The 121896-nt window shown below is 37.9% G+C and overlaps 1 protein-coding gene across 1 annotated transcript; it reads right to left on the bottom strand.

Moving 5' to 3' along the window:
* Positions 1-354: 354 nt before the first annotated feature.
* Positions 355-91588, bottom strand: TMEM131 (transmembrane protein 131). Its single transcript, XM_032226196.1, is given in 55 exon segments — positions 355-1313; positions 2989-3152; positions 4468-4565; positions 5026-5122; positions 5204-5325; positions 5854-5938; positions 5941-5991; positions 5994-6011; positions 7625-7674; positions 7676-7781; positions 7926-8047; positions 9194-9249; positions 9251-9319; positions 11237-11412; positions 15535-16127; positions 16873-16897; positions 16900-16950; positions 16953-17029; positions 17559-17721; positions 17724-17743; positions 18292-18400; positions 18403-18477; positions 18695-18837; positions 20267-20303; positions 20306-20417; positions 20963-21008; positions 21457-21587; positions 21651-21710; positions 21713-21768; positions 21771-21811; positions 22806-22861; positions 22863-22923; positions 23017-23045; positions 23047-23094; positions 23572-23621; positions 23624-23723; positions 27843-27929; positions 29142-29246; positions 36761-36895; positions 36983-37093; positions 37881-38051; positions 38144-38297; positions 39808-39916; positions 40927-41035; positions 45737-45798; positions 46843-46899; positions 46984-47134; positions 48419-48499; positions 50037-50159; positions 53006-53122; positions 53695-53818; positions 56773-56841; positions 77126-77166; positions 81639-81700; positions 91217-91588. Coding segments are annotated over 55 exon segments (5643 nt in total). The 5' UTR covers positions 91404-91588; the 3' UTR covers positions 355-1022.
* Positions 91589-121896: the final 30308 nt, after the last annotated feature.

The following is a 121896-nucleotide window of genomic DNA, read 5'->3' as shown; positions in this document are numbered from 1 at the left end:
CCACTGTGGATGTATGACAGATGATATGTTGTTTGGTGACTCAGCTGCAGCAGCTGTCACAAAACTGCCAGCCAGCTCACTTGTAGCTGCCATTTAAAAAAATGTTTACATGGCACAGTTATTTTTATACAATGTTTTCCTCCACTGTGAACTTTTAGAATGATCAGAGTTTACTATGGTAGAGCAGCTCAGGCAGCAAACCTATTTAAGATGTCCTACAAAAAATCTTCTAGATTAAAGGAAAGCTTGTTTGATGATTAAACTATGATTTATTACATACATTTTAACCAAAACTGTGCCAAATGCTTGAAATTTAAACATACTTCAAAAGGTACACAAGGAAGACATAACACAAACATGAAAAAAGCATTATTTATTTTTCAAGTACAACTCAAAGTTGTATTGGTAAAAAAGCACAAGGAATCTTGTGTCATCCACAAGTATTGGCTATGCACATTTCAGTTCAACTTAAAATGCATTCAGGTTTACAAATGTACAAACAGACACATAAAATGTATAGTTTGAACAGAATGCTCTTAGATTCAGCCATTTTTTCTCCTAATGTTTTTACATTCATAGAGTCTTTTAACAAAGCTTTGTTTTTTAAAAAAATACTTTGCATTTTTAGCACGAGATGCTCCTTAAAATTAGGTTTGGGGCATAATACTGGAAAAAATTAAATCTAGCTTGGTAGATGAAAATCACTGTATTTTTTTTAAAACTTAGCAAATGTTTAAAAATTTAAATAGTAGATGGTAAAAAGCCAGAACAACAGTCCTAGTGCAGTTGATGACTGCACATAAAGATTCGCCAATCAGATCAGCAATTTCACACTACCATAATTGCGAGACAGACTTTAAGAGGAGCAAGTGATGAATGTATGATTAGACTTTAATGGTTTTTGTTGGGAGGAACAAAGAGAAGGAATAGGAACAAATGGCTTGTGAATTATGTTTCAGGCATGTTATAGAATTTACCATGATCGCATCTGAATAATTACAGTCACTTTATTTTTCTTAATTTCAATTTTCAGATGGGTAATGCACATTAGGCCAAGGATCCGAGCTTCTTCTCCCAATTGCAGGACTCCAAATTAGCCAAGGATTATATGGTTGTCCCAACTCTTCCGAATTGTTTACTGTGGGTGCAGAAACAGGGGAGGGTGGGGTGTTTTCACTCCCAAGGTCGATCCCTGGCAAATGGTGAGCTGGAGTGTTGAAAGGAAGGGAATTGTTCAAATTGCTTGACCAAATGGAACTGCTGAATGGAGTGGTAGTCGTAGACCACAGGCCACTTGGGTTGCCAAGGATAGACTGCATTATTTAAAAAAAAAACACAAAACACACACACACAATATATTTATCATATACATCATCAAAACTACCAGGTTAAAATGTCTTATTTTTTTCAGATGTTGATTAAAGATGTCAATATATTGAATGTTAAGATGCAGGACTTATCTGTTTATTCAATAATTTGAACCACAGAATTGACTTGGAGAAGAAATGTAAAAGCTATTAGAAAAACACAAATTATGTCTGAGAGTTGGAAAGGAAAATGGTGCCAGGCATTCAAAATCCAGTTATTATTGTCTATTAGTAAAGTGGAGTTCCAGCATTTCTTCTGGAGTCTATTTCCTGACCTGGCCTGTCTCAAAGGACAGACATCATTACTGAATGCCTGACAGCTTAATTCATGTTTTGCTAATAGCTTTTGCATTTCTTCTCTAGTTCCCATAAGAAATATTACAGTATACAATAGAAATGAAGGTGGCTTTTTTTTATTAAAAAAAACCTAGGTATACCTAGATACTTTTTAGTTCAAATATGCTATTGGTTATGCAACTTTCCATAGAAGACATAGAACTGACATCACAGATCAGATTCATACCCTGGAATACTTCTGTATCACTAGACTGATAATCAAGATATTTCTCATTGATATAGGTCAATGTGGGTTGGCAGTAGCCAACAATAATTAATCCTGCTCAATAAACCTAATTACATAGCACTTCAGACTAGGTCAGGTTTCACACCAATCCCCTGTTGCTCATAATGACTCTTGCCTCTCTGGAAGTGTATCAAGGATTTCCCATGCTATTTAATTTCAAAACTGTCATCTGAGTCTGAATAAACATGACCTGTAAAGCCCACTAGAATCACTTATATCTACATCTACATATAAGCAGATTCAAGCTCTCAAATATTTAGGTGAATTCTTGAGCAAACTCCACTGAATCTGTATTTTATCCAGTTTTTTCCCTTTTTCAGTGGAGTGGAAAATAAATCTCTATAACCTAAGAAAACCTAGACTACATTTTTTACTAAAGTGAAAGATGAATATCAGCAAGCAGTGTTTGTCTTGGGTGAACAAGGTTTATTGTTGTCTTTTTATTTTTTACTCCTTTATAATCCATCCAAGTGTTCAAATTGGGCAGGATATAAAAATGCAAGATAAATGCAAACATAAATGAAATAATCCAATTTTACTTTGCCCAGTATTTTATATAAAGAACAGCAGAAATCTGAGGTTTCTCTTGAAAAACAATTCCACTATCCAAGTGTTGTGAAGCAGAGTTGCAAGGTAAGAAAGATAGTCTATATGGATGCATAATATTATAAGTAGGTCTTATTTGTTGATATACTGAATGAAGTTTTGAAGAATCTAATTTTGAACATTCAATTTTCACTTTATAGCACTTGAAAGACATGGCTTGTAATTGAAAGATTAACAGGAGATGTGTGCATATTGCACACATCTAGGTGGATTAATCTTAGACCCAGATTTCCATTGTCCAGTTACGTTATTCCTTTATTATCTAAGAACGTATTGGGTATTACTCTACAGTCAAAATTTAGTATTATTGAAAATAGAACAATTAAGTCCATGTCCCAGAATTGTCAAATAAATTTGTCCCCAGCAGTCCAAGTTATTGAAGAAATCATCTTAAGACACTTAAAGACAGTAGTGTGAGAAACATATACTTACCGAAGTTGTGTGAGTTGGGGATCCCGAACTTGTGGGCCAGGAAGGTACAAAATCTGTAGCTGGAGAATCCCAGATGGATGAGGGAACATTGCTAAACTCATTCCAGTTTCGCTGAGCATCCTGACCATAAACAGACTGTGACACTCCAAGTTTGCTGAAAACCTCTAAGAGATGGCAAGAAAAGTAAGGCAGATAACTTCTATTTTAAATACAAGGCCTTGCTTTTGAATAAATTAACAAAACATTGGCATCCTGAAATAGAAGCATCAAGGTTAAATCTCATCAGATATTAGCTGCAAGTGTATTGCAAATACTGTTTGAGAAGACTTTGCTATAATTTATTTGCAGCCATAGAGCAATTCAATATAAACATCCAGAATTTTGTTTTTTATATTGTTTTATAAGTCAGTCTTTTGCTGCCACTTATACTTTACTTATTGTTTTTTTAAAAAATGTCTTAATTACTTTAATTTTGCTAAATACCTTAGCAGAGAGGGAGATTATCCTGGATTTAAAATGATTCCCCCCAAACCAAAAAACAAATGCGAAACTATTTATAAACTTAAGACAAAAATATTATGAATGCTTATCTTTTTACCTTACCAATCTATGCCAAGTCTAAATAAAGATAATCCTAGAATTTCTCTATAAAATGTGTACAGGTCTCACATGTGTGTACGTATACACCTCAGAAACCATGCTAATAATAAGGAAAGGGCCAGGCTAATAAAAGGTACTATTAAGAGATAGATTGGTTATAAAATGTATACAAGTACTCCTTGCTTAGTGACTGCCTCATTTAGTGACTGTTCATACTTATGAAAGGGATGAAAAAGGAACTTTGTGATCAATACTTGCATTATGACCTTCACAGGTCTGTAAAACAAAGGAAAGCTGAAGTGAGACAATAAGGACAGTCCTGGCTTCACTTAGCAACTGTTTTTTTAACAACTGAGTTGCCACTCCTAATTTTGGTCGTAAAAGGACTACCTATGTATCATTATTAAATAAACTTATTTCCTAACTAACATTTGTCTCATACACAGGAACACACAAAGGCAAACACCTGCATATTCTGTTCTATCCTTCCAGCAGAAATAGCCACCTCCCTCCCCCTACAATATAAGTGGAAAATCTTAATACTTCCATTAGAATATAAATGCAAAACTTGAAAACATCAGTATTTAATATTTGTAATATTAGTCAGAATCATTAACTACTGTCTGAAGCAGTGCATAAGTATATTAATACGTTTTGGATGTTTTTATTCCACCTTTATTATTTTTACAAATAATTCAAGGCAGAAAACAAACCTAATACACCTTCCTACTCCTATTTTTCTCACAACTCCTCCTCTGTTAGGTGAGATGGGCTGAGAGAGTGACTCAGCTGGGTTTCATGCAGCACTAGAACTCACTGTCTCCTGGTTTCTAGCTTACTGACCTATTTTCTGAGTTATGTTCTACTCACCCAACTTACCTCCAGTTAAATTAAAAGAGTTTCCAAATGCTGAGAAAGAGTTCAAAGGAGTAAAATCTGGGCTGCTAGGATTGCTAAGAGGACTCCACAAACCAGAACTAAGAGAAAAGAGGGACATTTTTGTTAGGAACAATCATTTCTATACAATAAACCCAAAATACAATTAAACATTATATGGACTATCAATTTCAGCATATCAAAATCATATTTAGTGAAAATACTAGTAGAAAAAATCTTGCTCTGAGTTATTGATATATGCCATGAGAACTGCACTTTAAAAAATAGATAATTTACAAATCATTACATAGCAGAATTAAGTCACTTTTGGTTTACCCATAAATATCAGAAAGGCATTATCATTCAATTCTATGTTGGATTTTTGAGCCACTGCACTGTTCTAATAAAAACCTGTAGACATGCAATACTATGCTAATTGTCTTGTCCTTCAAGTTCAGAAAATTTAAATAAGACAAGTTTTAAACATAGAAAAACAGAGATGTAAACTTCTAAATCATATCCTAATAGGTTTAGAGTTTTTTTCTGTTTCAAAAAGATTACCTGTCAGAGCCATCGCTGTCCACAGCTGTGTGTGAAATGCTCATACAGCCAGAAGGCTCAGCTTTGATTGGTGAAGACTTTGTTAGGCCACTGCCACCTGGAAGTTTTAATTAGCAAATAAGATGATATTGGAATTGCAGGCTACCACAAAAATTGCTTTTCCAAGTTTCTGTGTTACCTGGGCTTTTATCATAACCAGCAGCTACAGCAGCAAAAGTAGGATTTCCATTCCTGCCAGGAAGAGAAGCTGCCTTTGTCACCTTATGCTTGGCACCACTAAGCAGTTTGCTTTTCGAGTCTCTACAAAAGGTGAAAAAACATATTATTCCTTACAATGTACTAATATTGGATTTGTGGTGACAATTTATATCCAGAGCAGAGAGCAAAACAATGTGAAGTGTTAATATGATTTATAAAAGCTAACTATTACAAGTACAGGAAGTCCTTGTATATTGACAGGAATTGGGACTGGGAACTCTGTTGCTAAGTGACATGGGTGTAAGGTGCAATATCATACACAAAGGCAGTTTTGGCACTCCTAGTATATGGTATTCTCATCCAAATCCATTCCTTTCATATTTGTTTTTAATTAACTGTTACTAACTCTTGTCAAATTATTTAGAAATCTGATTTGATTGCTACAATGTAAATATATCTCAATGTTCTATAGAAACAGTTATCTTACGAGAATCTCTGATAAATTGCTTCATACATTTGGAAGAGAAGACAAGTTTTCAGAACTTTCAGCCACAAAGAATAGGCATATATAAAATGCATTTGATACAGTAAGGGTATTAAACTCTGTGTTTAGTTTTTATCTGAACATACTTGCAGTTGTTCACAATGCTGCTATAACTATTCCGTTTGGCATAGGCCAATGACGCAGGTGGTGGAGATGGAGAAGCAGATGTTGTGAGGTCTGTCTTTGTTTCAGAAAAGCATCTGCACTAATTGTTTGCAGAGACACTTATAAAGGTTGTCAGAAGCTGGAATGAGAACACAATTGTTAAAAGTCCCTCATATTCATTTTCCTAAAAAACATTTAGTAGAGCACCAAACTGAATGTTCTTTACTTCAGATACCATATGCTACTTAAGGTTGCATGCTATTCAAGACAAACTAGGGAGGGTGGTGAAGCCCAGTACATCTAATTTGCAAAAACAGTTTCAAACTCTCACCCACCTCTCCTCTATTTTATAATAGTTTTTCCCAGGACAGTTCGCGGTGGTGGTGGTAGTTTAAAATAACTCTTTCAATGTAACTTAGTTCCAATGTATCTTACTAAAGGACTGTGTGAACACCCTTTTACATTCATTTTAAAGAAAAATACATGAATATTGAGATATCAAGTGCTAAGTCATTGTGCTGTGGTATTTTAAAAGTTTGGACATTTTAGCAATTTTCCCTATTCAGTGAAAAACTGAAATGAGTGTTGATCTTGAACTGTACAAAAGAAATTCCAATTTCTTCCACTAAAAAAAGAACGAAAGTCTGATATATATGAGTTTCAGAAATTCTGTCAAGCTCTCACTGCAGAAGAATTTACTAAAGAGGAAGGTTTGAAAAATAGTATTTCTTGTGTAAGTGTAACTTTTGTGTTGGAGAACCCTGTGACTCTTTGGATGATGGTTTCAGAGAGAAAAGCAGTGGGAGTAGGAACAACTTCCAACTTCCTGCCACTTTCTCCATTGGCTTTCCTTGCAGGAAGCTTGCAGGAAGCATTGGAAATCACAATCATTGACCATGGAGATACTGCAATGGTCACAACCTTACAAATAAAATTAGACTAAGTATTGTGGAAATTTCAATACACTGAAGTAATGAGTTCCAGATTTTTGTACATTCTTTAAATTAGTGGATTTTAGGCACCTTGATTAAAAAAACTATAGCAGTATAATGCAGAGTTTAACTTGAGAATACAAACAGATAAGCACAATGACAATTTTAGCAGTATGTAGACAACCGTCAGAATAGATAGGTTTCACATCCCTTTCCTTTTATTGTTTTGAAAAAAAAAATCAAATTTATTTGAAAAAAAAAATTAGGCCGTGTCATCATAAAGTTGAACTGACACATGGTAAAGGTGTATGAAATGGAAAACATTCTTTTTTCCCCCAAACCTGACACAAAATGCAGTGTTTTGGAAAATTTTGCTGAATTTTTATAGATTGTCTCGCAGAAATAAAACCTGAAACACTTGGCTGTTCTGTGCTTTGAATGAAACAAAATCAAGAGGGATGCTTTAGTGATTTTACAAGGGAGGTTAAGGCTGAGGAGATACTTCCTCCTCTTCTAGATGGCCTGTGTGCTCACCCAGCCAACCTCTGAACTTCCCAGAACCTTCCCTCTCCTCAACTATCACCACTGATGGCCCCCCTGCAGGATATTAAAAGAAACCCACAGAATTATTTTTGGTCTAATTTTTAATCTATCCAAACCATTGAGAAGAACCCTATTTTCATTATACCAGAAACAAAACAGCCTTTTTTATGCAGGTAAAATGTAATATAGCACATATGTTTTCAATTTGGATAGGCCAGTTAAAACAAGCTGTTCTGGTACAAAATGTTTGCATATCTATGACTTGGTGGATACTTACAGCTGCCTTCTTTGTGAATTGGTACTGAATCCCACTCTGGTGTGGTGAATCTTTTCTCCTTCTGAACTGCTGGTATTGCCTAATTCTTGACCAGAACCACTAGAGAAAAACTTTGCTAATGATGATGGCCTGCTATCCATCATTTTCAGACTTGTACCTACAGAGAAATAATAATTTAAAAAAAGCTATAATTACTAAGATAGAATACTTCTTTAGCTTCATATGTAAGATCAATAAAGAATAAAAGAGAACTGAAGTCCGTTTCAAATTATTTTAAAAATCCTTATTTTACTAGTCATACCTTTCATTTTCTGGAAGTTTCTTGATTTGAGTCCATTTGTGCATGTATGCGGAGCAGATAGCTTTGATGAAAAGTTTTTGTGCTGTTTACTTTCAAGTGATGAACACGATGCCTCAAAGGAACTAAAGCAAAATTACAAGCACAAAAAAAAAAAGTCTTTGTAGTAGACTGACTGGTGAAAAAAAATCTTACATTCCTAAAATGCAGAACAGATTATCAACTTCTCTAATCTTCATCAATAATAAGCCCAACCCTAATTTTTTTGGTCCTAATATCCCTACCCTGAAAATAAGCCAAGGGGGATGGGCGTGGCCAGCATGAGTGTCGGCACGGGGGAGCAACTGTCTGGCTGCAGCCCGCTGGTCCCTTGGGGCAGTGCAAATACTACTTTTGCCCTTCTCTTTCTGGGTGCAGTGCTTCTGCTTGTTGGGCCACTTCCCCAAAGCCAGTAGCAACGCGGGCAGTTGCTTTGCTTTTTCCTTCTTTTTGGGAAGCTCGTGGGAGGCTTTTTGGCAAACAGAGGAAAAGGGGGAGGGGATGGGAAAGGAATTTTCCTGCCTGTTATCCATTACTCAAGCTCAGCACAGACTGAGGGAAGGATGGCAGGCAGGAAAATCTCCCCCCCCCCTCAAATTTCCTCCTAGTTGCCAAAAAGTCTCCATTCCGAACCTTCAGTTTTCAAAATGGAGGCTTTTTGGTGAATGGAGGAAAATAAGGGGAGGGGTTTTTTTGCTGCCTGTCCCCCATTCCTCAAGCTCAACACAGACTGATGGCAGGCAGGAAAATCCTCCTCCCCATTTTCCTCCCGTTCGCCAAAAAGCCTCCAGTCTGAATGCTGAAAATTCGGAATGGAGACCACGATGCATCCAGCTCTAGCCTGCTGCACCTCAAAAAAGTAAGACCGCCTTGGAAAATAGCCCAAGTGCTTATTTTCAAGTCTAAAAGAAAATAAGACTTGGTCTTATTTTCTGAGAAACACGGTAGATTTAATTGTTGTAACAGCAGAAAAATGTCTGGGTTACATTTTATTTGCAGAAAAACTTATGTTGGGCAAAATACTCCATTAATTATAATTCTCCTTTTCTCTGTTTATATTAGAAACATGTTTCACATTTCCAGAGCCTCCTTAGCATAGAAGACATCACATCAAGAGTCACTGATTCATTTCTGTAAATCATGTAACAACTGAGACCAAAGGCCGCATCATTTCCATATGCTTAGTAGAGAATGTAAACTATTTGGATTATACTATGATTGTATGTAGTTACCTTGGCTTTAAATCTGTTGGAGCATCTTTCTTGCTCATTGATAATTTTTTGCTTTTCCTGTTTTACATGTATTTCAGTTTCTTGTTTCTCTGGTATTAACTGTTTTCCCTTTTGTTTTTCTGGCTCCTGAAAGTAGAAACGGCATGATTGAAACCTTTAAATATATTCAGGTTGTGAATAATGTTCTAGAAAGCAGTATTTTCAATACTGGGCAAAAATCAAGAAACCGGGGAGGGGTGAGGGCATAACCTCAGACTGATAGAAAGTTCAAAAGAAATGTTAGAAGTACTATTTCACAAAAAGGGTAGTGGAAGATTGGAACCACTTTCAGTGGAGGTAGTGGGTCAATCATTAGTACTGAGTTTAAACATGCTTGCGATAAACAATGTCTATCATCTGCACAAATTAAAATAAAAGAAAATTAAGAAAATATAAAAATATTTTAAAATAATAAATTAATTAAAAAGGAAACAAAAAACAAACTCAAAGGGCAGACTTGATGGACTACTACCATGTTTCCCCAAAAAACAAAACCGGTCTTATATTTTTGGGGGCTCCAAAATAAGCACTAGGGCTTATTTTCAGAGAAACATGATTTCAGGGTGATCAGCCTGGCTAGGTGCCCCACACCCTGGCATGTGCACAAGAGGCTGAAAGCATGCAGGGATTGATGGCATCCAGCAGCAACTGCAGACAGCTAGACCCTTGGTCAGTGCACTCTGGGGCTGTGCAGCCCGAAGATGAGTTGATTCTCTGTCCAAGAAGCAGGCAGGCAGAGGTGCTGGAGAAGGCAGGTGATCCGGACCACACTGTGTGGGCTGCAGGAAAGCCAAGAGTCGGTGGGCCAGATCAGGAGGCTTGTCTTCACACGGTGGCATTGGTAGCAGAGGAGGCAGAAGTGCGGGGCAGAAGGCAGGTGATCACAATGCACTGTGCAGGCTGCAGGCAAGTTGAGAGACGCAAAGACAAACCTCCTGTGGCTGGCTGCCAGCTCCGGCCATCAACTCTTAGCATTTCCACGGCGCATCCAGATCGCATGCCTCCCTCTGCCTGATGCTTGAACAGGAATCAACTCGTGCTGTGGCTGCTGTTGGACACTGTCAGCCTGCGCACTTGCTGCCTCCTGTGCTGGCCATGCACACCCTTCACTGGAGCTTATTTTTCAGGTAGGGCTTATATTAGGCACATGCTTAAAAAAGCAGGTTAGGGCTTATTTTGGGGGGGTGAAGGACTTATTTTCAGGAAAACATGGCAGCTCTTTTTCTACCACCAATTTTTCTATGGTTATATGGGTTCTAAACCAAAAACAAATGAAAATTTAATTGGATGTCAGATTTTTTAAAGGAGAGAATAATTTTATTATACATCAATTTTCTTCTTCAAGCTGTCTCACAAAAATGACCACATACTTATTAAACATTATAGATTCATCTTACATGACTTCATTCTCTTCTTATCTAAGAAGTTGGATTAATATAATTCCACCCTCCAGAAATAGCCTTTTAATCATATAATCTAGGTTTTCATTCTAAAATTAGCATTTAGAATTTGAAACCTCTTCCTAAAAGCTATTTTAAACTTTAAAGACAGATTTTAAGTAAATAATCACTTTTCTATAATGCTAATGCCTTATAGCTATGGATGGTTTGTCCAAAGAACATTTTGTATCTCTCTAAAACTCTGGATACTTATTATTGCCTGCATTGTCAATTAGCCCTAATCCCACTCTGGCAGAGGTAAATCTAGTTTTCCTTCCAAACTGATGGTTTTGTGAATTAATTGTGAATTAGGGCACAGGAAGGAACTTTGCTAAAGGTTCAGATTGCCTCATATTTTAACACTATAAAATACAGCAACAATGGATGGAAGAGAACCACCATATCAAATAATGTTATCTGCTTATTTATTTCTTAAATAGATTAATATAAAACTTTAAACCACAGTGATGTTGATAATTTTTTAAAAATCTACTGAAGGCATTGAATATACAAGATTCTAGTTTTTTAAAATGCTATCCAAGCTATTCCTATTAAAATTATGTACCTCTTTCAGAACGGCTTCTGTATCTGGGTTTGAAGTTTCTGTTGTGGGTGAAGAACTGTCATCATCAGCTAGAGCATCTCTTAATTCATCCTCTTGTTGCCTACCCTTTCCCCTGTGTTCCTTTTCTTCACGTTTCTTTGGGGGTTTCGATTTTCGCTGGAATTGTTTTCCTTTCCCTAGGATGATAAAGGTAGTTACATTGTTTCAAGATTAAATGTCATAAATCAACATTATTTATAAAACATTAAACAGATATCAAACTAAAATAGTAAAAGAGAAAATCATAGCTAGATGACACATTCTGATATAAACTAATTTCTGCTTTGGATTGTTCTTATAATGGTCATGACAAAGCAGTATTTTGCTATATTTTCTACATTTCTAATGAATTATAACTAATAGAAAAAAATTTCTCTTCCATAGTAATTTAGTTTGGTGGTTGAAATGGTTTAAAAAATGATAATATTAATTCAGAATGCCATACATGATACAGTAGATAATTTAGCAGAAAATAGAACCTCTGGTCATGACCATAATTCGTTCCATAACTTTGGTCGCAACCCGATTTGGTCGTGGCCCGAACCTAATTTTGGAAATATGGTGTGTACAAAAAAAAAAGGGTGCAGAAGAGAAAATCAGCTGTGGAAAAAAATGTGAATTTTTTGGTCGGACCCTGATTTGGTTGTGGTCAGAAGCGGTCACAAATACTTCTGACCATGACCATACATATGATAATTGTTCAGTGATGCCCTTCCTGCAGGAAAAGATTTGGTTCTGGAAGTGAAGGTTGCTATACCTCCCTTCCAAAACTCAAAGCATTAAGCTTAAGAAAACAACCTCTTTTGTGAGGGATAGAAACAATTCTGTATAAATGTAAATAAAAAAGACCTATTCCACAGGCTGTTATACAGGTAAGAAATTCTACTCTATTCCTGTACATCTTTATTTGTCTCAATCCAGGATATATTTCTTGAAATTTATAAGGTCCTGAGACCCTAGTATTATCAATGGGGGGGGGGGGAATACTGAGAGTCCATAATAGGTCAAGTATGAGGCTATATCTCCCCCCCTCCCGCACAATGAGTCAAACTTGTTGACAAGAATTACCTGGGATAGAGATAAATTTTGCCTATGTTTCAATCAGTAATTCCTTTTTGGGTCTCTGCTGATACATATCAAGTTCCAGTATGAAGCCTGCATGTGAAGCATTGGTCTCTCATTTTTTTTACATCTTTACAATTACACATATGTGTATGATAAAGAATGAGACTCAGCACTTTGCCTGCCAAAAGAATGATTGTAGTGGGAACCTTATTTCCATGGTGGTTGGAAAATTAAATTATTGCGGTGAAAGCTTTTATGCAGAAATGAAATCGTTTATCTTGCCTTTTTGTAGATTGGAGGTTAGAGAGAGACTTGCTGTTTATAGTGGCCTAAATTTGCTCAAATCCAATTGCTGTTGATTTTCTATTTATGAAGGACTTTATCACATTGTTTTGTGAATAAGATAACAATTGTTCATTATTTCTGTGATACTCTTTAGATAATACTTTTAAAAGTCAAGGTCTATATAACATGCTGCCTACTAAGCAGCTTTGTGCAGTTAACTGCATTTTTTTTTAAAAAACAACAATTTTGCTATATCAGCATTTGCCTGCTTCTAAGTTAGGAGTTGAGAAGAACCGATGAAAGTTCTTTGATCTGACAGATCTGATCTATCAAAATATGGTAAGCAACCATGGAATAATCAGTAAAGGGTCTAATCAAGCTATTTCAGGAAGCCTGGATAATGACACAGATTTGCAAGAAATCAGTCCAAGTAACAATACCAAAGAAAGAAGGCTTTCAGGGGATGAATGGTGAACTGAAGATGTGTCTATGAAAGTGGAGCTGCTGACTATGGGGAAAAAAGAACTGGTAAGTACACTGGTCCCTTGGAAGCTCTTTCAATAAGGAGAGGATTAAAGGTTGCCTACATGTGCTCTAGAAGGATACTCCTTCTGAGAAGACTGCAAGACAGCGGTCTCCCGTGAATCTGACTTCTTGGAGATGAAGGGACCAGCCATCGTGTTCACAATTGCAGCCTTTAAAGGATATTAAGTTTGCTAACTTCACTTTCTAATCACTTTTGGAAATTGCTTATTATTACTTTTCAGCTAGTAGAGAATTTTAGAATGAACACCAGGTGAATCTACCCACTGTACAACCCAGTATAAAAGAATGTTTTAATAATCTGCTAAAAAAAATAAAGAATTTGAAATGAACATAAAAGCTAAACAGAATTTTGATCTTAGAAAGTTCTAAATGGGCAAGGGTCCAGATAAATTTGAAACATTAACTTTTATAAAATATTTTGGAATTAATTCTAAAGAACAAACATTTCTTGGGGGAAATAGATCCGTTTTTGTTTTTGCAAGACAAGAAAGAGAAGTAATTTTATAATTTTAAAAACTGGATACTAGGGGGAACTAAAGATTCTAGGCAATAACTCCACAAGCCTACAAAACTAGGTTAATTAACGGGGGCCTACAAAATGATGCAAAACATTATGACAATGAAAATATTAAAAAGATTTTGAAGAATGGAGCCATAAATCAGTAAATACCCCCCACATCACACCGGCGGCCTGTTTTTAGGCTGCAGGGAGGCCTGCTAGACCCAAAATGAGGTGTGGGGGGTTTCACATGCATGCATGGGAAGAGTCATGGTAGCATGTGCAGGGGGTGGAGCAAGTGTATGTGTGTGTCACATGCACATTGCATTATGGGTTCGGGCATGCGCATGCCTTTGGCATGGAACAACAAAAAGGTTAGTCATCACTGGGCTAAGGAGAATTGTAGCTAGAAAGAAAAATGACACAAAGGCAGCTGGTAGATCAAGTCAGTTTTTAAAAGTTTTAGGACCTGAAAAAAATGATAAGGATAAATTGTAGACCTCTGGGCCCATTTTTGGGTGGAGGGATCAATGTCCCTAAAGCAGATTTCCAGAAGAGAGGTCCCAAGAAGACCCAATAGAACATCAACATTGTGCTAGCCACAAGAGTTTGCCAGTTAAGTTTTGTTCAGAACCCTTAAGCTAAGAAGGGGAATGCATTTAATTGAAGATAAAACTCAAGTTAAGATAAATACACTGCTCTGAAGAAGACCACAACTTTTCAGGCAACTGCTAAATAGCAGACCAATTGGAATGACTTGTTTCCTTTATTACATTCCAACTTTTAATGGCAAACATGCAGGGTGGAGCAGTGCAGGACAGGGTTAAGTCAGGGCAGCATAGGTTTTAATGGCATGCAGTTTATAGAGCTATCAAGATATAAAGACCAGGTTCAGAAGCATTTATCTTCCAATGTTAGAAATATAAAGGAGAAAATGGACTGATTTAGAAAAATAATCTTGTGTACTGTTTTCTCTTTAGAATACCTACATCCTCCCCTGGAAATGCAGATAAAAAATATTATAATGGAAAACCCATTCTACTAGATTTCTCAGACTGGGGAAAAATGCCCCCTAGCTTTTGAGACAAAAAAAAAGATCTACGGGTAATGTATTTTGATGGATAATATGGTAATACTGTAGTTTCAAAACCTTGTACAGTGTGGACCTTTGATCTGTAGTGTATCCAAAAATCATGGAGAAAGCATTTGTGTATGTTCACATTTTTAAAGCTTGGAAACGTATCACTATCATTGTAAGTTATTGCCTCTTCTGTTCATCTCCATTATCTAGCATATTTCTCCAAATCACCAAATCTCTTGATAAGCTGAGATATAGGGTAGTTCTCAATTTTCAACCATTTGAAATTACAATGGCACTGAAAAAAGTGACATGGTCATTTTCACCGTTGCAGCATCCCCATGGTCATGTGATCAAAATTCAGATGATTGGCAACTGGTTCATATATATGATGGTCTGGGGGTCATGTGATCACCTTTTGCGACCTTCTGAGAAGCAAAGTCAATGGGGAAGTCTGATTCACTTAACCGTTTTACTACTTCACAACTGCAGTGATTCACTTAAGTGTGGCAGGAAAGGTCGTAAAAATGGGGCAAAACTCACTTAATAAATGTCTTGCTTAACAACATAAATTTTGGGTTCAATTGTGGTCGTAAGTCAAGAATTACCTGTATATTAGGGGTTGCTAATTCAGATCAGTAAAACCTTACAATGGCTTGGCTCATAAAGAAGAAATGTATGCTACAGGTTTGTCTTGTTTAGAAATATTTTCTTTCAACAACCCATTTTAACTTTATATACTTCCTTTATACTACTTAAAAGCACAGTTAATCAGGAATTTATTACCTTTAGTTTTTGCTACTGGAGAGGGTGGTTGTTCTGTAAATACCTCTGGAGAAGGTGATTCTGGGTGATCAAAGTCTTTATCCATGGTTTCCATGAGAGTGGCAATATCAGAGTCTTCTGAACTATGCCTTGTATTATTAGCACATTCTGAATGTGAAGGTGCAGGCTGCTGCATTTGTGGTGAGGAATTTTCATTCTGCTGTTCTTGTTGCTGAGATACCGCTGGTAGCTCTGGTAAATGTTGCTCTAGTAAAACTGATGCATGCTGCTGGTTTGATTGCAAATTTTGTTTTGTACTTCTAGATTTCCTGCCTGCTGCATGATTCTGAGTTGCAGCATTAGAATCCAAGCAGACAGAACCTGCTCTGTTCATAGCCTGTGCAGAACCTGCCTGCACAGAAGTTCTGTTCGCAATATTAGAACTGTTTTTAAATCTCATATTATCAACTTCAACTGAATTTCTATTGCTGTGTAGATTCACTGATGAGTTACATTGCTTATGACTTCCTGCACTGGATCGTGATGAGGAATTTCCTGGTCCATACATTCCTCTGGAAGAACTGTGATTTGACTCTGATCCAAGGGGATTCAAGCTGAAATAAAAATAACCGCCTTTAAATCTCACAATGCAAATATTTAGAATATAGAGATCGACCTACTTACTAAAATGCATGAGACTTTAATGACTAGGTATTAAATTTAATACAGTGGAATAAAAATACATGGAATTAATGCTTAATTTTGATCTAAAAGCTCAATATATAAATGTTTCCATTCCATAATCACCTGCTAATCCCACCTTTTAAGATTCCACCTGCCATTCTTTCTTCATGTACATATTTTCTGTATAACTGAGTTTTACCCATATATTATCCTAAGAATTCTGCAAATAAATAAAGTCTGGTCTCATACATCACTTATAATATGTTCAAGAACATGATAGAATCATACCAAAGGATCTGTACATTAGGATAAGGATAAAGCTGTTCATTATTATTTGTTTTTGCATTTTGATTTATTTTCTACTTCTATTGCTACAAAATATAAGATGTATACCATGGATTTACTAATTTGATGTACATCCAGGATTAAAATAATATTTAATATTTTTCCCCTTAAAACTGATAATCCAATTTTGGAAAAATAATATTAATTGGCATTTATTAGGCAAGATGATACAAACAACACGTTTGCCCAGTGAATTTTAATTCCATAATTATTCTTTATGTACACTGATATGCTCAAATGTTGCAAGTCCAGTACAAATCCATTCTGAGGACAACATACATTAATGAAACTGTCACTTTGAAAGCATTCAATTTCTAAGTAAAGCCATACTTTCCATCAGATGAAATTCCAAGTATCTCCTGAGATCGAATGGCCTTCCCATATCAAAAGGAGGATTGGAAGCTTCAAGGAAAGGCGCCTTCTAAATGGTTCCCAAATTCCTTGAGCTTCTAAATAGGCTGTTCCAATTACCAAAAGGAAGAGCACACTGCAAGAGAATTAAGTGCTTTTATTATTTTGATTCTTAAAATCAAAAGATACAATGGCAGTCCGTTTACTAATTATAAAATTCCTTGATTTACTAAATGATAAAATATACAAAATAGCTTAAATATTGATTCAACCAACCAGACAGGATTTGTTTTAATTTTTACTCTTCAATTTATAAAAAAATGGCAAGCAGTGCAAGAATTTCAGTAGTAATCCATTTACGACTGATTGCAACATTCCAGTCACTTGATTACGATTTGTTACTTTCCCAGTGATTTCCAACAAATACACAATTGGGGAAGCTAGATTCACTTAACAACAATTTGGTCACTTAATGACCAAGGTAAAATGGTTGTAAAATTGGGTCTGTTACATGATGATTCAATTTATTACAACATTAACTTATGATGGAAATTTTAGTCCCAACTTATGTGGGCATAAGTTGGGGACTATCTGCATGAAGACTTATTTCTTAATAAGTAGAGAAGACCAGTAAACAAAATATGTAAAAAAAAGATGCTTAATACCTCATTATTCCTGAGACTACTATGTACAGTGCCAACTCCCAATTTGGTCTTGGCAAAGCTTCTGCACAAGTTGCTAACATGTGATAGGGAAGAGATGCATTTAATACAAATATAAATTCTGAGCCTCCTGCTGTGGTTAGTTTCAGTTCACGAATGACTCTGGAGTAGTGAAATCTGGTGTAAACCTGTTGACATAAAGAAATACTGTCTACTTATCCAGGTTGTATCATTTACAACAACAACAAAAACAATTTTGCACATTCCAATTAAGTTAGAGCCATTCTAAAGTCAATGTCACTTTTGATGGCCCACAATAACCAATATAATAACTTCCTTCGATTCTTGTTAAAAAAAACCATGCACAATATTGAAAAAGCGAAGCATTTTTCATCATGAAACATTTTGGGTGTTCATAGTAAAATATATGTAAGTAAAATAATATGGGAGTGTAGAAAACTATTGAAAAATACAAGAAACTTAACAGAACATCTACTATAATTTGTTCCTGCCCCAATTGTAGATAAAGGAAAGGAATAATGAGCATATGCCTAATGAACTTTCATTCTATAATCCACAAGGGTCTTGGATATTTAGGCTATTTAAGTATAGGCTATCCTCTATCTTAGCCTCAGGTGGCATATTCAGTCCAAGATCGCTATGTTCAGTCATGCACATACAGTTTCCAGAAAGACCCCAGAGTAAGGCATCATACATGAATACCAACAACACTTACAATATGACAATGTCTTTAGAGGCATTGGCACTTAGTGCAAATTCTTGGCAATTAACTATTTTAAATCCATATCCTTCACATAAATATCCACTGATTTCCATGGATTTATGTTAAGCTGAAGCTGCCCTGTATTTTCCACTTTGAATGTTCTTTTCAGAGTAAAATTTGGCTCCTTCAACTTTGTTTCTGTAACAAAGAGAACAAAATGTTTAATATTATAATCCATAAGTTATTTAATAATAAGATATTAGTCTATATCTGTTTTCTTTCTTTTAATAAAACCATCATTGGCCCTTATTTAGTCTTTTTTAAAAGGAAAAAAAAGTAATACTATATTTACTATCTTTCTTGAGCACTTTTTCATGGAATTGACTGTTTTAACTCTAGTGATTAAAATACTCACTTTCTGTACAATCTTTTAGTAATGCTTCAGTGATTTTGAATCTCAATGAACTGGTTACTCCGGGTGCTTTTCCTGCAATCTTCAGGCTTTCTGTTGTTCCTTGTCCTTTAACCATTATAACATCTATTACTGTTAAATTGTTTCTATAAAACAAAAGCAATAGAATCATTATAAAATTAACCACATAACAATGTTTAACTATTTTGAAGCTATTCCGCAATTTCGATTTCAATCAGAATAGAGCTGGAAGGGACCTTGGAGGTCTTCTAGTCCAACTCCCTGCTCAAGCAGGAGACCCTATACCATTTCAGATAGGTGGCTGTGCAGTCTCTTCTAAAAAACCTCCAGTGATGAAGAACCTACAAACTTCTGACTGCAAGCTGTCCACTAGTTAATTGTTCTCACTGTTAGGCAGTTTCTCCTTAATTCCAGGTTGCTTCTCTCCTTGATAAGTTTCCATTCATTGTCTCTTGTCTTGCTTTCTAGTGCTTTGGAAAATAAGTTGACCCCTTCTTCTTTGTGGCAGCCCCTCCAATACTGCAATATTGCTATCATGTCACCCCCAGTCCTTCTTTTTTCTAGAATAGCTATACCAATTCCTGCAACCATTCTTCTTATGTTTTTGTCTCCAGGCCTATAATAAATATTAGTTGCTTTTCTTTGCAATTTTCAAAAGTCTCAACATCTTTTTTGTAATGTAGTAACATTAAAGTAATGGAATATTCTAAGTGTATCTTAATATGGAATTACAAAGCGGTAGTAATACTTCATGTGCTTTTGATTCTATGCCTGTGTTTATAAAACCAAGGACTGTATTCGATTTTTTGGTTGCTGCTGCATACTGCTGGCTCATGTTTCAGTGATTGTCCACTAGGATTCTAAGGTCTCTCCCGAATTATTAGTTTACGATGGCAATTGTGCCTACAATTTCTATGACTAAGCGATGTGGTCATAAAGTGTACCATTACGAGATCACATTGCTTTTGATGGCAATCCTGGCAGTCCTGGCTATCATTATAACTCTAGGACAGTGATAGCTAACCTTTTTGGTGCTGAGTGCCCAAAGCGCACACGCACCCCCAAAATGCAATGCAAGTGCCCCCCCTGCGCATGTGCCCCCCTTCACCCATTTTTAGCTTCCAGGTTGGTGCAGAAGACTTTCCAGGCCCAAAACAGGCAGGGGATTGCTTATCATTGGGTCAAATGTTTGACAAAATGCAGCTATGTCTCTTCATACAAATATGTTTTCTACATAATAATCAATACTTAAATAAATTACAATCTTAGTTAATTATCTTTCCTCTAATGCAAAGTATTTATGAATATTATAGTTGATTTGATGACATGAATATATATAGCAATATATACATTAAAGATAGATTACTTGTTGTTTAGGACAAGAAGTTCTATGTTGGATCAGGTTTACATACAATACTTGTACAAAACATTTCATCTAATTTCTTATACAGCTATAAAATAATTGCAAGTCATGTGACTAATCAACCTGTAAAAAGTATAGTCAAAATTCAGAAGTAATATTTGTGTTAATTATATTCAGAAATCATACTATACCTGATAATTATTAGGGATGAAACAGTTTTATTAAGATTGGAGTGAATTTTATTTTAATAGATTTTCTCTCACCAGGTTTTAAAATTACATTTAAAACTGACTGCCGAGACAACCCTTCTATAAATCCTGTGGAGCTCTGCAATGTCTGACCCTTTAAAAAAAGAACAAAATTCAGAAGTTATAGAATTGTATAAAATGCAACATATATTAGAAATTTTAAGTTTTGATATATAAAAGCAAATCCATATATTTAGTAAATACATGAGAGTCCCTAACGACCAAAGCACAATTTGTAGATGTGCATATTCAGATAGAATTCAATATTTTGGTTTGTCACTGACTTCTTTCAAGTAGCAAGACTAATTTTGGTATCAGAGCTACATTTAAAAAATATCTCTTTGGTTTCTGACAGATGTATAGAACATGGCATCAATACAGTGATTTAGCAGAATGGAAATTTTGTTTTGTTCTATTTTGTGAAGTAACTTTAAGTAAACATTTTTGGGTAACTTACTACAGCGGGGAGAGGAATGGGCCCATGGTCCAAGGCCTGTTCATTCTGCTTTGGGATATTCATTAAGTGCTAGTGGAAATACAATTTGAACCAGGAATTCTAAATATATAGTTCTTATTTGTAATTACTATATTATACCAAGATTGACATCTGAAGAAAATCAAGAAGTGAGAGTTACTTACACAATTTCTAGAAACTTGAAATTCTAATGTCTTCAAATGATGTCTCCTGTTTTACTTAAATTAATCTAAAAGAACATATTTTATTAGCCACATTTATGCATTTATAAAAAATAAAAGTTTATTTGAGGAAATACCTTTGAAAAGGTATATTAAAAATATATTTGAATAATATTCTAGGTGAATTACACTCCATAGTAAACTGTGAAATATTTTTGCTTAAAGAGCTTGTTCAAAGTTGCAGGTGCAGCTAAACAATCAAAGAGTCATCCCTTTTATGCATGTACAATGCATATCAAGCAGAAGCAGAGCTTTGATCCCATGGTCACCCCTCTCATTTGAAACCAGTGACCATCACTAAGGACACCCCAATCATATGATTGGGGGGATCCATTTTTCAAATGGGTTATGCATTAAGCAGACAACAAAACCACAGGAACTTATAATAAAATATAATGACATCAAGGCAGGGAACATACAGTTAATCTCTTATCAACCCTCTTAATATCAACTGTTACCTGTCAAGTAGCTTATCTACAAAGACTGATGGATTACAGTATAGCGCTATGGGAAGAAGCTGAGCAAAAACGGGAACATCCGCAGGATTTTCTAGAACAATTTCTTCTTCCTAATGAACAAATTTAAATTCAGATTTATTGTATAAAAGGGATAAAAAAATATTAAGCTTTACTCTATTACAATGCCAAGACTTACAGAAGAAACCATTTGTATTGGTAAGTGAGAAATCCACTGGTGCTGTGAGCCAAGTAAAGAGGGCCAGGCCAATTCTGCTGTGATTTTGGATGCACAGCCTTTTGAAGATCTGTGTCCACTTCAAATACAGCATTCAGCCTAGGTATTAAAAAAAGTTAAACAAACAAAAAAGTAACAGTAGTTCATGGAATTCACATGATATAAAAAACCATATTTTCACAATTCTGCATTACATTTTGATTTAAAAAGAATTATATTTCATTAAATACAGTACATTATCAACTCTAGTTATAGAGAAATAATGACACAAAGGAGGGAGGACATAATACTGAAGAAGACATAAAAACATTTTACATAGTAAAATGATGAAACTATTCTATATATAATTGGCATATGTCCGTCTCTAAGGGAGATGGGAGTTCAAAAATATGAAAAATAAATGAAAATAATAAATATGGAAATTGGAAGATTTGTTTAAAATGCTACTAGGCCATAGAATTAAGCTATTGCTCCCACATTTAATGAATGGAACCATTATTAGTAAAGGTCACTATTAGTGGCAGGCACATGCTTCTACAGTAAGGAATCAAAGAATTTATGAACCACAATATGACTAAATAGAAGCATTCACAAGATGGTAAAATCAACTATCTGACAAACGTGTACTCTGATTCTTTGAACTATTTAAAGACCGATATAATCAGAATTCTTACAACATAATCTTTGTGCATGTGCATATTTCTGTGTGTCAAAAAGATCAAGACAGCAAGTGTGAATGTACAATCAAACTCCACCTATTTTTGCATTAAGCACTCATTTATAAGGTTGAAGCATTGTTGCTCACTTATCTCTATCTTGACTTGCTGACCACTTCTGTGGGCATGCCTAGTATAAACTAAGGAAAAACACTCGTTACCGTTTTAATCTATAATAATTTCTCCAGTATATTTGTTGAATCGTTTATCTTAAGTTTCTAGTGTTCTAAACTGATTCTTGCAATTTGATTAGAAAATAATTTCTTTTGTTTTCTTATTGCTTAATACATATAATTTAAAACATTTTAACAAGCAAGTAAAATGATGTTAAAAAATCAGAGTTAACTCAATGTAACTGTATTTTTTAAAAAACTCACTGATTGTTTGAATAATCTCTTATTCCAATCCATTCTCTGAATAAATTATCATGCAACCTCCCAATCTGAATCCCATGCATCTTCTTGCATTGACACACTGTGCTGTACTTTGATTCAGCTAGAGAAAAAAACAACCACCAATCAATGATTTATCCAAAATGCCTTCAATAATAACAGCACTTTAATAGTTAATTATAGAATAATTACTTACATTTACTCAGAAAAGGACAAACCTACATAAACAGTGGTTTCCACACTGTAAACCAGGATCAAAATAAATATTAGCTATCTGAAAAAATATAAGATGGAAACAACCTGAATAACAATAACATATCTTGGGACAGCAAATATATAACATGTTTAGTGTACTCCCAATATCGGCAGAAAAATACTTGAAATTATAAAGTAAAACTGAGAAATACTTTCCTATTTGTATACCTGAGAATCTTGAAAATTCTGTTAGGGTTTTATATATGGAATAGGAGATTTCAAAGATGTGTGAGAGTTTGTGATCTACAGAAGCCCTGTTTCTACATGAGCCCCAATAAATACATAGAAACTACGTCAACCAATGCAATAATTTCCTTCTTACTGATTCCAGTAAAAGAGGACAAAAAACTCCCATACAGACTGAAAACTAAAGGAACAAAAAACAAAAACAACCCTTTCCTTTCCCCATCTCCCTTTATGCCTATAGCAGACTTGATAAATGATGACAATTCCACAGATAACTCTGTTCATATGAATCATATTCAAATGCTCAAACCTTTGATTTTTTCCCTGGTTCTAGATCTTCCTTGTTACTTCGTATTCTCTGTAATAAAACCGAACATCTTCTGATAATGATCGGATCTGCTGTATTTTTACCTTCTGTGAGAAATAATTCATAAGACTCAAACTCTGATGAACTGCCTTGCCCTAGAAGAAGAAATATTTTTTTCCTTTTAATGCTTTGTGCCCATAGTGATCACATTCTGATACATTTTTTGAAGCAAACAAAACATTTTAATTGTTTGAAGTGTTCAGAGACCACTATTAGAACATTCTCTATAATTATCATTTAGGCTATTTTAAGCCACACCAGTTGAATGATTTTCTATATAGTTTAAATGATCACAAGTTAAGAAGAAATGCTTTCATGCAAGTGTTTCAAAATCTGCCAATGTATTAAAGTGTTTAGGATTGAACTGTTTAGTCAGAGGATAATGAACTGTAAAAGTAGATAAACACTCAGAAAATCTTTCAATATTACAGCTAAGGTATTCTAATTACCCTGATTTATTGCGATGCACTCAACCTAACATTCATGAACATAAAACCACATGAAGAAATTAGGGTTGCAAAATCATAATTATTTATGGAAATGCTTGTGAAAACAGAAACCAAATATTTGTTTAGATATTTATATAAGGAATCCTTTGGAACTGGCCATACTGAGACAGTAGAAAGTTGCAGCTCACCAACAAGAAGGTCACAGCTTCATCAGAAAGCCATAAAAGGTATATACAACATAATTATATGACCACTATATTTCTTTTGATCTTTTGGTCAATAAACCAAAAGGTAACAAGTAAATTGGATAAAAAGAATGACATACAACTAAGGCTTTAGTCACAATGTACTGACGTTTGTCTATTTTACGTAAGATATTAATCTAGGTTAGGTATATACTTTGTTGCTATACTGTATAAAGTGAGTGAACTTTCAGAGTGCCTGTATGCTAAAAATAAGCTATCATTTGTGGACCAAATTGATATATCTTTTCTGTATATCTCTTCAAATATGTTCTAGGTTCAAGCTCAGAAATCTTCCAGCAAAGACATGGAGATGTGCAAGTAGTTAAATAAGGCACCATATTTTTCGGAGTATAAGACACACCGGAGTATAAGATGCACCAAGGTTTTGAAGAGGCAAATTTTAAAAAAAGTAGGTAGGTAGATAGAGGGATAGAGAGGGAGAGAAAGATAGACAAATACAGTAGGTAGTAGGGAGAGAGAGTGTGTGTAGGTAGGTAGAGGGAGGGATGGAGAGGGGGGAAATACCGTAGGTAGAGAGACAGAGAGAGAGTAGATAGGTAGGTAGCTGTTTCCAGGTGTATTTATCCTGTGCTGGAGAAGGAAATCACTGACAATCTGCAGCACCTAAGACTTTGTTTCTGCATGCATAGCCATATGGAGGCATATAGAGTACTGCTGGGGGGCTGAGGGGTGGGGTAACGGACCATTTTTGCTCAATTTTGCCCTTCCCAGCCTCATAAGGGTAGGTACCCATTTTGTTGAAGGAGGCGAGGCTTCAGGAGGCAAAAAATGTTATATTCAGATTTCAGCCTCTTTTTGAGGGAAAGAAGTGTGTCTTATACTCTCATTTCATTTTCATTTTTTTTTCATTTATTTGACATTTATAGGCCGCCCTTTTCCCTGAGGGACTCAGGGCGGCTTACAATTTGTAGGAAGGGAGTGCAAGACAAAACACGAAAGAAATGTGGAATATAATAAAATAAAACAATAAAACACGACATTCATTCAACATTCGGGTGGGGCGAGATTAGGGTCTTATCCCCAGGCCTGATGGGATAGCCAGATCTTGAGGGCTGTGTGGAAGGTCTGGATGGTGGTGAGGGTACGAATCTCCACGGGGAGATCGTTCCAAAGCGTCGGAGCTGCTACTGAGAAGGCTCTCCTCCGCGTAGTCGCCAGTCGGCACTGACTAGCGGATGGAATTCGGAGGAGGCCTACTCTGTGCGATCTGATGGGACGAAGGGAGGTAATCGGCAGAAGACGGTCTCTCAAATAGTCAGATCCACTACCATGGAGGGCTTTATGAATGGTAAGTAGCACCTTGAAGCGCACCCGGAGATCAACAGGTAGCCAGCGCAGCTCACGGAGGATCGGTATTATGTGGGCGAACCGAGGTGCGCCCACGATCACTCGCGCGGCCGCATTCTGGACTAGCTGAAGTCGCCGGATGCTCTTCAAGGGCAGCCCCATGTAGAGCACATTGCAGTATTCCAGCTTAGAGATCACAAGGGCTCGAGTGACTGTTGTGAGGGCCTCCCGATTCAGGTAGGGCCACAACTGGCGTACCAGGCGAACCTGGGCAAATGCCCACCTGGTCACAGCTGACAAATGATGGTCAAAAGTCAGCTGTGGGTCCAGGAGGACTCCCAAGTTGCAGACCCTATCTGAGGGGTGTAAATTTTGACCCCCCAGCCTGAGTGATGGAACGCTGGCCAAATTGTTGGGAGGGAAACACAACAGTCACTCGGTCTTGTCTGGGTTGAGTAATAGCAATAGCAGTGGACTTATATACCGCTTCATAGGCCTTTCAGGCCTCTCTAAGCGGTTTACAGAGAGTCAGCATATTGCCCCCAACAATCTGGGTCCTCATTTTACCCACCTCGGAAGGATGGAAGGCTGAGTCAACCCTGAGCCGGTGAGATTTGAACCGCTGAACTGCTGATCTAGCAGTAGCCTGCAGTGCTGCATTTAACCACTGCGCCACCTTGGCTCTTAACGGCCTCAAGACCCCGGTTCATCACGTCCACCGCTTCATTGAGTTGGCACGGGGTGGACAGATACAACTGTGTATCGTCCGCGTATTGATGGTATTTTATCCCGTGCCTCCGAATGATCTCGCCCAGCGGTTTCATGTATATGTTAAATAGTAGGGGGGATAAAACCGAGCCCTGCGGCACCCCATAAGTAAGGGGCCTCGGGGACGATCTCTGCCCCCCCACCAACACCGACTGCGACCTGTCCGAGAGGTAGGAGGAGAACCACTGCAAACAGTGCCTCTCACTCCCACCTCCCGCAGTCGTCGCAGAAGGATACCATGGTCGATGGTATCGAAAGCCGCTGAGAGGTCAAGGAGAACCAGGATGGACGCATGGCCTCCATCTCTGGCTCTCCAGAGATCATCGGTCAATGCGACCAAAGCGGTTTCTGTGCTGTAACCGGGCCTGAAGCCGGACTGGAAGGGGTCAAGGTAACTAGCTTCCTCCAAGGTACGCTGGAGCTGGAAGGCCACCACCTTCTCAACAACCTTCCCAACGAAGGGAGGTTGGAGACTGGACGGTAGTTATTAAGAACGGCTGGATCCAAGGATGGTTTCTTCAGGAGGGGTCTCACCACCGCCGCTTTAAGTGCGGCGGGGAAGTGCCCCTCCCGAAGGGAGGCGGTAACAACCGCATGGATCCAGCCTCGTGTCACCTCACTGCTGTTGGCAACCAGCCAGGAGGGACACGGGTCCAGTATACAGGTGGAGGCACTCACAGCTCGCATAGCCTTGTCCACATCCCCAGAGGCAACATCCTGAAACTCAACCCAGAGATGGTCTGCCAAGTTATCCCCCTAAAAAATACAGTAAGTCTACTGATGTAAAACTGAATTTAGCTTATTCTCGCTTTTCTCCATTTTACAAATTACTCTACAACGGAACTTTGACAATATCATTAGGAAAAATTCCACTGTAATAGAATAAAAACAATGACTTGTAATATATATGATGGGAGGTTCCCTTTCTGTTTAGTTGTGTGTGTGTGTGTGTGTGTGTGTACGTACGTACGTACAAGCTATTGAACAGGCATTATACACAAATCAAGTTTATAAATGCTACTCATGGAAAAATTAGTTAAACTGACAGAGTATAAGCATTTATATTTTTGAATGTGCATGGGAATTACTTGCACTTATTCTTAAAGAACATAAAAAGAAATTGCCTTGAATCAAAAATAAGGCCAAACCCCCCATTTTAACAAAGTTGCTTATTAAGTCAGAAATTTAATTGAAACATTTAATATTAGCTTCTTAGAGATTAGGGTTACTCAGCCTTTTATAATTATGAATGAACCAGTTAGGAAAGCACACCAAGTTTGCTAAAAAATAAAGACACTCCAATATCTAATTGCCCCATAGTGCAAAGCATTCAATGAATTCCGGCAGTATCAGCATACCATTTATTTAGCAAAACGTTTCTCTAACCCATCACAAAAGCTGAAAACCAAGAAGAATCTTTTGAAAATGCCAAACAAAAGCTTACTGGAAAGGAAGGTGGAAGCAGAATGTGTTTTGGAGAGCAAGTCAAGGAGCCTACAGCAACGACAGCCTTCACAGGAATTGTTAGGATCTAAAGAAAAGGGAGGAAGCAATATATAAACGTAATAATCTGAATCTTAGATTAATTTTTGTATCAACACATTTCTACCGATATTTTATGCACTATGAAAATCTATTTTGTAAAACATATGTATGCTCATGTTTTCTTAAAAATATCCACCATTCTTTTCAAAGATTGACCACCCCAGAATTGAAAATCAGAAACAAAACAAAAAATTTCATGATGCCTTCCTGTATCAGATTTGTGATTAAGAAGCTAGTGCTTCTTAAAGAAATCAAACTGCCCTGTGCTTTGCATTTTGGGGGGATCTGGGTCATTTTTATGTTATAGCAATTTAGTACTTTTCCTGTGTACTTGGCATCAAATTAATGTAACTTACTTTCAGAATTCAAACTTATAAAAAGAAGTGAAACTTCTGGTTTTGACAGAAGTTGTTCATACAGGCAGTTCTCAATTTACAACCACAACTGGGATGCTATGTTGGCCGCAGAGCAACATAGTCGTTAAGCAAGATGCCCATGTAATTGCTTCACTCAACAACTGCAGTTCTGGCACTCCAGTTACAGTCATTATATGATCTCCTGGAAAGTTAAGTGGAACTCAATTCCTCGGCATAGGAAACCCTTTCACTCTCAAATGTTCCTGAAGTCTACCAAAGGATGCCACCTCATTTCTGTGCAACTTGTATGTAGATGCACAGCAGACTGTAGATAGAGCTGGAACCCTTAAGATGTCTCTTCTTTTCCTGCAGCCTACTGAGGAATTTCAGCTCCCCTCCATCTGTAACCCTCCTTGCTGGCTTCCCCATTGGAAGCTGGCAGAAAAGACTGCAAATGTTCATCACATGATCATGGAGAACTTAGCAACCAGTCAAAAATGTGATCTAGTTGCCAAGCACCCACATACAGTCAAATAATAGGGAGGGGGATGTTTTAGGGGCTTTGAAGCACTCTTTTCATTCTCTATTGTAACTTTGAACAATGATTAAATGATCATTCATAAGTCAAGGGTTATCTCTAAAATAAGTAATCAAGGATTATAACTAATAATGAATATATTGGCAAGCAAAAAATATCAGTAGTTGTAAATCAAAATAGCTACCTGGAAGTACATGTGTTTTTCCTTTTTAAATTTGTTTAGTTTGGTTTCTACTTTCATACATAATACTTTCAGGCTCAATATAATTTACATAATATAATATAATTTACAATTTTGAAATACCTCATAATCTGTTGTGATTTGTATAGCTCCATCATGGATCCCTTCAAGTTCTTTTGGTAATAATCTTACTCTGAATACAGTATATGAACCAGGCATCAATGTTACCTGAAAAATAAAAGTAATTATATACTCCAACTTAGTCTCCTATTCCCCCTCCCCTCCAAAAATTAACAGTTATCTGAGTGATTTCTGTGTTGAAAGAATAAGAACTATGCTTTATTCATTAAGTGTAAATTGCCCATCAATTGTTATTTGTATCAGACAATATATTTTAGAACAGCTGTGTTCAGCTCAAATTATCTTGAAGGCTGCATGAATATTTATTATTATTATTCTAATGGACACAGCACTAAAATCTGATAAGGCTCTGAATTCTTGTGATTAAAACAAATACTGCAAAAAAGTGTGCAGTTCCTCCTTTTTCTGTAGTTTTGTGGCAATAAGGCATTTCTTAATACCGCAGCAGCAATAATATTGATTCAAGTCTATAATCAGCACAATGCCGGCATAACTACTTATTCTTTCTGAAAATGATTGAGCATCCACATAGTGAACCTAAATGGCCTGACGGATGCAGAGGATATCCAGATCCTATTATTGCTTCTCTGATGAGGAGTTTCTTAACTGAGATACCAGAAAAAGCCTTAGACCAGTGCAGGAACTTGACCCACCTGTCATTACCACAGTTCTCACTGCTATAGCTTCAGGATGAGAAGTGTGGTTCTGTATCTGGGTGGGTTAAGCTGAGTGGGGGGGACTTCATTTTAGTTGCATATAAAGAAATTCCTGCTCCCTGCTCCCACTGTCACATTTATCCTTGCTTTAAATCAAGAAGAATGGTGATGAACTTGGCATGGCCCCAGCAATGGTGTGAAGATGTCTTGATGTAGAGTTAGGAGTGCAGGTATCCCTGAGCTTACCTGTCCAGGAACAAAGCAGTGCTTCCTACTCTAAGTCATAGAAAGGTGGAACTTTAGCAGTCATGGGAGAAACTAGCTGCCCCTGTCCTGTCCTATGACAAGTTGCAGTTTGAGATCCCTGCATGGCACACTTTGTCATCAGACTAACAAAGAATTGGAAATGTGTTGCCTTCCTGCTTTTTACCATTCTTCTCTACCAGTGATTGACGAAAAGGCTCACAAAATAATCTTGAAGCTGGATGCAGCGTGCAGTCTCTGTTTTAGACATATTCCTGTACTTTTGTTGGGGGCATTATGGAATTGATTTGCCATTAATTTATTTCAGAATGTTTTTTTTTTCATTTTCCCAATCAAGCCAACAGCTCTGGAATCCACAGAAAGTCTCCCGTCAAAACATTATCCAGACAGCCCTGCTTATCTTCCAATATTAGCCCAGGTTAGATTATCAAATGAGGGTATCGACCGTTGACTTACCTGAACGGTCCTTCTATGTGTGCTGCGAGGGGAATCCAAGCATGGGTTAACTTTGTCCATTAGCCTAGAGACTGAATTATGTAAATTGGTGACCACGCCTCCTCTGACTGGATGGGTCAGTTTTGTACGAAGTCAGCCGTTTAATGATGTATAACAAGAATAACAACAAATAATGGCCGTAGCCCAAAAGGTAAACAACATGACAGAACAAGTCACAACTAGATAAGCCAGTCATAGTCAAGTCACAAATCAGTGAAAGTCAGTCAAGTCAAAGTCACGACAGCCCTGGCCAGCCGAAGCTGCGGGCGGGTTTGGATTCCCCTCGCAGCACACATAGAAGGACCGTTCAGGTAAGTCAATGGTCGTTCTCCTGTGTGCTGCTTGGGGAATCCAAGCATGGGACATGCCAAAGCAGTTAAGGTCCAGGGCGGGAGCTAGGCTGGCCAGGGTCCCCCACGGGGGGAGTACACGCCACCCAAAGGAAGCCTCAGCTGAGGCATACACGTCAACCTTGCAATGTCTGATGAACAGTGAAGGCGAAGACCAGGTAGCCGCTCTACAGATTTCTTCCACCGAGGCTTGCGTGGCCCAGGCCGCTGTGGTGGCCGCACTCCTGGTAGAATGAGGAGTGATGCGCCTGGGGACCTGTCGAGATTGGCTGTCATAAGCAAGAGCGATGCACGCCTTCAACCATCGACCTATCGTATGGGACGAAACCTTCTGGCCCATGGATGATGGTTGAAAGGACACAAAAAGGGCTTCTGGCCGCCTGAAGGACGCTGTGCGCTTCACGTAGCGACGAAGAACCCTGCGCACATCCAGGTGATGCCACTGGCGCTCCCGCAGATGAGAAGGGTTGGGGCAAAAGTCCAGAAGGACGAGCTCCTGAGCCCTGTGAAACAATGTGTTGACTTTCGGTAGAAAGGCTGGATCCAAACGGAGAACGACTCTGTTGGGATGGAATATACAGAGATCCGCCCGAACTGACAATGCCGCTAATTCGGAAATGGCTGGCTGATGTAATAGCCACCAAGAACATGGTCTTAAGAGTCAATAGTCGAAGACTGATGGAAGTAATAGATTCGAATGGAGAAGCCATAAGTGCTCTGAGTACTAAAGTCAAATCCTATGTAGGGTAGCGGTGCACGGTCGGAGGCCGGATGTTGGCCGCTCCTTTCAGGAAAGCCTTGACTTGCAAATGTTGGGACAAGGAACGTCCCTGACTTCCCCCAATCACCGTGGCAAGGGCCGTGACCTGCCTGCGGAGCGTATTGGGTGCCAAATCTTTGGTAAGTCCAGATTGCAGGAAGTCCAACACCCGGGGCACCGAATCTTGGAGAGGGTCAGCCCCAGACCGACGGCACCACCTGCAGGCCTGCCAAGTAACCTCGTAAATTCGAGTGGTGGAAGGGCGACGGGCCGCTTGAATTGTGTTGATGACCTCGCTGGAATAATGAAGGTCAGTCAGAATAGCCCGCTCACGTGCCACACGGCTAATTGCAACAACTGGGGGTTCGGATGCACGAGGGCCCCCTGGTTGAGCCGGATCTGATCGTCTGGAATCCTCCACGGACGCGAGATCGACAGGTGCACCAGGTCGGCATACCAGGTCCACTGGGGCCACATCGGAGCCACTAAGAGAACCTCCGCTCGTTCTGACAGTATCTTCTGGATGACCACCGGAATCACTGGTAGAGGCGGAAAGGTGTAGAGGAGGCCGGCCGGCCACGGGCTGCGCAAGGCATCCACTCCCTCCGCCCCAGGAGTCACGTACCTGGAGTAAAACCGGGGCAGTTGTGCATTGTGGGGCTGCGCGAACAAGTCCACTGACGGATGGCCAAATCGGCGGGATAGCTGCTGGAAGAGGTCGGGGTGGAGCTGCCACTCCGTATGGTCCACTGTGGCTCTGCTCAGCCAATCCGCCTGGACGTTGGAGTCGCCCGAAATGTGTTCCGCCCGAAGGGACAGCAGTCTGGACTCCGACCAATGATGCAACTTCTCTGCCTCCAGCATGAGGGCCCTGGAATGCGTGCCCCCTTGGCGGCCACATTGTTGGTCAAGATGAGAACGTGCTTGTGAGTCACAATGTCCTGGAATTCTCGCAGGGCCAGTCGGATGGCCCGTAACTCTAGCCAATTGATGCTGTTGGACAGCTCCCGACCAACGACCCTGTGCCACCCGATCCAGGACATGGCCGCCCCATCCGAACAGGCTGGCATCCGTCGTAACCTGGATGCATTCTGGCTCCTTGAACGGGCATCCCTTGAGAAGCTTGGAGGACGCCCACCACCGGAGTGATCTGAGGGGCTTGGGCGGAAGACGGACCTTGAGTTGGGAATGACTGGTGTGGGACCTCTGATAGGGAAGCAGGAACCATTGGAGTGGTGGTGCGTGAAACCTGGCCCAGGGAACGATGTTGATGCAAGAAATCATCTTCCCTAACAGCTGAGAGAGTAGGGCCAGGGGCACAAGCCGCAAGGCTGACACTTGAGATGCCAGCCGTTGGATGCTCTGTCACCTCTCCAGAGACAGGAAAACTTCGCAGGTAACGGAGTTTATGACAGTCCCTAAGTGAAGCAGCGAAGTAATTGGCTGCAGATGGCTCTTGGGAATATTCAGCACGAATCCATGCCTCCGCAGGAAGTCCATTGTTACTTGAAGATCCCATAGGGCCTGCTCCCGGGATGGCGACAGGACCAAGATGTTGTTTAAATAACAATTCACTCTCACCAGTACCGACCGAAGTGAGGCCGCCACCACTGCAAGGAGCTTGGTAAAGGTGCGAGGGGCTGATGAAAGACCGAAAAGCAAGGCCCGGTATTGGAAATGATGGCCTGCAAAATGGAAGCACAGAAAACGGCGGTGTGCCGGATGGATGGGCACATGGAGGTACGCCTCCTTGATATCGACTGATGTCATCATGTCGCCTTGGCAGATGGATGCCAGGATGCTCTTTAAGGACTGCATCTTGAACTTCTGATACTTGATGTACCAATTGAGTCTTTTCAGATCTAGAATGGCTCGCCCTCCTCCTGAGTTTTTGGGCACCAGAAATAGAATGGAGTAAAACCCTAGGCCTTCCTGCCCTGCGGGAACCTGTTTTATGGCATTTATGGAGATGAGATGATGTATTTCGGCGTCCATGAGGCACCGCTTTACTGAGCATCTGGGCATGGGGCACCTGATGAATCGTCTTGGGGGAATGGAGAGAAATTCCAGAGTGAGTCCCAGCCTCACCACCTGAAGGGCCCAGGCGTCGGATGTGGTTTCCGCCCATTGATGAGCGAAAGCCAGAAAACGCCCGCCCACTTGCTCCTCCCTTTGAGAGTCACCGGTACCTCCGAAAGGACCGGTTCCCCAAGCCACGAAAAGATCTCCTGTTGTGGGATTGTGCCTGGTGTTGTTGGCGCCCCCTATCTCTGCCCCCCCCACGGTCCTGGCCGTGGTCCTGCAACTGGTGGAAAGCCCTGTTGTAATGGGGAACGAAAGGGGCCGCTGTGTAACCAGAGTAGCCTCCCCGAAAGGACTGGCGTCTGTTATATGGTTGATGCTTTCTGTTATTACGCCCCCCCCTCCCCCGAGGAGTGAAGAACCTTGCGTTTGTCCCTGGTTTCTATGAGTATGGGGTCGAGGACGGATCCAAATACGGCCCCGCCCTTGAAGGACGTGGAGGCCAGGCGCCATTTAGACTTAATGTCAGCCTGCCAATGGCGGAGCCACAAGAGGTGACAAGATGCCACATTTGACACCACAGCGCGAGAAGCGAATTTGGCAGCATTGAGCGTGGCATCCGCCGAAAACTCTAGAGCAGCCATAAACTTAGTAACGTCCTGGTGAAGGCGAACCTTATCAGGGGCCAATCTCTCCTGTAACTGCTTAAGCCAGAGCACAGAAATTCTATTAAAGAACGATGTCGCAGTAGCAGCACGTAGGGCCCAGGCTGCAGCTTAGTGGGTCTTACGAATAACTGTCTCCGCTTTGCGGTCCTCTGCCTTCAGACCCTCAGAAATCTCAGACAGAATCACAGCAGGGGAAGTTTTGGCCGCCACTGGCAGATCCACAGTTGGGAATTGTAAAATGCCTTCCAAGTAAGGGGTGGAAGTGTACAGCTTCCTGTCCCCATTGCTGGGCAGGTTAACCGCCGTTGGCTGGTCCCATTGTTTTTGAATGAGATCCATGAAGAGTTTTGAGGAAGGAATCACTTCCTGCAATGAAACTGGTTCAGCAAAGAGGCGCTCAGTAGTGTCGAGGCCTACAGCCGAACTGTCCTTGGGAGCTACCTCTCCCATATAAGTAGTGGCCTTAGCTTTAAACAATAAGGATTTGAATAGAGTAGGTTTAAACAGGCTAGAAGAATTAGGCTGATCAAAGATCAGGCCCTCATCATCAGAGAACTCCCTATCTATCAACTCCCCTTCCTCCACCAAGGCCGAATCCTCACTATAAGTAGAGGGGGGGGGGAGAAGAAGAAGGCCCTGCCTGCAGATCAGGAAGATCTATATGTGGAGCCGGGCTAGGAGGCCCACCTTGGGAATTAACAATCACCAGGGCCTGGTTCCTTCGAAGCAGCTCAGCATCCACCTCCCTGGATATGGCTGCAGAGATCATCTGGTAAAGGTCTGGGGATAGGCCCAGGTCATAGCCTTCCATAAGCCTTAGGCCTGCAGCAGTGGGAGTAAATGTGGCAGAAGGCCCAGCACGTGGCATTAGGTAGGCCGAAGCAGCCTGGGCCTTGGGCAATACTGAGGGGGGTTGGATCCCCACCCCCGCCGCCCCAGTTTCAGAAATAGCAGGGAGAGATCGATCCGGGGACCAGGCCTGGTGCCCTGCTGGCTGCGGAGCTGGCAAAACGCGCTGAGGCAATAGCGCGGGAGGGGAACTCCTACCCTCCCCAGAGGTCTTAGAAGCTGACTTGGTCTTATCCTTTTTTTTGTGGCCCTTATCAGGGGCCCCGGAGGCCTCCCTGGGCCTCTGGCTGGTGGCTCTAGAGGTGGCTCTGCCAGGCCTCGAACTAACCCCCGCTTGGGCAGTACCCTGGTTATCATTAGAGGGCTCAACTGTACCTCCCAGAGAAGAATGATCAGCCATTGTAATGATTAGATGCGAAAAGACTCAAAGGGCACAAGGCACAGCGTTCACTTGCAAAGAGAAAGGACCGTGTGGTCAGCAAGAGCGGCAATGCAACGAACTTCTCTCCAAGGCAAACAAAGCCGAAGTGAGTGAAGTGGGAGGGCCAATGAGTCAGCAACCCCTTTTTTAAGCGCGAGGGAAGGCAACGCCCGATCCCTACAGCGCCTGCGCTCCGAACGGCTCCAAAATGGCGACCGCAATTCAGGCGCCAAATTTAAAAGTCAGCAGTGAGCGAAAATGCCGCCCTCGACTTCCACAACGGGAATCAGCTCAGCGGTGGCGATGGCGTGCTCCCAAGACGACCAACGGTCCAGTGGTGGGACAAACCGCACCGTGCACGACGGGTGGGTCCCAGCGGCAGAAGAACGAGCCGCGCTGCGAACGGCGGACGTTTCACTGGCTCCCGATGCGGCGGGCTCCCCAGCTACAAGGTCGGCGGAAGCCTTAAATCACACGCTGCGATTATGAGCCCCCAAACCCCAAACAGCAAAAAAGCGCTTGCTGCCAAGTGCCTCGCAAAGGCACCAATAGCCTGCAGCTAAAACCTCAGAGCCAACAGCGACAAAGGCAATGCAAATACCTGATCGAGGCAACGAGCCATAAAAGGACTGGGCAGGCAGCGAACTGCCGCCTCTCCCTTCACCAAACTTAAACTTCCACAAATCCAAGTAAAACATTGAAAGGAAATCCAAGATGAAGTATAAATTTGTCTCATTAGTCTGGAGAAGAATTGGTATACATCTCTTTCGGCTGGACTGAGTTAAAAAAACTGACCCATCCAGTCAGAGGAGTCGTGGTCTCCAATTTACATAACTCAGTCTCTAGGCTAATGGACAAAGTTAACCCATGCTTGGATTCCCCAAGCAGCACGCAGGAGAACTTTATTTTTATCACTTTGAAATAAATTTCTACTTTTTTTTAACAGGTGAAAGAGCCAAGACTACCAGGAATTGCTTCTTATTTTGTGAAAACATCAGGCACATTAAATATACTGGGACCAACTATGTTATTAAACATTTAAATCATAATACATGTTTTTTATCTAGAGAATAAATACAAGAGATAGTAAGGAACTTCAAGAAATATGTAACTTACCGAAGTTTGATCCAATATACTGGCCTTTTCCAAGTCTGGAAGACTAGCAATTATTGTAGTTCTATTGCCTTTTTCAGCAGCTAGGAGTTCTATGGTCAAACCATCACCTATAATATTCCAGCTTTTTAGGAAAAGCTTAAAAAAATAGGATAGTATTAGCATAAATATGAATGATAGGAAGGAAGGAAGGAAGGAAGGAAGGAAGGAAGGAAGAGTTCTTACCTGAATTGGGTTACTGTTAAGCACTGCAAACATAATGGTGCTAGTTTCCGTGGCACTTAATATACCAAAGTCAATTATTTGTTCATCAGGTTTTTGGGGCAATATAAAATACTAAAAAGAATAACAATATTAATTGTATTAAAAGAAAGATACCTCATATATCTGTTAGTATAGTGACTAACCCAAATCTTCTTGTCCACCCCGACATTATTTATTCACTAGAATATTTAGATGTGTATAAATAATCATTGTAATAACATTGTATTTGCCTTTTAGCTATCTGGCCTGAGATCACACCTCTACAGAAAAGCCAGTATCTGAATTCACTAATGTGCCAAGTCAAGATGTTTAAATGTAGCAGTATAAGTAACTAAACCCTATGTTTTAAACCGTTATGTAGGTTTATTTCTGTCCTACCCACTATATATATATATATATATATATATATATATATATATATATATATATGTGTGTGTGTGTGTGTGTGTGTGTGTGTGTGTGTGTGTATGTATGTATGTATGTATGTATGTATGCATGCATGTATGCATGCATGCATGCATGCATGCATGCATATGCATATACATATATAGTTATGTATCCCTGCACTTTTTCTGACATTAGCCAATGGGAGAAGGCGTTTCTCTTTGGATTTAGATCCCTCCTATATTTGGCAACTTCTGATTTCATCAGGCTATTTTCCAAAGCACCAAATTAGTGTAAAAGTGAATTCTACAGCTAGTGCATATCCTTTAATTTAGATTTAAGTAAATGGAAAGACTAAAATTTAAAGTTTCATTTTGGGTTCAGATAAAACACTTCACTACATATAAAATTACAATGAAACTCAGTGATTTTCAAAACAAGGGAGGGGAAAAAAGTCAAATAATGTAGTACTCACATCTAAAAACCCAGTATATGCTCTCACAGGTAGATGAAATTTAGAGGCGTTGGTAATGAGCAGAATATTGTTATCAATGTGGAAAGATGATAAAGAAGCCACAAAATAAAGAGTGAAAATATATCTGGATTCATTTGGTGGAATTAAAACTGGTTTGCTGAAGTTGTGAACCTAGTTTAATAAATAAAGCAACAGTTAACTTTAAACACAATTTGTGTAACATTGAATAGTTATAAAATAATGCCATATATAATGGAGCTTACTTTAAATGTTGCTTTGATTTCTTCAGGAAGTATTATATCATGAATGAAGACTGCAAAATTGAATGTGTTTGTTAAAAAGATTGATCTTTCCACAGAGTCTGTTGGACTGTCATGAATATGAAACAATGTTGCTGCATGATCAAATCCCAAATATCTATTTCAAAAGAACAACATTGAGGGGGAGAATAGTAGTTATTACACATTTCTAACAACACTGAATTAAGATTGTTTTGGAAAGTTTAATATAGTACTTCTGCAAAAAGCATTTTAAACCCAAACTTATTCTTCATTTCCAGATTAAAAAGCCCAGGAGGGTCTTTGTGCAACTGCGGGTTGTGCATCAGTTATGTCCTTCATGGACCAACAAGCCCTACTCACGGTCACTCATGCCCTAGTCACTTCCCATCTTGACTATTGCAACACGCTCTACATGGGGCTACCCTTGAACAGCATCTGGAAGTTCCAGTTGGTGCAAAATATAGCAATCTGCATGGTTTTATGCACATTCAGTGTATCACCTCTCCTGTGGGAGCTGCATTGTTTGCAGATTTGCTTCTGGATGCAATTCAAGGTGCTGGTTGTCACCTTTAAAGCCCTTCATGGGTTGGGACCAAGTTATCTGAAGGATCGTCTCTTCTCACATCTATCCAATCCACCAGAGCAGGGAGGCAAGGAATGTTGCGGGTCCCATCCCTTAGGAAGATACACCTGGCGGGACCCAGAAGGAGGGATTTCTCTGTGGTGGCTCCCTCTCTCTGGAACTTCATTGCCCTGGAGATTAGAATGGCCCCCACTCTCTCTTCCTGAAGGCACTGTAGGCCTAATTCTGCCAGCAGGCCTAGAGAACACAGAGCAGGATGAAGCTCATTTGATGGCTCGTGGGATGTGTTGTTGTTGGGGTGGGGTGAGGTGTTATTTCATTACTATATTATTTATTATATGGTTCTCTCTTTTATTAGTTTTATTGTTTATATATATATTATATTCTTGTAAGCTGCCTTAAGTCGCCATCTGTGAACAGGCAGCAACATAAATTCCCAAACAAACAAATATATCTCAATTAATATATTTTGCCAAAATTAGACATAAAGTCATTCAAATAAACAAAGAGTGGGCAACTTCCAACCCCAAGGCTATATAGCAGTGGTCCCCAATCTTTGTAACTTGGGGGCCCACTGAGGGGGGAGGAGAGGGAGAAACTGGCCCTTCCAACTGGGTTGGTGTGGGTCGGCTCATTGCTTGCTCATGCGAGTTGAGTTGCGTGTGCCAGCCTACCACTCATACAACTCACTTCCGAACCAGCCATGGCCCAGTACTGGGCCACGGCCAAAGGGTATCCCCCACCTATACAGACATGCCCTCTATTTGAATTTCAATAACATGATTCTGATAAATTATTCCATGCTATCCAGTTCAATTACATCGTATTTAATAGAAATCAATAGTGAAGGATATATACTGCCCTTTCCCCAAATCCAGGAAAACAATGGAAAAATCATAATCTTGCTTTGACACTCTTCAAATAAACTATATCTCGCAAGCCTGAAGTAATTTCACATCGCTATCAAGAGCTATGCAATTGTTTAACTACCTGTCTATAAAATGTTGTGCAAAGTCAAAAATGCAAAGCAATTTAAAAAAAACACATGCTAATGTAACCTTACCCATCCAATACTTCTGCCTGATATGGAATTTCAAGTTTTGAATAGGTCTTCTCTTTTGCTTTCACAGTTATTTTTCCAGAAAATTGTGCAGGTCGTTTCGCTTTTGATGCTATATATACACATTTACATACATGAATAAAAAGAATCAATGTTTATATTTTTAACTATACATATTTTAACACATATTAGAATGTAACTGTTTATTTTGATATTTAAGCATAATATTTTAAGACATTAACTACTAACTAAAAGTGAAGTACTCCTTTATTTTTTTTAGTCAAAAGGAGAAAACGGAGTCTTCAACATATTCTACACTTTGAATTGTTTTGTGTACTACTGTATATTGAAGCAAATACAGTAAACAGTAAAATTTAAGGATTGGAGAAGACCATGCAGATAATCTATAGTAGTGCAAACTTCAGCTCACTGCTTGAATCCATTACTACATTATATGGCATCTGCTGAAACATTTAAAGCAGCAGCACATAACCCTTCTTTCTTGGAATAACAATTTTATCAATTTTATCTTCGACATGGCAGTCTTTCAAAAATTTGAAGACAGCTGTCACTCAGCAGACTTTTCTTCTCCAAGCTAAACATGCTCAGTTCCTCCCAATGTTCCTCAAAGGTTTTTTTTCCTTTTAAGTTGCTGATGAACACTCACTGAATACAATCATTAGCTAGCTTTTTAAGCATTTAATGGTAGCGTAGCCCACTCTCTTTGCCATCCTCTATATAAAAATCTCATGAGAGCCTCTTTAGAACTTTGCTGAAGTTGAGGTATGCTATGTTTGCTGCAATTTGATGAACAACCAATCATATGCAGTCACAAATCAATTTATCCCTGATTGTGTTCACTGATTCCTCTTTTAAATTAACTACTTTTGCAAGTAATTCATGCAACCTTTTGAAATCCACATGAGGTATTGATTATAATTAGTTATGTCCCCTAGATAAAGGTTTACTAAATGTATAATATTAAATAACTATTTTCAAAATAAAAGCAAATAGTAATACATTTATTTATATTCATTAAAATATTCTTAGCTTTGAATAAAAACTAAAATTTAAAAACGTATTTTGATTTCACTGAATGCTATTACCAACATTATCACATACCATCAAAACTAATAGTTGCAACTTTGGTATATTTATTTTCAGAAGCTCGCAATGTAATTGGCTTGAAATGGATTGTGATAGCTTCATTTTGGGGTGTGGGTCTAACACTCTGAAAAAGAAACAGTTGTTTTTGCATATTAATAAACAATTCAATCCACTACTATTATTTTTAGTTATAATTATCTCAGATCTTCCATTCATTATTGAAAATATTGAAATAAAAGCATTAATTTTAATTCTCAAACACTTACTTAACATTTCATTGTATCTTTTCAACTTTTATTTCTTAGGTTAGACAACATGATGACTAGAACTATGCTATCACAAAAATACATTAGAATGACAGCAATCCATAATAATTTGGATTACGAAGAAACCTAAAGCCCTTACATTTTAGATTTGTATAAAAATAATACTAGGTCACCTCCTACATTACGTTAGAAAGAAAGTCAACTCTTAGGCATATTGCATGTTATGAAAGAAAATATACAACTTGCACAATTTTAATTTGTTTTAATCTCCAATATCTGTTTTCATAGATTTGAAATTAAAAATACATTAAGTTATAGCATGCAAAACGACAATAAAACCACCTACCACCCTGCCTTTTAAGCATTGTCTTTGAATGTGATTGAAGTTCTTTAATAAACATCTTCAAAAATTAAAAAAAATGCACTGCTTAAAGTGATAGGATTCTACCACAGATATAAGTTTTATCATTTTCCTATTTTTGATGTTGCCATGCAATAGGAATTTAAAATATTATAGTAACAGCCAATAGAGTTGGTCCAAAAATGTAATGAGCATTATCGGTGGAGTTAGTTGCTCCTTTTACCTGTGCTTCCTCATCTCCATATAACCTGGTATACTGGCATATTTGAAAGGATAGAGAGGTTCAGGATATCCCATACTTCTACAATGCATGAGGCTTAGTAGATCTTGCTATGAGACATGGTTGTCTACATATAAAAGAGCCATGTGAGCCTAACTAGCACTTTGAACTGGATTCAGAAATTGAACCATATCCAGTATAGTGATGGTAGCATAGGCTGAAATACTATGCTCAATTTTAGCAAAAGGCCCATTCCACTTTAGATTAATGGAAGCTTTTAAGGGCATCTTAAAAGGCAGCTCATGTGGAATGTGTTACAGTAACCTGACTGATGGATATACTACTTTCCGTCCTCACACAGCAACTGAAACCTCCTACTAACGAAGAAGTGGAACTACTGCAGAAAAATTATTTTTATCACAAAACCTTACAGGCTGCAGTCTATCTTGTTCCTAAGGCCTAAGGCCCCTATATCTAGTCACCTGTGGGGCAACTCTTCTGATGCAACTAAGGTCTCAAAACAATAATCATCACCTGTTTTCCCAGCATTGGAATGGAGCTATTGGAAGAATCATAAATCTCATGGACAAGTTTTTTGGTTAGGTTATATTGGAATTTTTGACACACCTATGAACTCAAAAATAAAGCAAAACTGCCAATATAAATGTAAATATAAGGCAATAAAAGGCATTATTGCAGCATTCATCAAAAGTTTTGAACTTTCACCAAGCTCAATCAACATAATCACTGGCAGAAATACAGTTGTAGTGTAAAATATTGGGAAGTTACTGAGTTACTTATTCTTGATTTATAGTTTCTTGGCATAGAAATCAAATAATTACAGCTTTTTGGCTATTTCAGTATTAACATTTCCTTTTTTCTGAAATTCATAAGCTTTGATATAAATGATTGTAAAAGAATAAACACTTTAGTAGCTATAGAAATTGGCTATAGTGTTAAGTGAAAGAATTTAATCCTAGGACTATTTAGATCAGGTTTCAGCTAAATATAGTCTTGGCCTTTCTCATGACATTCGAATGAAGTTTGAAATAGACTTCTTTGCTCTCAAACCATGCTGAAACGATGTCCACAATATAAAAAGTTGTGCTTCCCTACTTATATGAAAAATATTTTAACTTTTAGGGTAAGTTCAAATATATATATACCAATTTTGCTGTAAAGTGTCAAGTGATCAAGCAATTAGGATTCTAAAGGATATTACTATTATTATTATATTTCTATCTCACCTTATAGCCAAAAGTAAAATACTAGTGACTAGGGCTATCAAATAATCACAACTAAGATAATTAGCTAAATAATTTAACAACAAACATGGAAATGGGTCCTGTCAAGCAGGATTATTTGTATTTTTCTACTATTATGATTAACAACAGCAGTTGTGTGTTTAATTACTGTAGATTTATTTCTTGAACTCAATAGTATATTGTTTAGAAAGTATCCATAGATAATTCTGGACACTGGATATTTTTATTGATACCATTTAAACCACATGATGGGTAACAGATCAGATCCAGGGATTCATGAAATATTTCTTAAGCTACAAATTGTGTCAGATGTATTTACCATATTTTTCAGTCTATAGGACGCTCCGGACCATAAGACGCACATTAGCTTTAGAGGATTAAAACAAGAAAAAAAAAATCTGCCTCTGCCTCCCAGCATCCATCCGGTATTCATCTGCCTAGCATCTTTGCAACAAACAGCAGTCTGGTCAGCTTTGGCACGTTATCACAGCCCCAGCATGTGGGTCGTCAAGGCCTCTCTGTTGTGTACACCACTGGTCAGCTGAGTGACAGCTGGATCCCAGTCTCCCGTAGCCCCGCTCATCAGTGGGCTGGCTGACTGGAAACCCTGCCAATTTCTGCTTCCTCTGTGTCTGCTTCCTCTGCCGATAACGCTGGAGCTTTTGCTGCTGAGCAGACTGACAATTGGATTGGCCTCCCGGAATATCGCCAATCAGCTGTTCTAGGCAGCAGGGGTTGCCACTGCCTATTGCTGCTGCCATTCTGTGGTGGCGATAGGAGGTGGCAATAGGTGGTGGCAATCCCCACTGCCTGGGGGGAGGGGGGAATGCGTCTTATAGACCAAAAATACAGTGTCTCTTCTATAACAATGTGGTTATGCATATTTTATCTTTAGAGAATTACTAGACGCTAACAAATACGTTTTTCGAGTTTCTAAATCTGAGTCCAGCAATTGCTTTTATATTAAGGTTTATTTTTGATAACTTTATTATCAATTTAGAGGCAAAACCAGCCAACTGCTGTCTCTACAAGCTACTAACTAATCATAATCCAACGATGTAATTTTCTGTGTGGAAGATGAAGAAAAGATAAAGCTACATTAGATTTAAAACAGCAATTCAAGAATGTCTACGAGCATATGTACGAACAAACATTCTGCTCAACCACTCGCCTAATTAAAATAACAAATGAGAAAACTGATTAGGACACTATAAAAAACACTGCTACATTGCAAATGTGCCAAAACCCCATTTTTAGCATGGTAACTTTAGACAGAATGCACACCAGTATCGCCTCCAGAACTTTGATCTAAAAGTGAATACAGGTAGTCCTCAACTTACTATAGTTCATTTAGTGTCCATTCAAGGTTACATCATTGAAAAAAGTGACTTCTGTTTTTCACACTTACAACCGTTGCAGCATCCCCTTGATCACACAATCAAAATTTAGACACTTGGCAACTGAGTCATATTTATTTTGCAGTGTTATCTCCTTTTGCAACCTTCTGACAAGCAAAGTCAATGGGGAAGCCAGATTCACTTAACAATCATGCTATTAACTTAACAACTGCAATGATTCACTTAACTGCTTTGGCAAGAAAAATCATAAAATGGGGCAAAATTCACTTAACAACTGTCTTGTTTAGCAACATAAATTTTGGGCTCAATTGTGGCTGTAAGTTGAGGACTACCTGTATTTTGATTGGCAATAGTTTGAACAAAAATAATTTGGGACATGAGGAGAGTCTCAAAACTATATAATTTTATGGCAATCATAATTCTGTGGGATATTAATCACTTCCTTGATACAAGTATAAGTCTTATCTAATTCAACATAATGAATCAGAGAGACAAAGAAATATTGAGTCAAATGAGGCATATTCTCAAAAACAAATTGTTGATCTTCAACAATCAGACTTCTCTGCAACCATAACCCAGAGATAAAATGAATAGTATACAAATTTAGTCTCAAAATGCTTAGTAAACAAGAAACTTTCATGGTCTAGAAAATTGCTAGGTCCATCTGCCGTCAGGGTAACCCTACTTACATAAAGCACTGTTAACTTATATTATAAAGAAGGTAGCATAAATCTCTGGCAAGATGTGGTGCCAAAAGCTGATAATCTTGCAAAGGTTGATAATGACTTGGGAAAAGTAAATGCTAGGTATAAAGGATAGGTGACAATGTAAATGATGTGTCAGGCCCCAGTTACCCTCGAGCATTTTCTCTTATTGTTCCTCACCTAGAAACCTTGCCAAACTAAAACAACTATTTGCATCACTATAGATATTCACTGGGAATAGTTAAGGATAATCCTTCTTAACTATCTTCTTCCCAAAGATCAAAACTTCAATGGTATTGATGCCTCTTTGCTCTCTGGAATGTAGCCCCTCCTTCCTGGGAATCCAAATTATTCCATCACATGCCATAAGAAAAGGGGAGCCAAACTTTCAGAACCCAAGTTTTGACTTCTAATTTTCTTTCTTTCTTTCTTTCCTTCCTTCCTTCTTCACTCTCCCTTGTTATTTTTATAAATAACTCAAGGCAGCAAACATTCCTAATGCTACTTCCTGTTTTCTCCACAACAACTCTGGGTGTATGGGGGTGGGTGGCCCGAGAGAGAGTTATTGGCCCAAAGTCACTAATATAAATATAAGTGTACAAAACAAAGGAAAGTTATAATGAATTGTGGAATTACACAGGCAGTACTTACAGTTATTGGTACATCTTTTGTTCCTGAATTTAACAAATGTAGATTTAAAATTTTTGGCAGATCTGTTGAGACATATAGAAGATATTATAAGTACTTTAGTACCCAAAACCAGAACTTAACTAATTTTAGCTGTAAATATATATATTTTGGTTTCCCAAGGACAAGAGCATTTTATTGTCTTAATTAGAAAATTGAAATCCTTAATTGATAAACAGATTATTTAAAATGCTCCCTTTTTCTTTACTATAGCAATCAATATATCTATACACTATATTTATAACTATCTGTGAGAAAATGATTACATATCAAAACTAAACAACAGAACAAAAATGAATTCCACAATGGTATCTCATTTCTTTTCGTCTGCATAAGAGGGTGGAAAGCATTGGTTTGCACTAATGAGAGAGATATAATTGGATCTTTAGGAATTCCTATACTGGTTATTTAGGGCTTGATTCTTTTCTTCTTATTTCATGGTGTCTGGATGAGGGAAAACAACTGAAACTGAATCACAACAAAATGTGAGTTATTATTTCTTCAGAAACCATCAGATTTGGAGGAGTCCTTACACTAATTCTTGATTGCACACTATTTGAAAGAAGAAGCCCATGACATAAAGACTTCTGGATTTATAGTTTTTTGTTTAGCTGCTGCTGGAGAACATGACTAGGACAACCTTTTTCAAGCTTTAATACACAAATTTTACTATTTTGAAAGAGAGGCATTGAGGCCTTCATTACTTTGAGACTGTGTTACTGCTACTTCTATAAACTGAACAGAACGCTGGTCTCCTTTTCTCCAGATAAATAGAAGTCAACGCTCAGTTGCAGGTTTTTGTGGCGTAGAAAATTGTCATTTTGGAACACACTTTTCCCCAGTTCAGATGCCCTCCCACTTTTAGATTTTACTAGTAGTGTGGCTGTTCCCCATCAAACTTTTAGGCTTGAGGTGACTGATGTGCTGCTGATTTAAAGATGTGTTTTCTTTTAAATGATCATTTTTATAGTATGTACAGGTGCCAACATAAATATGGGAATTCAGATAGGATGTAAATTGTGTAATTAAATCAATAATCATTATGAGAAATATTCACATGTAGGATTTACCTTGTGTTCTTAAAGTACCAAAATCTAGCATTTCTGTTGATGAATAAATTCCTGGAGCTTTAAAAGAAAATAATCAAAATTAGCTTCTTTTACACCAGAGAAGAAAAATAAATGGAACTGATTAAAAACTATACCACAAACCTGTTGTAACTTCTACTTCTACTGGAAGAATAATGAACTCTGTAGTATCTGAGGCATTTGTTTTTATTCGAATAAATGCTGTGTAATTATCTGCTTCTCTTGAAGAAAAACTTGCTCTCATTACTCCTTTAGTTTCATATGGAGGGATTTCCTGTTAAATAGACAATAGTGGAAAATGTGAGTCAAAAAATTAAAGGTTCAGAAGTCCATTTAATATAATGTTGAGTATATTTTGATCTGTTGATTATATATTTAATAGAAAGTTACCATTAGAGATTATTATCACTATATAAAAACCTATAACCATGCTTCTAATCATAATAAAGAAACATAAAGAGGTTTGAATTTGTACTAGGTAGGTCATTTGTTTAGTAACAGTTCGAAGTTACAAAGACATTGAAAAATGATATATGCCCAGTTTTCACACTTACAACTATTGCACCATCCCTAGGATCACACAATCAAATTCTGGCAACTGTCATGTATTTACGACAGTTACAATTTTCCAGGGTCAAGTGATCACCATATGTAACCTTCCCAACTGTCTTCTGACAAGCAAAATCAATGAAGGAATCGCTTAACAACTGCATGATACGTTTAACAACTGGAGCGATTCACTTAACAACTCTGGCAAAAAGGTCATAAAATGGGGCACTGCTCACTTAACACCTGCCTTGCTAAGCAATGAAAATGTTGGACTAAATTGTGGTCATAATTTGAGGATATGTCTGTGTTTCCTCTTCTCTATGCTTTTCACATTTCTGAAAACTGTATACTTCATTCACACAAACAAAAGCAATAATTAATAAGCTAGCTCCATTTTCACTGGCAGACAACTGCAGAAGGCTGTCGTGGCCAAAAACATGGCACAGGGAGCACACATGGCCCCCTGGGCTCCCTTTTCACAGGCAGAGGGCTAGCAAAAGAAACTAAAAAGAAAAGATAAGGAGAAATGTTTTCCCTTTTGCATTTGAGCATGCAAGAAGGGACAGGGAAAGGGAAAGAGGAAAGACAAAGATGGGAAAGATGGGAAGAGAGCAAGGAAGGAAAAATAAGGAAAGTGGGGAAGAAAGAAGAATGAAGAGGGAACGAAAAAAAAAAGGAAAGGAAGGAAAGAAGGAAGTAAAAAGGAAAAGGAAGAAAGGAAGGAAGGGGATTATAATGAGAGCGAGGAAGGATCTGAGGGTCCTGCCTTAGCAGCTGGCCACCAGAGGTGCGCCGACATAAATGATGTTGAGCTGGTCATACCCACCCTGGCCATGGCCACCCCCTGACTCCCAGAGGTCAAATGTAACCCTTATGCGGCCCTTAATGAAATTGTGTTTGACGCCCCTGATCTAAAGAAGCTCTAGTGCTTTGCCCATAGAAGCTTACGCCGTACTTAATTTTGATTGTCATCAAAAGCAGATAATAACATCAATGAATTATCACTTACCCACAATTTTTTCGTTCCTCCTTGTTGGCCAGTTGGAAGCTCTAGATGAAGATCACCCCCACTTGAATACATTTCTACTACCTGAGAGAAAATGCAAAGGGGGGGGGGAATAAAAGAAAAAAAAGTTGTTAAAAGCGTAAATAAAACTTGAATCCAAATTCAAACTAGATGTCTCAAGGTGGCGACATGCTTAGATACAATATTTGCAAAATAACTTAAAAATACCTAATTTTGAAGTGAGAAATCACCTGTAATTACAGTCTTATATAGTATTTCCCTATTACTCTCTAAAGAATAAAAAAATCAAATTAATTCACAAATTGTCTAGTGAGAGTTCTATGTATAATATTGGATTCTCCTTTTGCTTTCTAGTTAATTTCCAAGTTTAGTTTTCCAGATATCAAGAAATCCTAAGCTTAGAAAAGTAGAAGGAACCATGTAAAATTTGTGAATAGGAACATTAGAAGGACCTGTGAAATGTTCCTAAATTCTACCGTTTCCCCGAAAATACGATAGGGTCTTATATTTTTTTGACCCATGAAATATGGCCTTGGGCTTATTAAAGGGGAGGGCTTATTGTTTTTGGGTTGCCGAGCGGCTGCTCCCTTACAACTGGGCTACCAAAGAGCTGGGCACAGCCTCAGGGTCAAATGGCTGTGTTGCGCTGTCGCAGCACTGCGCTGCCCTCTTCAGCTGGGCAGAGTGCCGCTGACCAACCTGGCGGTACCCCAAAAGCATCAAGCAACACGAGCACCTTTGCCCCCCACATCGTTCCCGCGGCTTGTTGCCTTCAGGATACCGCCAGGTTGGCAAGCGGTGCTCTGCCTGGCCGGAGGGGGGGATTGTCCAGGGGGCTTATTTTCAGGGGGGGGGAATGGTGGTGGTAATATTTTTGCCCACCCGAAATATGTGGCAAGGCTTTAGTTTCAGGACAGGTAGTATTTTCGGGGAAACACAGTACCAACCTTCCATTATATTATGCCAGAAAAATAGGCTAGCTCATAGTAGGATAGAATGAGCTTCAATTTTTTGTCCTCAATTGCCAGCAAAGCACTGGGTCTGTCAGAATACCCGGATGTCAGAAAATTAGTGTAGATATAATAACCCAGCCTGAAAATAAATAGATTAGATCAAATATTTCAAGAACTGCATGAAATGCAGGTAGTTTTCATATAATAACCATTTAGTGACTGAAGTTATGATGGTGCTGAAAAAAAGTAATTTATAATATCACCTCTAGCACTTACAATCATTGCAGCATCTTCATAGTCACAACTGTGATTTACAGCTTGGCAACTGTCATGCAATTATGAGAGTCATAGCATTCTGCAGTCACATTATTGTCATTTGGAGCCTTCCCAGCTGACTTTTGACAAGCAAAGATAATGGGGAAGCTGGAATGGGGTTCCAAGTCATGGTCACAATGTTTAAAAACCATTTAATAATGTGGCAAAAAAGCTCGTAAAATCAGGTGTGGTCGTGTGATACCTCACTAATAAGTTCACTGAATATTGATAAATGTTCCATCCCTTATTTTGGTCAAAATTCAAAGACTACTTGTACGTAATATATTACAACTCTTTAACATACCTATAAATATGAAAATGCTATTACTTGCCTGCAAAGGTTCACTATGGGGATTGTGTATATTTATAATAGGAGAAAAACTGCTGTTCACTGGAACTTTTGCTCCTATAAAAGGCCGCAGTCTGTAAGGGTTTGGTACTCCTACTCCAAACACCTGTTTAGGAAAAAAAATTTTAGTAATCAATATGGTTATTTCGTTCCTCCAAGTTTTAAAATTCACCCAATTCTCGCACTAAAGACAGTCCCACATGTTTCTGAATTTGAAGTTCATTATTGCAAGGTTTAAAGCCTCAGACATTACTTAATTTCCTAATCATATAAAATTCAAGTAAATAATTTTTTCTGCCTTTCACCCTCAGTAGAAATGATAGTTTTATGTTATTCTCTAACATCATCTAATGTAGTAATAGTAAAAATGTTTGATTTGTTGATATTTTATTATCTCCTTTCCATAATTTAGAATACTGAAGTTAGATTATTATGTACATATTTATATAAAATGAATCGTAAGACTTTATGATAATTTATTTTCATACATTGATTTTTTGGGGAAAAACTTACTTTAACATTCAAGTATCTTCCTCTTATACTTTTAATATCATTAGAATCATTAGTACCACAGAATGTTCTTTACTACACTTCTTAAATAGTTTTTATATTGTTAAATGCACAAACTTTGCAAAGTTTAAAGATAATTTTGTGGGTGATCTGTTTCATTGCACTACTGAGTATATTTCCAGCCTTCCTCATCTAATGTGTTAAAGTACAAATGCCAGTACCTTTAGGCAAAATAATTGTTTGCTACACCGGCTAGGATATATTTGTAATTCAAAACCTTTAGACATTATCATGTTGGAATGTTTTTTCTCCATGAATAATTTTTATTTGAGAAAAGAATGATCACTAAGGAATCACAAGTTTTCCAGTAGAATTCAATAAGAGAATGACCATAGCATTTCTTTCCTCTGAGGGGAATGTATGTATTAGATGTAATGGGGGGAAAGCAATCTTCCCACACAGATCGAAAATTTGTTGATTGCTCACTGGGAATGATTGAGTAATTGCACAAGCAGAGACTGTAAGAGGTACATAAAGTGGTAATTTTCCAGAGAACAAGATCATTGAATGAGCAAACAGGAGTTTAACAATAGACTTAGCAAGAGTATTTAAAGAAGAGTCCCTAACAATTTTTCCCCTCTAAGACTTTGTTTCTGAGAGCCTAAGAAGTGAACAACAATAATAAAATCTTCTGTGAGTAGAAATAAAAGCGTACGTCTGATATGTTTACATTTCTACCCACCAACAATCTGGCATATACTTTTCTGCAAGTACAATGCTGTAATGGTGCTTGAAGGAAAATAAATGGCTCCTTTAATTCATAATATGAAATGAAGATTTATCCAATTAAAAAAAATAGACATTTCAAGATGACTGGAAGATGGATCAATTCTATTTAATGAATAAAATGAACCAAGGGAGCAAGCTTCTGGATAAGAATGACAACCAAAAACAAGACATAGTGGGGGAGGGGGAGAGAAACAACATTTTTTACAGCTTTCAAGCCCTTACAAAACAAACAAGCTTTGAATTACAGAGGAAGAAAAAGAGAGACTGCAAAACAGAACAAATAGTGGTGGATTCCTGAAGAAGTCAGGCCTATAAAATGAATCCTGTATAACCTGGAGATGAAAATTCAGAAGTTAAAAGCTTATTCTTATATAGGATGGTACAAAAGTTGCTAAAATGGCATCTTTCACATCTCTTAATAAAACAAATAAAGAAATAGACTTTGTTATCCTCCTGTAATAATTACTGGGAATAACAAAAAGAAATAGAATTTAGCCTTACATTTGGTGATATGACTCCTGCTACTGTATTGAAGAATACAATTTGTTAAAAAGGAACAAATAGGTAATAGAAAAGAAGAGGGACTTGAACTCCTAAAAGAATTTATTCCCAAGAGCATCTAGTTAATATAAAGGTATACTTAATATAAAGGGAGTAATAAATACATTAAGAACTGTTGTTGTTTACTTTCACTCATCTGAACAAGCAGAAGACATGTATGATATTTTCCCAAAAATATAAAGTATTAGTGATGGATGACTTTCATTATTTTGATATCTACAAGGAGGCAAGCCTGCCAAACCTCAGCTTTCCAAGAAATATATTCAAAGAGTGCATATCAATGTATCCTTATAAAACTGGAGGGAGGTATCAAGTAGGATGTCATGGTCTTGGGGCCTGTATTTTTCAACATTTTTATTAGTGACTTGGATAAAGAGATAAGAGAATGCATATTAAATCTACAGATAAGAGAATCCAGAGTAATGCATCTACAGAGTAATACATCCTAAAATAAATTCAAAACAATCCTGATGGCCCTTTGAAAATAAAATAAAATTCGAGACAAACACCATTTGGAAACAATGCCCGGAATGAGGGATAACATATATTGTAATAATTCTTATCAAAAAGATTGTAGAATAGTTAACAAATTGAAAAAATGTTCAACATCATGATGTGGCTATAAAAGAAAACAGAAAAAAAAGTTGTGCAGGAGTGCATCAATGGGCATGCGTTTCTGAATCATGGGAAATATTCATTTTAATTTAGTCAGTCAGTCTCCAAGGTATGTTAAGTAAAGTATTTATTTCTGGAGACTTTGCTTTAGGAAAGATTCAAAACCCAACAGGTTCACACATGGAAAATGAGGGTGACATCTTTCAAATACCAGTTAGTGAAACCAATTCCCAGAAAGATATAAACTCCCATTCATTGGCGTTAAACCTATTCAAGAAAAGTCTAAGCAGCAACTTGCCAAAGTGGCTTTACTTTGGATTTGAGCAAATAGATTGGACTCTCTGACCAAAAAGCCTGCTATCAGGACTCCAGTTCTATGAAAAAGGACTTCAAATAATATAAACTGTTGTTAGTTTCAATTGTACAGTGTTATCTTAATGTACACTGTGTTACAAAGCAATGTTACATTGTTCTTACCTGGTAAGTAAATACCCCATGATTAGATGTGTTAATAAATAATGTGTTTTCTACATTTCCCACAACTCTTGCAAGAAAAACTACATCAAATGATGTATTTCCTCCTGGGATAATTTTCTGGAAAAGAAAAAAAGTCAGAAGATATGCCATGCTGTTGATTCAAAAGTAGTGTATTGAATATGCAAAAGAAGAACTCATATATGCAAGCTATCTGTTAAAATCCCTGGACTAGGATTGCGAAAATCCAGATTGAAGTTCACCCTTAGTCATGGAAGTTCACTGGGTGACTTTGGACCAATCGCCTCTCTAATCCCAATCTACCTCCCAGTATTGCTGTGCAGAAAAATGGAAGGACGAAGTGCAATGTAGCACACCTTAGATCCTGAGGGAAAAAAGCCAGAATACAAATCTAACAAAAAAGGCCTTCCTCAGTTATCAGAATTAGAACTATAGTAGTATAAACTGAAATCATTAAGTTTTTCCTTTGCAATACTTAATTAATACATTTGCAAATCCCTGGAGAAATTGATCTCTCATTTTTATTGAACTGTTCCTCAGTGAAGAATGATATAAACATATTTTAGTATATAGTTTACAATATCCCATATTTGGGATTTTGTTTAAAGTACAGTTTGTTATGATAGGGTAAAAAGATTCTACAATAACTTCACAAAGCAAAGCTAGCTCACCCTATTTTGAAAAAAAGAAGCATGAAAGTGTGATGTTGTTGCAGATATTGAAACTAATATAATAGTCTCTTCTGAACTGGGATTATGCAAGTAAACTTTTTCCATTTTCGGCATCCCAACCGGCCTGTATAAAAAGAAAGATCAGAAAAAGCATTTAGAATTTTTTATCTTTCATCAGCACAGTAAATTTATATTTGTAGGTCATAATGTATTTTGATACATCATGAAAAAAAATTCTTGTATATGAATTATCATTATGAATATCTGTCTTATTCATTTCTATAGGTGGCATAGGTGGTATCTAGTATTAAATTAACAAAACAAATAAATGCAAATGGTACAAGCAGTATTTAACTCTTTATCCTAAAGCAAACAACAACTTGCACAATGCAGCAACACTGAATTGCATATTAAAGAATTACTAACTTTAACAAATTCCAAGAAATAAAAATGAAGTTTTTACATGAGAGAGAACCTTTATACAAAGGGAATTAAACCAATAAATGAAAGCTTAAGCTATTATTCCGCAATAATCATAGGTTATCACTGTTAATTCTACAATGCAAGTTACTGCAGTAAGCAAGTAAGATTATTTAAGCAGGCATTTATATTAGAGACTATAAATAATCTTATTTATAAAACTATTGGCATGCTGGTTTGAAGCTTCAGTTGAAAATGGAGTCAATTAATATTCAAATTAAATATTATTTCTTCTATTAGTAATTAAGAGAACAAGCACATATGCTGTCTTTAAAGTACTGATCCATTTTTGTTCTGAAAAAAAAATACAGCACTGCAATTACAATTCTCAAAGACAAGTTTCTAGGGTTCATGTTTAGGGTTAGGGACAGGAACTATCAGACCTTTGAAGTAAGCTAGATCAGAAAAGACTCCAATAGTGTTATTCCAATCCTTTTTTATTGATGTAGGCTACCATAACAGAAATTTGAAAGTCATTTAACAGCATCTCCCGTTTTTCCTTCATACTTAACAGAGTTAAGGTGGAACAAGCTTGAGTTCCAATGTTTTTTTAATTAGATGTTTTTTTTAACTAGGGTCACATGGCATCTCCAAGGTTATCTTGGTTTTTCTTAAATAAAAACTAAACTAAAAGCAGTAGAAAAGAATGAACAATATTTTTAGTTAACATGGTTAACTAAATTAATATTCAATAACCATTCATGGTTTGACTACTATACAATCTTGTTTTCAAACAATTAATTGTTATGAATACCTTCACTGAAATAACAAACTTCATTTGTTCACCCATCCCCTGGGTTCTCAGGCCTTCTGGCATAACCAGAGAGACCTTCCAATCCTCAAAAATGATAAAGTTGACAATCTTGGGAGAGAGGGAACAAAAGATTCCACTATAACAGAAAAGGCTCACTACCTGGGGACTACCAGATATAGCTCCCTAAATTAGGGAACTTAAAACATGCCCACTTTGTCGGATCTAATGGGATGAGAAGATGAAATCGGGGAGAGGTAATTTCTCAAATAACCTGATCCCATGCCCTACACCACCACCTTGAACGGGACCTCAAAATAAACTAGTAACCAATGCAACTTACAATACATTTGTAACAGTCACATCTTGTGCACCAACTGCAACTTCTGTGGATCAGAAAATCCTGTTCACAGCCAACCGCCTAGTCACCTCCCTCAGGGATTATTGTAAGCCCTAGATGAAAATAGCCCTGGAAAGCATTCAGAAGCCATGGTTGGTAACAAGCCTGGACAGTCAGGGTTTACCCACTGTTTGGGAGCTGCAATGATTGCCAATAGGCTTCTGGATGTAATTCAAGGTGCTTGTTGCAACCTTTTAAGACAATACATAGATTATCTAGGGGCATCTTCTCCATTATCCATCTAATGCTGGAGACTACCTAATCAAGTTGAATATGGTAAATTACTTCCATAGCCTGTCTATACAAGAATGACATTGTCTTGGGCCTCATAATTTTTCCCATATCTTGGAATTCCCTTCCTTAGAGAGACCAGTCTTCCTTTTGGGTCTCAGGAGAGTAGTCATGACTGAATAGTTCATCAGGTGCAGGAAAAGAGCTTGGCATGATTGAAGATTTGAACATGCAGTTGCATGCTTTCGCACATTTTGTGTGTGTGAGTGTAATATTTGATATTGCATTTGGTTTATTTTAAGGATTTATTATTTCAGACATTTTTTCTACTAGGTGATGTTGCCCAGATGCTTTCCAGAATTGGGTGGTATGCAAATAAAATGGGGAACATAAAATAATCTCTTCCTGCCTGCTATTGAATAAGTTTACTTCTGATTTTAAATCCTCTGTGACAAATTTAGAATTCATGGATTGTAATATGTTACAATTCCTCTATATTCTGATTTCTTCTTCATTCAAGTTGCCAAATACAAACACAATACAGGCGGCATTGGTGCTGAAACTGCAAAGGTTTTCAAAATGACTAGTTACTCTCAGTGTAATGTAGCTTACAGGATATTGTTGTAGAAATATGAAGAGATATCTCCATATAAGCCATTTTGCATTCCTATAAAAATATGGAACTTAAATCCAATGAACAAATAAATACACCTTTCATTTAAATAGGATTCAAATGTACATATCATTGCTAAGCAGCAATCCTGAATATGTGACATGATATTATCATTTTTGGTCTTTTAACATCAATTTCTGCTACTGCTGCTACCACAACTGTTTGATTTATTATGTTTTATTTTATGCAACTCAAAATGTGCACATAATGTTTCCTCCTCCAATTTTCCCCACAATAACCACCTTGTAAAATGGCTTAGGCTGGCCCAAAGTCACCAAGTTGGCCAAAGTAAGAATTAGATATCAAGGTCTCCTTGCTTATAGTTCAACATCTAAACACTTTACCTTTATATAACTCCTGACTTATTTCATGCTTTCTATTCAAGGGATGCAAAAATGGCAGCTGTTGTTTTGCACATGCACACACTGTGCAATTTGACATAATGAAAAATAAGCTTACACAATAGTTTCTGGAACTGAAGCCTTGTACAATTTTTATCTGAAGGTGTTGTTTAGTATATTGATTAAAATATTCCCAACTTACTGTTCATGAAAATCCAGCATTGGTGGTTCAAACCGAATAGGTCTGCAATTTCCTCGATACATAGAAACACTGTTACACAAAAAGAAAAGACACTCAGATATATAGCTAAAAGTTTTATAACGTTAACAATAACTAAATTTTTTATAATGAAGTCATTTTTACCTAAAAACGCACACTTTTGGGTGGCAGCATGCAGCACAGGAGAGCTGAAGCAACCAGCAAATTTCAACTCCACAAAGGGATTGATCCCAGATTTTGGATGTATTCTGTAAATTAGCCCATTTGAGGTATCTTGGTTCAAAAGTTGTTGCCCTATGATGCACTATTTCACCCAGTTAAAAGTTATAGATATGAGATTTCAGAAGTGTACAGATTACAGATAATTTAAAATCTTGCTTATAATAAAATATGTTGCATTAATGGGACCAGTCTGGGCCTTTGAATATTCTGTGATAAAAGAAAAGAAAATCTTTCCTATCATTTTGGGAAAAAGAATGGTTACTTTTCAATTCCAGGTAGCGTTGGATGACACAGTTTATTTCAATCAATTTTAGTTTAGCTAATATCCTGATCTGGAAATGGAAATAGTCTTGATTGGACTTCTAATTACAGACATAAGAGGAACAGACTTCTTTCAGTGGCTATTATTAACTATGATATCCCACTGGGTCAACTTGCCACAGAAGTATGGTAAATCAACTCCTGGAATCTGCAGGAATGTTCATGAATGTGATGCTGAGATACTATACAAATGATATTTGTTCTTTAAAATAAAATGGTTCCATTCATAATTTCCTACCAGCTTTTAACATTCATATGACATTAGTGAAAATAATCATCAGGGAATTTAGCTTAAGTACAACAACAGTGCAAATCTTATTATAATTATATATTATACTATTTATTCAGACAATTTCCAACAAGACATTCATTATAAAAGCTGCAATAAAATAATATGAAAACGAACTCTATTATATTCAATATAAAATAACCTTAATCAATACTGTATGTAATTCTTATTTAAAGTGATGCGGTGGAAACTTGAATGCTTATTTGGAGACAGTTCTGACAGGATTATATGTCACATACAGAGTTATCTTTATTGATAAAAATGCAGGTATATATTGTATATCTTTATTGTGATCCTAACACCAGTACAGATAAAACAATAAAAGCAGTAACAGCAGTAAAAGCAATAGATTTCATTTGCCCATTAAGTCAAAGCTAAAATAGAGACTATTGCCTTCCAATAGAAATTGGACACAAGCTGAATCTAGTTCATCAGGATCACAGCCAATCAAGGAAACCTTTTATCTCTTTAGAATGAGCAACAGAAGATGGCATGTCCCCATATTTTTACCTCTCCTGTATTAGAGGAATAAAGCTATTAAACTACTGGGTGCTGTTTATACTTACTCTTCAGTACAGCAGAAGGGAGGATTTAGCATCTTATCAGAATAAAAGGTTTTCTGTGGCTTGGTGTTTCTAATTATGAAAGTATCCTTGCAGGAATCACTAAATATTTGAACTACTCTAAGGCTAAACAAACCTGGTACCTTTTCAATTTTCCTGGTATTCTATGTCAAAGATTATTTATTTAACGGCTGTCTTAGTCCTGTCATAATCCAATGTTAGGGGTAAATACAGAAGGGAATATTTTCAGTTGGATTGATTTGATCCAGAAAGATTGATAAGCATTGTGGAGGAGGGGTGGGTGGGTGCAATCCTATAGGGCTATATTTTAATACTTTAATATCATAATTTTAAAGATATAATATACAGACTTGCCTTCACCTTATTCATATTTGTCTCCAAAGGATATCATTTGGTGCACTTCAAGAAAGTTGTAAAGCTGCTCTGAGAGACTGCACTTGTTCCAGAAGGGCAAAATGAGGAGGCAGAGACTGCCTGCATCTCATAAGTAATTCTGTCTTTGATTTTGCCTGAGAGATTTATCACTGGTACTAGGAAATATTCCTCATCCCTGTGTAGAAACTTAAGGATGGCACCTGAGGATTTCTGTCCTATTGTGGTTGTATACCAAATATGGACCTTTTTGAGCCCAGGCACTCTCAAACATTTAAAGCTGGTAACCTGTTTAATTTGGCAGCATCTATGTGCCATGAGCACAATTTGGGACTCTTGAATTTGGATTTTGTTTGTTTGCTTGTTTTTGATAAATGATAAGATAATCTTGTTTTACAAGCATTCTGCTAGTTCCCTCAGAGACCTTCTCAAAGTGACTAGTGAAAAGAAACAACCAAGACATGCTCTGCCTAAAATAAAAGGAGCTCTGATAGTCTCCCAGTTGAGGAGTGTGAAAGGCTACCTTACTGAGGCATAGATGCAACTGCTGTCTTCTAAAGAAACTGATATGCAATTCGGATTTTTTGAGATAACGTACTGTTTCCAACTTTAGTGGCCACTAATTCATTCTTGCTCATGATTCATGATGAATAATATACCATATTTTTTGGAATATAAAATGCACCTTTTTTCCTCAAAAAGGAGGCTGAAAATCTGGGTGCATCTTATACATGAAATACAGCATTTTTTGCCTCACGAAGCCCCGCCCCTTACCAAAATGGCTGTGCTTACGCTTATGGAGGCTTTCAGAGAGTTCCTGGCGGCTGGGGAGGGCAGAAATGAGAAAAAATGGGCTGTTTTTGCCCCCCCAACCCCCAGCAGCACTCTATAAGCCTCCATAAGGCTATGTATGGAATTTTTTTGACAAAAAATGAGCCATTTTTTGCTTGTTTTGGGGGCCCCTATCCCCCCAGGAGCACTCTGCAAGCCCCCCCCCCAAGGCCATTCTTGCCTTTTTTTAAAAAAAACAACGGGCCGTTTTTGGAAGGTTTGCAGAATGCAAAAACTCCTCCCCCCTTTGGAAAGCTCTTTAACTGATTGATGAGAATTACATTGATCAAGTGCTGTGCCAGAAGAAACAAAGTCTTAGGTGCTGCAAATTGTCAACGATTTCCTTCTCCAGCACATGGATAAATACCTCTGGAAACATCTACCTACCTACTCTCTCTTCCTACCTACTGTATTTTTCACTCTCTATTTCTCTCTCTCTCTCCCTATCTACCTACTGTATTTCTCTCTCTCTCTTTACCTATCTACTGTATTTCCCTCTCTCTCTAGTTCTCTCTCTCCCTCTACCTACCAACCTACATACTCTCTCTCTCCCTACCTATACTGTATCTCTCTCTATCCCTCACTACCAACCTACCTACTCTCTCTCCCCCCTACCTTTCTACTGTATTTCTCTCTCACACTCTTTCTATCTATCTCTCTATCCCTTTACCTGTCTACGTACCTACCTACACTACATAACTACTCTCTCTCTCTCTACCAACCTACTGTATTTCTCTCTCTTTCTCTCCCTCTCTATCCCTCTATCTACCTACCTACTTTTTTAAAAAATTGCCTCTTCAAAACCTTGGTGTGTCTTATAGTCCGGTGCGTCTTATACTCCGAAAAATGCAGTAAGTCGGCAGGTACATTTTTTACCAAGTTCAAATGGTTTACTGATTTGGCTGCAAAATAAGGATCACTAGTTATACACAAGCATGAAAATTGTTTTGAAGGATTAAAACAGTTTTGTTTTGAAGCAAGTGATAATGATCTCCAAATCCAAATAACCTACTGTATATACTCGAGTATAAGCCTAGTTTTTCAGCCCACTTTTTGGGCTGAAAAAAGCCGCCTCGGCTTATACTCGAGTCAGTGAAAAATTTGCCCGAAATGGAGGAGAAAAAGGGTCGGGGCCATGCCGCTGGGTGACACTTGTGAATGGCCCAGTGCCCCTGTGAGTTTCCCCTCCCTCTGTGTCAGTTTGCCGCGCAGCGCGCACCGCACCATCCCCCCTCCTCACGTTCTAATGTAATGCAGGGCTGTCTTACGATTCCCCTTCCTCCCCCTCCTGCCGCTCTGCAACGATGTCCCACCTCCTCCTTGTTATGGCAAGCAGCCACATAGCGATGTCCCACCTCCTCTGGTACAGTGATCCAATGATAGGAATCACTGTGCCGTGTGTCATAGGAGGCGGGACATCGCTCCCGCGGCTGCACGGGACATCATCATCACAGCGGGACATCAGCATCATGAGGTGAGTGAAGTATTTCATTGAATACACCGCTAGTTTACTGTTTTTCTTTGAAATAAATATTCAAAAACATTATTGGTATCTATTTTTATTTTTGAAATTTACCGGTAGCTGCTGCATTTCCCACCCTAGGCTTATACTCGAGTCAATAACTTTTCCAGTTTTTTGTGGTAAAATTAGGTGCCTCGGCTTATATTCGGGTCGGCCTATACTCGAGTATATACGGTAATATATGGAAAATTGTATATGCTAACATTGAATACTAAGATTTTTCTATTTAAAAATAGATTGGCAGATATACGAGACAAGGCATTTTCAAAGAGTCCCATGGTTATGGCATTTTCTCCTGGCAAAAACAAAGAAATCCAGTGCTCTGTCTTCTTTATATCTTGACTATATTTAAGTTATATTTGCCTAACATTTTATCATTCAAATTGTAAAACTGAAAGGTTTTTTTTAAAAGACAAAAATATGAGACTACATCAGAATTCATCAGAAAATTTGAGATGGAAGATCAAAAAAGTTTTAATTCTTTTTTTTTTTAATTAAAAACTTTTTTTAAGTTGGATTCAATTCATCAGAACTTCATAGGCACAATTATGCCTATGTTTATTTCTGGGATCTTTTAAAGATTTTTACCTTTAAAGACTGCAGCCCTGGATTTTCAGGTAGTCTCTCATACTCATATGTTCCAAGCCTATTTAACTTTCCTGAACTCAATGAAAATTAGCTTAGAACCTGCCAACTCCTGAAGCTTCAATTTATCTATTGTTTATAAATAGAAAAGAATAGGATGGTTTAAAATTAATATCCTAAGATATAAATTTTTAAAAGGACATATTACACCAATAATTATTCAACAATCTTCCCCATGCCCACACTGCAATTAATATTAATAAGAGCCGAGGTGGCACAGTGGTTAAATGCAGCACTGCAGGCTACTGCTAGATCAGCAGTTCAGCGGTTCAAATCTCACCGGCTCAGGGTTGACTCAGCCTTCCATCCTTCCGAGGTGGGTAAAATGGGGACCCGGATTGTTGGGGGCAATATGCTGACTCTCTGTAAACCGCTTAGAGAGGGCTGAAAGCCCTATGAAGCGGTATATAAGTCTACTGCTATTGCTATTGCTATATCACTGTTCCAACTGTGTGGTAACTGACTATTAAAATAAAATAAAACAAAGATCAGTCATTAAAATGAAATAAAAAGATCAGCCATCGAAATGAAATAAAACAAAAGTCAGCCTCAGGCTACAAAAAGGATTTCCCACCTACAGCCTAGATGGATCTAGGTGACTCAGCATTTTTCATGAGCAGCCACCTGTAGGTTACATCAGATTACTGAACATAAAAGCAAAATTGTTTTATGTGCCATGAGAAAAATAATCACTCTTGAGAGAAATTGGTTGCAGTTGAACAAGAGCAAAGAATGTGGGGTAAGTCTAAGATACTATCTAAGGCTGATAACTATTCTAGAAGTTAATGGTCAAGTAGGACAGAAAGAATCAACTTGATCAAATGACAGAATCAGGGGAAATTAAACCTAATATATTAATTAGACTGTATATGTTCAAGAAGACCAAGATCAAGAATTTTTATATAGCGAAAGGAGGAGCTGATGTTGCAACAACACAACGTGCGATCAAGATCGCTGTCAATACTTTTGCTGCTGGACGATCTTTTTGACTTAAACCGTCCCAAAGAGACGGTGACAGGGAAGAGTACGTCCTGCTGAACTCAGGGACACTGCGAAGTCCCTGATTGATCTAGGAGAATCTCTTTTTGCCGGCGACAGAAGCGCAGCCATTGAAGCTGCTGAAGTAGGGACAGTTCTGGAATGGGAGGAAAACGGAAAGAGAAAGTGTGTCCATCTGGTGAGGAAATATTATTATTATAAAAGAGACTACCCCCCCAAAAAATTAAAGCTAAATTAAATTTGAAAACAGAAGAGAACAAGCGGCAAAATTAAGCTACACTAGACAGTGTGTTATCCTTTTTTTAAAAAAAAAATCTTTTATGGATGGAACTTTTGCAAATGTTTCCTATTCTTTAAATTGAATGGATTAGTTTTTCTTCTTCTACTTTTTATATACTTTTTTTTATACCTATGGATTAAAATCTTTTTCCTTATTTTTATAATGCTGGATTGGATGGTTTTTTTTTTTTTTTGCTCCATTTAAGAATTTTGTTTTCTTTAAGCCTGGAATATAAATAAGATATAAAAGGAATACAAAGAGGGCTGTAATAACAGAGGGAAAGGAAGTAACACTGCCACTTGGAGGCTTGGAAATATTGTCTTTTCTTTTTTCTCTTTGATCATTTGACTTTGCATTTCAAGGTTCCTCAGCTTGTTTACAGAGAGTGATAGTGAGAAGAGCATGGGTTGTTTATACAAATGCTTCCTAGGAGCTTCATTGGCAGCTGGAGTGGAGTGAAAACAAAGCCTTGTCTTGAAAGATTATAAATGAACTTGTTTTAAATTTAATAAAAAGTTTTTACAAGTTGGAAGAAGGATGCAACATGAAAAAGAAACCTTAACATTGCAAAAGATTATGTTTGAAATTCAAAACTTATTAGAAGTAACAGAGAAAATTGAGAGGAGATTGGAGAAAGAGATCGTAGAACAGTAAAATTTCTAAAACAGTTCTAAAAACTGAAGGAAAAAATAAACAAAGAGACAAGAAAATTGTTGATACTGACAGTGAACTGAGCGTGGTTGGAAATGGAAAGAGTAGAATATGGAAAGGGGAGACAGATGGACTGGAGCTCTACCCCAGATTTCAAAGTATAGAAGAAGAAAAGAGAGAAGAATTGATAGAACTAAGGAGAGAAATTTTGTTGACCTTATTTATACAAGATATGCAATAAGGAATAAGTTGCGAAGAGAAGTCCATACAAAACTTACTAAGGAAATAACCCGAATACTAATGCCACAAATGGCAAGAGACATAAGACTGCACTATTACTGGAAAGACACGGGTTGATGTAATGAAAGCTTATAATAAAAAATTAAGACAAATTTAGTTAAATTTAGAGCATTATGTATAAAATGAAGTGATAATGGATAGTTAAATAACTGATTGATAATGATAATAATGCATATATATGCATTGGTTTGATAAGAGATAATTTGATATAAATTGCAAATGGTGACTACGAAAGGAGGTTTAGAAACTCTGTTATTAAATATAACCATTTTTTATTTAGAACATATTATAAAGATGTAATGTTACTGGATGATATTGGGAAGAGCTAATGGAACGCCATTATGTGGTTCTGCTTTAAATCTGGAATATTTTACATAAAAAGATGTAAAAACAATTATAGTCAAATGAAGGTTGAGGTATGATGATAGTAATATATAAAATATATATTTGATTTATAATATATGATTTGATATGAATTGTAGGTGATAACTGTGGAAGGAATGTACGGAAGTTTTTGTAACCAATTAACACACTTTCTACAATTGGTAATGGAAGATGGTTTTGGGGGGGGGGTTGTGTGTTTTCTCTGTGTTTATTCAAAAATAAAAAAATCTTTATTAAAAAAGAATGTTTATATAGCTAGGATTTATCATGGGTAAATCCAGAAATTAATTTAGTTATCAAATATGCACTTAAGGGGCTTCCATTGCAATTCAATACCCAATAAATTGATCTGTTTCCTGCCCTAAATCTTTAAGAATGTCCTCATGTACAGTATTTGCCTTGATTAACAATAACTTGGAAGATTGTTACCAATTCCAGAAAATGCCAGATCTAAATCAGATAAAGATTTGCTTGTGCACTGCTCAGCTATGTGGTGAATGTAGAATAGATCCAGCCAGGAACGGCCATCATTATGTTGTTTTAGTCAAACCTAGGGAGATTTAGATTCAAGACCACTTTTAGCAATGGAAGCTTATTGGGCCAAGTCACTATTCCTTTAAACCTTTACAGTATCCTTAACAAGAGGGTTGTTTTGTGAAAAATCAGGATTTTAGGTTTGCCATTTTGAGATTTTGAGAAAAATGACATGTATCATTTAAATACATAAAAGAGATAAGTAATAATTGCACGTTTTCCTGTTTCTGGACAGCAATTTTTGCGTATCAGCCCTGTTTCTTTGAAACAGCAATGCTTCCTGAACAATCATGCAAGAAGGGTACATAACACTTTTAAGGCCAAGAGCCACAGTTGTAGCAGTACATTCCATACTATCAAACAGTACTAAGGGCCAAGACAAGAATAAAATCTAAACATCAGACTGGCAGCTTTTGCACAGATTTACATGAGGCATCTGAAGAGCTGCATATGATCTTAAATCTGCAGATTATGTATTCCTGTTACAAAGTAAAACACTGCAAGGAATGTTGTATTCAGATAAAACAATTCTAAATTGCTCTGAAGAATCTAGACTGAAGTAATGTTAATACTTTTAATATTAACTAAATATTAAACAGTGAATAGAAAAATAAGCATGCAGGATTTCTTCATAGATAAAAAGCCTACCCAGTTTTTATCCTGGATAACCGGCTGGACAATTCTGAATCTCTGCTAGTTATATCTGCCTTGGCCCTCTCTGAAATGGTAAGCAAAAGCTAGAGGATATAATATTAAGAGGGAAGTAATCTGTTGTTAATTGTATTCTCCTCACCCAGTATAAAAGGAAGAAAGGCAGAAAAGATCTGGTATTTGAAAAGATCATGTATAATGCAAAGTGAGATACAACAAAATATGGGTAAAATATTGAGAAACATGTTGGGAAGCCACATATAAAATAATAATTTTATTATCAGCAAACCCCTCAAGAGTCATTTTTATTGCAGTAAGATATAAATGCAACACGTACATTATATAAAGTAAATAAAGTCAAATTTGGTTATGCTGCTAGGCCTGGAGCTTCCAAGAAACTGTAGATTTGTCTTAATGGCTCTACTGCTGAGAAGGTCATTTTTGTCTTTCCTTTGCCCAGGGTAAGTATTTTGGCTTTTATGTTATTACTGTAACTTTTAGATTTTTTTTATCTGCTTTATATTGGATGCTTTATGTATTGTTGTGCACTTCCAAGAGTCCTCTTTGGGGGGAGATGAGCAATTATATAAATTTGATTAGTAAATAAAATAAAGTATGCTTGAAATTAAAAAAAGCTGAGCAATGACCCCTCCAGCCAATGTTGTTAGTTAATTAGGGAAACTGAAGTATGGAAACTTTTGCTATAAGGAAAACCTTACAGTGAAGAATTTACTAATTTCAAAAAAGATAGTGTAATCTCCAAGTATCCAAGTATTTAATAATATTAAGTAATAACTCACAGGTCTGCAAAAAAATGTTTTTCGAGAACTGTTTTTGGTTATTCCACATAATCTTTATGTTTTTTGGTGCACTGAATCCGAAAATGACCTCCATTTTGTCATAGGACATCACTTTTCCTGACAATTTAGGTAACTATGTTAAATAAGGCAATACCTCAAAATAAATGGAAATAGACTTATAAAATTAAAGTTTTATTACAATATTTTCATGAAAATCCTTTTTTGAACTGAAATGAGCTCAGCTACACACACTAAACTCAATTCTTCCTTGTGAGGCTCCTTTGGTGCATTTACGCTTGCGAGTAGCATCTGGAATATCTCTCTGAAGCATCCAATAGTAGTCTGCCATCATTTTAATGCTCCATTTTCCCTGGTATCTCCTTTCCATCTCTTTAATATTTTGATGGAATCGTTCACCTTGTTCCTCACTCCAGCTCAAAGTCAAGGTGGGGCTGGAGGAAATGCACTTTCAAACTTATCAGGCAACCCAAAGCTTGAAATGCTTTCAGCATTCTTCCGACGATCTTTTTGAAGTGAGGATCTTTGTTATTGCCTAAAAATTTCTGTACGACTTCTTTAAATGCAATCCATCCTTCTTTTTGAGGATCCGTCATGGTATTGACAAACTCTTGATCAACTATAAGCCTTCTAATGTCTGGTCCGACGAACACATCTTCCTTCAATTTTGCCTCCGACAGGCATGGAAACTTGGTGACCAAGTACTTGAAGCATTCTCCATCTCTTGGAAATGATTTTATGAATTGCTTCATCAATCCCAATTTGGTAGAAGAACTTTATGGGAAGGTACCAAAGTTTCTTGGAGGACATTTTTTTTCACTGACTGTTAGCACCCTTGGCTGTCAACTCTTCTTGGTCCAGTGATTTTGTCAGTCTCGACTGTCCCATAGACACAGAAAACAAGGGTATTTGGTATATCCAGCTTGTTGCCCAAGCAGCATGCACAAGACCTTCAAGTCCCCACACACTTGCCAATCATGGTCTTCATATTTAAGTTTACGAAGAACCAATTCCAAGTTCTCGTAGGTTTCCTTCAAGTTATGGAATGACCTACAGATATGGAAGTGTAAAAACCGTTGGGGAGTAAAACTGCTTTGAGACTTCTTTTTGAAGAAGCTATAAAAAGACGCCATTGCTCTGAATCATATTGGATTTTAAATTGACCCATCAAACCTTCAACATTGATGCAATAAGCCAACTTGTCTTCCTGGGCGAAGTAAGGAACGAACTCCTTTTCACAATGTCTGAACTATGAAGATGACACTCCTGGCAACAATAAATTCCTGCTTTTCAGCCTTGATCAGAGTAACTCAGCAGCATCTTTGGGAAGATTCAAGTATCTTACCAAATCATTCATCTCCTCCTGAGAAAACAATTTTGGTCTTGTGTCATCTTCAAAGTCAGAACTTGATTCGTCATCTGGTTCAGGTATGACTTCACCTTCATTGGAGTTAGGTATCTCTTCAACGGTAGCAGGGGGCTTGGGTACTGGTATATCTGTGCCATGGGGGGTAGGACGAATTGCTGAGTGAAGATTGGGGTATGAAATGGAATGCTTCCATTTGGAATTAAACCCTTTCGCATCGCATGAACAAAAGTAACAGTCATCACTATGGTTCTTTTGCTCTCGCCATACCATAGGAATCCCATAACGGAAAGATTTTTTCTTAACCTTGAACTAGTTTCAGAGGTCCTCAACACACTGTTTGCACACTTTATGAGGCGGCCAAACTTTATCTTGATCTCCAATTTTTAGTCCAAAGTATACAAAGTATACTTTTTCACAAAGTCTGTAATATTCTGCTGTTGCTTCAACACTGTATATTCACCACAGATGAAACAGAAACTGTCTGGCAAATTAATACACTTTCACGGAGCAATAACATAACGGTTGAAGAATGACAAGCTAACATGAATTGCAATGAAAAAGTGTGAACAGCCTAGAACCAAGAACCTGATGATGATTCGTGCAGTAGTGTGGCATGCAGGAGAGAGCAGATTTGTGTTTGTACACGAGTGTCACAGTGCTGGCCACGCCACCTGCACTGACCGGAGATGCTGCTATCTGCCCTGTGTCTCCCTCCCACTGGATTCTTCAGGAAAGATTAACCCCTTCTACCATTAGAAGCACAGACTTAAAACTTACTTAGCTTATGTATATATTGCTGACCATCAGATTTACAGTGCTATATTTTTTTTTACATAACTCGAACAAACCCTTTAAGGTTTTTTTTAGCACGTTATATCTTAAATGTACTTATGTGAGTTAAGTAATAGTAATTTGGACTTTAAATTTGGTTAAAAACCCATAATATTAAAAAATACCAAAAATTTAAAAAAATGATAAATTTGAAGACAATTTTGCATGTTGTGGCAAATCATGATAGCTAAATTTTTTTCAATATTTTATTTGTTTTCAGCACACCAAAATACATGGAAATTAGATGAAAATAATCAACCAGCTTTTTAGTTGCAGACCTGTGATCTGAGGACCATTCAAAATGTATCTACTATCACTTTGTGACTGGCTCCTTTCTTGTACTGCCATCATGTAGTTATGATCAGTTCTCTCAAAATGACCCTCAACTAGAAAGTTTAAAAACTGCTCATAAAGGGCTTAGTAGCAACTGAAGAGATTTACACATCCTACTTTTTCTTTGCCCGTGCTAATTATATTGGAAAGCAGGTGGAATTCAAAATTTTACTATAATTAAAAATGTAAATTCTAGATCTGTGCAAAATGTTCAAATGATTCTTTTGCAGATTAATACACCCACACAAAAAACCCTCTTCTATTATACAATATATACATTAGTACAGTATATGACAATATTGGAACACCCTGGAAGTAGTTACACAGATTACTTGGGAAGATATGGCTATTTGAGTGAGGAGCCCCTCTAAATGCTTTGCATAGCCCTACTAAAACGCATCTTACATTATATAACAGGAATTATCGGAGTGTTCGCTAGAGCCTATGAATTAGTTTTACTGAAACATTTGTAGTGTATTCATATTGATAGTTGTTTTTTCTTGTTTTTTTTTAAAATGATTATGAATTATATTTATTTTGTATGGAGGTGATGTTTGATGATTTTTTTTTTATTTGAAAACTATTTTATTTCATTTTCCTTTTTATACAATCACTTATATACTGTGCAATTAAAAAAGCAATAAACACAACTCATCTTCTATTCCACCATGGAAAACCAACATAACACTTCGATCCTCCATACACCCTTTCTTCTCCCCCTCCAACTTTCATTTCTCCCCTCCAGCATTCCCCTCTTCTACTTCCCCTCCCCCTCAAACATTCCTTTCTCCCCTTCCCTCCATCTCACCCTCCTTACATTCCCCTCTCACTCCCTCTTGACTCCTCCCTCTTCTTTCCCTCTACTCCTCACTTCGGTGTATTTCTACTATTCATTAATCTATTCAATTTGTATTTTACACTAAAATTATAAGAAAAGAAAAAAAAGGGAAAATAAAAGGAAAAGAAAAAAGAGCAACAGTATACAAGTGCATTCTTATTGTTTTGAAAATTGAAACTATATCTCCACCCTCCCCCCCTCCCCCCCATGAACCCCCCTCCCTAGCCCCCTTCCGACTTCCCAGATCCCATTCCCGGCATAACTCTTTATCAAGCACAGTCTGGAGTATATTAAAACCAAATAGATTAAGAATTAAAAGATAAAAAATAAAGGAAAAAAGAAAGGAATAAAAAAAAAGAAAAAAAGAAAAAAAGGGAAAAATCAATAAACTCTCTACATTAAGCTCAGCTTCCCATCATTATTAAAACTTAAGCAATGTGCATCGTTCCTAATCTCAGTTAATTTATTACTTGCAGGATTTCAAACTATGTTGAAACCAAGTGAGTTAATCAAATAAAATTCTACTGTAGCTAGGGGCCTTATCTCTTTATCTAAATATGTGTCCATTTCCAAACCTTTAATTTGTCCCTTTTACCTCCTTCTCTATGAAGCAATTTAAACACCTCAAATATTTCTCACGGTTTCCATTCTAACTCCTCTCATCCTGCCTCTACCCGTGTCCATATATATATTTTATTATCATCCGTACTCCTCTCATATTTGCTCCGCCTTCCTTCGAACTCCCTGAATATATCCTTCCAAGCATTATATTCAAATAACAATGACAATTTCTATAAAAATCAACTTACTTTCTGGCTCAAAATAAGCTCTAATTGAACCTTCACTACCCTCCCGTCTGCACCACACTTCCCAACTCCATTCAACCTAAGCCACAATCCAGAAACATCACAATCTCCGCCCTCCTCACCCTAGAGAATAAATCATAAACAATTTATATAAAAGTTCAAAGTTATCCATCAAGTCTTTTTTTAAAGTCCCATACAGTATATTTTCCGAGAAAATCAGCATCATTTCTTTCAGCCTTAATGTCTCTTCATCGGTATACCACTATACCATTTTATATAAGACAGAAGTCACAAAGTATTATTCAACTTAAAATTAAGCAAATGTTTTGGAAGCATAACTAAATCCTTGTTCTCTGCTCTTCTGCCCTTCCGGAGGGGAAAAACGATACCTCCCGCCTTGTAGTTGTGTGTTTGGTTGTTTCTCTTCTACTTCTCCTTGTCTTTCTCCGTGTCCGGGTGATTCAGGAAGTCCCGCCTTCAGGATCTTGTAGTAAAAATCTCGGGCTTCCCAAACAGAGTTGAGGCGATGTTTCTGGTCATCAAATGTAACCGTAATACCAAATGGCACCTCCCATCTGTACTCTATTTGATTATTTCTGAGTTCTTTAGTTAGAAAAGCATAGTCTCTCCTGGATCTTAACATTTGGGGTGGTATTTCTTTGAAGACGATCAAGTCCTGTCCATCAATTCGCAGCCTGTTATTGTAAAACTCTTGTAGTATCACGTTTCTGGATTCTTTTGTAGCAAAATATATAATTATATCTCTCGGAAGCTGTCTCTGTTTTGCTGTCCACGAATTATGGCGGTAAATTTTTTGGATCTGCCAATCAAAGTTGAGTCCCGGACTTCCCACCAAACGACTGAAAGCCTAAAAAAAGGTCTGTTTCAAATTCTCCTGTTCATTTTCACGCAATCCCCTAACTCTTATTGCAAACGCAGTCTTTTTATAATTTGTCATAACAAGTTGTCTTTCTGCATTTTCAACTTCCTGTTGCAACATTTCAATTTTAGATGTCAGATTAGAATTAGCTTCTTCCAAAAGTTCCAGTTTATCTTCCATTCCTGCAATATAATCTGTCATTACAGTTATAACCTCGATCATATTCTCCTTTGTTTGAGCAATCTTGGCATCAAGCTTATCACATAATTCCGAAACAAGTTGCTTCATTTCTGCTCTAAATTCTTTAAGAGTTTCAAAAAAAAATTCTTTCGTTAACAAATCTCCAGTAGAGGGCGTAGAAGGCAAAAGCTGCGGCTTTATAGCAATTACTTGGGATGTATTGTTGAAAAGACGTTTAGATTGCTTTGACTTGGGAGCCATTATAAAAGAAAAAAAGAAAACAAACGAAGTCTCTGCTCACCTTGATTTAAGATAAAATACTTTCAATAAACTTTTGGCAATTAGTAAAGAGAAGTCTTCAGGAAAACGGGGCTAGTTAAATATATCATATATCAAATGCGGAAGCTATAAAATCGCCATTTTGAAAAGCAGTTAGACAAAGGAGTTTTTTATAAAATTGAAGCTGGTATTTTGAATAATAATAAAAAAAAAAGGTTCTCAGGAATGGTCGCTGCTCGGATTGATTTTAAATAGCTTAGATTTGTCCTGAGGGGGGGGGGACAACCTGCCTTGAGCTGAAAAAAAACAGCTGAGAAGATCTGGCTGGAGTAAAAAAAAAAACTCAGCTTTGTTGAACCTCTTTTCCGTTCACAGCGAAAAACAAAAGGCTGTGAACTACAAAGAGATTCTAACGACTGAGTTCCTCCCTGCCCCTTTCTTGCCTGAAAGGGGAGATATCTGAGTTCCTCCCTGCCCCTTTCTTGCCTGAAAGGGGAGATATCTATAGATTTTTTAGATATACAGACCAGAACTCTGAGGGCAGCTCCTTTGAGCCACCAGCGACGGCAGGCTCCTCCCCCGGAAGTCCCGTGATGTTTGATGATTTTTTAATTGATGTTCACCAACCAGAGTAATTTGTTGAGATGGGCAGCTATATAAATTAAACAAATATTATACTATACTAGAGTTATCTCTCAGCATTCAGACATAAGCCCCATTGTACTCCCTGGTATGAGAATAATAGGAATGCAAGTGTAAAATCTTAGATCAATTGCAATTACAATTAAATATCTAAATCTAAAGTAATTCCCTACAAATGCACTTAAGTAACAATTTGCTTAACAAGTTCCAACCATTCTATCATCTGATTTTACTTACACTTTTATACTTAGCGATTATGATGTAACCGAAGACAAATGCAAACTGTAAAATATTATTTGTTGCAAAAGACGGAGTATTAGAGTTCCCTAATATCAAGTAATTAAACACAGTTGATTTTTTTTATTGTTACTGTTCATATGCCTTTTTCAAAATTGCAAGTCTGACATTTCAAAAATAAACAGTAAGTGAAATTAGCAAGCACCTGTATGTCTATTAAGAGACTTCGTTTAAACTTCCTTTTTTGTGGTTTTAGTTTTTGTTCAACTTTTTAAATATACGCTTCAGAAATAGTTATTTTGTTAAAATCTTTTAGTGGACTGGTAAATTATTTTAACCACAATTTGTACCAGTTTGTACACAATGCACATTTTGTTGATCTGAGGTTTTTTTATAGCACAGACAAGCTTTTAGAGCATTACATCTGCAAAATATTATGAGATGTGCTATCAGATTTCTTTCTACATGACCAAACCACTCTAATAGATTTTATAGCGACTGCACATTTCTGCATGCAATTATGAATATTGTGTTCTTGTTACATTACTCAACTGTATTCATTAATCACCTATTCATTCTTGTCCCTATCCCCACTTACATATCTTGAGTAATCCCTACCAGATTCAAGTTCTTGAATCAATTTCTTCTCATATACTTTCATTTGTATGCACCAAAGTGAACAGAATTATACTTTTCACTATTCCCCTTTCAACAAGTTACAAACCACATACTATCATTACCTTCCTAGCAACATTTGCACAAATGTTATTTTATTTATCCAGCTTTAGTAAACCCTTCCACAATGGGACACATTTTTTTTTTCATTTCTTCTACATTGCACCCAAACAACTTTGGAAAATACAGGTTCCAAGGACCCGTACTCCATTCTCCCAAGAGTGATGAGCCAATGAGATCCATCTTTTTCATTATTTCAGGTTATATTTGGTTTCGTTATCATCAGGGGAAGTCTGTTAGGAGTTTTAAGACCTTAATGTGGGACGTGATGGTAGGCAACAGATTCAACCACTTCTCTTTGTACTCATATTTGATAAGGATCATTGTCACTGCTATTTACTACTTCCTCATTAATTACAATAATTGAAAAAAGAAAATCTTGCACTTAGTTTCATTTGCTAAAATTTCTTTCCTGTATCACTTATTGCCATTGTTAAATCTTGTTCATGATCTCTTCCTTTGTTGAACCAAATATTCTATTAATTCAATTCAATTTTACTGTGTAATTAATGCTCTAGGTTTCACCTTTTATATATATAAACAAAATTTATATATATATGCTTTTCCCCAGGCACAGTTAACATACTTAATGTTTACATTTGCTCTATCTATCTGTGTAGGACAGGGGTGTCAAACCTAAGGCCTGTGGGCCAGATCCGGCCTGTGATGTGGTCGGATCTTGCCCATGCAGTTATCCTGGAAACGGTAAGTGGCTGGCCAGCATCACTTAGGTGAGGCCCACTCAATCCCGGCATGCATGCATTAGTACAGGAAGCAGCGGGCGCACAGGCTCAGCCCATGACAGTCCGGCAGGTGCGTGTATGCACAGGATGCAGGTACATGTGCGCACACCAGCATGGCATGGCCCGGGCCTGGTACCTCCTGGGTGCACGTGTGCACGCACAGTGGCCCCTTGCCGTTTCCAGGATGACCACCAGCATTTCAGGTGTTTATGCATGGGGGGGAGGTGTCCGGCAGCAGGGGATCCGCAGCTGTCCCTCCAGTAAGCTTTGGCCTGGCTCATTCTATCACAGTATGCACTCATGCACAGAGTCAGCAGCCACATGCACGCACAGGCACATCCCTGTGACGGCAGGTGCGCATGCACACAGGAGGCGGCCAGGCTGGCGAGTTGGGGCCTGCGCGTGCATGCACCCACCGACTCCTATATTAGACTTTAGCCATGCAAACAATATATTTACATCACTCTATGCAGACTAGGATCTCTAGACTGGAAAGTATCTTGCAAGCTACTGATTGATGTTCAATCAGCTTCTCAGAATTTAAACATAGCACAAATGGCCAATCACAGAACCAACTGACCACCCCGGCACACAAGACATATATAGGCTAAAGAGGACGAGGACAAGACACTTCTACCGAAGTCCGGCTGCTGATGTTATCTAGCCTGGTAATGAAAAGTTCAGGAATTAAATGGCAAGCTCGGAGAAGAAACCACTGCCAAAATCTAAAACCCAAGATACGAATATTTTCTATTGTTCCACTGTTACCCACATTCCATGAATAGGAGGTAGATACACTGTACTGAGACCAACTCATGACTTTTTGTCCTAAGAACTTCAATATTAAAATGTAGTCCTAAAACATATTTCTTGTAGAGTAAGGGATACAAGGAAACAATACCAATTTTTGACAAATCTCCACAATGGAGGCACTGATCCATCCAAACGTTATTAATCCTGGAAATATTACTAGATACAAACTAAAGAGGAACTGTGTGGTTAAGGGATTGATATAGCGTGGTGGCCCCAAGTGCAGATACAATCTAGATATGAGAAAGATGCTAAAATGTATGGTTTTTGTAAAGAATTAACAAAACTAGATCAGATACTAATAGGGACAGATGAAAAACTAATAGAGAAAACGTATCTATTAATATTAAAATAGAAGATGAACAAGTAAAGGAGACAATGACAGTATGGGCTGAAAACAATAGCAATAGCAGTAGACTTATATACCGCTTCATAGGGCTTTCAGCCCTCTCTAAGCGGTTTACAGAGAGTCAGCATATTGCCCCCAACAATCCGGGTCCTCATTTTACCCACCTCGGAAGGATGGAAGGCTGAGTCAACCCTGAGCCGGTGAGATTTGAACCGCTGAACTGCTGATCTAGCAGTAGCCTGCAGTGCTGCATTTAACCACTGCGCCACCTCGGCTCTTAGTTAGATAAGTGGCAGAAATTATTGGATAGGAATTAAAAATTAATGATGTCAACTGCATAGAGAAAATTTATATAAAATGTTCTATAGATGGCACTTCTCGCCCTCAAGATTGGCATAGATGTTTAAGGATATGTCAGTTAACTGCTGGAAATGCCATCAGATACCTGGTTTGTACTATCATATGTGGTGGACATGCCCAAAAGCAAAAAAATATTGGACAAAAATACATACATGGTTGGAAAAAATTATAAAGCAACATATTAATTTAAAACCAGAAATGTTTCTATTGGGTATGCTACCAGATAATTATAATAATGGGAATACATATTTGATCCTATGTGTATTAACTGCAGCCAGAATTGTATTTGCACAACAATGGAAAAGTGAAGAGATCCCTACAGATGAAAATGTGATTAAAAAAATATTAGAACGTGCAGAAATAGATTAACACTTGCAATTAAGTAAAAGGAACACACTGAATATTTTATGGTATGGGATTTATCTTATCAATGGTTAGATAACAAAAACAGAAGTTAGAAACATGGAAATATAACAAAAACCTTAATGAAATAAGGGAGATTTGTTAAAATAGAGAAGTAAATATTATGATTACTATTTTTATTATTATAGAATTAATTAAAATGTAATGAAATTGTTGTAAATACTATTACTATCTTTCAAACTATTTATACCGACAATACACCGCTTAATTGAAAATGAAACTTTGACATGTTAAAAAAATAACTATGCAAAAAAATAATTAAAATGTGTGTATGTATGTGTGTAGAAAATATTTTGCCATATTTAATCTGAAGTCTTTTAATTATAATTTGTAATTTTTTTCCTTTGTATCTTGCTCTTTAGCTAGTTCAATGTCACTGACTACATAAATTTAAAAAAATGAAAAACTTGCTTGCTATGAGGTACATTTTTAATTACTAATAAAACATGATTAATTTTATAATTTCTGGGATTCTGAGAAGAAATTCACTTGTGTTTAGGAAATGTTGCACAATGTAATACCCTGTTCTCAGTTCCTTAACTCAAGTATGTATTTTCCTGGCACTATGTGCCTGTAGTGAGAGCTGAAAAAGGGGGGATATTCGTTAAGGAGGAATGCTCACAGACCCTTCAAAGCACCTTTTCCCCTTCTGAATAGCTGCACATCCCTAGCTGTAAGCCATTCAAAACTTTAAAAATTAAAATTCAAATCTTTTCTTAGGGCCTGGAAATAGATTATTTACTGGTAGCTAATGCAACTAACAAAGAACAAGTGTGATATGATTAAATTAGTTAAACCTATTACAAACTTTGAAACTTTCATTTTGATGAACTGAAGTTTAGAAACTATGTTGAAAAGTAGTCCATCATGCTATGATTGCAGTAAGTGAATGGTTACCAAAGCACCTACAAACAATGTTGCAATATGTCTGCACAGAAGCATCAATTCAAAACTTATAAAAGGCATTCTTAGCCACCACTGTCATAATGGATTTTAAAAAGTAATAATTGGAGACAATGTGGTAGATTTATCAAACTGTCAAAATAATTCAAATTACAAAAGATATTGAAAAAACTGCTTAACTAAATCAAATATTCTATTATAGCAAACAACTTACCTTTTCTGTTGATATGAATTGAGACCAATAGCTGTCTCAGTCTAAAAAAGAATAGAAAAGTTCAATTGTAAAGCATTTTTAAAAGAAATTACTTCTAAATATTCAAATTATTTAGAACTGAATATCCGCTCTCTATCCATTACAGGAAGTCTTCAACTTACAACTGAAATGGAACCTGCCGTTGTTAAACAATGCACCGAAATAATTGCCTCACTTGATGACCGCAATCCATTCTCCATGTTGTAGTTGTTAAGTAAAGCATGTACATTTTTATTGTACTATGTATTATGACAAAATTCCTCATCAAAAGCTATTTATTTATTAGACTTTTTCCCTGCGTTTATTACCTTTAAGTAACTCCAGGCGATGAACATACATAACACTCCTTTCTCCTCTTTTCCTTAAACATCAGTCCTGTGAGGTGGGTTAGGCTGCCAAAGAGTGACTGGCCCAAAGTTACCCAGGCAGCTTTCCTGCTTAAGACAGGATTAGAACTCATAGTCTCCTGGTTTCTAGGCAAGCACATTAACCACTACAAACGGGCCCTTCACCCATTTTAATTTAACTCAGTAGTACTGAGATAAAAATAGAAGTTTTTGCCTAGAAAATAGGAGAAAAAAGAACAATGCTCATCCTACATACAAGGGCATCCTAGGAGTATATATTAGGAATATGTATAGACTCAACTTTATACATAAATTGTTTCACTTTAAAAAAATGATTTTATATTTATTTTTTTAACTTGACATATGATCTACATATAATTTATAATATTGCTTATGCAGTGTTTTGTCAGTTATAGTTTCACTACTTTCTTTTTTATACTGACTTGATTATTTTAACCAAGTATACTTAAAGTTTAATCATCATGTCCTGATTACAAAATGGATATGAAATGTCCATGAAACCTGAGCTCTTGGGCACAAGGAAGAGGATAGAGTAGAAGCCCCTCCCCTGCTGATCCCTGGGGACTGGCTCTATCGCCTCTATCTCTAGGAGATGGCAGATTTCTGCTCTCATGCGCTCCCTCTTTTCTGGGTTCCTGGGGGTAGGGCAGTGAAGAAACTTCCTCTGGGGGAAGGTTAGAAAGTCCAGGACAAGGCCCCTCTGAATGGTGTTGAGGACCCACTTGTCCGATGTTATCTCCTCCCACCTGTCGGCATACAGCCGCAGCCGACCTCCGATGGGAGGATCCCTGCGACCGTCACTTTCCTTTACGAATAGGTCGGGAGCTACCACTGTTGTTTCCGCCTCCTCGGAATGGCCTCCGAAAGGAAGACTGGGATTGGTTGGCATGAGAACCGAAAGAGGATCTGTCTTGATGTCTATCCCCCCCTGCCTGAAAAGCTCTTTTTCGCCCCTGACAGCCGGTTTAACCGTCGCCGCTGTTGCTGGGCAGATTGGAGACCGACGTGGCCAGCGGCGAAAAGGCCTGCAGGCTCCCTGAACGTCGTCTGGGGCTTTAGAAGCCTTTGGGCTCTGGTGGGGATAGTCTCCCACCGCCCCTGCCGCCCGCCAGCATCCGCTGGGTGGGGGTCCAGGCCCCTGGAGCGCTTGCGACCAGCTGCTGCAGGGGAAGCCCGGGTGCCCTCTCAATGCGACACAAACCTTCAAAGGATTTAAATTCACCAGAGGATCTAACTTTAAATTCTGACAGTCCTTCCAACGACTGTATAATTCTTCAATCACAGAATATATAAACGTGGTCCAATGTGGGAAACATCCAGCCTATCTGACCTCACACTGGAGCACTCCCAAAATAGTCCCAACGGGCGGACTGAGTTTTCAAACTGAGCATGCAGAGGCAAAGGGAGGCGTGGTCAACAGAAAAACATCACTCAGTCCAAGGGCAGATAGGCTGTGTTAACCCAGCATTGGACTCTCCGAGCAGTGCACTGGAGAAATAAGTATTATAATTTTTGATATGACAGTAAAACCCACTGATGGATATGTGTGTGTGTGTGTGTGTGTGTGTGTGTGTGTGTGTGTGTGTGTAAAATTAGAAGCAAATTTCTTTCCTTCTTAGCAGAAAGGGGGGAGGAAATTATAAAGGATAGCAGCCCTGAGGGGAAAGAGAACTGATTAAATAAAAATGAGGTAACTGAAAGAGAAAGTAGAGGAAAGTGCTTGTCAGGAATTATAAAAAGAGTTAATATTTTACTAGGGTGGGGCTGACATATCTTCAATATTAGAGTTACAGTAGTGAGGTTGAACCTTTTGGCAATATTTGAATAAGGTTATGCTATTTGAAAGTTGTAAGAGATAAGAAGAAAGAAGGAAGCCATTTAAATTGTTTTTACCCTACTGAAAGTGAAGACTAAAAAAACTCTGCAGATGCATGGACAGAAACTCAATCACTGGATTCCCTAGTATTTTTTCTAGAATCCTCACTCAAGGTCAGAAGGAAACAAACTTTCCCTTTCAATATCTGCCAGTATTCTGAGAAAGTAAGACAACCAACCTTTTTTCAAAGGTCATGCTTTACAGAAATAAAACACCTTTCCTTTGAATAAATATGGTGTTAAATAATTTTGCTGTTCTATCATATAAAAAATTCTTTTTTGAGTAGAGGTAATTGAGTTATGACAGGTCACTTAGCAACCGTTCGAAATTATAATATAACCCACTCACTCCCAACTACTTATGACCTAGTCCTGCAAATGGAGGCCTGGATGAGATCTGTGGCAAAAGGCTTTGCAAACAGAGGGAAGGCCTCAAACAATGAAGCCTTTCCTCCATTTGCAAAGCATTTTGCTGTTGTTGGAAAAAGCCTTTGCCGCCAAGAGCAAAAGCTGGGAGGGGAGCACGCATCCCTCCGGGCCTCCATTCTTGGTGGCAAAGGCTTTGAGGAAAGTTCTTTGCCACTGTAAATGGAGACCCGGAGGGATGTGTGTATCGCTCCCAGTCTACATTCTCAGGGATGCTGCATTGGTTGTACGTGTTAAAAACAGTCATAAGTCACTTTTTTCAGTGCCGTTGTAACTTTGAGCAGTCACTAAATTAACTCGAGGACTACCTGTATGCTGTGAGACACATTCCCCTTCTCCCCCCATGCTGACTCAAGCCTCCTTCATCCATCATAATGCTAGTTTTCTGACAGGAGAAAAGACATAGCTAGCAGCGTGAAACGGAAAGTGGAAAACAGCCTCCAAAAAATGGTAAATGAAGAATGAAGACGCTCAAGGAGAAACAACTATAACACGGCTATATAAAGTCTTGCCAAAAATGCGCTCATTAAATATAAAAAAGAATCATCCCCTTTTCATGAGGGTAAAATAATTTTAAAAACTATTTTGAAATCAAATGCAGGTGGTCCTCAACTTATGACCAAAATTGAGTCCAACATTTCTGTTGTGAAGTAAAAAATTTGTTAAGTGAGTTTTGCATATTTTATGTCTTTTCTTGCCACTGTTAAGTGAATCACTATAGTTCTTAAATTAGTAAAATGGTTAAGTGAAACTTCTCCATAGACTTCAGAAGGTCACGTAACCCTAGGATATTGCATCCGTCATAAAAATGAGTCATTTGCCAAGCAAATGATCATGTGAGCATGAGAATGCTGCAACGGTTGTGAAAAATGGTCATAACTCATTTTTTTTCAGTGCCATTATAACTTCAAACAATCACTAAATGAGTTGTGGTAAGTCAGGGTTGTCAAACTCGATTTCATTAAGGGCCGCATTTGCGTTGTCTTTGATCTTGGGGGGGCGGGGTGGGCATGGCCAGCTGACATCACTCATGTCGGGGGTGCCTTTGGTGGCCTGAGCACTCTGCCAGTGAAAACTGACTCCCCAGCTCCATTTCCAGTTGTGACATCCTCCTACAACCCTCTGCCAGTGAAAATAGATCCCGGGAGGGCCGCACACAGTCCTTGTGAACTATGTTTTCAGCTGCAATGGCCTCCATTTTCACTGGCAGAGGCACAATGGGCTGGTCCTTTGCTGTTTCCAGGACGGCCCCATGGGCCACATCTAAGCACCCTGCAGGCTGGATCTGCCCCTCGGACTTTGACACCCCTGATGTAATTAAACGACTACCTGTAAATTCTTTTATAATAGCATCATTTGAAATGAGTAGTGAAATACAAATTTTTAAAACAATTCCCTCTCAAAACAAACTAACAAATATCAGGTAACTTCACATAATTTGCTATGGTTTGTTTTAACCATGGTTAGCTGAGTAATAAGTCAAAATAAACAAGCTATATAAGTTCAATTCAGCACTGTAACTAATTAAAAAGATATTTCATAAAATCATTTTGGAATTGGGGAGTTCACCAAAAATGCAGCTAGTCACTTAAAATTTTATCTCGACATCAAAAAAGACACCTGCTGAAATGTGCTTATTGGCAAAATAACACAGCAGACTTGCAAGAGACCATTTGAAAAGGAAATCAAGTCTGACCAGTTGTTCCACCATTGTTTTTTATTTATTAAAGAAAATAATGTAAGTAGTAAAGCAGACTATTTGAAGAAATGTTACTATATAATTCTATTTAATAGTAAATATTTACCTGTAATAAGCCTCCTTCATCAAAGCGTAAGACTTCTATTATGCTATCTGATTGGATAAAAGCTGTAAGAAAAAGAAACAAAAAATTCATTCAAGTGAACTTTGTAATCTATTTATTTTACCTTATTTAAAACTTGCTCAATTCTAATCAATTGTGGGTGCAGTACAACAAAGGCAAAACAAAAATGGAACTATTGTAACCAGCCTTCCTGTGGGTAGCAACCTCTCTGCCTGAATATCGGGGCTGGCAGTGGAGTTCCCCAGGCTTATTGTTCTGGGAGAGTTTAATCAACCACTTCTGAGTTTGATCTTAGAAGTGGCCCAGGTGTTCATGACTATCATGGCAGCCATGGGCCTATCTCAGATCCTCTCATATTCGATTCAGGATAGTCACCACAGACCAAATATAATTTTCATATCGGAGCAATGGCAACGAGCTGGGGTGTGCGTGAAACCTGTTGGCTTCTCCCTTGTCCTGTTCAGATCACGCCTTGGTGTCCCTGAGAATCCCTTATGCTGCCTCCCTCCTGGACCCATATGAGTGATCTGTCCCCAGCAAATGATGAACCCAAATGGGTTCCAGGAGGGACTGGGGAATATCCCAGGGCTTCACTGCACAGTCCTGCCAAAGCTCTGATAAAGTCCTGGAATCAAAGAGCATCTGAGGCTTTGAACAGGATTGCGCCTGTGCGATCTCTCTTGACTATTCACACCCACCATACTCTATGGTTTATAGAGGAGCTGTGGGTCTTGAAAAGGGTTAAGACACGCCTAGATAAAAGATAGCTCTGACTGGAAATGACTTTTAAGGCATAGTTTGTTGCAGTAAGAGTGACAAGGCATCATTATTTCTCTACCCATTGCAATCACAGAATGTTGCCTTGTTCAGGATTACCTAGTCCTTCCTGGGACAGGGGGGCCGAGATGATCATCTTCAGGGTTGCACAGAGGAATTTCTTTAACACTTGACAGAGTTATTCAGATTCATTCCCAGTTGGAACCTATGTGTGACGTTCCTATATGTGATATGCCTGATAATAGGCCTTACCCAGTTATATGGGAACAGTTCGATTTTGATAAAGTGAACAGGATCCTCAATGCTGTCAGTGCCTCAACCTGTCAATTAGATCTTTAGCCCTCCTCATTGAAGGAAGGGACATTCATTGCACTGCACCTCATTGAAGAAAGGGGCATTCACTGCAGGAAGGGACATTCCTGTGGTCTTTTAAGGAGGCCCTGGTTTTTCCCCTTCTAGAAACCCCAGCTCTTCACCCCATTTGTCTGGACAATTGTTGTCTAGTTTCCAACCTTCCCGTTTGAAGGAATATGATAGAGAAGATGGTTGCTTGGCAGTTTCGAGGAAGAAATTGATTATTTGGACCCCTTCCTGTCAGGATTCAGTATTCGGAAGCTACAACTAGCACATAAGGCAGTTCTTGGGGCCCCTAGTTTGGCCCATGTTACACCACTGTTCTGCAAGTTGCATTGGCTACTATTTGTTTCCAGCTACAATTCAAGCCATGGGACCAAGTTAGCTGAAGAACCATCTCACCTCATTGGGATTGGCCAACCTGTGTCAGTAGAGGGAGCTTGCTGCAGACTACATCAGTCAAGAATTTTCCACTTTTCAGGAAGAGACTTCTCTGTCACCTCATCAGGTATCCTTTGTGTTCCTCTTCTCTCCATCTTTTACCGGTATTATTTATTGTTTTTTTGTTTTATTATTTCAATGTGTACTAGTTTTAATGTTTGTAAGCTGCCCAGATTCGTCTCTTACGAGATTGATGGCACAAATTTAATGAAGTAGTAAATTACCATATTTTTTGGGCTATAAGATGATCCGGTCTGTAAGACTCACCTAACTTTTGGGGAGGAAAACAAGAAAAAAAATTCTGCCTCTCAGCAATTTGCCTCCTTGCAGCAAACAGCCTGGTCAGCTTCAGCATAGTCTGAATTAGCATGAGCAGCTGATTGGCAGTTGGAGCTGTTCCAGGCTGCGGGGATCGCTACCGCACATAGCTGCTGCCTCCATGCCCCTCGTTTTCGGCCTCCAAGTGCCCCATTTTCGGTCTGTTCCATGTGGCAGGGATTGCCGCCGGCATCTATTCCCGCTGCCTGGAACAGGCCGAAAATGGGGTGCACAGAGGCAGAAAATGGAATGCGTGAAAGCCAAAAACAGGGCATGCAGAGGCCAAAAATGGGGCCCACGGAGATGGTGACTATGAGCGGTGGCAATCTCCAGAGCCTGGAAAAGCTGATCAGCACTGTTCCGGGAGGTTCATCTAACCACCAATCAGCTGTTCATGCTAAATCAGGCTGTGATGAAGCTGACCAGGCTGTTTGCTGCAAAGAGGCAAATTGCTGGGGGGCAGAGGCCAGTGTAGGGGCCGTCGGGTGGGTGGGGCTTTGGCAACATTAGTTCTATAAGACGCACAGACATTTCCGCCCACTTTTGCAGGGAGGGGAGAAGTGTGTCTTATACACCAAAAAATACAGTGACAATATGACAATAAAAAAAAAACTAGAAACCCATCAGTAAACTTCATAAATCCGCAAATCTAAGGGCTGAACAAATGCTCAAACCAATTATTTTTCTTGTTTAAGAAATGCCAGCAGATTTGGGGTTTTGTGTTCTACTGGGAGAAGGGTATTCCATAAAGTGGGAGATGCCACTGAGAAGGCTTGCACCTGATAATACATATCATATAGAGGAGGGACCTGAAATATATCCTCTCTTAATGACTTAATCAGACAGTCAAGTTTAATTCTGCCAAGGCATTTCCTGATAAATCCTGATGCTGCACCAGAAATGCCTTTGAAGGTAATAACCTGTACTTTGTTTTAAGCCTAGAAACTACTGGCAACTAATGCAGCAATTTCAAAATAGGTATTATTCCTGCCTGTCCAGCTTATCTAGTTAGCAATCTAGTCATTGCATTTTACACCAGCTGCAATCCTCAATATCTCCAAAGTTAGCCCCTTTGAGCATGTTATAACAATCCAACCAAGTGGTGATTAGAGCATTAGTTACTATCATCAAGGCATTTTAGTTAAAGTAGGCCATGGCTTCCATTTGCTGTTTAAGCAGATCAGCTTGTCCTAAGAGATCTGCCCAAACAATCATCCATTCAAGTTCTACCAAACTATTCTTAAAATCACAAATATTCAAGTCTTAAAACCCTCTGGCTAGTGCCAGTATTTTATTCTGTTGCTCATCATTAATTTGTTTTTTTGTCAAACTTGTGGCCCATGGGCCAGGTACATCACATGCTGGCCCTGCCCCCGCCTGGTTTAGCGAAGGGGGAGAAGTCCCGATATGTCACGTGCCGCCGTGAATTCTTTCTCAGGCAATGCAAAAAACTTCAGTATAATAGCTAGATACAGTATTCACAGCGAGACAAGTCCTCAACCAACCAAAAGACATATTTGAATGTATCTATGAGCCAGTTCCCAGCTGTTAAATAACAATTAAAGAAACACATAAAGGTACTGGGATAAGATGAAGAATCTACAGTAATTGCATTACATTGCTTTTGCTATATTTCTTCCTTATGTAAATTAGCATGGACATATCAGTTTTCCCATTTTTCTGTTATCTTATTAACAATTCATAGAGAAATGGATTTTAAAAAACAATTATATCAATGTTTATGCATGAGTAACATAGGTTTTGTATTAATATACTTTGATAAAATAAAAAACAATATTGTATATTATTTCATCTATAATTTAAAAACAATGAATTGTTTAAAAGACAAAATTTGTAGACAGTCCTTGAATATAGATATGATTTAAATTTTTAATAGTGGTTTAAAAGGAGCCAGAAATAAATTTCAGGGATGTATAACAAAATAAGTTTTATTTATTTATATCTAATATTTAATATTTTTGTAAACAAAGTGGGATATAAATCGTGAAGCATACCAAATACTCCTTTCTCTTCTTATTTTCCCCAACCCCATGTAAGGTGGGTTGGACTGAGAGAGAATGGCCCAAAGTCACTCAGCTGGCTTTCATGCCTAAGGCAGGACTAGAAATCACAGTCACCTGGTTTCTATTCTGATGCCTTAACTATTAGACCAGTTATAAAAGAAACAGTAGTTATACTATAATACCATACCCAGCAATGACAATAAAACACTAACAGTTTGATAAGAAAGATCTACTACAAAACTATAGACAATCATCAAGTGCATACCGTATTTTTCAGACTATAAGATGCACCGGAATATAACAGGCACCAAAATTTTGAAGAGGTAAATAAAAAAAAAACGTTTTTGCCCTCCCCGGCCCCCAGGAACACTCTGCAGGCCTCCCAAACTCTCTGCATGTACTGTTTTTTGTGAAAAATGGGGCATGCAGAGAGTTAGGAGGCTTGCAAAGTGCTCCTGGGGGCTGGGAAGGGCCAAAATGCAACACATGGAGGGTTTGGGAGGCGAACAATGGGGCATGCAGAATATTTGGGAGGCCTGTAGAATGCTCCTGGGGGCTGGGGAGGACAAAAACACCGTTTTTGTGAAAAAATGGGCCCATTTTCACATGTTTTTGCCCTCCCCAGCCCCCAGGAGCACTTTGCAGGCCTCCTAAACCCTCTGCACATCCATTTTTGCAAAAAATGGGATTCGTGGAACAGGGTTTCAGAAGGACAAAAATGGCTGTATTTAGTGTATAAGACGCAGCCAGATTTTCACCCTTTGGGGGGGGGAGGTGCATCTTATGCCCCGAAAAATACAGTATGCTGAATGAGCAGTATTATTGAAAGAATAAAATAGGAAAGAGAGAGGAAACATGAACAAATTAACATGCAGTCTAAAGTGGAATTCTATCCTGATCTGTTTTCAGTTTCATAATCACAGTTTAAAATACAATTATATCCCAAATGACATCTGAATCTGTATCATGAGTTAAATTATGGCAAGCCTGAGAGTGGACCACAGGCATAAATTAATAGAATATTAATAATTAGAAGTGACCATTTAGGAGCTCACCTAGCTCTTCAATTCAGGAATCCAAAGTATTTCCTCTCTTCACCCACCCACCCACTAACACAGAGTTTTTCAAACTTTTTCAAGTTTTACAATGTTGGGGTTTAAAAATAAAAATAAAAAGAAATCCTGGACCACTTATTAAATGATAAAGATAATGAAGAAAATTGAGTTAATACTATCTTTCTAAGAAGTCCGATCAGGTTCTTGTGAAACCCTAGGATTTTGACATTGCCCAAAATGAGGTCAAGATTGTATTCCATTCTGGGCATAGACATCTAAAAAAAAATCTTCAACACACCAAAGCTTGTTCAGATGGCCTCCAAGATTATCAAGGGACTGGAAACTAAAGGAACTCTGAGGAACAGTTAAATAAACTGAGTATAGGCAACTACGGTGGTAGTAGTGAATTCTTCCAACATAGGAACAATATGGCATCTCCAAGAAATGACACTTGCCTTCTATCACTGCATTCTGGACCAACTGCAATTTTTGGGCAATCTTTGAAAACTGTTGCATGAAATATACATTGCAGTAGTCTAGCCTTAAGGTTACCAACACATGTATCATTGAATCAGTTTTGTTTCCTCCAAGTGCAATACAACCTGTTATTCAGATAAAGCAGATAAATGTCCATCCTGCCACTATTGTCTTAATGTTGTTAGCAGTTTAATCAAGAAAGTTAAACGCAATCTTCAAAGTATGTTTTAGTCTGAAACAATGATGAGATTTCAGGCTGAATAGTTGTGATCTAGTTTTTTTTTTCCTTGTCTTGCCAGCAGTTGTGGCTGACATTTTCAGAGGTACAGGAAGTTGCTTTGTGCTGCATCTCGTCAGGTCACAGGCAATATAAGTATACCTTTCAATTTGTCTATCTACATTAAAAGAAGGGGCGCAATGGCTCACCAGTTAAAGACGCCTATGTCAGCATTCCAAATACCATGCAGAATTAAATCAGAGTCAAAGGCAAAACTATCCTTAAAATTCCAATTTAATAAGACAGGCATGTTGGCATCCTGCTATGGAATTCCAATACTGGAAATGACATCAGAATTCCACCCAGTTAAAAGTTCATGATCTTGTCCCCACACCCACAATCCATCACATGGTCCAATCTTCTTCTTCCATGCTGGCGTCTCCACCCAGCTGCTTCCGGTCAGGTATGAAAGTGCGGAGACAAAGGATGACCTTGGCTTCTAGTAAAGAATGAAAATAATACATTCCACAATCCTACTCCTTCTATTCCCCCCTCCCATCGACTATACTAAAGAAACAGCATAATGAAATAAGAGAAAGTGTGGCAGGCCAAAATTCTAAAAGGAATATAATTGCAGGCCTGACAGCCTAGCTTGGCTAGCTGAAAAGCTGACAGCCTGGATCTGAGACCCAAGTGGCATGCAATGGGATGAGCTCTCATTCCTGCCCCAGCTCCTGTCCACTTATCAGTTCGAAAGCATGCAAACACGAATAGATTAATGGGTACCACTTCGATAACAGCATTCCATGCAACTTTGATGTATAGCCATGCTGGTCAAATGACCACAGAAAATGTCTTCAGACAATGCTGGCTCTCTTGGCAGAGATGACGACCATACTTTAGAGCCAGACTAGACTGGACAGGGAATCCTTTATCTTTATTGGAAAAGAATTCAAATTCAAGATATACAATTCTAAATACGTTTTCCCCTTTTTACTAAAACTTGTATGTAAAATTTGATTTAAAAATCTAAATCAACGTGCAAGTAATTGTCTAATTGTATCTACATTTATCAATATCAAACATTATAACTCAAAATTAAAAGTAATGAATTTCCAAGTCACAAGACCAAAATAGATTCTGATAAGCAAACAATCCAGTTAAAGTCTGATAGCTTGAAAAAGTGTACCAGCATAAGAATATCTTCTGTATCTTTTTTAAAGAAATAAGACAACTGATGGAAATGCCTTATAAATTTCATTAAAGAATGCAGAGTAGAGGATCCAAAATGCCTTAAATAAAAAGCTTGCTTTCTATATCAGAAGTTACTGGAAGCATAGACCTATTCAAATGGATATGCAGAAGTAGAAATATTTGTTCTCAGTAGCTATGAAATATCAAATATCATGTCAAGACTTCTGAACAATGATATGCCAGCTTTTGATACAAGTATCAATTTCAAATAGTATGCCTGGAAACTACTATAAACTACTAGAGACATTTTCATAACTTAATCTTGTACACCAACATGCCAATTTCCACTTGCAGTCACTCATACTTAGTCATCTCATTGGTCTGCTACAATAATCTCTATATAGGATTGCCCAGAAAACTATCTAGAAGCTACAATTAATTAAAATAAAAGCTTCCTATAGGCTTTTGGGTGGGATTTAAGAAGCTGGTTATCACCCTTAAGACACTATGTGGCACAGATTATTTGCAGCACCACTTTCTCCCAATGGCATCTACTCATTCCAAATGCTCCCATATGGTGGGCACACTTTGAAGTAGGTACATTCTTAAAATAATGTCATCTGATGAGACCTAAGGGGGATATCATTCCCAGGGCAGTACTTGCCCTCTAGAGTTATTTCCACTCAACCCTATGGTGGGCCCCAGTTCTTTAGGCCTTTACAAAGGCAGTGAAAACCTGATCTTTCCTTGAGCATTTGGGTAAGATTGATTAGAGTTCTTATAAAGAAAGAAGGCAATAAATCCAAGTTCCTGGCTGCCAATTGTTTATATCTGATTGTATATATTATTTTGTATTTTATATTTGTTTTTTATTGTATGCATCCCAAAATTTCATGTTTGAATTGGGCACAAATATAAATGCTTTACATAAACAAACAAACAAACCAACCAGAAGGCAGGAAATTAACAATGAGTTAACTGCTGACTTTGCAAGTTCCAGGCAACGCATGAAGGCAAGGCAAGTGAGGGCACATTATTAAGACAGAATGAAGTAGCAACTTATTCAAACAGAATCTACACAAGCCATTCACAAGCCAAGAACCAGTCTGCAAAATCAGCTATAGAGTCAGAAAGCAGAAATATAATGGACATTTTATTTTCTGACAATTTTTAATCAGTAGTCAATACAAGTTCTAGTTCCTTAATCAAAGTTTCCCTGATTAAATTAAAATTTAGACTCTTCATTAGATTTTTAAATATTTTATCTTGATTCATCTTCATAATGTGATTAAACATTGTTATCAAATACATTAGAACATTAGAAAAATGTTCAAATGTAGCAATTTGTTTCATATGCTCCTTCTCCAAGAATACCTGCTATGATTACTTTCTGTGGCTAAAACTCCTGGCTTAAAGCCACTTCTCTGGTTGCTGCAAAAAATCAGCTGACAAACAAACAACCCACTGATAACAGGGCCAAAACTCTCCCCCAGTAGTGATAAAGCCTTAAATAATGATTTATATTTTATACATAAGCAGCGGCAAAATATAAGCATTAAAACAAATTAGAAGTTCCAATTTACAAATGTCCAAACATGTTAATATACGTTTGTGGAATGGAAACTTGAGGGGACATTTCCCTCATTTCATGTTCCTCTTGGATTGGCATCAACCACTAGAGCCAAGACCAAGTGTAAATGATAAGACTCTCTCTATACCTTCTAGTCTAGAAATTTCTTCATAACCTGAATACATGCTTCTTTACAATAACCAGGTATCACTCCCACCCATCATAAACCTAGCAGCAAAGGTAGTAAGTATTACACTATTTATACTTTCACAAATATCTCCATTGGGGGGACAGGAAGGAAAGCTATAGATAAAGGAAGCTTAGGGTGGCCTGAAGAAATAGTTTAGAATAAAATAATTTTAAACAAGCAAGCCAAGTCTAACGTTGGCTGTAAATGGTGCAGTAACTGTTTCAGCTTTTAGAATTTAGTCGAGAGGCTAAAGAGCAAGTCGTCTTCCATTCCGATCGCCGGTATAAAACACAAGAGAATAATAAAATAAAATAAAGCAACTTCATTTTTTTATTGTCAAACAAGCACAGCTTCAGCTACTACGGCCCGGCTACAAAGTGGGGAAAGTCAAAGCCCAGGGGAGGCAGGTCCCAAGCCGGGTGGAGCAACTAACAGGGCCGGGCAGTGAGTTGGCAGCCCGGGCTGGGAGGGGACGAGACAGAACTACAGCAGCACCAAGAAAGAAGAAAATGAAATAAATTATTTCCGAGAAGAAATCGTTAAGGGGCCTTCGAGAAGGGTGAAAAGCAGAGGCAAGCGGTTTAGGGAACGGCGGCACCCAAGATGCAGAAACTTTGGGAGGGTAGAAACAGTATTGGTTGTATTCCTGCTAACTAACAACACTGACGCGATGTTACGGAAATCATTGGGGATCACCCGCAGATAACAACTGCACGGGACCATCCAACAAGAGGGACGGCCAGGAAATAAAAAGGAAGAAACCCGCTGAAATCCTGGATGTTTAACTACCTGGGGAAGGAGGAGGGAGAGGGGCTCCGAAGGCATCGCCCGCGTCCCTCGGATCCCCCCACCACACCCCACCGGGCCGCTCTAGCTAAGGGGACGATGCTCGGTTAACAAACGCCCCCGAAGGAGGTATATCCATAGGCAGCTTCTTCCTCACCTTCTTTGTCGGCCCGGGCCGCGTTGAGAAGCAGCGCGACCAATAACCGCAGCGCTACTCCTAGCCAGGGGACCGCCGTCGTCGACGCTAGGCTCTCGGTCGCCACGGGAAGAGAGGAGGACCCGGCGGAGCGCGGAGTCGCTTCCCATTTCAGCCTTGGTACCGCCGTCGTTGCCGTCGCCGCCATCACGCTCTTGCCGCCTCAGCGCCTGAGAATTCCGCGTCTGTCTGCGGGCCCCTCTTTGGCCCGTAGGGTGCGCGAGGCGGTTCTTTGCCGCGTCTCTCGCTCGCTCGCTCACTCCTCCCTCTGTCGTTGGGCGCGTGCCGGAGGCAGCCGCGGCCCGGGCGCGAGCATTCGGCGCGCGCACATGACACACGCGGACACACCCTCGGCTCCGCGCGCATCAATAAGCAAGGAGGGCCGGAGGCCGTGCTTCGAGATCGGCTCCGCCCCTCCGGTGACGCACCCAAAAATAAAAAAATAAAAATGGGAACGGAAGAGTAGCCATCTTGGATAAGGGCAAGGGACTAACCCATACGGTATTTTACAAAGAACTTCACAGGGAAGGGACGGGCTGGGACCATTCCATCATCTTTAGTAAGGGCAGATGGCTGCAAGCGGATGCCTCTGAAACCATTTTTTAAAAAAAAGGACGCGCTCCGGAAGTAAATTTCCCTCATGTTTTGTAAGAGCATGGCTTTTCTATTTAAAGATAGCGTTTCCAGTTGATTAAGCTTCTTAAAAGCATATCTGCCTGTAACATTCTTTTCAAATTCTTATAAAGTGCGCGATATTTGCAAGCATGGAAGTTCAGAAGTTCAGTCATATTAAAATGGGAGTTTTGGGGTCTTTATTTACACGCCATGGAATCAACCAGCAATCATCACGATACTTCTGTAATAACTTCGGTCCAGCCGTCTTATCCATCGTGCTGGTCATAGTCGCTTTATTTCTAATCCAGATGCTCACTTTTCACTCCTTGTGCATTTGGGTTAATACTTGAACTTTCCCCTACGCCCCATCTCCCGCACTGATTCCTTTTCTGCACAGAGGAATCGCTCGTCTCGAAAGGAAAAGCATACACACACACAGTTGTACAGCATGTCACTCGTTGTCCTTGAATTGGATTGATTTGCAACTGCCGTTGTCCTCATTCTGGATAATAGACTGGTTGGGAAGGCTGCTGAATATATGTATTTAGGAAAATAAGTACAAGAAATTCACCGGAATTACCGTATCTTTCATGACTTTGTTTCAGAATAAATTCTAAGACCCGCATAAAAGTAAAGGGATTTCCACAAATTAAGGCATAAACTTTAGACCCTTTAAAAGATCTTAAAATCCATAATGGCTGAGTTTAGAGGACCACTAAACCAAAATCAAACAAGGTATTTTGTGTGCCATGCATGTGGGTGGTGATGCACATTATTAAAGTAGGATGTAAAGTGAGATTTGGACATTAAGTGTGAAACCTACTGGGTCAGGCTGGACAGTCTCTCAGGGCCCCTTTACTTCTATATTAAAAGCCACGTAGACAGAGTCGGAGCTTGCAAAAGAACAGGAAGCAAGTGCCTAACCACAAGATGTTCTAGCCAACGTCCTTATGTCAAAACCTATGTCAAAAGTCCAAACCACAAAGTTCAATTAAAGTTCATTGATGACACGTACTCCATACCTGTAACAAAAGGAGAAGACCCCATCTCCTTATAAGGCTTTCTCCTCAAGGTAACCACTAAGAAATGAGTTAAGTGTTTCCGTGTTACGCTGCCTTTGAGAATGTATAAGAATGTGTGCTTCGATAATGAAGGTTGTTCAGAGCTTGCAATACTAGCCATGGGTTAGCTTTCTGAACCTGGCTGCCAAATAAACTTTTCCTGTATCCTGAGAAGTCTAAAGCCTGTCATTTTCTGCAACATTATGCAACAGTATGCAGAAATGTAACTTACATCCTGAATGGAAATTGATGAGGAGAAATTGGAATAGATATTGGAAGAACATTAAATCACATATAATACGCTATAAGAAGTTAGCACCCACTCGTCTCCTAGAAGAATGAAATATCCTAGGAAATATTGAAAAGGCAGAATATTATATTTCCCTAGATCAGAAATGGAGAAATGTGTTTTTAGGCAGAAAATAGACTCTTAATAGCCCCCACTTTCTTAATGAGAGCCCCACCCCAAAGAATGAAATATTTGGAGGAATATTAAAAAGGCAGGATAGAATATTTCCCCTAAAGGAGAAATGAAAAAAAACTTCCCAGGCATAAACTAGCTCCAGTTTCCCTGCCCCAAGCAGCATTTGAGGAGGCCAGCTTATTGAAATGCAGTTTTGGTAATCCATTTAGAAAGACTGGGTCAGGCAGAAACTTCAGATAAACAAAACAATAACACAATCAAGCCATTTTTTTATGGTGCTACAGGTATCACCACAGGAGGGATCATGGCAGGAGGTAAGCTGTCTCAAAATAAACGCCTTTTGTAATTGACTGATGGTGAAGGTCTTCCAGACATTTTTTGGATTGCACCCAAGGCACATTGCTTTTATTATTACTGTTACTGGTATTATATTTTATGCTTGTTTGTACGTCTGTGTGTATAGCAACTGGTTGGATAACATGATGTAAGAATATACCTTTGTCATGGGAGATTAAGTTCAAATTGTGGCTGATACTTACTATTAACAAGGTCCACATCAAATGTTGGGCAATCAGAACAATCTGATGATAAGTAAGCTATTGAAACAAATCATACATGAATGAGAGGAGAGGAGATTACTTACTGAGAGGGGATGTATGAAACATGAGGGAACTACGAATGGACAGAAGAACTACATTCACACTGACTGAGAAACAGCTAGTTACCTAACACTTCAACATAATGAAGAGGAAGATGCTCTCACAACTTGAGATAAACCAATTACACAGTACATTCTGGACTCAAGAAGACCCAGAAAAACAACTGGATGTGCAGCCAACACCTGAGAATGGAATGTCTCTGCCACCTCCTCCATTACAGAGCCCAGCAGCTGATGTGAGGTATAAGATCATGGATAAACTAGCTACCTCAAGACCAATTACCAAGCTCAGTGGACAAATATCAGATTGTATGCTAGGAGATGCCAATAGAGCCTTCACGACAATCCCTAATAAGCACCATAACTCAAACCGTTATAGGTGCAATGGTTATGTGAAAAATGATCATGTCACTTTTTTTCAGTGTCGTTGAATGGTCAATAAATGAATGGTTGTAAGTCAAGGAATATCTTAACTCCCCCATCCCCTCCAACTATTCCAGTGTAGATTTTCCCTCATGCTATTTGCATTAAAAAGAAGAAAAGCTACAAATTGTATGTGAAAACATACATTATCTGGCATTTTACTATAATTTTTAAGTATGTCTTGGGCAAGTTATTTTTTTAATGGAAATCAAGAACAGTTCACTTCTGACAGTTCTTCATCAGAGCATCTGAATCATTATACAAGTAACAACAGTCTGCTGTAGAGGGCTATGGGAGAAGAACATAAAAGCAGATCGAGATCTCTTAATGGGACCAAACCCTGTGTATGAGTAAGCCCAAACTGCTCTGAGCAAAATGTCTAAGGGAAGGGCACTTACTATTGCATGCTTTATAATGCTGATGAGGAACTTTTCAGTGCATTGCACCTTAAAATTAAAAGCAATCTTGCCCAAATTGATCTATGGTGAAAAGAAAGTCCACAATTGGGCAATACTTAAACAGAACCAGTCAAAGTAACTCACACACAAAAATATGAGCTTTCAGAATGTATTTTTCTGTCAAGTAAGATTTTAGAACCATGGCTTCATTACATCAGGATGTTTCCTCAACTGACAAGAAGCCGACAGACATGCAAATGGAACCTTGTCTGTTACCCATGATTGCAGCATCCTATCTATGAAGAGATAGGCAGTGAGATTAAGAAGGTGAACAGGAACCAGACCAGCGCTTTGGAGAAACAGAAAAGACAACATGTCTTTTGTCACCAGTAACTTAATTGTCCATGATGTATACTTATATCATCTTTGTCATGCTGCATAGGTGATTGGTATCTATTCACTCTGCAGAAAAGTGATTTTCAAAGTCCTTAAGCTTATTTCTCAATCTTTCTTATCTTTGACACCAGAGGCATAGAAGATACTTTCTAATAAACAACTGTAGTGGACACAGAAATGCATTCCATTCTTATGGGTGACATTCTTTCAGCTTTTTAAACAATGGAACCAGGTCCCTCTATCAACTCAATATTTCCTCATAGTTGCTTTTTCCCTGAACCTTTTCCAAAATCATCCCATTTGCAATTCTTCAAATTGGTTCCAGTTTGTCTAAATCTTTCTTAAAGGATTTTGCCTATTACCAAACACAGTATTCAAGGCATGTGACCAAAGAAAAAAACAACTTGCTATGATTCGGAAACTAAACTTCTATTAACAAGTTCTAAAATTACATCTAATGATTTTTTCAGCCAGATCAGTCAACTCATATTCAATCTTTTATTATTATGCATCATTTTCTAAGATCTTTATCACAAGTACCAATACAAAGGGTAATATTCCCCATGCTTGTTTCTGTTAAATTTCATTCTGTTTTTTCTCTACCCTGTCAAGATGATTTTGAATATTCTTTTTATCTTCTAGGATATTAATTACTTTCAGATGCATCATCTGAAAATGTAATAACCATTGCCTCTTTTCTTCTTGGTTATTTATAGAAATATTGAAGAATGAAGACCCAAGGATTCAACCATTAGTGAGTCAATTGATACATTTTCTAGTTTTGATAAGGAACCACTCATCAAGTATGATTTTTCACTGGTCATAAATTCACTTAATTGGTATTCCTCCAACTCAAACCTTGATAATCACAATATCCATGGGGTATTTGTCAAATCCCTCACTGAAATCAAGATATATTACATCTACTGCATTCCCTTAATCTTTTAAAGAAATCACATTATTTGGAATCCCATGCAGTATCTTGACTTTGATGTGATATGAACATGAATCACTTTGCTTGGCCTTCCCACTCCAAAAAGGGCAACAACTGACATATCAGCTGAGGTTTGGCAAAGGCCTCCCTAGCTATGGCCTCTAATTGCTTATTAAGCAAAAGGTGTGGATCCAGGAGGACTCCCAAGTCATGGACTTGTTTCTTTGGGGGCTGAGTATTTCCTCCACATCCAAAATAGAGGTTGTTGCAGGGAAGCCAGATTATGCATAAACAAACCTCTGTTTGTCTAGGATTCAATTTTAACCCCCGTGCAAACTGTCACAGCCTCCAGACATGGAATAAAATCCTCTGTTCTAACTCTAGCTCAGCCCAGGGTGAATATGAAACCTCCCAACAATTTCATGTAGGTGTTAAATATTACAGGGAACATGCCACACATACTTTGACTGCCTCTGTCCCATAACTATTATTTGGAGCAGCCCAGTCGGGAAGAAACGAACCAACAATGAATCTGTGACTTATTCTCCTAACCCTCACAAGTGGTCCAGGGGGGATACCATTATCAAAAGTATGAAATTCCATCAAGAGGTCTAGTTGATTCAGAGGGGTTGCATTGCCTCCGATCAGGTACTGAGGGTGATCCACTGACATGGTTTTCATCCCATCTTCAGATATCAATTCTGAGTAAAAGGAATCCAGATAAGCTGCTTGATCTAGGAGTGTCTGCAACCTTCACTATGCCATCTTCTCCTAAATCCTTCCCCAAAATGGAAGATTGGAAGAGATAACTTCTTCGGGAGCAGGTGCCCTGCTCTGTTCTTCAGGCGGTATGCCATGGTATTTCACAACATTTAAACATTTTATTGGAATATGAAATAAATCTGGAAACAAGTACCAGTATTTGAATTTTCAGCCTTCTAACATTTGATAACTCTAGCAACCCGTCTACCATGAAAAATAAATCTCAGAAATTTGAGTTGAGAATAGGCCATTCTGTTTTGTCAAACTCAGAGAAACTGTGTCATGGAATTCTTACAACAATTGGTTGAAATCCAGTGTTGCTACAAAATGTTCATAAACTTCTTGCAATAAAATGCCCATACTGTATACTGGGATTGGGGTGTGTGTGTCCTTTTTGTTTGATTTTTCTTTATTTGCTCTTTCCTATTATGTCTTCTTGAATTTATGCATAATAGGCCCTTGTATATGTCCAGCTTATTTTTTACTTATTTCTGTTCCATTTCCTGTGACCTTCTGGACTGGTTGATTCTGTCCTCAACATGAAAAAATAAACCTCTGTTTTACACATGACTAGTGTTATGTGCTATGCAGTGAGTTGGCTGTTTATCATATAAACATGTTTAAACTTGCTGATCAAAGTCATAGCTGATTCTGTTGCTTGAGAGTAGTTTGCATGCAAAGATTTTGTGAATTCTCTACATCACTGTGAGTAGCATTCTTAGGATAGGGCTCATGTCTTTTAAAACAATTTCCTTTTACTCATTTCATCAGACGAGATACTGAAGTAGATATTTTTTTTAATGGCCTTGTATTAAAAGGGAACAATTCTCTTTCCTGAAATAAGAGACTGCAAAAATTGGACATCTCTTTTAAACACAAAAGTCTGAAAAATCATCACCATGCTTCCAAAATTGCTATCATTGGTTAGAAAAAAAAACCATACATGTTTTTTTAACAAATAGGAACAGCAATATTTATATGGGAGAAAGCAAATGGAGAAATTCTTTGAGGGATTATTAAGAAGGGAAGATTGCTGTAAGGTGTAAAGTATTGGCTCTTCTAATTCCCAGTGTCAATTCTTTCTTTTCTTTCTTTCTTTTTTAAATTTATGAAAAAAAAAATAAAGGAAAATTTGCAAATATCTAACACCACATCCTCATAAAAAGATAGGACAATTTCTTGGCACTTGTATAAAGTTATAAACTGAAAGTTTTTGAAACTTGAATGCAAATTTAATTAATAAACAAAACATGAAGAATTGCAAATAAAACTGAAGTGTATATGATTTTAAACTGTAAGAAATTTTACATGGTTGTTTTTGATTGGGAATCTTTGACATAATCTAATCTAATGTGAACAGTTTGTCAGAGAATAATCAATAAAGTGATTCATTTGATAACCATCCATATTTAGTCATGCTCCAAAGCACATGTTGTGGATTAAAGACATTTGGTAGTCACCAGACAGATTACCATATAATTTACATACTTATGTTCAGAAAGCTTGCTATAAAACTGTTGACACTTGTGAGCCAAAAAACAACAATCAAGTGTACACACTTTTTTTTTTAGAAATATCTGTACAGTTATCTCAACCAAACAAACCTCACACAAATAGGAAAAGTAGTTTAAAATAGAGGGTGTTAAGTTAGACGAAAAGTGTGGAGAAGAAACAAAGCCATAAATTATTATGCAAAAGTAGTAATCCTTTGTAGTTGCCTCATACTACTTGCAAAGGACAGATGACAAAAGTCACAGTCTGGATTCCTATACGGAGCAGGGATTGTTATTAGATGGTCTAAATGCCCCTCTCCAGTTCTACTGTGGGTTTTTATCTCCTTTTTGTGAATCTATTAAATTTTACAACTGAATTAATATATTTCTATTACAACTATATAAGTACAGAAACACTGTCCTTCTTTACCTTTCATTGCTCCCATTAATTCAAAGTAGCTAGAATGTAACTACAGAAGTTTGAAGATGAACATTTGAAACTGCTTATTGCTGTATCTACATCAAGATTTCCCAGCTAGTGCTCCAGATACATTAGACTTCACTTCTCAAAATGCCTGTCTAGCATGACTTCACATTTGGAAGAAACCAGATCCCGGAGGAGGGTTTCAGATTCATATTGATTGGAGACTTTCCAAGATCTCAGTTATTTTTCCTCCATACCCAATAGAACAAGAGTCTTTCTGTAGGTAAAATGATTGTAACTTAATAATGGTTTTACTTTCCCCCTCCAAAGTTAATTATCTTATGCTCCCCTCCCCCCTAGGTTACCATGTGTATTACTTTCATTGATACTTTCATTACTTGGTGCTCTCTGGTTATCTAGCACTAATGATGTTACCTAGTTTGGGTAATGAACTATCTGTAAGAAAACAACCAAGCTTGGAGAGCACCAAGGATCCCTCATTTCAACCCTGAACTACAAATGTTCTCCTTTATTGCTATTACTTCCATTAGAAAACATAGAGATAATATTTCTCCCATCTACTACTTAATTTTCTCATGCTTTCAGTAGCTGGTTTCTATATTTCTGGTACATTAGAGCCAACAAATGAAATTGACAATGATCTTTTATATGCACGTTTGTGTTAGAACAGAATTTTGCTGCAGATTGACCATTGGCACTCTGCATCTGGAATCTCCATAGCTTCAGGCAGCTTTAGAGATGCCAAAGACTAACTGACTACTACTACTACTACTACTACTACTACTACTACTACTACTACTACTACTACTACTTCTCCTTCTCCTTCTCCTTCTTCTCCTTCTCCTCCTCCTCCTCCTCCATCATCATCATCATCATCATCATCATCGTTTCCTTCAAGGGCTCAAGATGGTTTATGGAGGAGATCTGCCCTATAATTTATGCACACTAAACAGTTATTCTGCCACTAGTAAGGTACTTAATTCAACAGGAGATATAATTTCATTTGTTTGTTTATTTGATTTTCACAGCCACCAATCTCAGCAAGTGACTCCGACCAGCATATATCATAATATGATGCCATATTAACACATTAAGCTTGTCAAAACAATTAAGACAGAGGATATATTTTTTTCTAAGGAACTCAATAAATGATAGCACTCACCCAGAAAGAGATTTCACACATTGTGCCAAACTATTAAGCCATTCACTTAGGCATGGTTTTTTGAATATGTCATAGAAGGCTGTTTACACAGGATGAGAAACCAAACTATGATTTTCAAACTACAATGACAAAATTTACATCTTATGCTGAGCCAAACTGAACAAAGTACATTTTAGTTTAATGTATTATGTGGACATGTATATCTGTAGTATTCGGGAACACAGGCCACCTTTTAAAAGGCGGAAGAATGTGGCAACTTTAATCTATCAATAAAATTATTTTATTTATTTAGCCCCATTAGTTAGAGAATGTAGTTTCTTTGGCATATTTTATAGTTTGCTATATAATATGACATACAATAACAGTTTGAAATAAATAACAATTGCAACATCATTGAAGTCAAAAGTGAATGTACAAATGATTTGTGAATAAAGTTTACTGCCAAAGATCTTCCACATTCTGAAATATGTTATTTACTCATTTTTCTATCTTTAGAATGGTCTCATCAGAGAGCATAGACTCTTCAGAATTCACTCTCAAGTTTTGATTACACATCAAACCTCTAAGGCAAGAGTGGACAATCTGGGTAGAAAAATGACATGATGACTGTCAGGATGATGGTGATGACCATTATCATCATTATCATTGTTGTCATTCCTTCATCTCTGCAAGTGACAAATTCACACTTTAGTTAAGAATGATTTGTTCTTGGCAATGTACTAAGTAGACAGAACAGAGGAAAGGAGACAGAATATGAAGTAGAAACAGGACGGCATCTGAAATATTTAAAAAATTTCCTTCTATATCATAATTATCCGATTGTACATTTACAATGTGAAATAAAGTAGATGTACAGTACATGGCATTGCAGTGTTAATCCTTTAAAACCCAAAATCTAAATACACGCTATAACTATTGTACATTTATTTCCATCTATCTTTACATTTGTCTCTTTTACTCCTTGCTGCTATATTCATAGAGCAAGAACTCTCATTTAGGATTTTTACCTGTTACCCATGTGTGAGTTTTTAAGTGGAGATTTCAGATTTACTGTGTCATATGCATCTGAATTGGTCATAATCTTGGACCTGTTTAACACCTTCCCTGATTAAATATTCTGGAAACTCTGATCTTTTATGTACAACTACTATTGTCAGATCAGTATGATTCAGTTTCTCTGAATGTAGCTAAGTTTTATTACACTGTCCGTAAAATTAGGCACCCACTGATCATCTCCTTCTCAATTGTAACATGTTACTATCTTTTGTTCCATTTGGTTCTATTCAGTTTTACTTTATTTTTATTGTTTAATTTTTTGTTCTGGTCTGATCATAATGAACATTGAATGAATGTAGTTATCCATTTTTGCTTATTTTGGTGTTTGGATTTTTAGGAAAGCATATACATTAAGATTATATTAAAGGGAGGTTGGATGGAATTTTTTTTAGGAATCCTCATTTTAATTAGAAGCTATAGGATACCTCTCTATATATTAAAACATAATTTCTGGATTAAAAATGTCCAAGATCGCAGCCATTTGGGATTCAAAATGCGAAGTAAGTTCAAAGTCTCAATAAAAGGATCAGAAAATATTTTGACATTGTGATTATACTCAATAAGCAAGATGTAAACTCTCATTTGTTACCAGCATTCCTGCTAAACCAAGCCTAAGCTTGAGAAAGAGAATCTTCTTTAAAGACCACTGATATTATACAAGTAGGAACTACCATTGCAAGAACTACTATGGTAAGAATGATGATTATAAAATACTTAATCACTTCGTTTGAATATATCTTGATATGTAAAATGATAAAAATAAGCATTTGAACCTTAATTCTCATTTCTGTTCTCCTCCCTCCCACTACATACATGCTTCTCTATATGTACCATAAGAGGACAATCATATTAGACTATGACGGCAAAAGATCAGAAAGAGTCCAGTAATATCTTGTAAATATTATTAAAAAGCAAAATCTTTTGTGAGTTATCTAGTAACTTTTCTGTAATTCCCATGTAGTCTTCCACTGGTACTTGTCTGTTAGCTATGAGATGCATTTCCAATGTCATTGTTTATCATAAGAGTGATTCATTTACCACTCATACAGGAAGGTGCTCCAGAACTGGAGTTGCAACATCTGACTCTGAGACATTAGCTTGAGCACATGTTTGGGCAAATGTTTCTTTAGTTCCAGAAGTAATTATGTAATGCATAGCATACTGTTAGACATAACATAATTTATTATGATATCATCTTATTGGGACAAGCAAAGAAAAGGATATATAATGGAAAAAAATGTTTACAAATGACTAAGATCATGCTTATGATCTTCCTTCATCCTTCTTCAACATGATACTCCAATTTTCAAATTGAAAAGCATCCCTGTAAAGCCATTCTTTGGTGAAATGATTATATCGTTTGTTGAGTTTGATCCCTGAACTGACAACTATAACATCATATAATTTTCCATGATTATAGAAGCTTAGCCATTGTGAATAACCACAACAGATTGTCCTTGATGGCATGAGGGCCCTGGAAAGAACGCCAACCATTCCTTAGGTAATTAGACAAATGTAATGTAATGATAATTATTACAGATATGATTTTCCTACCTGGGGCATAGTATTTGTGGATAGTATCTTACGATCAAGACCTGCTTTCAGCTGTGAAATAGGTGTCATTTTTTTTTTTTTTAAAAAGGCAATTACGGAGGAGAGGGAATACAAAACCAATTACAACATGCAACTGTTAATATTCAGGCATTTGGGCATTAGAATTAGCTGAGTTTACACACTACAGTAATCATGATTTGTTATAACTTGTTGAATAAACTAAAGTAGGTAACCAATTTCAATACTATTTTCTTTGCATTGCAGACTTCAATACTATTTCCTCTATATCTAATGATAGTAATCCCAATAAATAGATTAGTATTTTATTTATCTTAACTGAACTTGTATAGAGCACCAACATAATTTGCACAATAAGTAAGTATGCAATGGATCCACTCCTTCAAAGAGTTTATCCTTTGGATGTGAATGGAAAACAATGTTGAATAGAAGTAGGGACAGTGCTGTGTGCATAGCTTACTTCTGTTAAACATTGTTTTTATTCACATCCAAAGAATAAACTCTGGCACCCAGCTGAACAGAAATCCCTGGAAAATTACAGTGAATGTTTCTGCTTCCACAGTGAAATTACTTGGCAAATCCATAGCTCTGTTATATGTCCCCTCTGAGAGTGTAAAAGGGCACTGGTTTCTTTTTCAAAATGAACATCCTACTGCTTTTCCAGCATTAAAGTCTACACTTGGAAGTTGTTAGGTCAGAAGGATAGTTTTGACTATTATTCACATGAATACAACATTCCGTCAGTTGATGCTTATGCTGATCTGTACACCGGGAGATACTCACATTCAGTGAATTATAATGCTTTCATTTATGGAATCTCTGGGTGGCAGCTCCACGTTCTTTTGCTTATTCTGTGCCATTCCTTCACACAATACTGTGTTTCTTACACAGCTGCTGCTTCTGCTTCTGCTTCTGCTTCTGCTGCTGTGTGATTGCTTTCTACAAATATTTTGCCCATGTGTGTATTAAAGTACTTGCTCTCTCATTAGCTGCTATGAAATGTTAAAAGTCAAATAAAAACATTAATGGGAAAAATATTAAACTAAGTTATCTAAGAGAGAAAGATGCAACTGGAAACAATTTAAGACAAATTTCAGAATTAAAGGAAGCATTTTTCCCATTTTCTAAATAAGTTTAAAAACGTGAAACAAGCATTTCTTTACAGTAACCTAATTTTTCATGAAACAAACAAGCAAATTAAAAAGTAGCATTCAGCAAAATTTGCTTTCCCCAGAAACTGGCGTTGTATCAGAAAAATGAAAGAATAAATGGGATGCTAGAAGATGCCATTATAAATTATTCAAAGTTAGAAGCAGATTTGCTGAAGATGCTATTATCAATTATTAAAATTTACAAATACATGTCTGACATAATTGCTGTTTTAGTTTCATTTCTTAAGTAAATAAGGTGATGACATTAATTATTTTATGGAGAGGGGGTTTCCTTCAATTTAATTGTATCCAATTACTCTTGGAGACTGCCTGAAGAAGTCCCTCCAAATTTTGGGGCACGATTTTACAAAAATGATTTGGCATTGTTTCATTCCTAGAGCTGAAAAAAAGGGACCCGTCTAAGATTACCCAACTGGCTTCATGCCTAAGACAGGAGTCAGACTCATGGTCTCTCAGTTTCTAGCCTGATGCCTTAACTCAGTGGTCCCCAACCTTTCCAGATTCATGGTGATGATGGTGGTGGGGTGAGGGCAGAGGTGGGTTCCTACCAGTTCGCACCTATTTGGTAGAACCGGTTCGTCAAATCTACCGAACCGGTTAGAAGAGGTTCCACCAGTGGACCCGGAAAGCAGGCCACACTTACAGAAGAGGTTCCAAAACTTTTTGAAACCCACCACTGGTCCTTGGATATGATTATTCTACACTATCATGCTCATATTTATAAAACTCAGTGCCTCTGTGAAAGGTAAGGATGACTACTGCGTTTGTGGTGCAATCAGAACATTGCGTGTGTTGAAGTTGTTTTAATGCAAACCAAAGATGCCTTTTAAAAAACAAGTTTACATCATATTCTTATGCATGCCAGTGCTGTGTGTGAGGTAAATTAAGGTGGTTCTGACAAGTGTCGTCAGCATCTTCATATCCGGTCACATGGGTGGCAAGCCACTCCCATTCAGTCACATGGGCAGCAAGCCACTCCCACAAAGGAGGCCATACCCACAGAGTAGGTTTAAACAATTTTTGAAATCCACCACTGGGTGAGGGGATGGTTTTGTGCACATGTCTGTCATTTAAGGCAATGGAGCTTCATACACTTGGGGGCTTGCCTCCTGCGCAGACCGGTATTGGGCCATGGACCGGAGGTGGGGGACTCCTACCTTAACCAATACACCAAACTGGCTCTGACTTTGCCAGTACATGTTAGCAAAATCTCAATTCCATTGCAAATCCCTATCCACAAGTAACAATCTTGTTCCCTATTGCTGCCTCAAACATGCTGTTCATAGTTATTTCCCTAAACATCAGTCAGCTTAACTTCTCAAAAAAAAAAAAAAAAACCCAAGAAATTTAAAAGCACACATTTGAACAATTTAAATTCAGGGAGATGTTGAAGATGTTTTTCATTTAGACCATTATAAGCCTGTCCTTATTGCTCATTGCTACATAGCAATGATGCTTGTATAAAGTTTTTTATTTTTTCCTTTCAAGTACATTCACAAATATACATTCTTTTAATACTCTTAACATTTATCTATTAACTATTAATAGTTATCACTATCTTCTTACAAATGTAGAAAACACAGTTGGGATCACTTTCTTGCCACTCCGTACTTCCATCTAGTTTTGCACCAACCCTACTCCATCCTTCTGCTCAATCTTCCTTCTTCTCTATCTTCTTCTTTCCTCCTCTCCTTCCTCTTTTCTTCTTCCCCTCTCTTTCCCTCACTCCTCCTCTCTTCTCCTCCTCCTTATCCTCTCTCCTGCTCTTACCAATGATGCTAAATGACACATAACACTATAGAGAAATGAACTTAAAACTTCATCATATTTGGGGTATTAGTGAGGAAGAGAGTCTTCCTTAGGTTTAATTCATCTTAAATTTGACAGGGTTGTAAGATTGCATTCTTCATGAATCTGAAATGGAGTCACATAAAATAAGGACACAACTATCATTTCAGACTGCCGGAAATTAATCAATTGATTTAAGTTACAGGAAGGTAGATCCTGCCTGAATCCAATTCCTGAGCAGTTTGACAATGAAACCAATTATCTTATTCACAACATACAACAAAGATGAGATATGTGTCTGGAATGTCTTCACATGGATTCATGGATTGAGATTGAGATTTAGCTGAGTTCAAAAAGCAAAATAGGGTTGGATCCAATTAGCATTTGGGAAGAAGACCATCAGAAAATCTGAGGACTGGAAGCTACAGTGGACTATGGGGAAAACATCCCAGGTGAAGACAATGGCAATCATACTTGTAATATAGTCGTGAACATGCGTTCAGATTATTGCTATATAGACAGGTAGTCAATGGGAGTTTTTATGTGAATAAAGCATTGGGCTTTTGATCAAGTCATTTTTAATAACTTCTTGAAAGTCTCCAATATTCCTTTTCTGGATATTTTTGCGAAAGGCAGTGAGATGTCAACCACAGTAAACTCTAGATACAGTAGTTCTTTTTAACCTTCTCAATTTATCACCTCTTCTATTCACACATTCCTTCCTTTCTATTTTTCTTCTTTCTGTAATTTCAAAAATCTTTTTCCCCCTTCTGTTCTTCTCTTTCTTTTCTTGTCTCCTTTCCAAATAAGGGAGCAACAGACAGATGCCAAATATCTCTTGAGACTTGCAAACTAAAAAAATTAGGGGAAACCCCTTTAATGACAATTATAATTAGACTTTCAAAGAAACAACACTGTGTAGCAATATACAGGCACTGAAAAAAGCAACAGGTATCAGGAATTCTCAGATTCACTAATCTGGAAATTCATGTTAGACACTTTGTGACTGGTGATTCAATAGGAAATGCCAAAACTGTACATGTGCTTGAGATAGTTTCCTCATTCTTTCTTTTCATGGATCACAAAAAAGGTGTTCAGATATGATTTGTGTCATAAAGATAATTGACAGCTGAATCCAAAAAGGATGTGTCACTGAGAGAAATACACTTGTTCCTATTTGCAACTGGATTCCCACATTATTCTAATCCATCAATCATACTTAAGTTTCCACAAGGCTCTAAGCCTCAATCAAGTCTTACAGACTACATGAATATTTATGCTGGTTTTTTTTTTTAAAGTAACGGTACAAAACTGGTTTCTCTCCAGATTGGGCTTTTTTTTTCAATCTAACCTATAGCTCTGGGATATTTTAATTGTTCTCCATCTAACTAGGAACTTAGTTTTTTGGAGATCAGCAAGTCCACCTGATGCCAATATCTGTTACTTCTTTACCTTTACAATGAAGGCAACATCATTTCTACTTTTAGCACTGGTCAGTAATGCCTCCTACTCATACAGTGAAATTCTCAGTTTTCTTCAGCGTGACAGTTCAAGCAGTATATTATCCTTTCAGAAAGCAAAGTGTGTGTGTGTGGGGGGGACCTCTCTGTTTCTAGAAACTGTTGAAAGATTTATGTAGTGCTCTACCCAGAGAAATGATGGTATATTTTCAAATACAAAGTAATCTTGTAGTAGTCACTTCCAACAATATACAAAGAACAAATACTTCTTTAGAGTTAAATGAATAATGATCATTATTACATTTTGATCAAGTGAGTGCCAGCTGAGTATGAGTGTTGTCAGACAATTTAGTCAAATAAGTTGCCTCGGTTAGCGAGGGCAACAAAATACTTTGCACCAGTTTGAACTAACACATTTATTCTGCCCTTAAGCATGCACAAAGAGAAATGATGAGAGATCAAATGATAATGAAATACAAGAAGCTTCAAATCTATACAAAGATATACAAAATAGAATAACCTGTGAAAATCACCTACAGCATGAAATAGCTTAATTAGAATGATAACAATGCTTGATTCTATTTCTTTGGGCTTGAACAGCAGCATTAAATTTGATTAGTTAGGACTCTAAAATCAAAGAATCTGCATCTATGCTACTTTGTACCAATTTTACTCTTATAGTGTTAATCGACTTGGCCCTGGAAAACAAATGCATTACTATACATTCAGATACCTACTAAGAGAAATGTATAAGGGAGTGGATGACTTATTTCTATGCACCTGCTTAAATGTTATTTAAATGGTTTGGATCCCCTTACCCAGTTTAAATTTATTGGCTGCATTAAGGTCAATCTCTTCTCCAAAAAGATCATGCCTGGCAATAAAAAAATGCTGTTATTTCACAGCACACCATCTTGGTAACTCATTCTCTAGGAAGTTGCTCTAACCTACTTTTGATTATAGGACTGTTGATTTCAGACAACTATCCTATTATTTATATAGAAGTGTCTGAACCAAGAAGCTAAGCAAGGACAAGCGTAGAGACCTGTGGCCTGTAGGTAAGCCTGGAAAGTCAAAAAATAATTTTGGGAGAAGCCTTTAGGAATCTACTCCATGGTACAATGAAGCAAATTATAGACTGTAGACATACTGTATGTCCATGAAGTCACCAGGTGATTGAAAGATGTAATCCTTTTCTTTGTGTTTGTAATAAATTATGTCTACATTCTTACATCATTCTCTTATTGCTTTAGGGTCGTCTGTACGCATTGTGCCATTTTCTATTTGCATTTTAATTCTACATAACACATTCATAATATCTTAGTGGTTAAACAGCAACAGACTCACACACGATGAACACATGCCAATAAATAATGGATTGTGAAAAGGAGGAGGAGTTATATATATTTTCATAGATTTTCATGGATGTAGGTATGCTGGTCTTTTCCCATGTAAGATTTATATATATATATTCATTCTCAGATCCTGCACTTCCCAGCCTTGTGAATTCAGAGCCAGGTTGAAGCAGCAATAATTTGACATCATATATAGTTTGATCTTTGCCCTCAGCAATGATAATTTCCTTGGTGATGAGAAAAGCTTTTATATTTGTTATTCCAATTTAAAAGAGAGAGGGGAAATCCTTTTCTAGTTTAAGGCTGGTAAAAGATTCAGGTGAGGCCTCAGTCTTAACATGATACTTCTGCTGATAGTAATAAATCCATGAAACAGCATTCTCCCCCAGTAACTTTTGCAATGGCCAAATAGTGTAAATTTCAGGGGAAAAAATGCTGGAATGATGATCTATGTTAAGTTTCCACCAATGCAACTGGATAAAAAATTGGTTGAAGACCAATGCGATATACTCTAAATGTTATGGAACATGCTCATTCTTCCATTAGTTTTCAGTACTAGAATTTTGTTTTGCTGGGCCCTATGCAACAAAATAAAATTTAATGTAGAAAAAAACTAAGGTTTTATACTTAGGCAGGAAAAACCAAATGTGTAAGTACAGTGTAGGTGAACCCTGGCTCAAAAGCAGTAACTGGAGACGGATCTTTGAATCCTAGTGGAAAATCACTTAAATATTAGCCAGCAGTGTACACTAAACAAAGGGATAGAGTCAAGATCAGTTAGTATTGCTATATAAAACTTTAGTAAGACCACATCTGGAATATTCCATCCAGTTTTGATCATCACATTATAAAAAAGGTGTTGAGACTGTGGAAAGAGTGCAGAGAATAACAACTAAGATAAACAAGGGCCTGGAGACTAAAACATATGAAGGTTTGAGGAATTAAGTATGGTTAGTCTGGAGAAAAGAAGGACTAGGGGTGACATGATAGCAATGTTCCAATATTTGAGGACTGCCACAAAGAAGGGGGGGGTCAACCTATTTTCCAAAGCACCTGAAGGCAAGACAAGAAAAAAATGGAAACTAATCAAGGAGAGAAGCAACCTAGAACTAAGGAGAAGTCTCCTAATAGAACAATTGAGCAGCAGAATGGCTTGCCTTCAGAAATTGTGGGTGCTTCATCCCTGAAGGCTTTAAAAAAGAGACTGGATAGCCACTTCTTTGAAATGGTATAAGGACTAAGCAGGGGGTTGGGCTAGAAGACCTCCAAGGACTCTGCCAACCCTATTATTCTGTATTCTATATTTTTGTCAATCACACAAAAATGCACCTGCATTTCTTTTCTCCAGTTTAGAAGGAAGAACGAATATTCTTGTTAAACCACTGGAAGTCTGATAATCTTGATAGTTGACTGTAATGCTAAGTGGATCAACCCCCTCCCCGCCATATAATATGGACAATTAGTATATGGAAATGTCATAGGTTTGTGTAGGTGCTTTGTCACTCTGTGAGTTGAAAGATTTATTGCATTCTCCCCATGACAGATTTTGCTCTAGTCCTAATGGGAGAATGATTCAAAGGCAGGATTCCCATAGCACAGTAAAACCACAACAGAACACAATCTAGCTTACCTTGCTATAGAATCCACACCACTGTGGTTTGGATTTGACGGTGTAGGGAGGAGTAATGTATAGCCCCAAGGATTGAATTATCTTTTTGATCTTTGATCATAATGACTAATGACCCATCTTCTTGATGAGTGAGCAGATGAAAATTAGAGGATAAATAAATCTACTTCCAAACTGAGTTTCACCCACAGGTATCATGCAGTCCAGTGGTGGGTTTCAATTTTTTTAGAACCTCTTCTGTGGGTGTGGCCTGCTTTGTGGGAGTGGCTTGCTGGCCATGTGACTGAGTGGAAATAGCTTGGGGTCATGTGACCGAGTGGGAGTGGCTTGCCAGTCATATGACTGGGTGGGCATGGCCAACTTGTAAAATGTGGTGAAACTCACTTAACAACGCTCTTGCTTAGCAACCAAAATGTTGGCTCAGAAACTCTGGCATTTGAAGCACGCAAGTCTTAAAGCTGTCAAGTTACAAGACCCTTGCACCCCTAACCCTTTAGAAAAAAAAACCCAGGGGTGTTCAAACTTGACAGCTTTAAGTCTTGTGGACTTCAACTCCCAGAATTCCTCCTCTCGCTCTTCATCTTGATGATGTGCGGACGGGCGGGGGGAGGAAGCTGGAACCTGTTCTAAACGGCACTGTAGATTTGTGGAACCTCTTCTATAGAAGAGGTTAGAACTGGCAGGAACCCACCCCTGATGCAGTCCCATCTACTTTGCAGACCATGGCCTCCTTACCAAAATGTTATGTGCAGTCCTTGGTCACCAAACCATTGCCCATACTAAGTGCATTTCCTTTTTTTTTATGTAGTAACTTACAAGTTACTTGTGGAGGAGTAAGAACAGATGCTTTAAGCCCTCTCCCACAAAATAGAAGATTTCTACTGATTAGGCTGAACCTTAGTCAGCTCTAGCCTGGCTAATTAGGAAGTTCTGTACCTTCCCAGCAAAGACCTTGCTTTGGGACAGTTTTAGGAAAAATCAAATGAAAAGAGCTTGGATCTTCATGTAGGTTCCTACTTAACTCCATTTGCTCTTCTTTTCTATATAAATACTACAATACTATTTACAAGACTAGGGATGTGGTGGCTCAGTGGTTAAGATGCTGAACTTGTCGATCAGAAAAATTGACATAACGGAGTGAGCTCCCATTACTTGTCCCAGCTTCTGCCAACTTAGCAGTTTAAAAGCAGGTAAAAATGCAAGTAGAAAAATAGGGACCATCTTTGGTGGGAAAGAAACAGCGTTCCGTGTGCCTTCAGCATTTAGTCATGCCGGCCACATGACCACGGGGACGTTTTGGGACATATGTGCGAGGTAGTGGTGGGTTGCAAATCCCGTTCCAACCGGTATGATTGCAATGGAGCCGGGGCATCCTCATGGACGTGTGTAGTGTGCGCATGGGTCTTAGCGCCTCCACGATGCTCCAGCTGCTCCATGGAGCATCACGCAGGCACTGTACGCACCATGCGCCTGCGCAGAAGCGCAGAATCCTTTATAAACCGGTAAGGAGTGTGGGCAGAGCACCATACCGGAACGGTATCTTGTGCTCCGGGCTGGCTCCGGTATGCCTGTACCAGGGCGTACCGCCTGCAATCCACCACTGGTGCGAGGGGAAACTTTACCTTAATTACAAGACTAATACTGTGCTGCCCAGTGGAATAAAGTCTGTTATTGTTGGGTCTTGTCAATAAAGGAGAACAAAGCAAACTTCTGTGCTAGAATGACAAAATTATGAGCTAGTTTCCCCCACTTCTGCCATTATATATAAAAAATATTATATAAGGAAAGTTTTTTGGGGGGGAGCCATCTTTCCAGGCTTCTCAATATGAAGTCGGTTTACCAGGTGTTTTAATGGGCATTGTTGGTGTTATCTCCCAAAAGAGAAAGTTGTGATGAAGTACATGAAGTCAATCACCGCTCAATCCAATGAATGAACTTTAAGTTAAAATGTACTAATTCAAAAAGGCCTGAATTTTTCAAAAAACTGTGTAAACTAGCATAACAGGAATGAAATGCTGGTACTCCAAAACAGTAAACAAACAAGAAGATGGTAGGCTATAACTTTACTTCTTTTCCAGATTGAAATTATTAAGGCATTCTTTTTTTTAGTAATCACTCACACTGCATAACATAATATGGACCAGCATTTCTCAACTCCAACAGAAGTCACTAAGGGTTCTGTGCTTCCAGCATTGGAACCATGTGTCAGCTTTAGGTCTGCTACCCAATGCTAGCTGAAGATATAATCACTTTCATGCAGGCTCCCTGAGTCATGAAAATTATTTTAAGGGTTCTTCCAGGATAAAAAGGTTGAGAAACGGACTTTTAGTGATCCTCAATTCAGGTTCATTCTATGCTGTACCATAGTTGTGTGTGCTACTAGAAAATCAGCATCATGGGGACATTCCAGAAGTCAGATCTGAAATAACAGCCCTGATTACCAATGCCTGTACTTGCCTTAAAGAAAGGATCACAACAACTTCTTCTTTTATATACTTGATCTTTGAGTAAGGAGCCTATATTTTCTTCAGTAAAAAATGTCTCAAACACTGATGAAATACTACACTGGATGCTACGAAAAATAGAGAAGATTCCCTGAATGTACTGTTGTTTTGCTTATTACAATAAGCAATTTAGTCATTTTCAAGGTTCATAGTTAAAGGAACAATATTATTACAGCTGAAATTGAGTTTTTTTTCTGTTAGGCAATGCACTTTCTCTAACTAGAGCATTTCATATATCTTGAAATTCAAACTCCCATAATCCCCAGCTATCAAAACTGAGTATTTCATGAAAGGCTACTACGTTGAGACTGCAATCCTATACACACTTGCCTATAATTAAAACTAATTAAATTTAATTAGATTTACTTCTAATTGGGCATGTATAAGCTTGTGCTGCAGATCAAAGTGTATAAAGCAAGGTTACCAATTCTCTTGGCACAGTTCTTTTGCCTCTAAAATCTGTGCGACAGACAAAGGCTCCACTAAATTTCCTGGGTGCAGAAGTTACCTTTCAAGTGGCAAGTCACCTTCTTTGAAGAGGAATAATTCTATTTGAACACTATGGAACATATTTGTTCTCTCTTTACCTCAAGCAATGTGAAAAAAACTCCAATCGTAACATTATTTAAAGCATCGCAAGCACAAATATTGAGGATGTCTGGCCAGAGCTTCATTAAAACAATCACAACCAATACATTTAAGCATTTTAAAAAGCAGATGGCATACGTCTTTGGTCTTCACAGAGGTCCCAAGAAGGTTAAACTGGAGGAAATGGCTAGTTCATTGAGGATGATAATCCTGATTAATCATAGTATTATTTTATCAGATATTAATTAGATTTGCATTATGGATTTTGACCAGGAATCCCAATGCAGTTTTCCTATACCTGGGCTAGTTAGCAAGTCCCAGTTGGCCAATTCTATCATACAGTTTGGTTATTAAAATAAACAACAGAACTTTTTTGTTTCCTTTAATGTTCAACATTTATTACATGGAATAACAATTACAAATAGTCTTCAATTTTTCTAAAAAGGCTTTAATATAAACACAGTAGAATGCAATGTGAGGAATCTCCAAAACAAATGCCTTGTTTTGCATACCATGATGTGCCTAATTTTATATCATCAAGTTATAGAACATTCTGTTCTTGTTTTTAAAATGATATGTTGGGTAAATATTTCATACACCTTTCCTTCCTCTGTGCGGGATCCATCAATCTAAACTTTAATCATGTTGAGGCTAGTCTTTGAATACTTCAGTCTGTAAATATATGAGAAAAGAGAACACATTGTAGTTGCTAAGCATGAAACAAACACCATGTTGCACACATTTGAACTCTACAAGAGTATTTGTTTCCTCAGTTATTTGTTGAACTAGTACAATAGCAGAAAATATTCATTTCTTCCCCTTTGGAAAGCATCCAACTAGTTTGATATGCTTTATATAACAGATGCCCTGTGGAACTGTCTACCACCAGAGCTGAGAACTGCTCTCCACACCCTTAATACCCTTCCAAGAAAGGTATTAAAATTAAATTTTGATTTTGCTGATTGACGTGAGGCCCTGAAGGGGTTGGCTTGGGGCCCTGGATGTAGGTTGATGGGTAACAAGACCTCATCCCTGTATGGTTTACCTCTTGGTTCCTGGTTTATTGCATTTAATTTTTTTTTGTATAGTTTTAAATTTTAAACCACTTTTCTATTTATCTTTTTATGATTGGTAAGCTGCCCAGAGTCACCTTATGGGTGACATATCAATTTAATAATTAAATTAATATCATGCTTGGAAAAAGCATCCCACAACTGGATGTATCTATTATGAACTGCAGGCAGGAGAAATAATTTTCTAATCTCTGGACAGGCAGGCAGGATTAGTGAGCCATTTTGTAATAGAAAAAAGCCCAAATGTGCTCATCACCCTAGAAACTGGAGATGCTATCCCAATCTGTATCATTTTATTTCCTCTGAAATACATCTACTGTTATATTTATCCATTAACCCATTTTGGGGGGCTCCTGCTGGAGGTTTCACCACCTGCTAGTGGATTTACCATTATGAAAAAAATGGTAGTGGTTGTTTGCAGATGTAATGTAATGTGATGTAACTCATCTGATGCCATATCAACCCTAAAATAATCCAAATCCTAGCAGGGGTGAAAACCCCCCAACAGGAGCCCCTCCTCCAAACTGGATTAACAGCAGGGCAGCAGGGCAGAAATATAATGGATCTATGGCATTGCAGTGCTAGAATATGCAGTACATTCTTTTCCAAAGTTTCCATCAAATCTCCTTTGCTCCTGGTGATTCGTGGAAAACATATATATTGTTTTCTTGGCAACAAAATAGAAGTATGGTAATTTTACTTTTGCCTTCTTAGCTTCCCAGTCTAGTTTACAGCAATGGTGTTTTTTAAAATTAGCACAGAAAGCCAGTCTGCATTGTGAATGTTTACTGAAAAGTCAACCAATGCATTCCTACATAACAGTAAACTAGGATTATTTAAACGATGGTTTGGTGAACAAGTCAGAGAAGTCTAGTTCACATAGCATGCTAAGCCAAAACAAATGTGTTCAGACATAACAAACAAACTGTATTAGATTAGACATAAACAATGTTAATAGTTGAATCCAGATTTATCCAAGATTTAGTTACTGAAATCAACTGGGCTAATCAGTGGCTAAGACGCTGAGCTTGTCGATCAGATAGGTCAGTAGTTCGAATCCCTAGGTCCACGTAACGGAGTGAGCTCCCGTTACTTCTCCCAGCTTCTGCTAACCTAGCAGTTTGAAAGCATGTAAAAATGCAAGTAGAAAAATAGGGACCACCTTTGGAGGAAAGGTAACAGCGTTCTGTGCTCCTTCAGCATTTAGTCATGCTGGCCACATGATCAGGGAGACGTCTTCTGACAGCGCTGGCTCTTTGGCTTTGAAACGGAGATGAGCACCGCCCCCTGGAGTCAGAAATGACTAGCACATATGTGTGAGGGAAACCTTTATCTTTACCTTTAATATATCCTATTTATTTCCATATATTTACCAGAAATATGAGTAAGTCTGGATCATTTCATTGTTTTCAGCTGAGCATCCTGCTACACTAAATAATTGGGCTAGATTTCAATCTAGCTTCAGTTTTTACACTGATTAAATAAAGGAAGTATGACTTTGTAAAACTTAAAATGAGAGGAGTGAATCAGGATTCAAGTCATTCATGTGGCTTCTATCTGTGTTGTACAACACATCACCCAACTTATAAAAAGATAAAGCCAGCCTGGCTCTGCCCAATGACCCATCTAGTTTATTATTGTCTTCTCATAAATGGCCAAACAGATGTACTTGAAAAACTCACAATGTGGTTGTGTTGCCTATAATTCTAAGGTAAGAAAACAACCACAAAGGCTAATAACCATTGATTCTTCCATAATATTGTCCCTTTCCCCTTAAAGCGTTTAAATTGGTAGTCATTACCAGACTTAATGACTGCATCTGCTACATTGAACTATATAGAAACAAGTATTTTGTTTAATACAGTTCCACCCTAAGGATTTATAGCGTCAGCCAGATATTGTTGAAGCAATAAAAAGTCTGTCTTTATTAGTGACAGACATTAATGCCTTTGGTAGACTGCCCCAATTGTGAGATTCTGGCAGCGTAGAATGAAGTAGAAAAGAACATAGGAGCACATGAAAATATATTAATACATGAGTACCGTGATTAATGACTTTAGTCAATTAGTTAAGGCAAAAATATTGTATATTTTTGAGCAATCCTTCTATTTATGTGTTACACGAGCATGCCTCCTCAACTCCAAACGTTGCAATATTCTGTCATGGAAACACTCTATTCTTCTAGTCAGGTTTTGCACCTTTTCCATCTTTATAATCTTTTTCAGGCAGGATGATCAAAAATTATACAGTGAAATCTTATTATAGATTTATAATAAATCTAAGATTTATAATTGGCTTTCCTCCCAATTTCTTTCCTACTGAAGCTTTACATTGTGTTGACATTTTTAATGAACTGTCTACCAATAAATACATTCTTTGGATTAATGTTTTTCAAACTTTTCAAACCTAAGATGTGTACACAACTTCCATACTATTTTGACCAATTATTCCATGAATTTTTCAGAATATATTTACTATGACATTACACTAGTTATTTCAGTTACAATATTTTGCTAAAAAGTTCTATTATGTGATAAAGAATACAAATGCATTGTATTTAGGCAATTTAGGAAAGAAACCAAAACAAAATAAAGCCCAAAACAAAAAAACTCCTAATGCTTCTTTATTTACTATTGTTAATAATACAGAAATAATAGAAATATTAATAGAAATAATATCCCCAAATATTCCAGCCAGCATCTTAATGTTGCCATTAAAAATACTGTTCTAGAAGATTTCTAGAGGGAAGGAATGTGGTTGGTAGGATGGAAGGATTTATATTCCTTGCAGACAGCTGGTAATCTGCATCCTTTTAGAAGGTCCTTGAAGCACTTGGAGGTTTATCTATGTTCTCAGAGTCATAAGTGCTTCAAGGACCTTCTAAAACAGGGGTGTCAAACTGCATCTTCATGGGCCATCATGCTGTGGTTTAGGGAAGGGGAAAAGGGGGAACTTTTTTCCCCTTCCGTAAACTGGGGATGTGATACAACTGGCCCACAAGCTGCAGGTTTGACACTCCTGCTCTAAAAGGGTGCAGATTACTGGCTCTCTGCAAGGAATATACCGCAAATCCTTCCATTCCACACTATCCTGTCAGAGCTGAAGAAGCTTCTTGGATGAGAAGAAAAACGTCTTCAAAGGAAAAAAACAAAGTCCAATCATCTCCAGAAAAAGCACCTTTGGGAAAACCATGACGTGGATGACTGAGAATCTCTGTAGACTTTTGGTAGGATGTGATTACCCATTCAGCAAAACGTCCTTCTGCAGCCTGAATAATTAGAAATCTTTTTCCATTCCAGGAGAAAGTAGCAATTCTTTCCTTAATTTTGCTATCAGTTAAACTAAATTTTATCTGTTGGACAACTTTTGCAGCACTTTCTCTGCACCCGAAAAGATCTAATTTTCACCTCATCATATTACTGTCCTCTGTCTTATTTCCATTTTTACTGTCATCTCATGTCCATGAATATTAAGTCATTATTAGGTGCATCTATTTTAAAGTAAGATTTTTCACCTTCATATAGTACTATCCTGCTTTAAGTTGAGTAAATGTACAGTGCTTTGTCACCCATTATCTTTGAGGTGAGATTAGATTATCTGTTGTGGCAGTGATTACAGGGCTGGAGTATTGTGAGGCCAGTTCCCCTCTAATCACTTGCCAGCTTCAATTGCAGTATTTTCCTCCCAGTACAGGATCTCTTCATAAGCGATTGGTTTCCTGCTCCCACCCCACCCCCACCCATCAATCAACTTCTCTACTTCCTTATTTTTGATGACATCTCTTCATGCCGTCAACAAAGCTGAAGGGAGCTCAGCAGGTTTCCACTATATTATTTGGGGAAGGGTATGAATGTTCTGCTTTAACAATATTCTGTAATAAAGGAAGAATATAAACAAGTATTTTCCCCCTTTTAGGTAATATTGTAAAATTCATTTTTACTGTTAGATGCAGCAATCATATTTTTAAAAAATCATGATAGCTTGCAGAAAACAAGCGTTTTTGAACTGGTTATTCTAACTTATTTGTCAGATTTCCTATATTTGTCTGTTTCAGTCATTTTCCTCTTCCTGAAGTAAGAACTGGCTTGCTAGTTACAGTAATTTCAGTTTTCACACTCTACAGAACTGAATACAGTTCATGGCAAATTCAGCCTCTCAACTCTCTAGAATAACTTTGGCCTTGTCATTTTTCTCTCTTTTTTAAAAAAAATATGGTTTTAAATTGGAGGATGCCCAGCTGGTACATAAAAAGAGGGACAGATAAACTAATCTAAAGGAAGATTAAGAGCCCTGAATCAAACCGACCACATTTCTACTGCCCTGCTCTATTGGCAGGTGTTTGCTCACTGGCTGTTGACATGGTGAAAACGAATGTCAATAAAGCCAGCGGGAAAAGAAAAACACTTTGTTTGTAATAGTTGGCACACTTAGAAATCAGGACAGTGCCATTCTGCAGTGGCTTGGAACAGATGCAAGACAAGCAGGTTTTGAAACAGAGACGGCAAATTTCATGACAGCATTATTTTATGCCAGCTAAAGTTTAGGTGGTTAGCCTTTACCTAATAATGGGAGCAAGCCCTAAGATCAACAAAGGCAAGGTTCAAGTGCAAGACTCCCTTTTTCCTCCTAAGCTTCATTATCTCTTTTACCATCTTGCCTGGTGAAAAGTTAATGAAATGCAAAAGCTAGCACACACTTTGTGTAAATCTGGCATGGCAATGTTGTTCAAATACGGATTTTTTTGGGGGGGGGGTTTCCTCGTGAGAAGATTCTAGCGTTTTTAATGGGATTAAGCTGTATTTTCCACTGCCATTTCTACTATACAATAATTAACTGCCAAGCTGGCAAGATTTAATTTATTTCTGTGTAATTTCCCATGGTTTGTGTAATTATTTAGAGTCACCCTTTTGTCTCCAGGGTTGTTACTTACGGAGCAGAACATTGACATAGTTTAATATGAATAACTTCTTAGCAAGTAAGTTTTAGTATATAAAGTTGCTCCTACAGGAAAAAGGCTCCTTCGAAAATAATTATGAAACATAAAGATAGGATAGCTACTTTATACAAATACAGTATAAATATTAAGAATGGACTTTCCAGGTAGTTCCATTATTTTTCTTCGTAGTAGCAAGAAAATCACTGTCACTTTGCTCCAACCAGAATTGAAATCAGTGACTATCGTGTGTGTGTGTGTGTGTGTGTATACACACACACACACACATGCACACACACACACACACTTACACGGGAATCTCAATCTTACACGGAAAAATATCCGAATATAACAAGACGAGCATACGTATACCTGTAAAAATCTGTATGTATGTATGTATGTATGTATGTATGTATGTATGTATGTATGAATGGTGTTTGTGGAGAATTTGCTGATTTTATCTGTGGTGTCTTTAAATCAGCAAAATTCTCCACAAACACAATATCAAGACAGCCTTCAACACTGACCAAAAAATAGCCAACATCTTAAGAAACCCCAAAGACAAAATCTAGCTAGAAAACCAAGGAGCCTATGAAATACCATGCAAAATCTGCCCTGCAACATACATAAGACAAACGAACAGGAGAATAAATGCACGCATCCCAGAACACAAGAATGCAGTAAGAAAAAAAGAAAAAACTTCCTCCCTTTTCCAGCACCTTAAAGCTACAGGACATGAAATTAATTTTGAAGAAACCAGGTTAATCTCCAAAACTGAACACTTCAACAAGGGAATAATTACGGAAGCTATCGAAATAGAGAAACACCCCCACAATATGAATAAACGTGATGATACCTCCCACCTACCAGACATCTGGAAACCAGCCTTAATCAACAAACGAGCCCCACCCACTACCCAGGCGTTACAACATGAAACAACTATGGACACACAGCCAGCACCAATCAGCACCAATCTACCAATCATGATACAACCACACAACCAATCATTCCACTTACTGAAACAACGCCAGCATTCCACATCTCCCCACCAAGATTTATAGAAAGACAGCAGCTCCGACAATGCTTTAAGCCCCAAACCCATCCTGAAGATGGTGAGTGAGACCTTGCTGAAATGTTGCCAAGACAATCTCAATCTTACACGGGAAAAGACCCAAATACAACAAGATCAGCATGCATGCATGCATGCATGCATGCATCCATACATACATACATACATACATACATATGGAGGGAGGGGAGGGAGGGAGGGAGGGAGGAAGAGAGAGAGAGAGAGAGACAGACAGACAGACAGACGGACAGACAGACTATGTAGAAAAGTCAATGACTATTTCGGTTTCAACCGTAATAATACTCGAGTGAACAATAGATACAAACTCAAGGTTAATCGCTCCAAACTTGATTGCAGAAAATACGATTTCAGCAACAGAGAGGTGTTTAACTTTAACCTTAAACTGTTTACTGTGGACCTCATCCCATTCCTAAGAGGTCTATAAGGGGTGTGCATAAGCACACCAGCATGCCTACCGTCCATGTCCTACTGTCTCTATTTATTTGTACCCATTTCCTGTGTTCATATCCATCTTTATATTGTACATGTTATCTTGTACATATTTGACAAACTAACTAACTAAATAAACAAACAAACAAATAAAATCTACTTATATCTTTCCACTTTTGTGAAGTAAGTGTCCTTGGGTACGGGGACACTGTCTGTAGAAGCACCTGGGAGGATCAGATTGGCCTTCTTCCTGCCAAAGACTGAGCTGTTCCAGACAACATTGTAGTTCCCCTTGTACATCTTTTATTTTGCTGCTGTTGAAGATAATTTGGATCATCTCCTCACAATCTACATTACACACTTGCAGGATAAAGTAAGCTGAGAAATTGGGACTAGCTCAAAATACCTTGGTAAGGTGGGGTCTGAGCAAACCAGACAGTTATTAATTGATCTTAATTGCAATGCTATTAAATATTCAGAAATTGTTTATAAAAAGTAGCCCTTCCCTACACCTGTTGAACATTTTCTTTAATTCCAGCCCGTTTTCTTGTAACGAGAGCATCTCTAAATAGCTCTCTCCATCATTGCAGCCAAGGACAAGGACTTCTGAGGCCTGCCTGGGAAACTACCATATGCGATTCATTCTGATTATTGCAGGCAATGTCCTTGGCACCGTCATCCTGACTCTCTGAGCCCCAGACTCTCTTTCCGAAATAAAGCAGGTAGTTAACAAAAAGAGACTTGTGACTAAACTATATAGAAAAACAAAAATGTTTGTTCGGTTTTTGGGTTTTGTTTTTTTTTACAATTCTTTTACAACCAGAGTCCAGGGAGTCGAAGCATAATTAATGAGTTTCCTCTTTAGGAGGAAAAACATTATATAAATAGCAGTGAGGTGCCTGGGATTAAGTCCCGCGGCGGGGGAAAAAGAGGCAAGCTGTAAGAGCTTAAATCCCCGCACCTTTATCCTTCGGAACGAGGCTCCGACCGCCTCTGCCAGCTGGCCCTGCCTTAGCAACCGCGCCGTCTCCACCATCAACGAAAACGGGGCGGCTGCTTTAAGCAGGACGACTCGCCGCAGCGCCCTGGAATTCGCCGCGTTTGCTCGTCACAATGGGATAGAAGCGGCCTGAGAGCCCGAACCAGGTGAGGCTACCCCCCCTCACCCTTGAGAGCCGCGCAGGGATGCTAGCAGCTTCCCTGTTGCCTTGCGCGGAGGATTC

The sequence above is a fragment of the Thamnophis elegans genome, chromosome 11, assembly GCF_009769535.1.
Source record: "Thamnophis elegans isolate rThaEle1 chromosome 11, rThaEle1.pri, whole genome shotgun sequence".
In the NCBI taxonomy this organism is placed as follows: domain Eukaryota; kingdom Metazoa; phylum Chordata; class Lepidosauria; order Squamata; family Colubridae; genus Thamnophis; species Thamnophis elegans.
The sequence above is the reverse complement of the archived record's forward strand: the minus strand, read 5'-3'. Positions and strand labels throughout refer to the sequence as shown.